Source organism: Rhinatrema bivittatum, chromosome 11 (assembly GCF_901001135.1).
Source record: "Rhinatrema bivittatum chromosome 11, aRhiBiv1.1, whole genome shotgun sequence".
NCBI classification, from domain to species: Eukaryota; Metazoa; Chordata; class Amphibia; order Gymnophiona; family Rhinatrematidae; genus Rhinatrema; species Rhinatrema bivittatum.
Window position 1 is genome coordinate 46389033 of NC_042625.1, and position 144179 is coordinate 46533211.

General features: G+C 45.7%; 2 protein-coding genes and 1 non-coding gene across 3 annotated transcripts; 1 reads left to right on the forward strand and 2 right to left on the reverse strand.

Moving 5' to 3' along the window:
• Window positions 1-9597: 9597 nt before the first annotated feature.
• RANBP1 (RAN binding protein 1) lies at window positions 9598-61389 on the reverse strand. The gene is made up of 7 exons (XM_029620053.1): window positions 61236-61389; window positions 60833-61007; window positions 58144-58280; window positions 39859-40016; window positions 38476-38604; window positions 11962-12027; window positions 9598-10790 (listed from the first exon to the last, which is right to left on the reverse strand). The coding sequence occupies exons 2-7, from the start codon at window positions 60845-60847 to the stop codon at window positions 10681-10683; spliced, it is 615 nt and encodes a 204-aa protein (XP_029475913.1). The 5' UTR covers window positions 60848-61007; window positions 61236-61389; the 3' UTR covers window positions 9598-10680.
• On the reverse strand, window positions 11209-11342 carry LOC115073587. The gene has a single exon (XR_003852072.1). It is a non-coding gene; the product is annotated as a small nucleolar RNA SNORA77 (small nucleolar RNA).
• A 67-nt stretch (window positions 61390-61456) lies between the features above and the next one.
• Window positions 61457-114336, forward strand: TRMT2A (tRNA methyltransferase 2 homolog A). Its single transcript, XM_029620051.1, is given in 13 exon segments — window positions 61457-61767; window positions 62196-62455; window positions 62458-62824; window positions 79244-79352; window positions 79884-80065; window positions 81211-81325; window positions 88984-89099; window positions 96366-96477; window positions 101920-102042; window positions 102480-102555; window positions 102865-102981; window positions 112033-112129; window positions 112658-114336. Coding segments are annotated over 13 exon segments (1881 nt in total). The 5' UTR covers window positions 61457-61759; the 3' UTR covers window positions 112857-114336.
• The last annotated feature ends 29843 nt before the right edge of the window (window positions 114337-144179 follow it).

Below are 144179 nucleotides of genomic sequence, written 5' to 3' on the forward strand. Positions count from 1 at the left end.
TGGATTAAACAGGGCTGGAAAGTGAAAAAAAAAAAAAAAAGGGCTAGACAAAAGTTCTGGGAAAGGGAGAGCCAAAGAGAAGAAGGTATTGCACTTGGGTCTTGTTTCATGAAGTTAGCAAGTAGCACATTTAAGACTAATCGGAGAAAATTATTTTTCACTCAATGCACAATTAAGCTCTGGAATTTGTTGCCAGAGGATGTGGTTAGTGCAGATGGTTCAAAAAAGGTTTGGATAAGTTCTTGGAGAAGTCTATTATCTGCTATTAATCAAGTTGACTTAGAAAATAGCCACTGCTATTACTAGCATTCAGTAGCATAGGATATACTGATTTTTGGGGTATTTGTAGCCTGGATTAGCCACTGTTGGAAACAGGATACTGGGCTTGATGAACCTTTGGTCTGACTCAGTATGGAAAGTTCGTATGTTCTTAAACTAGGTGGGACCTGGAGAGCCCCACTCGCAGAACACTCCTCAAAACAGGCCACAGTCAGAGCCTCGACATTCAGCCAATAGTGACTGGTGAAAGTGTGCAGTGACTTCCAAGTCGTTGCCCTGCATATTTCTTGCAGAGACACCTGCTAGGCCTCAACCCAAGAGGCTGCCTGCGATCGCATTGAATGAGCCCTCAAACCTTAAGGCACAGAAAGGCCTCTAGAAATATAAGCCGAACTGATCTCTTGCTTGAGCCAACACACAATCATAGCTTTGGAAACTTGACATCCCTTCCTCAGGCCATTCCAAAGCATGAAAAGGTGGTCCAATACACAAAAATCACTACTAACCTTCAACTATCATAACAATGCCTGGCAGACATCCTAAAGTCTCAGCTTCCTTGCATGAGCTGAGGAATCCAGATTCAGAAAGGCCGGAAGTTCCACCATCTGATTAACATAGAATGCTGAGACTACCTTAGGCACAATGGAGGGCACTATGTGCAACACCCCTGCCTTCCAAATCTGCAAAAACAGATCCCCGTAGGATAATGCCTGTAGTTCCAAAATCATCCTTACTAAACAAATATCCGCCAGCAAAACCACCTTCAGCATTAAGTGCTTTCAAGTCACTCTCCTCAGAGGTTCAAAAGGAACCGCATATAAAGGGGTAAGCACCAAATTCAAATTTCAAAATGGACACTGCTTCCTCATGGGCAGTTGTATTTTCTTTGCCCCACGAAGAAGACATAACATCTGGATGCATGGACAGGGAATAACCTTGTACTTTAATTCTATGAGAGTACAGGTAGCAGCTTTCTGTCTTCATGGTAAAGGTCAAACCTTTTACAGAGCCTTCCTGCAGGAATGTCAAAATATGCACCACCATTGTAGCTTTCAATGCCTGCACATCTTTATACCAGGACTCGAAGACCTTCTAGACCTGCACATAAAATATAAACATGGAAGTGCACCTGGCCTGCAATAAGGCAATAACCATTTCTGGATAACTTTTAGTCGCTTCCTCTCAAATGCCAGGGTGGAAGACAAAAGTGAGCCGACTGTTTTGAAAATATGGGTGCCTGATGGAGAAGATTCTCTAGAATGCTGAACCTCAGGGGCCCATCTATGGCCAAGTTGATGATGTCCGTGAACCAAGGATGGCGTTCCTCTGCGAAGCCATAAGAATCATGTCTCCCTGATGCCTCCCTCCCTACCTTATCACCTTGCCCACCAGAGACCATGGAGAAAAAGACATACAGCAGCACGTTGTGATGCTACAGCAGGATTAGATTGTCTATGCTCTCCACACCGTCTCTTCTTTGGCTGAAGAATGGTGGCGCTTTCGAGTTTCTTCTGGTTGCCATTAGTTCCATATGAGGTGATCCCCCACCTCTTGCAAATTAGATACATTGCTGCCTCTGACAGATCCTACTCTCCTGAATCCAATGACTTGTAACTCAGGAAGTCTGCCTGTACATTGTCCAACCTGCAATGTGAGAAGCTTCCGCAACCTGTCCTCTGCAAGGAATACACTTTTCTTCTTTATGTCGAACCACATCTCTAAATATTCCAGGGACTGAGAGGAACAAACTGGCTCTTTGGAAGATTCACCACCCAGCCTAGTGACTAATCGCTCCAGCACCTTTTGCACCAGCCAACAGGAACGAAAGTGAGCAGGTATGTACCCAGATTAGTTCAGACTCCTGGGATGTACCTAAGGTCCTCTTAACTCAGGTGACACCTGGAGAGTTCCGCTGGTAGAATTCGCTCACTAAAGCACATAGCAGCTGGATCCCCCAAATCCAAGCGAAAATGCCTACCAAATGTGCAACGACTTCCCAGTAGCTGCCCAGCAAAGTTCATGTGGAGATACCTGTTATGACTCAGCCCAGGAAGTTGCCTTAGAACACATCAAAGTACACCACTAAACCCCCCCAGCAGCAGGCATCTTTTATGTCTTAAGTCAACTATCACTTCCTTCATCCACCACATGATTGTAGCTTTAGATGACTTATTTCCCTTCTTTGGGCCACTCCACAGTAGAAAGGAGGTGATATGATCTACAAAGAGGTGATGCAATCTACAGAAATCATGTTACCTTTAGATACCTCAATGATGCATGCCGCCAATCTAAGAGGCAAAGCTTCCCTGTGTGAGGCATAGAGGAATCCAAATCCATAAAACCTGGAAGCTCTACTGGCTAAGATGGAATACAGAGTACTTCAAGCAGAAAAGAAGGCACCATGCATAAAGAGGCCCCCAAATCAGACATCTGTAGGAAGTGATCTCAACAGGACAGCACCCGGAGCTCCAAATTTCTCCTGGCTAAACAAATAGCCACCACCAAATCCACTTTAAGATTCAAGTTCTTAACTGCAGCTCTCTTTTAGTGGTTCAAACAGAGCCTCACACAATCCCCTAAGGATTAGATGCAGATTCCAAGATGGACAAATGTTCCGCACCTGAGAATGCAAGTTCTTAGTTCGCTGAAGGAACTGTATACTATCTGGATATGCAGAGAATACCTTTGCACCTTACCCTGGAGACAACCCAGTGTTGCTATCTGGACTCTCAGGGAGTTAACGGACAATCCCTTCACCAGAACCTCTCTGTTGAAAAGCCAAAATATGCAACACCATAGCCTGAACAGACTGAGGCTGCACGCAGTCAACAGCAGACCAGAACTCAAAGATCCTCCAAATTCACACATGTATCAAGGACATAGGTTGCCTAGCCTGCAATAAGGTGGAAATAACAGCTTTGGAATATCCCCTCCATCTCAGTTGTCACCTCTCAGAAGCAAAGCCATGAGACAGAAGTCAGCAGCCTGACCCAAAAATATTGGGCCCTGGTGGAAAACAGTCGACGAATGTCTGAACTTCAGGGGCCTGTCTATGGCCATGTTGATCAGATCTGGGAAGCATGGTCGATGTGGCCACTCTGGAGTTACCAGGATCATGTTACCCGTAATCCCTTGTCCACCAGAGGCCACGGGAAGGAAGACAAAGAAGAATCCCGAGTCCAGGGCAGCACCAGACTCTGATTCCTTTGTACAGTGTTCTGTTCAGTGGCTGTAAAACTGCAATGCCTTGGTATTCTTTTTGGTTGGGATACCCCCCCATCTTCCATGAATGAGACATCATTGTCTCCGACCGCTCCCATTTCCTGGGGTCTAACTTTATCTGACTGACAAAAACCATCTGAATGTTGTTCACTACAGTGATGTGAGATGCGGCCAACTACTCCAAGTGCTGCTCTGCGCAGAGTATCAACTCCTGGGCCTCTCAAGCCACTGCCTGATTCTTGATTCCATCTTGATGGGATGTAGTCCACTGTCGACACACTGTCCAATAAGACCCTTACTGGAGGGCTGCATAATCTTGGCAGACAAGCAAGCAAGTACTACAAAATGCACTGCTCTCGTCTCAAATTGACTGATAGGCCACAAGGCCTCCTGTTTCAACCACTAGCCTTGCACCAAATGATATTGTCATGCTGCCCTCCATCTGGAGAGGCTTGCATCAGTGGTGACTATTACCCAATTTGGAACCTCCAATTCCACACCATGTTTAAGATTGGTGCGAGTAAGCCACCACGAAAGACTGGCCCTGGCTTCCCTCTCTAACAGAAAAGGAAGATAAGACTCTTCCAGTAACGGATTCCAGGGGGAGAGAAGAGCCTCCTGCAAAGGCCACATATGTGCAAATGCCAAATGCATTAATTCCAATGTTGATGCCATAGAACCCAGGGCCTGTAAATAGTCCCAAGACTCTGGCTACTGAAAGCTCTAACAGAAGCCTAATCTGACTCTGCAATTTCAGCACTCTCTCGGTGAGAAACACTCACTCTGCCAGTGTGTCAAACTGAGCTCCAGATACTCCAGACTTTGTAAGAGGACTAAATGGCTAATTGCTAGGTTCACTAATCATTCTAGAGACTTTGCATCGGTACCTTTTGTACTGATTTTCGACAGAGATCATCTGATTTTGCACAAATGAGTCAGTCATCCAGATATGGATACACCAACACACCCTCCTTTTGCAATGCAGCCACCCCTACCACCTTGATGAAGGTATGTGGAGCCATCACCAGCCCAAGGGAAGTGCTCGATAACAAAAGTGTTCCCATAGGACCATGAACCTGCGGAATCTCTGGAGCTCCAGCATGAAGGCTATATGCAGATACGCTTCTATTAAGGCAAGAGATGCCAAGGCATCTCCCCTCTCTACTGCCACTATGATGGACCTCAGAGTTTACCTTCTTTAAATCCAATATTTCTTGAGTACGGGAGGAGAAAAGAAACAGGACGTTTAACTTAAAATTCATCTCTGGCCACACCGAGCATGTTCAGCATCTGAGCCAACAAACTCAGGAAGACATCTCTGTGGAAAAAAAATAAGCCTGAGTAGTCTGAAGCAGCTCTCAATCATATGCAATTTCTTCCTCTTCTAGAGGTGAGAAAGCCAATTCCCCATCTGACTCCTCCGATGTCTCATGATACACACCCCCTTGAACATTACCAGGGACAGCCTTCCTGTGGCATTTGCCCACTGTAACTGACAAATGGAAGGCCTGAGCACATGATCCCTACATAGTAGGTTGCTTCACTTTCACTGGGCACCTCTGCAGAAAAGTCTGCAGGCCCTGGAAACATTCCACCCAGGAAGAGGAAGATGGAGCTACACTGGAGCCCATAAGCCCAAACTTGATCTTTCCAACCTCTCTCTCTGGGAAACTTCTGCCCTCCCAACAAGGGAGGAGAACTGATCATTGCCTCAACTCCCACATTACTCCCATTCAGAGAGACACCAAAGACAGAGAGGATGTCTCAACATGGGCAAAAGCTAGAGTAGTCAAATACCTTTTAGCTTCTAAAATAGCGCCGACAAACAGAGGACAGAATTGCTGTCCGACAGCAATCCTTAAAGAGAGCAAGGCACTTGGACCTGTTTGTCCCCGGCACCTAGCTCTCCTGAACCTCAGCTCTAGGCAGTTTCCTATGTGCATACCAATGCCACACAGGTGTACATGTACATCCCTCCAGAATGCGCTCAAGACTAGGTCACAGCCATATGCGCTCAACTCTAGGCTGCAGACACACCAACTTAAATCTAGGCCACAGCCTTAAGCATACAAGTCCCTGGGCATGCAACCACCATGTAGCGAGAATGCACACACACACACACACACAGGAAAAGAACCAGTACCATTGACTACCACACAGCTAAGCAAAGACTGCTTGCACCTTCAGTGTTTAGGCCGGATCCGTTTAACATTTGGCACCAAAAATCATTGGCCTGAAGAGCTTCTCAACAGTTTAGGGCTCTTGACTGGCCAAGAATCCGTGGAAACTGAGGCTAAAAACCAGCATCCCGCTAAACACACTTTGTGCATAAGCAAATTAAAACTAGCAGAAGACCTCTACCAGAACCAGAGAATCCTCAATGCAAGTGTCATTCTGCGGGCCAGGGAACTGCCGGCGACAGTTGAGAGGATTCCCCTGCCTCTCCCTCAGACGCTGCTAGGGAATCAAAAATACTGTAATATCAAACTGATGAATATGATGTAGAAAAATCCTAAATTATCAAAATATCATATGTTTGGAAACTAATTTTATATGTTATTATTGTTAACGGGAATCTCATAAAATGCTCGCTTGTAGCACCAACAGCTTATTTAAAGCTTTCGACAGTCTTACTCTTTTAGACTGTGGATATGAAGTTTTTTTAATCATGGACTCCCGTTCCTCAAAAGAATGTGGGACACAGTAAGTTTTTATGTCACTTGTGGTATCAAGCATATCGATAGGGCTCACTGTTTCACTATAATGATGAAAAAAATCAGAGCTGTCGCTGTTTTTTAAGATTCTTACCACTCCGTTTTATTCAAGCGATGTTTTGTTTAAGAATCGCTGTTTTTCTGTAACAGGTAAAAGAGAGGACGGCACTGTCACTCTGTATTAGAGCTGCCGCCACTCTGTGTGTTGTTCAAGTTGCCACCGCTCCGTTTGGTTCAAGCCGGCGGATTGTATGAGAGTCACAAATTTACTTAACCCAACACGGCGCGTGTTTCGTGGAGATACTTCATCAGGGGCTTATGATAGTTGTTTTTTTATGGTCCTGTAGACAGGGAAAAGTTCACCCTCAGTGCCACGGAGTCAACACAGTCTGCTCTGACTGCAGAGAAGCTGCTGAAAAACACCACTGATGAGCTCCCAAAGCTGCTAAGCTACCTGCTGCAGCAGATTCCTCAAATGAGTTCGTTTTTGTTTTTAAACCAATACTCTCCTTTGGTGCAGAGGTTGAGGTTCCAGGAGCGCAGGCCGATTGGCAGATTGGAAATGAGCCAAACCACTGGATGTATCAGTCTCCTTTCACCAAACTTTAGCGACCTAGCCCAGGACAAACAGTATAAAAAGGATATTTCTCTGCTCCACTGGGCTTGCAGGGCAGAACTGCCAGCAGGTGCCCCAGTTGTCTCATAGGGGATCTGGACCAGATGTCTACCCCACCGACCTCTGGACCCAGCTATTAGAAGGGTCACCGACCCCCTGCTTATCCACCTCAACCCAGGGGGATGGCCCACCAGGACCTCACAACCCCCTGGGAGGATCCAGAAATTGTTTAATCTTTTTTTCTCTCTCTCTCCACACTGCAGGTTTTTACACCATCTACCATCTGCTGGAGACAGAGAAATACTGAGGGACTGCAGGTGGCACACTGGGTTATGTACATTATCAATGAAACTTGATGTCTCCATCTGTTGGCAGGAAAGCAAAACCCAGAAGTCTGGACTGATCTGGGTATGTACAGGGAACCATGTTTACCACATAGCTCTAATCCCAACAGAAAAACCTGCATAGTCCTCCTTCACCCTCTCCTCAGCAGTAAAGTACAGCCCCAATCCAGCTTGCAGCACAGGCAGGGCCTACTTTACTTCTCTTCACACCCCAGAGCTGATAGATGCTTGAAAATGGACTGGCTGTGTTTTATTTTTGTGTTTCTTAAAGGGACCAAAACCCCTTAAAAACCAAACAAATCCACAAACCAAGAAACACTAAGGAATACTTGCCTTTGAAGGAGTCTTTCGTGAAGAGGAGGAATCAGCCAGAGAGGGAAAAGGTCAGGGACGGAGTAGCCAGAACCACTATCAAACCTTCCTCCAGGACAAGATTCAGGACCCACTATGCTCAACGACCCTCAGCTTATCCCTATTCTTCAAAGGGGATGGTCCCAGAAACAGAAACTAACACTCCTGTGAGCAATTTAGGCTCCAGGTCTGTCTGCAAGTTAGGCATCTGCTGGCAACAGACTATTGAGAAACCATAGGTAGCTCAGTAACTTACAGTAAGTAGGAACAGTACATTAAAGCTTTTCTTCTCTGTCTCCATCTGCTAGTAGGGAAGAAAACCCCCATTGTCTGGATGACGGTAAAGTGAACTTAGCATTACCACGTTATAGCTCTAATCCACAATGCTGCATCCATGGTAAAATAGCACTTAAACTGTTCCACTGTAGAGAATGGAGGCATTCTACCTCCATAAGAGGTAAAGCTCATATAAGCTAACAGCTACGATTATGAAAGCTCTAGCTGCTATATATGTTAATATTCTACAATAAATACCTTCTTACTATGAAAAGAAAAAAAAATTACATGAGTTTGGGATGAAAGAACTGTACAGCAAACAATTCTCACCCAAAAAGAAAAAACATTTATATTATCCTCATATACCACAGTCAATCAATCTTGGCTATGTGGCATTATAAGATGTAAGTAAGTATAATAACATTAAGTACACTTTAGACATACCATGGAGGAAGGATTTTTAAATTTAAGGGAGAGGGACAGATGATTGCATCAGTTGGGCTATGGACTCATAGAAAGGAAACAAGCTGGTTAGCTTAGCAAGTGTGCCTGAATATACACAATTACTTTCCTAAGACAAGGAAAAGGTGAGCCCCTTATTCACTGTCATGAAAAACTACACTAAGCTTCAAATCATAAAGCACATTTTGATCTGTGTACATAAATGGGGCATAGTTCTATATAGTGTGATATTCTGCCACTAAGGAGTAGAGCCTTCTCCCTGTACCAGAACATAGAAAAAACTGAAGTAATCGCAAGAAATACTAACATTAGTGGTTCATAGATCTGCCATTTATGAAAACAGGAAAGTACAAAGAATATTCCATGTACAATAATTGGTATTCCTTGACACATTGGAGTTTTTTTGTTCTAATTTTCAAAATGTTGCTGCTTTTTAAAATTTTGCAGCTATTAAATTTAATGAAAAGTTAACTGTACAGTTTGAGAAGCTATATAGTTCTATTGCATTTCATTCATAAACATAACCAACTGTAGAATAAATTTACCCCAAAGCTGTAGAAACACTGGATGGCTTCTTGCTGACTACAGTATTTCACACAAACACTAATTGTATATATTGCTGGATCCACTCATTCATTCTTAAAAATATTGCTTAAGCTATTCCTATAAACTTTACTGTTGACTTGATATCTCCTCCCCCATCAGAAACTCAAGTGTATAAATTTTTCATACATTATAGTAAAATTAATTTCTAAGAAACCTCAGTTAACATTAAAAAGAGCAGTAGAGAAGGGCAAGTGTAAAGTCAAGAGAATAATCAGTTCATCCTGTTCCTTTAAAAAAAAAAATATTTTCTCTCCCCCCCCCACCCCCCCCATATAATATAGCCATGGAAGATGGGTGAGCACTGAAAGTCTGTCACCAAAGGCAGACTTTCTACTCCTTCAAAAAAGGAACCTGCTTCACACCAAGGCCACCATCCAGGGAGAAAATGGGACAGACATTCTTGCTCCTCTGTCAAAGAAATATTTTAAAGGGAAAAAGCAAAATATATTTCTAAAAACCAAATCCATTAAATGTTTATCAAACCAGATAAATGTCCTATTAGGATAGCTTAATTAAATTTCTATCACATGGAAGTTTTCACTGCCAGTAGAGGAAAAGGCACAAAGGTACAAGAGAAAGTGCTGGTTAGTTTGAGTTCATATGCAGTACTTCACAGTATTTACCTGCCTAATAAAATCTGTACATTACACAAAAGAAGTTTAGAACTCTTAAGAACAGAGTCTCTCTCCACATTACTCTATTCATATTCAATTCAGTTTCTAGTTGCCAGGGTTTTGTTTTTATTCCATTTCAATTGAACAGTTTTATTTCATTGCAAAAATTAATCCTGGTGTACACACTACAAACATACTTGTAAAGATACTCATTCTGTATCTCTAGGAATGCTTAAAACTCTCCAGGATACACTCATTCAACACCACATCTTTCCTTCAAAGAACTAGAAAAGCATACAACATAGTGAAAAGGGAAGAACAAACAACAGTTTCAGAAACTAGCAGTCTACAAAGACTTGTGGCCCAAAATAAATTCTTTGGTGATTAACTAAAAAAAACCCCCCAAAAAACAGTACAGTGGCTTCTTTCAGGTTAAACGGTCATTTACTTTTATCTCCATACTCTATTGTAGTGAATAGCTTGTTATGAACGCCTGCTAAAATAATGAACAAACCATGTGAAGACTTAGCTGAAAAGGTTTCTTTGAAAGTGCAAAGCATTCACTTAAGTCGTCAGCTTGTGCCCCTGAGAAATATTCGTTAAGTCTGTAGTTTATAAACCTTTGGCCTGGGCTTATAACTTGACAAAGCCTCTTCCATTTCAGGCCAAACAAAAGTTTATACTTATGTTCAGATCAGCAGAAGGCATCATACCAAAGTCTCACTATTGTTCAGAAGCAGCTCTCTAAACCAAATGAAAAACATAACTTTGCTTTCATCTAACTGCTTCAAAAATAATTACACGTCAGGGTTACAGCACTAAAATGTAAAAAATAAAAAAAATGCATGTCTCACCTATTGAGAGTGTTATGGCTGTTTAGTGTATAGACCTCAGTTCTGTCCTGTTATGCTGCTTTGTTTTTAAATTGGTTTTATTCATTCTTTTGGAGGACTATAAATAAGTGTTTCCACTAAGAAAAGAAAAGTTAGTACAGTACATTCTTATCATTGGGGAATGAAACTTTTTTGATATCTTCTGAAGGGCAAAGCTTAGAAGGGGGGGGAAAAAAAAACAAAACCAAAAAACAGCCTGCATGTTTGAATTCTTTTTTTTTTTTTTTTTTAATGTCCCTTGTAAAAAAAAAAATAATAAAAATAAAATAAACTTTAAGGAAAGAGCACAAGGCCCCAGGTAATCTATTGGTTCACTTCAGGTTTCTCTTCCTCAGTCTCTTTTTTCTCAGGAAGCTTGCTTTCTTCCTTTACAGACAATTCTTCTAGTTTTTCAGCAACTTTCTCGGCTGGGTCTGTTAAACAACAATGCATTTGTTAAAAGTTAGCAGTTACACATCAAATACATGGAACAAAATATTCACCTATCTTATCTATTAGAGAGAAATGGAAATGACTCATTGCAATACTCAGGCAAAGGACTATTTAAAAAGGTAAAGCTGGGCCTGCACTAACCAATGCAACAGGCTTTTTAATCGATAAGCCTGTGTGAATGAGTGACAACACAGCTGCCTCCCAAGCAGCGAGATAAAGGAAAGACTTTAGAAAAGTGTGACCTTTACAATACTAATAGTTCATAATTCATCCAGGTCACAGCCAATTATGATTCCCTGTACCAGTTCTACTGTTAGTAAGTCAGAGCATTCTTGTATTACAGGTGTCAGAAATAAAACATCATGCATGGCAACTGAAGAATAGCCTAAGGCTGTACCTCAGACTGTTCCATGATAAACAGTAAATTTTGTACACAAAACAAAGCTCCTTATGAGATAATCATGGATTGTTTATCTAGCAGACTGAAAAAGCACAGGGACTGGAAGTTACAGTCAGGTGCAGAGTGTGTCTGCAAAATGGCAGCAAATACTACATAAAGCCAGCTTCTGTGTGATCAAAGAACAGAAGGATGTCTGAACGACGGTATATAAATCTCAAACTAAATTAAACTAAACTAAGGAACAAAAAAAGAGAGTCAAGATTTCCAGAGAATTTATTTGGGGGGGGGGGGGTGTTTAGAAAAAAAAAAAAAAAAGAACAAACATGCACTAATGAACAATTTTACCCAAGTTGCCATTTTTCTTACTTGTACTTGCTCACTTTTTAAACTATATAATGCTCTTACACACAGAGACTTACAGCTCAGGATGCATTCTTATCTAGACAGGCAATTAACACTGTCAAAGACCAATTACATGATGACTCATTGTGGAACAGAAAGGTAAAAGCAAATTTGGTAACCTGAGAAGAAATACTATGACCTAGAAATCAGCTCAGAAATACTTCGGACTAAAGTAGTTACAGAAGACTTTGCAATTATAAAAAAAAAAAGAAAAAAAAAAAGGTACACTTTCTAAGAGACATTACTACAAATAGCAGATACTGTTTTCCCTAAAAATAAATTACAAGTGCATGCAACCACAGGCCTTGTAGTGCTTCAATGTAGGTTCTTTGACTAGAGAGATCTCTTACCTTTTTTTCCTTTGTTTTTGACTTCGTTTCTGCATTCTTCAAACTTTACCTTGAACTTTTGTGCATCTGTTTAAAGAAGCATAAAAGAATAAGTGATGGATATAAGAGGGACTTTGTGTTTCCTTGAAGCTGTCTCCATCACTTCCCAGTGAAGGTAGGAGACAAAAACAGTACTTGAATTCAAGAAAGCATGGTTTAGATGTGTGGATGTGTGTGTGAAATCTCCAAGGAAGTGATGGGAATTATAAAGCTAAATTAATTGGACGGATGGGCAGACTGGATGGGCCATTTGGTACTTTGCTGTCATGTTTATTTTATTGAAGTGAAACACCACCCAAGCATATAGTGCCAAACCTAGCCCTTAAATACAATGAAGGAGAAATTAATTAGGTTGAATGCTAAGTTGAAATGCTTAACACTTTTGCAGTTTCAAAATACTTGGCACAAAAGATTTATGGCTCTTAAAACAGAAGAATGAGAAACATGAAAGGGTAGGGCTTCAGTAGAACCACCAGTAGCTTAAATATTTCTCTTCAGAAGAGCATGAAACAGAAACCAGAGAAAACAAAAAGCCTCTTCCAATTACAGAAGCTACTTTACCAGCAAAGCATTAACAAAAATGGAGAAATTACTTAGCCGATAATTTTGTTTTCCTTAGTGTAGACAGATGGACTCAGGACCAATGGGTTATGCTCCCCTGCCAGTAGATGGAGACGGAGTCAGGTTTCAAAGCTAACTTCTCCTTATATATACTCTTGCAGTGACCTCAGCCCTTCAGTATTCTCTTCAAAAGCCATTGTGGACATACTATTGATAAACTTGATTAAAACTTGATCAAAAACAGATAACCGTAACTGTACTCAACCAAACGCTGATTATAGATGCCCTGATCTAGGGACTGGGCGACGACTTACCTGTAACCTCTTGAAATCAATATTCATTTCATGGATGATTCCTTTGCACTATTCTTGGGCAACCGTGGATGGGATGCTGAGACCATCTGTCTACACTAAGAAAAACAAAATTATCACGTAAGTAATGTCTCCATTTCCTAGCGTGTAGCAGATGGACTCAGGACCAATGGGATGTACAAAAGCTACTCCTGATCGGGACAGGAGGCTGCCCTCGGTCCAGTTAGCACCGCCCTTGCAAAGGCTGGGTCCTCTCGGGCCTGAATATCCAGGTGATAGAACCTGGAGAAGGTGTGTACGGAGGACCACATCACCGCTCAGCAGATGTCGATGGGAGATAGTCTAGCTTCCACCCAGGATACTGCCCAAGCCCTAGTGGAATGAGCTTTAACCTGAAAGGGTAATAGCTTTCGTGCCTCTAGATAGGCTCCTGTGACCACCTCCTTGATCCAGCGAGCTATGGTAGCCTGTGAAGCTGGTTCGCCCTGACTCCTTCCACCACGACGAACAAACAAGCGGTCCGTCTTGCGCACCGGTTCTGAAACTTCCAGATATCGCAGCAAAAGCCTACTGATGTTTAAATGGTGGAGGCGGCGGTATTCTTCCATGCCCTTGTGCCTATCTAGGGATGGCAACGAAATGGACTGATTCATCTGAAACTCCCAGACTACCCTGGGCAAGAAGGATGGAACAGCACAAAGCTGTAACGTTCCTGGAGTGATCTGGAGGAACGGTTCCTGATACGACAATGTCTGTAGTTCAGAGATGAGCTGAGCCGACTGACACCTGGAACACCGTTTTAAGGGTTAATAAGCACAAAGAAGGTCTGTACAGCAGCTGAAAGGAAGGCCCTGCCAAAAAAACTCTGACTAGATTAAGATTCCACAAGGGAACTGGCCACCATAGGGGTGGCCAGAGGTCCTTCACCCCTTTCAGAAAATGGGCCATATCCTGATGAGCCAACATGTGGGTTCCATTCACCTCTCTCCTGAAACAGGAGAGCGCCGCCACCTGGACCTTCAAGGAGTTAAGGGCCAACCCTTTATTCCAGCTATCCTGTAAAAATTCCAGAACCAGTGGGATTTTGACAGTCCGAGGGGCAACTCTGTGTTCCTCGCACCAGGCCTCAAATACTCTCCAGATCTGCACATACGCTAAGGACGTAGAGAACGTCCGCGCACAGAGCAAGGCAGTAATTGCTGCCGCCGAACATCCACTCTTCATCAGGCAAGCCCCCTCAAGGGCCAAACCATAAGACAGAATAGAGATGAGTCCTAATGAAGGACTGGTCCCTGCGGGGTGGTAGGCACAGGGGGGTTTTCCACATGTTCGCATACCACGAACGCCTGGGCCAATCTGGAGCTACTAGGACTAATCCCCTGTGGTGCTCGATTCTGCGAACTACCCTGCCCAACAGGGACCATGGAGGGAAGGCATGTGGTAAGTCCTATCCTGGCCAGGTCTGAACGAGAGAGTCTATCCCCAGGAACCACTGATCTCTTCTGCAACTGCAGGATCAGGGAACCTTTGCATTGTGAGATGCGGCCTGCAGGTTGATGGATGGCAGGCCCCAGCAATCTATCACCAGTTGAAAGGCTTTGGCATACAACACCCATTCTCCTGGATCCAGACTCTCCCTGCTTAGAAAGTATGCTCTGATGTCTCTCTCTGTGACATGGGAGGCTGTGATCATCTATAGATGTATTTCTGCTCATTCAATAAGGTGTTCTATCTCCTGTGACACTTGCTGGCTTTGGTTCCCCCCCGGCGGCTGATGTAGGCTACCGTTGTTGCATTGTCTGACATTACGCGGACCACCTGACTCTGGCGTATGTGGCTGAACTATAGACATGCCAATATGACTGCATGGGCTTCCAGGCAGTTTATGCTCCAGAGAGCCTCTTGTGCCATCAGTTCCTGACAGTGAGTTCCCCAGCCCCAGAGGCTCACGTCTGTCGTGAGGACCAGCCAGTTCGGAGTGAACAGGATTACACCCTTGCCCAGGTGAGATTCACTGGAGTCGAGAACATACTTCCACCAGTAGGTGGAAGCGAATCAAAAAGTTGAGAAAGCGGGTTCCAACGTGACAGCAGAGCATGTCGAAATGGTCACTTGTGTCCTTGGCTAAGGGTATTACCTCCAGGGTTGACACCATCAAACTGAGGACATGCAGATAGCTCCAAATTAATCGGGCGAATCATGTTCATCAACCGATGCACTTGGGACATCAACTTCCTTATCCACGTGCCCTGCTTGGTGCTGAACTGGACTCTCAGATATTCCAAGGACTGGGAGGGTTTGAGACTGCTTTTGTCCATGTATACGACAGACTTCCTGAAGCAGGGAGGTCACCCTGCTGGTCACCCGGAGACTCTCTTCCATGGGCTTCATCCAGATCATCCAGTCATCCAAGTACGGGTGCACCAGGATTCTCTCTTTTCTCAGTGCCCCCGCTATGATCACCATAATCTTGGAAAATGTTCAGGGGTAGTGGCAGGCCAAAGGGCAGCGCCTGGAACGTATAATGGCAGCCCAGTACTGCAAAGAATAGAAAACGCTGATGTTCTTCCTGGATTGTAGGCCTTGGAAAGGTCCAGGAAGGTTAAGAATTCTCCCGGTTGTACGGCCATTATCACGAAGCTCAGAGTTTCTATATGGAAATGATATACTCGTAGGTGGCGGTTGACAATGAGGTCCAGGATGGGGCGAAAGGAACCCTCCCTTCTTGTGTACGATGACACAGATGGAATAAAACCCTGTATCTTCCTGGGGTGCAGGTACTGAAATTATAGCCCTCAAACTGAGAAGCCCTACCAAAGTAGACTCTACTGTCTTCTTCTTGTGCTTGGAGTGGTAAGGAGACATCATGGACATGTCCCGAGGAGTGTAGTGAGACTCCAGCGTGTATCGTTCTCATACGACATCCAGTATCCATTTGTCCGAAGTGATCTCAACCCACTGCTGTTAAGAGCAGGAGAGCCAACTTCCTATTTCCTCGTTTCAAGGGTGGGTCAGCAAACTTCACTCGGGGGCTCGGGATGAACTTGACCCAAACCTGTCCTTTTCTTGGACTGACGAATCTGAAAGGACTGAGCCCTCCTGAAGGTGATCCTTTAGGAAATGTCTAATTTCTGTAGGGCTGAAAGCTTTGAAAGCCCCTGGATCGACCCCTCATGAGCGAGGGGCACTGTAACTGCTTTTTATCTTTTGGTAGCAGTTGGCCCTGGAGTTTCACCCCATTTACTGTCCAGCTTTTCCAATTCGCTTCCAAAGAGGAGTGATCCCTTAAAGGGCATTTTTGTGAGGGTTGCCTTAGAGGTCACGTCAACTGACCAATTTCAGGGCCATAGCTGCCTTCTGGCCACTACCACTGAGGCTACTCCTCTGGCAGAGGTACAGACTAGGTCAGAGCCCGCGTCAGATAAAAGGGATACCAGGGCACAGCAAGAAGTAATCTAAGGTCATTACTGTCACATTAGGGGCTTGTTTAAGGATGGACTCTATCCGACTATTATGCGCATCCTTCAAGGCCGCTCCTCTCTTCACTTAGTTCTAATTCGAGATGCCGGATCCAGTAAGTAGAGAGCTTCTAATTCTCATCCCCCTTTAAAACTTGCTTCTGGGGCAGCCGTCCAGGTCAATCAACTCCTGGCTGGCTTCCAGTATTGGACAGCAGCAACAGGCTTTCCATAGGGAAATAAGAATGGTTCTGTCATAGGGTCTGCCGCAGGAACTCCCAGCATCTACAGGGTGTTCCAAGGAATCTGGATCCTCCATGTCGCCCGGGTCCGGGTCCCTGCCAGGAATAGGTGAGGTGAGGCATGCCTCGAGGTCTGCTGATAGGAGTGGAAGAGGGAAGGCTTACCGGTTGAGGCTCTATCTGGACAGGGGCCAGTGAGGCAGCAGACTGCGCACGCACGAAGGCTTGAAGGCCCTGGAAAAATTATTCCATCCAAGAGAAGACAGCTGGGTCCATGCCTAGCCCAGGAAGTACTGGGGTAGGTGCCACTGAATGTCCTTCTCCCACAGATAAGCCAGATCTACTCAGATCCGGGGTACTTCCAATTAAGGCTGTGGCTAACCCATCAACTGAATGGAAGGAGCCGGGCTTAGCAAAGTCTGAGGAAGCCAACTATCCGTGGGCTTCCTCACAGTGCTGACAAGTTGGAATTCAGATCAGGCTGAGAAGCTTCAATACAACAAGCAGCACAGAGAGTAAGGCGCTTAGGTTTCTTGTTGCCGGTGCCATTCACGGCGGTAACTGTGCGTTCCAATCGGCTTGTACTTAAAAAGTTATATACGCGCAAATTTAGAGAGTGCGTACACAGGTTGTGGAGAGGTGCACGCTCGGTCTGTGTGCTCAGCTGTTCCTGTATGCACTTACGATTTTTATTTTATTTATTTTTAATTTTTATATACCGGAATTCCTGTATGCAATACAAATCAATCCGGTTTACATGTAACAAAAAGGTTGCCCTGGTCTGGGAGGTTAGACCGGGGTTTTTTACATAGAACATTGAACAATAACAATCAACCAATGAACATTAACATTAACATTATTACAAGGAACAATGAGAGTATCAATAATATTTAACAAATAATAAATAACCTTGTTCGTGTTTTGAATGGTATGTGTGTGTTCCCCTTTTTACAATGGACTTTAGTAGCGTATATCGACTGCAGTAAACGGTTATATAATATGTCCTCTATTAAATGACTGTTAAATAGGCATTGCGACTAAGCAAGTACATGTAAGAAATTACGTGTAAGAAATTAAGTGTCAAGCAATTCGTGACACCCTACAATGGTTGGATCTGAAAGTCAGGAGGAGGTGCTTATTTACACTCTGGGAATTGGAATGCTTGCCTGAAGAGCCAGGTTTTTAACCTTTTTTTGAATTCTGGTAGATTGGGTTCGAGTCGTAGGTCTGGTGGGAGCGCATTCCATTGGATGTGCGTGTAGTTACATGCTGACTTTACACGTACAGCCAGCCATCGCACTGCGTGTACCAACGTCTTATGTAGGACCGTACAACACAGGTAGAAATGCGCGCAAGATGGTGCCGATGAGGCTAACCATGTGGTGTGCCTAATGCGGGGCCTAGCCCACTGAGGGCTGCTCAACCCACTCAGAGGCCTAATTCCCTTACCCCCCATGAGAGTGGGAACGATGTTGTACGGCATGCCGAGCACGGCGACCAGAGGAAACCTACCGGAAATCCCTCCAATCATCTCTGGATCATTTTTTTTTTTAAAGTAGAATTTCTTCTAAAGGGTACAGCGATCCCGATAGGGAAAACACATCCACATCTGCCAGGAGACAGATACTGAAGGGCTGAGGTCACTACAGTGGTATATCTAAGGTGATTTCAGCTTTGAAACCTGACTATCAGAAGAGGGTAACACCCATTGGTCCTGAGTCCATCTGGCTACATGCTAGGAAAATTCTTACTTTACTCCATTACTGTAAATAGATCTAGTATGGACATGCCATAATAAAAATGAACCCTGGTTTATCACATTTACATTAATATAATGGTCATTACAGACATGCTATATCTCCTGCAGACAGCCCTTTGTATTATATAACTGGCTACTGGATGTCACTAGTAGGTGAATTAGACAGCATTAGAGATTGGTTTTATACATTTAAGTTTGGAAAGGTATTGTCGCTTGTGCAGGGCTTAAAGAAGCACAGGTAATATGAAGGTAAGGGAATTCCTACCCCTCCCCACCTTCCATAATTTCTTATATATTTGGAAACCAATATAATTAAAAAAAAAAAAGTAATCTACAACTTAACTTTTATTTCTAAGACTCGGAAGAGAGAAAGTTAGTTGCTGTTAAATCTTTATAAACACTGATTTTAATCAGATTATCCTTAGTATAAGATTAAAGCATATATGCCACCAACTTACTGCAAAGGAAAGCAAGGGAGGAGTATGATAGTAACAAGATAAACAATTAAAAAGGAGGGCCATAAAAATTACACAGTACAGGCCATTCAAGTCATAAAGGTGAAATTACTTCTTACTTAATAAAGGAAAATTTGTTCTTACCTGCTAATATTCATTCCTGTAATACCACAGATCAGGCCAGATAAGTGGGTTCTGCATCCCTACCAGCAGACGGAGGCAGAGAACAAAACTTTGAGGCACTGCTACATATCCAAGTGTCACCTGCAGTCCCTCACTAAGGTGAACAGATAACTCAGGGTTGGAACCCCCTGAGAGCTTGAGCTCTCCTGCTTCCAGAACAAAAAATGCTGATAACTGCTTAACTGAAACCTCTCAGCTTATTTACAATCTGCAAATTTCTGATATACGGTTTCCAAAACTACCATGAAATTAGCAGATTAAAAACCAGTTTTCCTTTCCTGTTCATACCCAGATCAGTCCAGAACAGTGGGATGTACCCAAGCACCCCTACCCTGGGCAGGAGCCCAAAAGACCTGCATGAAGAACACACTCAAAGGTCGCTTCTTCCTGTGCCCGAACATCCAAAACAGTAATACTTGGTGAATGTATGAAGTGAGGACCACACCGCTGCTCCACATATCTCCTGAGGAGAAACCAACTGACACTCCGCCCAGGAGGCTGCCTGTGCCCTAGTAGAATATGCTAAAAAAAAAAACACTACTGGAATTTCACAACCCTTACAAATATAAGCAAAGCAAATAGTCTCCTTCAGCCAATGAGAGATCATGGCCTTAGAAGGTTCTAGCTCCTTTTTTTGCATTACCGAACACCACAAAAAGGTGATCTGACTGCGAAAAACTGTTAGTGACCTTAAAAATACTGCAACAGCGTGACGCACATACAAAACAAATGAAGCTCCTATTCCTGTGGCGACTCCCTAGACCAGCGATTCTCAACCGGTGTGTTGCGACACACTGCTCCCGGTCTCTCCCGCCGGGCTATCAGCACGGTCAAGCCCAGTGGGAATGGCAGCGGGGCTAGAAGAAGCTGTGGCACCTGCCGCTGGCCTTTTCTTCTTCCCGAGCCTGCCCCCCCGTGATCCAGAACAGGAAGTGATATACAGTGCGGTGCGTGGGAAGGAGAAAGAGCTGTGCCGCGTGGACAAGTAGCAGCAGTGGCAGCATGCAATCGAAGCAGCTGGTAATCGGGAAAGGAGACAGCAGCATGAGCCTCCCGTGGCCGATGGGATTCTTCTTTCTTGGCCTGCGGGGGCTGGAGGAGGAGGCTGCTGCAGCTACCATTTGTGCTTGGGGGAGGGGGGGGGGGGCGGGGAAGAGGAAGTGAGTGAGAGAAAGAGAGAGAAGCAGCCAGCCAGCCTGTGTGTAAGTGAGAGAATGTGTGTGTGATTGAGAGCCTGTGTGTAAGAGAGGGAATGTATTTGATTGAGAGCATATGTGTGATTGAGAGAAACTGGTCAGAGAGCTGTTGTGTGTGTATATATGTGAGAAACAATGAAAGTGACTGCTCAGGGAGATGACTGATGTGTATGTGTGAGAAAGAGAAAAAGCATGGAAGTGAGAAATCTGGGTATGTGAGAAAGCATGGGCGTAAGAAGCCTGGTGTTGTGGGGGTGGGGGTGTGTGAAAGAAAGCATGGGAGTGAGAAGCCTGATTATGTGAGTGAGAGCATGGGAGTGGGAAGCCTGTGTGTGTACATGCATGAGAGAGAGAGAGACTGGTTGGTAAGGTGACTGTGTGTGTGTGAAAGAAAGAGACTGGTGAATGTGGGAGAAAGAATGTGATTCAGGGAATGAGAAGCCTGTGCACGTGGAGAGCGAGCATGGGAGTGAGAAACCTGGGTGTGTGTGAGACACAGCATGGGAGTGAGAAGCCTGTATATCTGAAAGAGAACATGGGAATGGGAAGCCTGTGTGTATGCATGAGAGAGATCAGGTGACTGGTGTGTGTTTGTGTGTATGTGAGAGAGAAAGAAAGTGATTATGGGAATGAGAAGCCTGTGCATGTGGAGAGAACAAGCATGGGAGTGAGAGACTGGTGAGTGTGTGTGTGAGACAGAAAGTGATTATGAGAGTGAGAAGCCCGTATAAGTAAGTAGAACACGGGAGTGGGAAGCCTGTATGTGTGTATGGCATGAGAGAAACTGTTCAGGAAGGTGACTGGTGTGTGTGAGACAAAAACTGGTCATGGGGGCATGACTGGTCTGGTGTGTGTGTGTGTGTGTGTGTGAGAGAGAGAGACATGGGCCCCAAGGAAGAGGACCATGTGTATAAAGCTTAGCCACTACTGCTGCTTCTGGTGTGTGCTACGGCCTGAATGGAAGAGGAGTAGGATAGCTGCTGGAGGGGGTAAGTAAAGGTGGCTTTTTAAAGTTTCTTTTTCTTGATTGCCATTTTAATTAATATTATGTGATGTGTCTGCTTTTTTTAAATATTTTATTGGTGTTTGGAGAATTAAGTTTTTATGAGTTTTTAATTGTTGGATGTTATTCTGTTCATAGCTGTTTTGAAACATTTAATCTGCTTATTAGTATAGTTTTACAATTATTTCTGTGTGGGGATCTATAGCTGCTTGCTAGTTCTGTTTTCCTAATAAGAGGTGTATTGGTTTTTAGGGCCTGATTTCATATTTGTAGTGTTGCCTTTTCATAGATAGGGTTGTTACTGGTTGAGTGCATTCCAAAATACAAGTGTAACTGTGTGCGGATTAGTTTGTGCGCATTACTACAGATCCTGGGAGTATGTTAGGTCGGTTCTGTGCCTGTTACAGAGATGAGATATTCTACTAGCATGTAAGTGCCTGGCTTTACATACAAGCCTTCAAGAAAGAAAAATGATGCAGGAAACCAAGCAAAGATATGCAGCATAAAGCACCGAATACCTAATTTAACGATCCTTACTGAATTATTTCAACCTTTTTAACTGTAGGCAACCTTCAGGACACATTGCTATGCAACACTCATTCCCCAAATAAACACCTTATTGTTACCGAATACTAATGCACCACCTATGTAATGTACGACCCATATTTTTATATTGGTGCCCTATTGTAAACAGTTATGATGGTGAATAACTTAATGACGGTATATAAAAACTCTTAAATAAATAAAGTGTTTGTATGAGTTATTTGTTGGGTTTTCTCAAGAGGACATGTATTGGTGGTAAACTGCTGTCTTTTCATAAGTAGGGCTATTGAGCCTGGAAGTAGGAGTTTGAGTTGCTGTTACTGAAATGACACCAGAACATCTTTTTTGTTGGATGAGTTGTATGGGGAATGTCATAATTCTGCTTTACATCCATTATTGTGGGTCGGGGGGTTCCCGTGGATGCAAACTGTACTTTTACATCTAGCCCCGTGACGATCATGGGTCAGTGTCATGCATGTGAGAACCAACTGTCAGGTATGTCCCGACAGTAAAAAGGTTGAGAACCACTGCCCTAGACCACTCTGGAAAGGCCAGAAGTTCTACCGTCTGATTCGTATGAAAAGAGGAAATCACCTTTGGTAAAAAGGAGGGGACAGTTTGCAACGTCACTTTATTAGAAATATGTAAAAAAAAAAAAAAAAAAAAAGGGTCCCTGCAAGACAGAACCTGAAACTCAGATATCCATCTGGCCAAACATATGGCTACCAGAAAAACTGCCTTCAATGTCAGGTCCTTCAATGATGCTCCCCTTAAAGGCTCAAAAGAAACCTCACGGAGCACTAAGTTGAGGTTCTAATCCGAACATAACTTCTGTACTGGCAGATGCAAATGCACGACTCCCTTCAGGAATTGAACAACATCAGGATGAGAGGCCAAAGACATCTCTTGCAACATGCCCCTAAGGAAACCCAAGGTTGAAACCTGAACGTTGAGTGAGCTATATTTATTTATTTATTTATTTAGGGTTTTTATATACCGACATTCTCGATATACATATCAAATCAAGTCGGTTTCCATATAACAAAACTGTCGCCGGTAAGGCGTTACATTAAACAATAGACAAAGTATTGAACAGAGAACGTGCAGCGTAACATTAAACAATCAACAAATTATTGAACAAAAGAACGTAGATCAATAAATATTAAATATTAAACGTAAAAAAGATATATAAAATAAAATAACTATGGGAAGAGCATGAGCTGGAAAGCTGATGCTTCAAGAGATGGTTTTTCATAGCAGGTGGGTCCCTTAGGCTAGTCCCTTAGACAACCCCTGCTGCAAGAAGGCCAAGATGAGAAGAACGTCCACCGATAGGGGGTGCAGCCGCTGAAGAAAACACGAAGACTCAAACACCTTCCAGACCCTGACATTATGCCTGAGAAGTAGGCGGCCTTCTAGCCGGGAGCAAAGTGGAAATTACTAGCTCTGAATATCTTTTCAGATACAATTGCTGCCTCTCAAAAGACAAGCTGCAATGCAAAAGTGACCCTCTTAACCCAAAAATACGGGTCCTTGTAGAAGTAACCCTAGCAGGTAAGCCAACCCGAAGGGTCTATCATGAGATATACCAAATCTACGAACCATGGATGACACAGCCACTCCAGTGCCACCAGCACCACCTTCCCTGGATGTGTCCAACCCGCCGAACCTAATAGCACCCTCAACATGTAAATGCATGTTGATGGCCCTATTAGGTATTTGTGCGTGATTCAGAAAGTAAAATGTGCAGCCAAGCCGCACATTTTACTTTCAGAAATTAGCGCCTACCCAAAGGTAGGCGCTAATTTCTTCCGGCACCGGGAAAGTGCACAGAAAAGCAGTAAAAACTGCTTTTCTGTGCACCCTCAGACTTAATATCATGGCGATATGAAGTCGGAGGTCCCGAAGAGTAAAAAAAGTTTAAAAAAAAAAAAAATTGAAGTTGGCCGGCGGCTGCCGGGTCGAAAACCGGACACAATTTTGTCGGCGTCCGGTTTCCGAGCCTATGGCTGTCAGCGGACTCGAGAACCGATGCCAGCAAAATTGAGCGTCTGCTGTCAAACCCGCTGACAGCCGCCGCTCCTGTCAAAAGGAGGCACTAGGAACGCGCTAGTGTCCCTAGCGCCTCGTTTTGCCCGTTTCTACCGCCGGGCTTCATTTGAATACTGTATCGCGTGCACAGGCCAGTGGCCTGTGCACGCCGGGAGAGCGGGCATTTGCCCGCTCTCCCGCGGACTTTACTGAATCAGCCCGATTGTTTGCTTTTTTGACTGCTGATGGGTATAGTGTACTCCTGTTAGGAGTACACTATACCATTGGTCCTGAGTCCATCTGCTACATGCTAGGAAAATATCTTTTCTATTGTTGTTTTCTATTACTCCTTAAGACGCTTACTACTTTTGTTTGCGATTTGAAGTAGAGCTGGCAGGAATTAAACTTTTAAAGATGATTCAATCTAGTTTTGTTTAAAAACATATATAAGAAGTTGGCATATTATTGTTTTCATTGTTGGTTTAGTTCTGTTAATTAACAATAAAGCTATGTCGACATGATTGACATGCTGATGAGGATGTGACGTCACGTTTAGTTTCGCGCCTTTTTTTTTTTTTTTTTTTTTTAAAGAAAACAAACAGATCCAAAGTAGTCACTAATTTCTAGCACCGCGAGGAGCGATTCTTTTGCGTTTGAGAGGTTGTGAGATAGAAGGTAAAATTTAAGTACATAAGGTTACCTTGCGAACGATAATGTCTAGTTATACAGGAATCTGTCAATACTGATAAGAGGAATGTCTATAGGTCACGATACGTAAAGGAGTATAGCGAACCATTGTTGATGATTTTGAAGTATAACGAAATATGAGGCAATTTCTCTTCCTCTTCTCTAGTTTTTATTAAAAAGGAATTTTTAATCCTTAATATTTAGAACAGAGGAGTTTTTGGCGCTAGTGAAATATGGAGTTGGTAGATAAATGATATGCATACGGAAGAAACTTGTAGATATTCGCATTAATAATAATGATTAGTTATATAATGGTAATTTTTGTTATATAGTACCTTTATAGTAAGTAACTACATTTTCCTGATATATGGTTTTTATAATTGTCCCGCATGTATAGACACATCATTTTTATTTTACCATTTAAACACACACTTTTGAGAGGAAACTGAATAATTATAGAATCTACACTGATACTGTCAGTTTGTGAAGCGGAGAGAGTTGTCTGCATGATTAAGGTAAATAATCAGAGCTTGTCTTTTTTTAGATAAGAATTTTGAACTTAGAAATTGGATATCTGTATTACTTACAGTGGCCATAAAGATCTAAACCTTTCATGACATATATATATATAAAAAAAACTTAAAATTTGTTCAATTTGTTGCAACTAAATATCTTCAGTTTTGTTAAACTGGGGTTACCTATACACATGATGTGGCTCATTGTCAGTTACAATCTTTCTAATTATGTACAATTCCATTGTATATTGATACTTTGTTACCATGTAAGAGTATGTTTATGTAGTTTTTCCTGTTAGATGTAAAACTTATAATAGAGGATGTTTCAATAACATATATAAACTTAGGATCTGTTTACTCTGTTGCAACAAAATGTTTTTAGGGTTATTTAAACATTTGATATGATTCATTGTTAGTAAAAAAATTTTTTTTAACTATGCATAATTTTATTTTAGACTGAAATTTGGCTTGATAATTGTTGCCACATAAGAGTATATTTTTAGCCCCTGATTGGTGAAACTCAGCCGGAGTCGGGCTCTTTACTAGAATATATTAATAAAATCTTTCCACGGCATAAGGTTGTCCCTTTGTTTTTTTTGCCTTATCCACTATGATGCCTAGATCTTTTTCCTGGGTGGTAGCTCCTAAGATGGAACATAACATCGTGTAACTACAGCAAGGGTTATTTCTCCCTATATGCAACACCTTGCACTTATCCACATTAAATTTCATCTGCCATTTGGATGCCCAAGCTTCCAGTCTCACAAGGTCCTCCTGTAATGTATCACAATCCGCTTGTGATTTCACAACTCTTAATTTTGTATCATCTGCAAATTTGATAACCTCACTCGACGTATTCCTTTCCAGATCATTTATAAATATATTGAAAAACACTGGTCCAAGTACAGATTCTTGAGGCACTCCACCGTTTACCCTTTTGAGAAAATTGACCATTTAATCCTACTCTCTGTTTCCTGTCTTTTAACCAGTTTGAAATCCACGAAAGGACATTGCCTCCTAAACCCATGACTTTTTAATTTCTCTTACAAGCCTCTCATGAGGGACTTTGTCAAACGCCTTCTGAAAATCCAAATACACTACATTTACTGGTTCACCTTTGTTAACCCCTTCAAAAAAAATGAAGCAGATTTGTTAGGCAAGACTTCCCTTGGGTAAATCCACGTTGACTGTGTTCCATTAAACAATGTCTTTCTATATGCTCTGATTTTGATCTTTAGAATAGTTTCCACTATTTTTCCCGGCACTGAAGTCAGGCTCACTGGTCTATTGTTTCCCGGATCACCCCTGGAGACCTTTTTAAATATTGGGGTTACATTGGCCACCCTCCAGTCTTCAGGTACAATGGATGAGTTTAATGATAGGTTACAAATTTTAACTAATAGATCAGAAATTTCATTTTTTAGTTCCTTCAGTACCCTAGGATGCATACCATGTGGTCCAGGTGATTTGCGACTCTTTAGTTTGTCAATCTGGCCTACTATCTTCCAGGTTCACAGTGATTTTGTTCAGTTCGTCTGACTCATCACCCTTGAAAACCATCTCCAGAACTGGTATCTCCCCAACATCCTCATTAGTAAACATGGAAGCAAAGAATAAATTTAGTCTTTCTGCAATGACCTTATCTTCCCTAAGAGCCCCTTTAACCCCTCAGTCATCTAATGGTCCGACTCCCTCACAGGTTTCTTGCTTCAGATATATTTATTATGAGTTTTTGCCTCTACAGCTCCTCAGGGAGCCTCAGTCCAACTTCTGATCTTCCTTAAGTTTTTTTTTTTTCCAGATTGCAGGTTTGCATCTCTACCATCTGCTGGAGAAAGAAATACTGTTGCAGGGATGCAAAACCCACTCTGGACTTATCTGGGTATGAACAGGAATTTCCTTTCTTCTAAGGAAGGCAGGCCAGTCCTCACTGGTAGCTTATGCACTCCTACTAGCAGATGGAAACAGAGAAACTGATTCGCTAATGTCACCAAAATATAGTTCTGCCCCGATATCAGCCTGCCAGTATCTCTAGAAAAGGCAAACTGTGGACAATGATTATTTCTTAGCTTGGAAATATTGAGCTCAGCAAAACAAGTAACTAAGTGATCTTAGAGGCTGGTTCTTCACTTACCAGTTCTTCAAATGAAGCAGCATTGTCTCTGAAGAAAGGATGAACTGAAACCAAAACACAAGTAGGCAACCCAGGTAGGATTGGCCTACCTTCCTTATAGAAAAGGAAATCATTGGGTAAGAAGTAATTTCACCTTCCTCTTCACTCAGGCGGGCCAGTCCACACTGGTGGGACATACCAAAGTTACTCCCAAAATGGGTGGGAGGCTGCCTGCACTCCGTCAACACTGCCCTCACGAAGGCAGTGCCCTCTTGATCCTTAACATCTGGCATTTCAGGAAAAGAGATGGTCATTGAGTGTAAGCTTGTTCGAACAGCCAGGTTTTGAGGTTCTGCTTGAATTTCTTATGGCAGGGTTCTAGACGCAGGTCTGTGGGCATTTTGTTCCAGAGGTTTGTTCCCGCAATCGTGAAGGAGCGGTCTCTTGTAGTAATGTGACTGATGTGTTTAAGGGAAGAAGAAACGAGTTTGGCTTGGTGCATTTTTCTTATTGGTCTCTTTGATGTGCGGAAGATAAAATGATCGGAGAACCACTGCATATCTTGGTTATAAATAGACTTATGAAAGAGGGAGAGAACTTTGAATAAAATCCTAGATGCTACAGGCAGCCAGTGAAGGAACATGAGCACTGGTGTGATGTGTTCATGGCGGTGAGTATTAGTAAGTAAGCGTGCTGCAGCATTTTGTAGCATCTGTAATGGTTGTATGGTGTTTTTAGGGAGACCTAGTAGTATGGCATTGCAGTAATCCAATTTTGACAATATTGTAGCTTGTAGCACTGTCCGGAAGTCATGTGGATGTAGAAGCGGTTTGATTCTTTTTAGCGTATGTAGCTTGAAGAATCCGTTTTTGATTGTAGCCGTGATGAATTTCTTTAGGACCTCAACATAGTATTGAGATTTTTGGCAACCCTTACTTTCTGGCTGCTGTGTGATATCCCCTTGCGACTGCTTACCCTGTAAACTGTTTTGCTGGTAGCGATCTGTTCAAGGTGTATTTTCGAGCTGCAAGCTCTTTTCTACAGATAACTGCAGGGGCGGTTCAGTTTAGGCTTGGACCTTCTTTTTTGTCAAAGGTGGTATTGGAATTCTGTTTAAATCAGACTAGTTCCCTGTCCACTCTGGGCAGGGATAGAGATTAGTGCAATTATCGGTTGTCACAGGCCTTAGATGGGAAGTGGCATCTGGTGTGGTACTCGAAGGTTACTTCTTGAGTAAAACTGATCAGTTGTTTATTCTCCAAAGGGAGACTAGGGGAACCAGTGACACAGCTGTTATGTTAGAGATTCGGTTGTTGTCTTCTGTTGAGATTTGCCAGGCAGCAATGTGGTCCTCCTTACATACTTTCTCCAAGCATTATTGCTTGGTTTTTGCTTATGTTTCTCTGATCCAATGCCACACGCCAATTTATTTATTCCCCGCTGCTAAATTTTACTTGATCGGGCTCTTTCCTCCCAGTTATTAGACTCGCCATTAACTATGGAATATGTTTATCATTAGTTTGTTAATTGTTCTTAATTGGTTTTTAATTTATTCTTAATTGATATTTTTTATGTACACCTGAATTCTTATTGACTGTAAAGCTTGTTGCTGATTTATTGTTTATTGTAAACCGAGGTGATGTTATTAACGTGCCGCGGTATATATATATAAAAAAAAATAAATCACGAAATAAATAAATAAATAAAGAGGCACACAAAGACGCAAGAGGACATAGATGCTAGACCCCCCTTCAAGAGTCTAGAAACATCTGGATGGGAGGACAAGGGCCTACCATTAATCTGCCTCCACAGCTTGCCAATGCTGCAACCTGCAGCTTCAGAGTGTTTAGGGCTGAGCCCTTAACCAACCGCTTCTGCAGAAATTCCAAAATCAGTGGACACTCTGAGGGTAAGAACCTCTCACCCAGCACCAGTTCTCAAATAACTCTCCAATTCCAATATGAGCCAGAGATGTAGAAAACTTTCTAGCTTGGGGCAATATGGATATCACTTCCAGCAAATAACCACGCCTCAGCAGATGAGCCCTCTCAAGGTTCAAGCTATAAGACAGAACTCATGCACAATCCTCCTTGGACTGCCTACTAGTGGTCATTGGAGGTCTGTGTACACCCTCTGGTCCTTTTCTGCGACTGTAAAACTGTGGCACCTTCACGCTGTTGAGGCTCGCCATTAGATCCAGATACAGTGACCCCATCGAGAAACTACGAACTGAAAAGTGTTGTCTGCCAACTACTCTCTTGGGTCTAAGGCCTGTATATTAAGAAAGTCGGCTCTCACAACGTCCTTCTCAGCAATGAGAGGCAGATTATGCCTGAAGATGTTGCTCTGCTCATGTCATGACAGCATCTATCTCCACTGACACCTGGATTTATGAAGATGAATGTCATCACATTATCTGACATCACCTATACTGCTCAACTTATCAACTGCTTAGTGAAACGTAGATATGCCAAGCGAACTGCATGCACTTCTAATCTACTGATAGTCCAGTGTCATTCTTTAGCATTCCACCGACCTTGTGCCATCAACTGTTGACAGTGAGGCACCCGCAATTCAGGAGGCTTGTGTCTGTTGTGAACACCAACCAGTGCGGTGTCCCCAAGGGCATGCCTTTCATGAGGTGCTCCCTTTTCAACCACCACTGCAACTTTGTGTTCACCTCCATCAGCAAGGAGAACCTTACTCTTGTGACTACTGAATCCACCGTGATAGCACTGATACCCTGAAGTGGTCAGATATGTGACCTCGCCCAGGGCACTACCTCCAACGTTGCTGCCATCGGCCTTAAGACCTGTAAATAACCACACCTTTGGACGAATGGCCAATCTCAAGAATTGCACATTAGCCTCTAACTTTTGCATACTTTGCTCTGGCAGGAACGCCCTGCCTTGCACAGTCTCAAATTCCATTATGAGGAATTCCAGGGTCTATGATGGCTATAGACTGCTTTTGGCTACGTTCACTACACAGCTCAGCTCCTGAAGGGGGAAGATCACCTTACGAGATGCCAAGTGCCTCTCTTTTGCACCCTTGGCCCATGTCAACCAGTCGTCCAGGTATGAAGAAACCAGAACACCCTCCTTGAGCAGAAACACCATCACCACCATTGATCTTGGAGAAGGTTGTGAGCACAGTAGTCAGTCTGAACAGCCAGGTTTGAAACTTATAATGCCATCCTAGAACAGTATACCGATGATCGTGTCGTATGGGGCTTTGTAGATTTGCCTCTATCAGATCGAGAGACGTGAGAAAGTCCCCTTTCTGTACTGCCATAACGACGGAGTGCAAGGTTTCCAGACTGAAGTGAGTCACATGCAAATGCCAGTTGATTCCATTCAGATACAGGAAAGGATGAAAGGAATTCTTCCTTTGTTTAAATAAAAAAAAAAATCAACAAGAACATACGAACATGCCATACTGGGTCAGACCAAAGGTCCATCAAGCCCAGCATCCTGTTTCCAACAGTGGCCAATCCAGGCCATAAGAACCGGGCAAGTACCCAAAAACTAAGTCTATTCCATGTTACTGTTGCTAATAATAGCAGTGGCTATTTTCCAAGTCAACTCAATTAATAGCAGGTAATGGACTTCTCCTCCAAGCGCTTATCCAAATCTTTTTTAAACACAGCTATACTAACTGCACAAATTCTGGCAACAAATTCCAGAGTTTAATTGTGCGTTGAGTGAAAAAGAACTTTCTCCGATTAGTTTTAAATGTGCCACACGATAACTTCATGGAGTGCCCCCTAGTCTATTATCTGAAAGAGTAAATAACCGATTCACATCTACCCGTTCTAGAACTCTCATGATTTTAAACACCTCTATCATATCCCCCCTCAGCTGTCTCTTCTCCAAGCTGAAATGTCCTAACCTCTTTAGTCTTTCCTCATAGGGGAGTCGTTCCACTCCCCTTATCATTTTGGTAGCCCTTCTCCATCGCAATTATATCTTTTTTGAAATTCGGCGACCAGAACTGTACACAGTATTCAAGGTGTGGTCTCACCATGGAGCAATACAGAGGCATGACATTTTCCGTTTTATTCACCATTCCCTTTCTAATAATTCTCAACATTGTTTGCTTTTTTTGACTGCCGCAGCAAACTGAACCAACGATTTCAATGTGTTATCCACTACGATGTCTAGATCTTTCTTGGGTTGCAGCACCTAATGTGGAACCTAACATTGTGTAACTATAGCATGGGTTATTTTTCCCTATATGCATCACCTTGCACTTATCCACATTAAATTTTATCTGCCATTTTGATGCCCAATTTTCCAGTCTCACAAGGTCTTCCTGCAATTTATCACAATTTGCTTGTGATTTAACTAATTTGAACAATTTTCTATCATCTGCAAATTTGATTACCTTACTCGTCATATTTCTTTCCAGATCATTTATAAATTTATTGATAAGTAAGGGTCCCAATACAGATCCCTGAGGCACTCTACTGCCCACTCCCTTCCACTGAGAAAATTGTCCATTTAATCCTTCCTGTTTCCTGTCTTTTAGCCAGTTTGCAATCCATGAAAGGACATCGCCACCTGTCCCATGACTTTTTACTTTTCCTAGAAGCCTCTCATGAGGAACTTTGTCAAACGCCTTCTGAAAATCCAAGTACACTACATCTACCAGTTCACCTTTATCCACATGTTTATTTACTCCTTCAAAAAAGTGAAGCAGATTTGTGAGGCAAGACTTGCCTTGGGTAAAGCCATGCTGACTTTGTTCCATTAAACCATGTCTTTCTCTATGTTCTGTGATTTTGATGTTTAGAACACTTTCCACTATTTTTCCTGGCACTGAAGTCAGGATAACCGGTCTGTAGTTTCCCGGATCGCCCCTGGAGCCCTTTTTAAATATTGGGGTTACATTAGCTATCCTCCAGTCTTCAGGTACAATGGATGATTTTAGTGATAGGTTACAAATTTTTACTAATAAGTCTGAAATTTCATTTTTGAGTTCCTTCAGAACACCGGTCCAGGTGATTTACTACTCTTCAGTTTGTCAATGAGGTCTACCACATCTTCTAGGTTCACCGTGATTTGGTTCAGTCCATCTGAATAATTACCCATTAAAACCTTCTCCAGTACGGGTACCTCCCCAACAACCTCTTCAGTGAACACCGAAGCAAAGAAATCATTTAATCTTTCCGCGATGGCCTTATCTTCTCTAAGTGTCCCTTTAACTCCTCGATCATTTAACAGTCCAAATGACTCCCTCATAGGCTTTCTGTTCTTACGTGTCCATCTGCTGAAGACAGAGAATACCGACAGGCTGATGTCAGGGTAGGGCTATAAGTCTGTGATGTCAGCAAGTCAGTTTCTCAGTTTCCATCAGCTGGTAGGAATGCATAACCCACAAGTGTGGATTGGCCTGTGATTGCAAAGGAACAGAAATTTAAGGAGCTAAAGATGTAGAAGGGAAAGGAGATAAGATTTAATATCTATCAGGCTAGAAGATATTTTCCACAGAATTTAAAAGCTCAAGGACCAGTGGTCACTATATAAAGCTGATATGAGGGAAGCTAAAAGATGAATGAGAAAGGAAAATTGGTTCTTACCTGCTAATTTTCATTCCTGTAGAACTACGGATCAGTCTAGACTGCTGGGTTTTGCTTCCCTTCCAGCAGATGGAGACAGAGAAAAACTTGAAGGGCACCCCCTCATAACCTGGTGTGCCACCTGCTTTCCTTCAGTATTACCAAAGCAGAATAAGCAGAACAATCGGTTAAAACAATGGTCAGATCAAGCAAGGACCAGAAGAAACCACAAACTATGTACAACTGAGAAAGAATCCTCTTCAGCATCACCTACAATTTGACAGGAAAAAAAAAAAAGCTGCAAATAAAAAACAAATGAGCGGACTCTCACCCCTTCCCAATGGGCGGGCATCTGGACTGATCCGTGGTACTATAGGAACGAAAATTAGCAGGTAAGAACCAATTTTCTTTTCCCTATAGTACCTGGATCAGTCCAGACTGATGGGATGTACCAAAGCTTCCCTAACTGGGGTGGGACCTGGAGAGTCCCCCTCGAATAACAATGCTTCCAAAAGGGTTGACCTCCGGAGCTTGGATGTCCAACAGATAGTGCTTGGCAAAGGTGTGCAGAGATTTCCAAGTCGCCGCTCTGCAGATTTCTTGTGGCAATACCAACTGGCTCTCCATCCAGGAAGCAGCTCGAGACCAGATTGAATGAACTTTTAAACCATCCGGAACTGGACGACCACAGCAAATATAAGCGGAAGCAATAGCCGCCTTCAACCAACAGGCAATGGTAGCTTTGAATGCCTTATGTCCCTTCTTAGCTCCATTGCACAAATCAAACAGATGATCGGAGACCCTAAAAATCATTAGTGACCTCAAGGTAACGCATTAGCACTCTGACATCTAGTCGTTTTTATTCCCTAGCGCGAGGGGTATCCCGATCTAGCTCCGGAAAAGCCGGAAGCTCCACTGACAGGTTCAAGTGGAAAGCAGAAACCACCTTCGGAAGAAAGGATGGAACCGTTCCGAGCGAGACTCTGGAATCAGAAAACCGCAGGGAAAGGGCTTGGATCTCAGAGATCCTCCTAGCCAAACAGATAGCCACTAGAAACACCGTCTTGAGGGGTTCAAAAAGAGGTTCACATAACACCCGAAGCACCAAATTTAGACTCCATGAAGGACAGATGGGACAGACCGGGGGATTCAAATATTTCACCCCTCTCAGAAAAACAGACCACATCAAGGTGTGCCGTCAGAGACCACCAATTTTGCCTCTAAGACCCCTTAAGGCTGCCACTTGAACCCAGAGAGAACTAAAGGACAACCCCTTGCTGAGACCTCTCTGCAGAAAGGAAAGGATATGCGCCACTGATGTCTGACGAGGGAGGACTCCTTGTTCACTACACCAAGAGTCAAAGACCTTCCAGACTGACATAAGTAAGAGAAGTTGAGGTCTTTCGTGCCCACAAAAGTGTGGATAAGACATCCTCAGGATAACCCTTCTTTCTCAATTGCCTCCTCTCATAAGCCAGGCCGCTAGACAGAAGTGAGCCGCCTGATCGAAAAATACCGGACCCTGGTGGAGCAGATTTGGAAGATGACAATCGCAGAGGACCTTCCAAGGCTAGGTTGACAAGATCCACAAACCACGGTCTCAGAGGCCACTCTGGAGCCACTAGAACGACCGGGCCGGGGTGAGCTTCTATCTGTTTCAGGATCTTGCCGACGAGGGGCCACGGAGGAAACATGTAGAGCAGTATGTCGTGAGGCCAAGGAAGTACTAGTGCATCTATTCCTTCTGCTCCATGCTCCCTCCGGCAACCGAAGAAGCGTGGCACCTTTGCATTCTTCCAAGTCGCCATCAAGTCTAAATGATGAGTGCCCCAACGGCGAGAGATGAGTGTCATTGTGTCCTGGGACAACGTCCACTCCCCGGAATCCAGCCATTGATGGCTGAGGAAATCTGCCTGCACATTGTCGACTCCCGCTATGTAAGAGGCCACCAGCCGTTCCAGATGATGCTCCACCCAGGCCATAAGCTTCTCCACTTCCAAGGCTACCGGACGACTCTTGGTGCCCCCTAACAGCTGATACATGCTACTGCTGTCGCATTGTCAGACAATACACATACAGCCCGATTTCGGACTAGGGGGAGAAATTGCCATAATGCCAAGCATACCGCTTTGGTTTCCAGACGATTGATGGACCACTGCGCCTCCTACCGGGACTACTGGCCCTGGGCTGACAGACTGACACACCGCCCCCCAACTGGACAGGCTGGCATCCATGCTCACGATAATCCACTGAGGTATTGTGAGGTCCATGCCTCATTTCAGGTGGCTGAGGACAAGCCACCACCCAAGACTGGACATAGCAGACTCTGTGAGTGGTAAGAGAAGGTTGATCTCTTCCGACATCGGATCCCAGCAGGAAAGCAAAGTTCTTTGCAAAGGCCTCATATGAGCAAATGCCCACGGGACCAACTCCAGAGTGGATGCCATGGACCTGTAAGTAATCCCAGACCCTGGGAACTTGCAGCGACAAGAGATGCCAAACTTGCAACATCAGCTTGGTTATCTTTTCGTCCATAAGAAAGACTCTGCCAATGCGGGTGTTGAAGTGAGTTCCCAAGAAGTCCAAGACCTGAGAGGGAACCAGATGGCTCTTGGCCTGATTGATGACCCAGCCGAGGGAGCGTAGGTGGTGTAAGATTTTGTGTATCGCCAGCCTGCAGAGGTCCTCCGACTTTGCCCGGATGAGCCAATCGTCCAGGTATGGATGTACCAGCACTCCCTCTCTCCTGAGAGCGACCACCACGACCATCACCCTGGTGAAAGTGCGAGGGGCTGTCGCCAGTCCGAACGGCAGAGTTCGAAACTGAAAATGCCTCCCAAGGACCAAGAACCGTAGATATCTCTGATGATCTTCGTGGATTCCAATGTGCAGATATGCTTCTTAAGATCGAGGGAAGCTAAGAACTCGCCCCTGCACACCACCGCAATGACTAAGTGCAGAGTTTCCATCTGAAAATGCAGTACTTTGAGAGCCTTGTTCACCTGTTTGAGGTCTAGGATCGGACGGAAAGTGCCCTCCTTTTTGGCCACCACAAAATAATTGGAGTAACGCCCGGTCCTGCATTCCCCTGGGGGAACCGGAATTATGGCCCCAAAGTCTTCCAGCCTGCTGAAGATTTGAGAAACAATCTGCTTCTTTGCTGCAGGTTCGCAGGGAGAGATCAGAAATAGGTCTCGGCGAGGCTGAGCAAATTCTATAGTGTTTAGAATCCACTGGTCCGACGTTATTTTGACCCATTACTCGTGAAAGAGGGACAGCCTTCCCCCGTTGAACGGAACAGAGGGATGGGTCGGCCTTATTTCATTGAGAGGATTTGGGTCCAGAGGAGCCCTTGCCTGTCACGGGCTGGTCTGCGCCCTCGAAAGGAATAGGACCAGGACCGAGATCTCGCTGGTGCCTGTCACTGCCCCTGGGGAGCCACCCTGGTCTGCCGAAAATGACGTTGCCCTTGGAGGTGAGAGTGGGTAGAAAGGAAACGAGCACCTTTAGGTTTATCCTCAGGGAGCTTATGCACCCTATTCTCCTCTAAAGACTATCAATTGCTCCAAATAGTCTCTGAACAGAAATTTTCCCTTAAAGGGAAGCGAGCCTAGCCGAGCCTTAGAAAAAACATCAGCCAACCAGTTACGCAACCACAGGAGCCTGCGAGCTGAAACTGCGGACACCATAGTCCTGGACGAGGTATGGAGAAGGGCATACAGAGCATCTGTGCCATATGCCACTGCGGCCTCCAAGCGCTCTGCCTGCTCAGACTCCTGAGGAGATAGATCTCTAGAACTGAGGAGCTGCTGAACCCACCTCAGGCTTGCGCGCTGCATAAGACTCCTACAACAGCAGCCCGAACCCCTAGGGCCGATACCTCGAAGATTCTTCTTGAGGTGGACCTCAAGCTTCCTGTCTTGAAGGTCTTTCAGGGCCGCTGCTCCTACGACCGGAATAGTTGTTCTTTTGGTTACGGCCGACACTGAAGCATCCACCCTAGGAACCTTTAAGATCTCCAGGAACTCCTCAGGCAGAGGATATAGCTTGTTCATCGCTTGCCCCACTCTCAGGCCTGATTCCGGGGTGTCCCACTCCTGCAGCATAGGGTGAAAAGAAAAAGTCCTAGCAGGAACACGCAATCCGGCCAGAACTGGATCCACCGTGATGAGGCCCGGGACATCCTGAGGGGGCGCAACTCATCTAGGACATGTGGAATTAATGGGTCAAGTTCGTCTCTTAGAAATAAACGAACTACCCTCGGGTCATCACCCTCCATCGTGACGGGCCGCTCTGGTTCAGCATCCTTATCAAGTTCCGAGAGGGGGAGGGGAGGCTGGGGGAGTCAGGCTGATCCTCCCGAGGTGAGGGACCGTAAATCTTACGAATTCTGGCTGCCATTTGTGGCTCCGAAGGCCTGGAGACCTTCTGGGGAGGCAGGCCTAGTAACGATCCACTGGGCATTGTGTCTCCTGCCTAGGCTCTCCTCGCCAGATGGACTTTGTGCTGCTAATGCACAAAACCTGCTGAAAAAACAGTTTGGGCCCCATAGTCCCCCCACCGGAAGAACAGACCTGTCCTCCAGAAAATCCAGACCATGAAGAGAGTCCTGAGGGCTATCAGGACTGAGATGCAGGGAAGAAAGCTGTGGCGGGAGATCCCCCCCCCCCCAAGCAGATGCAGTAGCGAGGGAATCCAAAATGGCCACCGTTCCCGCGCTCAACGGCAATGGGTCGGTCTGATGCCCCTATCTCAGCTGTCTACCCACGTCAGGAGACTTAGCCGCCGACCGTTCCACCGCCTCCGATGTTCCCTCCCCGCCGGGGAGACACTGGGAACAAAGGCCTTCCCTAGACAGCCAGGAAGCCGGCTCCCCGCAGGCCGTGCACAGAGACGTGCACGTCATGGCAGAGGCTATGCTGGCATGCTGAAACAAAAAACCAGCCCCGAAGTGAGCAGAGTCAGAAGGCCAAAGGCACGACTGGCAGAAGAGAAAAATACCACTGCGGAGTCCCCTGACAATGTCCACACGGCTCTATTTCTTTTTAAAGGGCACTTACCTGTGCAGCTGGCGCACCTGGCGAGGGACCGGACCATCTGTAATCCCCCAACCCCAGGGAGCAGGCAGGGTCTCCAACCCCAGCTCCAGAGGTACCTACAACCAGAGGGGATGGTCCCACTAGGACCTGCCAACCCCCTGGGAGGAACAGGACTCCTAGGTGACTGGATGGAAAAAAATCACTTTTCTAGTCCTGCTTGAAGCTGAGCCAAGAATATTCAATTTTTTCTTTTTTGCTAACTGTAAAAGCAGTCCAGGACCGCAGGTTCTGCACCACCTCCATCTGTTGGAGTCAGAGAAATAATGTAGGGACGCAGGTGGCACACCAGGTTATGAGGGGGTGCCCTTCAAGTTTTTCTCTCTGTCTCCATCTGCTGGAAGGGCGGCAAAACCCAGCAGTCTAGACTGATCCAGGTACGTACAGGGAAAACACTTTTGCCAAGAGGGTGCTGCATTCTTGAAACAAACTTCTAGTAGAGGATACAGGCACCAAAAACAGTGGCAGAATTCAAATGTGCATGGGATAGGCATAACGTGATCAAGTACCTGCCTTCAGCACAGTAGGCAGGTACAAAATAGGTAGACTGGGAGAAACATGTCCTTTTCTGCAGGCATCATCCATTTCTATGAAAATATTCTTACACCCTCCTCCCCAAACTTATAAAGCAAATAAGGACCAAAGCTCCAGTAGCAATTAACTAGACTTCATGAAGATGGAGTGGCCAACATATCTGAATAAAAACCAAACACAAACCCTCCCTCACCCATTTCATATTCTGCATTCTATCACATCACTCACTTTCCGCATTTAGAAATCGAATTGCCAAAAGTTCAGGTTTTGGAGCTTCATCTGCGTAGTCAGCATATGTGTTCCACACCCATGCCCGGTCACTCCCAGCATTCGGTTTCAGCTCCATTAGAGGAGTAACTGGGACAGAGAAATCACATTTTTAAAAATGGAATATTGTGGAGCATTATACAAAGAAACATCTTATCCCTGGTTGGCACTATAATAGGAGTGATATGAAGCTCATCTCTCATTTTGTCAATGATATAGATTCCCACACTCTAATTATAAATGTATGCAATGATTTTTGCCATAAACGTCCAAAAAATTCATTTATCAAAAACTGATGTTTTTCAGTTTGAGGAAAAAATTTTGAAACTTTCAAATATTCAAAAAAACAGAAAAAGCAAACACATTGGCAACAAATGATCAGAAGAACCATTAAGAGTAAAGATGTAGCAAAACATCAATTTAAAAAAAAAAAAAAAAAAAAAGTGAGAATTCAGGGCTTTGGAGAACAGAGACTGCCCTGGTCACCATTTTATTAGAACATAAGTTATACTGTACTGGGTTGGATCAAGCATACTGTCTCCAGTGGCCAATCCAAGTCACAAGTTTCATACTCTATCATGTTAAAGACTTGTCAAACAAAGCAGTAAAAAAATTAAAATACCAGAGATCACTCAAAATAGAGGGAGAACATTTTTCTTTCAGTTATTATAACCATGGTACTGTTAGAAGGGAAATTTTAAAAATACCAATGGTTTTTCCAACAATGCACACTCCCATATGAACAGTAGATATAGAAGAGTCTATGTTTTTATCTCAAATAGTGCCTGGACTTTTACAATAATCAATTTTACAAGTGCACAATCTGACAAGAATGTGGAAAAAGTGCAACAGGAACACCAAAATACAGGTCATTCACAAATATTACAGTTCTCATGGGATTTGTTTCAGCACCTCAGCAAAACTAAACAAATACCTGAATTACATAGGAGTCCTAGTAAAGGGCCTACAGAAATACATTGCACATGCACATTTGCTACAGCAAGTGTGGGATACAAAAGCTCTATTGATCATTTCAGCCATCAACAATATGTAACTGGAGATTGAGAATGGCCCACTGGATGCTACCAAACTCCATTTCCAACTTACACAAAAGGAAATGTTTGTATATTACTGTAAATGCATTATAAACTAGAAAAGGCAGGCTATAAAAATCCTTATAAGCTATAATTGAAAGCTTCTGGCCCCAAGGTTGTTTTTCAGTGGCTAAATTACTGAAGGCAATATTAATTAATGTGAGCTTCCAGCAGCTCTACCTGTGCACACATACTTCTAGCCGACATTTAGGGGGAAAAAAAAAAAAAAAGGATTATAAAAACTACATACCATAATGATTTGCACAGATTTTGAGAGTTTTATCTCTCCTCATAAGGAGGCGGATAGTTCCCTTCTCTTTATGTTTCAACAGCTTCACATCACCTGTTCCTCGTTCTTTCCACTCCGGAGGGTCATTTTCTGAAGCAAATCGGAATAGTTTTGCTCGCCTTCAAGAAAGAAAAGAATCTGTATAATCTAAACGAAAGCACATATCTGTTGACTTTTCCTATAGAAGATACTTTTTGCCTTGGTAGTTCTCCCCTCCTTTGGACTTTCAACTCAGTCTTTACTGGAGCTAAGATACCAGGAGCCTTTTTTTTTTTTTTTTGCAAACAGTATTTTGTGTTATTTACATTCCCTGTATGTTGCCGGATCAGTCCAAACTCCTGGGTTCTGTCCACTCACCAGCAGATGGTGGCAGAAAACGTTCCAAACTGACTCCACCCCTTCTGTGAGGTGCACCTACAGTACATCAGTATTTTTCTGCCTCCAGCAGATGGTGGAGGTGCAAAACCTACAGTCTGGTTCTTAGTTAGTTAGTTTTAAAGAATTTAATAGTTTTTCTTGTAAAAATTTTACTTTACTTTTACTATTCTTTAAGTTTGCTTTAGTTTATAAAAAAAACAAAACAAAACACCAACACCAACTTTTTTTTTTTTTATTGAGGAAGAGTAAGCGGAGTCTAGCCTCCCAGGGGGTTGGCAGGTCCTGAGGGGACCATCCTTCCTAGTATTTGAGGCTCTTGGCTTTAGGGGTTGAGAACCTTTGGCCTCAATGTGCTGCAGCATTTGGGGTGATACCAGGGAGTCCGGTTCACTCACCCCGCAGAACAGAGGACTCAGCTTCTTCTCAGGTCATATTAAAATTTTTTTTTTTTAATTTGAATTTAATTTAAATAATTTTTTCAGTCTTTTGCTTATCTGTTCGGACTCAGTTGTCCTTTTCGCTGTTTTGGGCAGTCGGCAGGCTCTTTTTATTTTAGTTTTGTTTTCTCCTCAGCCGGCTTGTTTTTTTCAGAAGGCTGCGCTATCCGGCCTGCCGCACATGTGGAGACGCAAGGGCGAGAGTATCTCGCAATGGCCTATGTTCCTCTTGCCCTGGGGAGGGGATATGGATGGATTTTCGGGGACAGCTGGGCTTACCATTTCTTCGTCTCTCCGTCACTCTGCCAGACTGGGACGCCCGCGTCTTTCTGCCTCAATGGAGGCTATTTCAGATTCTCTTCACGCTGCTACTCTTGCTCTGGGGGGGGGGGGGGGGGGGCACTTTCTCCTCCTCCTCAGCAAGTACCCTCCGAGGGAGGTGATTTCTCATGCTGGTGAGGAGAGTCCTGAGGGGACTTCAGACTCCTCTTCTTCATTTTCTTCAGACTGTATGTTTTTGCATAAAGCTTAAAAGGCCAGAAAGTCCTCTAAAAAGAATCCTGAAGGGACCTCTTTCTGTACCGCTGTCTAGTAAAGCAGCTTCCAAAAGGAACAAATCCTCACGGGGGATGGATGTTCCTAAAACTAAATGCTCTCTTAGGACTCCTTTATCTCAGTCCTTACCTGACTTCTACTGATACCTCAGAGTCTGACCAGGGTGACCCAAGTGATATTCCTCCTCCAGATCCTGTTCAGGATCCCTTACCCTCAAGTTCCCCATGTGGTCGAGGGCGATGATCCTCATTTTTAGGAAAGATGAGCTTATTCCTCTAATTCCCACTATCTTTGAGGAGTTGGGAATTGATTCCCTGCCAGAAGATTCTTGTATGGGTTCAATTGACCCGGTTATGGTTGGTCTTCGTGGTCCAGCTCGGTCTTTTCCTTTTCATCTTTCAGTCACAGACCTATTATTTTGTGAATGGGATACTCCTGCCTTGGGTTTGAAGGTCAGCAAGGCCATGGATAAGCTATATCCTCTGCCTGAGGATGCTTTGGACCATTTAAGAATTCCTAAGGTTGATGCAGCAGCCTCTGTGGTTACCAGAAAGACTACTATTCCGGTAACAGGTATGATAGCTCTCAAAAGATCTTCAGGATCGTAAGCTGGAGGTTCAACTAAAAAAAGATTTTTGAACTTTTGGCTCTTGGTGTCCGAGCTGCTATGTGCAGCAGTTTTGCCTTAAGAGCAGGGCTTCGCTGGGTTCAGCTCCTGCAGAATAATTCTTCTCTTTCTGAGTCTGAAGTTATTCAAGCGGGGCATTTGGAAGCCGCTGTTGCCCTTTATGATTTGTTACGTACCTCAGCCAGATCGATGGTTTCAGCTGCCTCTGTCCGCAGACTTCTCTGGTTAAGACACTGGTCTGCAGATGTCTCTTCCAAAGCTCAATTGGGATCTTTACCTTTTAAGGGTAAACTTCTCTTTGGGAAAGATCTTGAAGACTTGATTCATTCCTTATGAGAAAATAAGGTTCATCGTCTGCATGAGGATAGGCCCAAGACAAGGGGATCGTTACCTTCCAGATCCCGTTTCCGAGGAAACCACAGGTTTCGCTCCTCCCGCTCTTCAGGTTCTTCTTTTTGGCAATAGCCAGCTAGACAACAATCTTGGACTCAGTCCTTTCAAGGACGTCATTATGGGAGACCTGGTCCCTCCAAATCCTCTGGTGGGGCGAAAGCTTCTTAATGAGATGAGGCTGGTCCGTTCCTCGTTTCTGGTAGTGGGAAACAGATTGTCTCTCCATTTCGAGGAGTGGGACAAAATAACCAGATCAGTGGGTCCTTACTGTGATAAAACAAGGCTATGCCTTAGCTTTTGAATGGCGCCCTCACGACCATTTTCTCGTCTACTGCGTCGTACCCAAAAAAAGATGGCACATTTCGTCCCATTCTGGACCTAAAAAGAGTCAAATCGATGTCTGTGAATTCCAAGGTTTTGCATGGAAACCTTAAGAGCGGTCCTGGCATCCGTTCACAAAGGCAAGTTCCTAGCTTCCTTGGACCTGACCGAGACGTTATCTTCACATAGGAATTTGGTCCGACCATCAGTTCATGCGGTTCTCGATTCTGGGGGACCACTTCCAATTTTGTGCTCTTCCATTCGGTCTCGCCACGGCGCCCAGGACCTTTACCAAAATAATGGTTGTAGTAGCCGCACAGCTCCGAAGAGAGGGATTCTTTGTTCATCCCTACCTAGACGATTAGCTCATTCGAGCGAAGTCGAAACAGCTGTGTCTCTTGGCTGTGTCTCGAGTTCTTTAGCTTCTGCAGTCATTGGGCTGGGTTATCAACCCGAAGACCCATTTAGTATCATCCCAGTCCTTGGAGTTTCTGGGAGCACTGTTCGACAACCGGCTAGGGAAAGTTTCTCTCATGAAAGAACGGATCATCAAACTACAGTGTCAGATTAGAGTCTTGTTGTCCAAGTCTCCTCCCAAAGTCTGGCATTATCTACAGGTTCTAGGCTCCATGGCTTCCACTTTGGACTTAGTTCCGTGGGCTTTTGCTCATTTGAGACCACTTCAGTCAGCATTGCTCTCCTGCTGGAATCCGGTGTCAGAAAAATTTCATCTTCCCCTTCCTCTTACAGACTCTGCTCGTTCCAGTCTTGATTGGTGGCTCCTATGGCAGAATTTGCGTCGTGGAGTAGACAGAGGTTCCAGTTTGGACAGTAGTTACGATGGATGCCAGTCTGTCCGGCTGGGGGGCTGTTTGTCTCGACAAGTCTGTTCAGGGCCAATGGTCACCAGAGAAATCTCATTGGTCAATCGTTTGGAGACCAGAGCGGTGAGGCTAGCCTTACAGGCCTTTCTACCGCTTCTTCAGGGGAAGTCAAGTCAGAATCCTTTCCGACAATGCGACGACAGTGGCTTATATCAACCCCCAAGGGGGAACCAAGAGCCAACTGGTCGTGTTCGTGGCTCAGCTGTTGATAGTATGGGCGGAACATCATCTCCTTCGCATTGCAGAGTCTCACATCGCCGGGCTTGACAACGTGCAAGCAGACTTTCTCAGTTCCCATCACCTAGATTCCGGGGAGTGGGAACTTTTCGAGTAGGTGTTTCATCTCATATGTGATGGCACCTGATGGCAACGTTCCGGAATTCCAAGGCTCCACGTTTCTTCAGTTGACGTCGGAAGCCAGGGGCAGGAGGAGTAGATGCCTTGGTTCTTCCCTGGCCAATGAACATTCTGCTTTATGTGTTTCCTCCCTGGCCTCTAATCAGCAAGATTCTTCGGCGCATAGAATCTCATCCATTGGAGGTGATTCTGGTAACCCTGGAGTGGCTGAGGTGTTCTTGGTTTGCAGACCTTGTCAACCTCATAGTGGACGGTCCGCTTCACTTTCGGGACCTTCCGAATCTTCTCTGCCAAGGTCCTGTTTCCGCCCCAGAGGAATCTTCTGAATCAGACTCCTGCGGCACCCCCCGTGGGAGCCGCTTCCCCCGGGACGGCTCCTGGGCGATCTCTGCAGCTTTCCTAGCTTTTCTCTTCCTTGGTGGGGCCTTGTGAGAACTCTCACCAGAGACTCCCCCCCCGTCTGCGCTTGCTGCGCTTGTATCTGAGCACTTTGCGCAGCAAAAGCGCAAAATCCTCAGAAAAGGAGCCTGAATCCGAAGAATCGCCAACGGAATCCCCCCGGGACCGAAGCCCCTCCGATCCGATGTCTCCCGCCGTGCCCTGCTGCGGGGAAAGCGCGGGAGGCAACGCCAAAGCCCCCACTGTCTCCCGCGCGATTTCATGGCCACCACTCCCGCACTAAGTGGGAACAGGTCCTGGGGCCTATCCGACGAGCCCCCACCTCGCGGCGGCGATCGAGCGACCCTGGCGCAAGTCCCCCGAGGTGCCCCGGACGACCCCTCATCTCCCGGGATGCAGGCCGAGCAGAGGCCCTCCCGAGACAGGCGTGCGCCGAGCCGCAGGCCCTACACGACGCACCATGCGGCATGCCGGCGATCGCGGGAAACAACCAAAAAACGGAGAGACGCGCCCAGAAATTAAATTAATCAAATTAAATTAATCCGGCGACCTCGCCCCTGCTGGCGGCGCCCCCCCCCCCCCCTGCGAGGAACGGAGCGGCAACGCAAGGCAACGGAGAGCCGGCAAAACAAAAGCAGCAAACTTTTATTTATTTTTTTTTTACTAGCTTGTCGCTGTCCCTGGTTCTGGAGCCCTTTTCCTGCAGGGGTGAGTGAACCGGGCTCCCCGGTGTCACCCCTGCCGCTGCCACTAGCGAAGCCGGGTCCTCGACCCTAGCAGCGGCCTCGACCAGGGGGGGATGGTCCCCTCAGAACCTCACAACCCCCCTGGGAGGCAGGGCGGCCGGGACTTCCCTTCAAAATAAACCCAATTTGGAAAAAAAAACTACAAACTAGGCTTACCTAAAACTGATAACACAAACACCAACCCTGACTAACTACCAGAATCAGGTCAGGCAGGGCTGTGACTGCACCTGCACCATCTACTGGAGACAGAGTAAGACTGAGGGGCTGTGACTGGCACAGGGTCATATATGGCTCAACCCGACAAGTTTTGATCTGTCTTCATCTACTGGTGCGGAGTCACAACCCAGGTGTCCTGGACTGATCCTGGTACGTACAGGGAAAGGGCTTATCCTGCAGCTCTCTCAGGGAACAGGTGGCAGCTCTAGGTTGCTTCCGTGGGAAGATAAAAGGAGTCACCCTGGCCTCTCATCCTGATGTAGCCCATTTCGGGGCGCAAAACACTTGCGTCCTTTCAAAAATCCTTGCCCTTCATGGAGTTTAAATTTGGTTCTTAAAGCTCTTTGTGCCACACCCTTTGAGCATCTGAAGAGGGCTACTCTTAAAGATCTTACGTTAAAGGTGATTTTTCTGGTGGCTATTTCTTCAGCCCATAGGATTTCTGAGCTTCAGGCTTTATCTTATAGAGAACCATTTTTAAGAATTACAGATTCTAGAGTTTCTTTGAGGACTGTTCCACCCTGTCTTCCAAAGGTGATTTCTTCTTTTCACTTGAATCAGTCGATTGATCTGCCATCTTTTTCTGATTCACAGCCTTCAGATCCTCAGTCTAGAGATTTGAGAAAGCTAGATATGCGGGGGTCTCTATTGCATTATCTCGAGGTCACTAGTAGTTTCCGCATGTGAGACCATCTTTTTGTGCTCCGGAGCGGTCCCAAGAGAGGGCACAAAGCATCTAGGGCTACTAAAGCCAGATGGCTAAAAAAAGCTATTAGTTCGGCATACTTACTTCATGGGTCGGTTGTTTCCGTCCGGTCTTCGTGTTCACTCTACTCTGTCTCAAGCAACTTCCTGGGCGGAGTGTCAGCAAGTATCTCTGCATGAGATTTGTAGGGCAGCGACTTTGAAGTCTTTACATACTTTTGCTAGACATTACTGCCTGGATGTTCAGGAGTTTCGGTGATTCGAGGGGGACTTTCAGGGTCCCACCCTATGTAAAGGAGCTCTGGTACATCCCAGGAGTCTGGACTGATCTGGGTACATACAGGGAAAGGAAAATTGGTTCTTACTTGCTAATTTTCGTTCCTGTAGTACCACGGATCAGTCCAGAGTACAATCCATTTCAGTTAGGAGATAAAGGAGAGTCCACTCGTTCTTATTTACTTTGCAGATAAGTATTTTTTTTCTTATATAATGTTTATATGTTTGGTGTTCTGCTGCCGTTTGGGTCAGTGAGCCTGGTTCTTATGGAACGTTCTCCCAGTTTTTTGCAGTTAGCTGCTTAGTTGGGTTTTTTAGTTTTTCTGCTTTGATACATTTAAATACTGATGTGCTGTAGGTGCACCTCACTGAAGGGGCGGAGTCAGTTTGGAACTTTTTCTGCCTCCATCTGCTGTTGAGTGGACAGAACCCAGGAGTCTGGACTGATCCGTGGTACAAAGGAACGAAAACTAGCAGGTAAGAACAGATTTTCCTTCAACAACACTCAAATGAACACAGACATCTTGTACTGTTTAATAAAAAGCACAAACTTAACAAAGCAGAGTTAATCCCAAACCACCCCCAAAGTCAGAACAGCTTGGTTAATACTACACAGCTAAAAGCCAGATGAGAAAAGGATAGTAATGCATGCTTGACATCTGTCACATGACCACCTATTTAAACCTATTTTCCTAGATCAGTATTTTGTTAACCTTCCTTGGATTTCTACCTTACCCAAGGAGCTCACATCCTTTTAAATTTCAAAAAAGAATGATTCTTTAGAGCAGTTAACTTCTGCAGATTATACAAAATATCTAAATGTTTAACATAATCAACCAAGCTTGGAATATTGTTAGATTTCCATATAGACCAGCCAAATCACATCTTGCTGTCAAGATCTGCTGAGCCAGAGACCAATGGAAGCCCTATCGGACATCAGGTATATTTAGAAGAGTGTACCTAGGGGGAAGTTCTAAGATCAAAATTAGTAGCTTCACTAAGGAATGAGAAAAGCCTCTCTCAGAACTGGCTAACAACCAGACAAGCCCACCACAGATGAACTTTATCCCCCCCCCGCAACCTTTCCAGCATTTATCCGAGATCTGAGAATATGCACAGGAGTTAGATACCAATATAACAATAACATAACTATTTTCATTAATGCTGGAAGAGACTGAATGGAGAAATTACTTACCTGAATTTCATTTTCCTTAGTGTAGATAGATGGACTCAGGACCAATGGGTATAGTGTGCTCCTGAAAGTAGTTGGAGACGGATCAGATTTCAATCTGAAGTAAGCCCTAGTACATATACCCCTGCAGAACGCCATGCTCTTCAGTATTCTCTTCGAAAATCAATTGTGGATATGTGTGTGACTGAATAACTTGATGAACTTGGTTAACTTTGATTAACTTGAACTGGTTGATGTGATTATAGCTGGAGACCGCCAGTGCACTCAACCGAGAAACGCCGACACTCGGTAGGTGTGGGTGTCCTAATTAGAGGGAAGCTTGGCTTACCCGTGTTTGTCTTGTTCTCGGGGATTGTCCCCCGAGGTTTCCGTGATTGTCGGCAGCCGTGAGCGGGATGCTGAGTCCATCTGTCTACACTAAGGAAAACAAAATTATCAGGTAAGTAATTTCTCCATTTCCTAGCATGTAGCAGATGGACTCAGGACCAATGGGATGTACAAAAGCTACTCCCGAACCGGGTGGGAGGCTGCCCATAGCCCACTCAGAACTGCCCTTGCGAATGCTGTGTCCTCCCAAGCTTGAACATCCAGGCAGTAGAACCTAGAAAAAATGTGGATGGAGGACCATGTTGCCACCCCACAGATCTCAGCGGGTGACATCCACTTGGTTTCTGCCCAGGACACTGCCTGGGCTCTAGTGGAATGGGCCTTGACTTGTAGAGGTGGCGGCTTGCCTGCCTCTACGTAGGCCGCCTTGATTACTTCTTTGATCCAGTGGGGAATGGCTGCCCGCGAGGCCGCTTACCTTTGCTTCTTCCCGCTGTGAAGGACGAATAGGTGGTCCATCTTTCGTACGGATTCAGTCCTTTCCAGGTATCGGACTACGGAGTCTGCTGACGTTCAGGTGGCGAGATTCTTCAGAGTCCTTATGCTCGTCTGGCGATGGCAGCGAGATGGTTTGGTTTAGATGGAAGTGAGAAACCACTTTTGGGAGGAAAGAGGGGACCATGCATAGCTGTATGGATCCCGGTGTGAACCTGAGGAATGCTTCGACAGGACAGTGCTTGAAGCTCAGAGATGAGACGGGCCGAAAAGACTGCCACTAGAAATGCAGTCTTCAATGTCAGTAGTCTGAGGGATAGACTGCGGATAGGTCTGAAGGAGGCTCCCGCTAGGAAGTCTAGGACTAGATTGAGATTCCAGAGGCACCGGCCACTTCAGGGGTGGTCGGATCTGTTTGACCCCTTTCAGGAAGTGGGAGACGTCCGGTGAGAGGCTAGGCTGCCGCCCTCCACCTTGGCTCTGTAGCATTCCAACGCGGCCACCTGCACCTTGATGGAGTTGAGAGACAACCCCTTCTGTAAGCCGTTCTGCAGGAATTCCAGAATCGTGGGAATTTTGACTGTCTGTGGGAGGATGTCGCAGTCTTCACACCAGGCTTCGAATATTCTTCATATCTTTATGTATGTTAGAGATGTGGAAAACTTGCGTGCTTTGAGCAGGGTGTCAATCACCTCCCCCGAGTACCCGCTCTTCTTCAGGAGAGTCCTCTCAATGGCCAGACTGTAAGAGAGAATAGAGTTGGGTCTTCGTGGAGTATCGGGCCTTGTTGGAGCAGATCCCCGTGCGGAGGTAGAGGGCTCCCTGTCAGTAGTCTTCGCACGTCTGTGTACCACGGCCTTCTTGGCCAGTCCAGGGCCACTAGAAGTACTGGTCCCTTGTGGTGTTCTTTCTTGCGGATGATCCCACCCAGTAGCAACCACGGAGGGAAGGCGTTTAGCAGGATTTCCTGTGGCCAGGCCTGGACGAGGGCATCGATCTCTTGGGATTGTAGTCCCGTCTGTGATTGAAGAAGTTGGGAACTTGTGTGTTGGACTGGGTTGCCAGGAGGTCCATGACTGGTGTTCCCCAGCGGTTTACTATCAACTGGAAGGCTATGGACAACACCCTCCATTCCCCTGGGTCTAGACTTTCTCTGCTGAGGTAGTCCGCAGTGACGTTGTCTTTTCCTGCAATGTGGGCGGCTGAGATCCCTCATAGGTTTGATTCCGCCCACGCCATTAGCGGGTCTATTTCCAGGGACACCTGTTGGCTCCTGGTTCATCCCTGGTGGTTGATGTAGGCCACTGTTGGGGCGTTGTCAGACAGGACTGACAGATTCGCCCCGGAGTCTGTGACTGAACCGTAGGCAGGCTAGCCTGACTGCTCGTGCTTCCAGTCGGTTGATGTTCCATCCAGACTCTTCCTTGTCCCATTGCCCCTGGGAGGTCAGTTCCTGGCAGTGGGCTCCCCACCCTCGTAGGCTCGCATCCGTGATGAGAAGGATCCAGGGCGGCAGGGATAGCCTTACTCCCTTGCTCACATGGTCTTCTTGTAGCCACCAATGTAGCTGAGTTCGAACTTCCTCCGGGAGCTGGAGGCGTACGGAGTAGTTCTGGGACATCGGATTCCATCAGTAGGGAACGCAAGTGAACTCTTGCCCATGGAATCCCTTCCAGTGTGGATGACATAAGGCTGAGGACTTGAAGGTAGTCCCACACCTTGGGGCAAAGACTGCTTAACAGGTTTCGCAATTGGTCTTGTCTGGTGTTGAACCGGACTCCCAGGTATTCCAGAGATTGGGAGGGCTGCAGACAGCTCTTGTTCATGTTGACCACCCACCCAAGGTTCTCCAATAGAGTTTGGACTCTGGTGGTCGCCTGATGACTTTCCTCTGGGGATTTTGCCCTGATCAGCCAATCGTCCAGATATGGGTGTACGAGGATTCCTTCATTCCTCAGTGTCGCCGCCACTACCACCATGATTTTGGTGAATGTTCGGGACGCTGTGGCTAGCCCGAAGGGTAGTGCAGGTCAAGGATTGCGAAGCGTAGAAAACGCTGATGCTCATGGTGGACCGGGATGTGCAGGGTAGGTTTGACAGATCCAAGAATGTGAGGAATTCTCCCAGCTATATCGCTCTTATGACAGAGTGTAGGGTTTCCATGCGGAAGCGAGGAACCCTCAGGTGGCAGTTGACAGACTCGAGGTCCAGGATGGGTCGGAACGTACCCTCTTTTTTGGGAACGATAAAATAGATGGAATAGTGCCCAGTATTTTGTTGTTGCGTGGGCACCGGCGTTATGGCCTTTAAGGCAAGCAATTGTCAGCGTGGTTTCCACTGTCATCCTCTTGGAGGGGTCGTGGCAGGGAGATTTCACAAATTTGTTCGGAGGGATGTTGTGGAAGTCCAGATAATATCCCTCTCAAATGATGGCTAGGATCCACTTGTCCGAAGTTCTCGACCCATCTTTGGTAGAATAGAGCAAACCTGTCCCCTATGGCTTCTTCCTGTGGATGGGTCGGCTGATTTTTATTGCAGGGTGCGGCTGGGGCCTGGACCAGAGCCGCCTCCCCTTTTGTTGAGCTTGTTCCGAAAGAACTGGCCCCTGGCTGCGGGGCAAGATGTTTGATATGTACTTTTGTACGGTTTGAAGCGCTGTAATCCCCTGCCCTTAGATGTGCGGGTAGAGGAGCGCTGGCTTCTCTTGTTCTTGACCTCTGGTAGCCGCGGTAGTGGGGATTCGCCCCATTTGTCAGCTAACTTCTCCAGTTCGCTTCTGAACAGGAGGGTTCCCTTAAAAGGTATTCTCATGAGTTTCGTCTTAGACGTCGCGTCGGCTGACCAGCTTCGGAGCCAGTGTTGTCTTCTGGCAGACACAATAGACGAAACGCCTGGCTGCGGTGCGTACCAGGTCGGAGTTCGCATCTGTGAGGCATGATACTGCTGGTTCTAGTGCTTCGATGGGCGTGGTGGTGTTCCTGGTGTTAGATAAGCAGGCGTGTGTCACCACGGTACAGCAGGCCGCGATCTGTAGTGACATAGCTTAAACGAATGACTGACTGAGGATGGATTCTAGACGTCTGTCCTGAGCATCCTTGAGTGCCGCTCCTCCCTTGACTGGGATGGTAGTGTGCTTTGAGACCATGGCATCCACTTTGGGGAATGCCGGGAGAACTTTGGCAGCGGGGTCCAAGGGGTACATGGCTGCCATGGTCCGTCCCCCTTTGAAAGTGGCCTCCGGAGACTCCCATTCTAGGTCAATCAACTGTTGGACGACTTGCAGCAACGGGAAATGGCAGGAGGCCTGACAGAGTCCCTCGAGGAGGGGGTTCGTCTTCGGTTCCCCTGAGGCACTTGTGCCTGGGATAGCGAACTCTTTCAAGCTGTGTGCCACAAGGTCTGAAAGCTCGTCTTTGGCTAAGAACCGCCTCATGGTTCGGTAAGGTTCCATTCCTGGAGGGATTTCTCCTTCCTCCAGGGAGTCTTGATCCTCGTCAGAGGTGTCCATATCCCCCATGTTGGGGCTTTTGGGCGGGAGAGGCACTTCTCTGGGTTTAGAGGGTCCCAGCCTGTTAGGGTCCTCTGGAGAAGGCTGTGGTTGTGTCATCGGAGCCGCCGGTTGCATGTGGACAAAGGTATTTAGGCCTTTGAAGAATTCTACCCAGAAAAAAAGATGCTGGGTCTAAATTGAGAGGCACTGCATCCCCGGGGAGCCCTGTTTGGAGGAGGCTCCCGCTAGGAGTAGCGAGGTCCGGTGAACTGTTGGTGGATCTGGATCCTAGTTCCGGCTGGGGAGTGCCTTGATATGGTTCACCCAGATTCTTCTCGCACTGTAGGCACAGGGCCGTGGCCTCTTCATGCTGCGCAGCTCTAATGTGGCATGCTGGGCAGAGGATCTGAGCCTTAAGCTTCTTGTCCGGTGGTGCCATGGTTTGTGCGCGTAGTATTGCTAAAACCTTCAATTTGTGCGTTCAAATCTATGCCGGGAGGCTTAGTTATGTGCAAATGTTGTGCGTGTAGGTCGAATGCGCGATGAATAAGCTGTGCGCCCAGGTTTTCTTATGCGCCCGGCACAGTAAGTGTGTGGCTGTGCGCCCGGCGCCCTCGTGCACACAAGTGATTTTGTGCGCTCGGCTCGCCTCTGTGCGCACAGATCGAATCAGCGGACAGGGCGGCAATAAAGGGAAAATGGCGACAGCGACCACCTCAGAGGGTCTCCACGTGGGAGGACTCTTGTATCGGACCGGGGTCTAGCCTGGATAGGGCTGATCAACCCGGTGGCATTGATGCCGGCTGGCAATCTGTGCGGCTCTTCGAGCCTTGGAGACTGGAGACTTTTAGGACGTTTTCTACCTTACCTTTTCTCGGAGTCTCCCGGTCTCGTTCCGGGCAGTCTCCGGCTGCGGGGGGAGAAGGAAAAGTACCTTCACCGCTGCGCTCGAAGTTGCACCCGCTGCCTCTCAGCCGCGCCCAATGTTGGGAGCTAAGTCCATGCCAGGAACCAGCTGTCTGAAGGAGGCCTACCTCTGAGGGATCGCAGAAATCACCTCAGGAATTCTCAACTGGGGGAGGGACCTGTAGGTATCACCGCAGGAGAGTGGGGATTGTCTGTAGAGGTAAGATTTCTTGTTTTGGATTTCTTTGGTTAGAATATTCTTAACGCTGTGCAAGCGTGTATAGAGTCCCGAACTGCTATGGAGATGGAAATTCTGAAGAGCATGGCGTCCTGCAGGGGTATATGTACTAGGGCTGACGTCAGATTGAAATCTGGTCTCCAACTGCTATCAGGAGCACACTATACCCATTGATCCTGAGTCCATCTGCTACACGCTAGGAAATTTCTATTTGTATATAAGAAAACAAGATCCCACTCATTTTCAGGTGTATCACTCAAATCCTTTCCCCAAGCTTTCATATATGTAAACAGAGAACTAGGTTCCCTATTAAGTAGCTTAAAAAGCTTAGAAATAACTCTTTTAATTTTATTGGCATTGTCACACGCTCTCAATGTGTGTTCTCCCCAACAGAAGATTCAAGCAAGTTTGCTTACCGTAAACTGTGTTTCCGTAGATAGCAGGATGAATTAGCCATGCTGTCATGGGAACTGTCCATCAGGGCCCAGGAGGTGGAGCTTGTTAAGCAGAGGTCAGAGTTTTGGTTCCTCTGGGGCTGCGCGTGCTTACTATCAGTTCCTTCCAACAAAGAAGTTCGCCGAGCATCCACTAAAATTCAAGCTGCTTCTATATTTGGTCCTCATATAAGGAAATCTCTACCTTCTTCACTGAGAACTGACCCCTCTACATCTTCCTTCAGAAAAAGCCTTAAACTTGGCTTTTTTTGAAAGCTTTCCCCTCACAAATTTAAATTTTTAACATCCCCATTCTACAATTTCCTTTTTCTTTAGGTACATAGACTTATCGAACAATTGGTTCTCTTGTTTATATAGGTTTGGGTTTTTTAAAATTTATTATTGATTTTAACTTTATATTGTTTAATTTTATATAGTAAGTGTAACTGTTTTATTGTATTCTGTCTTCGTAGTTTACTTGGAGACAATTCTGTTATGTGTAAACAGATGTGAAATTTTGAATAGAATGTCTGTATAGAAAAACAAACAAATAAATAACAGATTCTCCTCAGTCTGTAATTAAGCATAGGGATATGCATATAAGAGAAATGGACGACTAACAGGGAGGAGGGCAGGTCAGCATGGCTAATTCATCCTGCTATCTACAGAAACATCATTTACAGTAAGCAAACTTGCTTTTCCCCCGTTGATAGCAGGGCTGAATTAGCCGTGCGAGTCCAAAGCTCCCTATCACGCTATCGTATTTGAGGTTACCGATAAGGTTGAAAAGAACGATATGGCCGTCTAGCAAAGGGTTGGCGGCGATTGTTGCCAAAGTATCAGCGTGAAGAGGTAAATGGCGACGGGGGTCATTAACGACTGTACCGCTATAGCCTGCTCCTTCAGTTGGGCAACAGTAGTTTGGAATCATTCGCCAAAGAGGTTGCCCCCTGTACAGGGCAAATTCACAAGCTTGTCGTGAGTCTTCCCTAATAGCACTAGCTCTGAGCCAGGTTAACCGACGAGCTGACAGCCCCGTAGCGGAAGCCCTTGAAGAGGTTTCAAAGCCTTCGTAAACGGCCCGCAGGTGTCTGGAACATTCCTCCATGTCTTGGATAGGCTGTGGAATTGGTTGTGCTGTGGAAGAAAACAGACCTTTTGTCGCCTGAATACATTCGTACATGTATTGGACCATGTAGAATTGGTGGGTGTGTATTCGTGCCGCTAGCATAGAATTCTGATAAATTTTTCGGCCAAATTCATCTAGGGTACGATTATCCTTTCCAGGAGGATAAGAGGTGTGAGACTGATCTCGTCGAGCGTTGCACAGCAGATTCCACCACGATGGATGTATGTGGAAGTTGCGGCACTGTATAATAAGATGCTTTTGGCATGCGGAATTTCAGATCGGTCTTCCGCGAAACTTCAGAGTATGTGGGGTTTCCCATGACTTCTTAAGTATCGTGTCTAGTACCTCCTGTGGGGGTGATGCTGGTTCCTCTGGAGTCTCAAAGATTTTTAGGAGACCAAGTGTTTCTGATCTTGGATCAGGTAACTTTTGCACTTCTAAATGGAGGATGGTACCAAGTTTATCTAAGAACTTAGGATACGATAGATCTTCAGGAGGAGAATAAGGCTCCCGTGGTTGATCCGGGGGATCTGAAGGGTAACCTGTTGAGGAAGAGATTGTTGAGTGAGACGATGGAGAAGTTCCTGGTGATGGATGTTCGGGAGCAGGCGTGTCATGTATCAACGGTGTTGGCGAAGGCTCTGGTTGGGTTGGATTCTCTTCCTGACCTTGAGTTTCAGGAGAACTAGGTGGGGAAGCATCCGGTAACTGAAAAGAAGATTGAAGAGAGTCAAAGAAGCCTGATAGAGCCTCAGATACGTAAGAGAACGCCTGTTTCACCATTGGAGGCATCCTCGGACGTGGGTCCACAGCTGGAGGGGCTGGGGACTCATGTGAATCAGACCTTACTGGTAATGTACTGGGTCCTGGAACCTGATTGTCCTTATCCCGTGGTTTGTCGTTTCCGGATAGGGATTTGGCCTGTTCATGCCTTGGACGTACGTTACTCTGTACAGAAGAACGTGAAGACGCGGAAGAATATGGTCTGGAAGATGAAATACTGACCACATCCTTCCCCAAGGTAGTGGAATGTCTTGAGGTCCTGGCATGAGGTGATGAAAGACTGAATAATCTCTATCCGATATTTGACTTTTGGTTTGAAGTTGTCTACAGTCCCTATCTTTTCTAGAGAGGCCGTGTTCCCTTGGGCGGTACACCTTGTGTCTTTTTTGTTGTAGCGTTGAGTCCAGAGACATTGAGTGTCTGGAGGAATGCCGTTTCTTACGCTTATGCGTCGACTTATGTGTCCGTGGCATCGACTACGGTGCCGAAGGCACTGGTAGATGCATCGATTGCGAAGGTTGTGAGTGAGGTGGTGTTGGTGTCGATTGTACTCCTCTGGGCGCCAGTTGTTCTTGCCTCGACTCCTTTTGCTTCGTTGTCACCACGGGTCGTTGTTCTCCCAAAGCAGGTTGCTCTGATGTCTAAGCAGGCTGCTTAGGGTTCGACGCAAACCTCTTCGGCCTAGAGTCGTGCTCCGCTGTCGCCGCATGTTACGTCGGCTTCAGTGTGTGCTCCGGTACAGACAGCACTTGCGTCTGCTTTGCGGCGTTGGGTGATGCTTCAATCTATGCGACTTGTGCGCTGATGTCAATCGATGCAGTAAATGTTCCCGGCGCCATGCACCTGTGTCAGCGGGCCAGATCCCTGGGAGCCGCTTCCCATCGGGTGCGAAGCTACAACCGGATCCCTTCCTCTTTCTGAAGACTCTCCAGGCCTGGAGAGCTTGGAATCTAAAGCGGACGCTTGTCTAGCTGCTGGGGCAGATATCTTAGTCGGCCCCGGCGAGGAATGGGATTCGGAGGGGGAGGGGAGGGCATAGGAGCCACCTACCGCCCGTTGGAGGTCCTGAATCTTCTGGGCCCTCTGCCTTCTGGCCATCGGAGACATCCAGCCACACTTGTCACAGTTGGCCTTGATGTACTGTGGGCCGAGGCAGTGATAGAGATCATGTCCGTCCGTTACGGACATGATCCTACCGCACGGGCAAGGTTTAAACCCGGAGGGACGTCCCTGTTTTTTCGACATTATGAGGAGAGATGAGCTCCGCGTGCGATCCCACGCGCGGAAAGAAACAGACTGAGGAGAATCTTATTTCCTACGCGGGAACACACACATTGCCGCAGAGGAAACAAAACTCTGACCTCTGCTTAACAAGCTCCGCCTCCTGGGCCCTGATGGACAGTTCCCATGACAGCATGGCTAATTCAGCCCTGCTATCAACGGGAAACTCTTAATCCCTTTAGATCTCAAAAAAGTGGCAAAGTTGCACAGGAACCTTCATTCTAAAGTTATCCAGAGACATTTCCCCAATGCCCATTTTTATTCTCCTCCATCCTCTGCAGACCAGCTTTTGAAGCTACAGAACTTGTATACCTTCAGAACTTGGTATGTATACACTCCAAACCAAGCCATCAGTTCTGCAATGGCTGGGATTCTCTTCCCCCAGCAGCTGTGAACACTGCCTCTACCTCAATTGGTCTGACAGATAGAACATGGGATCAGGAATTCAGCTCCTATCACCTACATCAGTGTTTTCCAACCAGTGTGCCATGACAGAAGTACAGATGTCCCACAAAATCAACCCAATAGTAACACTGGTAGAAATATTTCAACTTCATAGGTTTTTGCCAAGTAATATATGTAGGCCCCTCACTCTCAGGGTCTGAAAAATCAAACAGACTCCTAAATTAGGTACGAGGCCACCTTAATTATAGCATTTTTTAGGATTTTTCTCTTTTTTCTATTAAAACTTCCCCATGTCAGTAATCCTCTTAATTTTCGCAAACTGTACTCAAAAGGATACGAAAGAACTTATCACTACTTATCTTTCCAGTCTTGAGTAATCACCCGACACGCGCGTGTTTCGAACCACAGGTTCTGCTTCAGGGGTGTTTTCTTCCGTATCTGTCTCCTGGACACGCTTCTCAACTTCAGTCATACGATTTTGAGGCTTCCATATGTCTTCTCTTGGCTCGATTACCACATATTTATTCTTCCACGGCTCCCTTACGCCGCGGCCATCTTTGAAATGGCACACCCACTCGAGTGCTCCTATTATAGCCCGGACCGGAACCTACGTCATCACAGGCAGTTTTCTTTCACGTCCGGTCTTCTCTTTTAAGATACACAAGTTCCACAAACGCCAAGACTCTTCTCATTCTGTATATGCCACGCAATCATACATATTATCTGTACCAAAGCACATAGACCTCTGGTCGGGACCGCAATAGTAGAGTTAATACAAACAAGAAAGAGAGAAAGTATATGGTCTATGTGCTTTGGTACAGATAATATGTATGATTGCGTGGCATATACAGAATGGCATATACAGAATGGCTTGTTTCTTACAATGCATGCATGCTTTGCCCAAACTTACAAAGATAATTTTTTTCTTAGTTACATTACTGACATCATTGGCCTTAAAAAAAAAAAAATGTCCATACTGCCCAAGTATTGAAATTTATTGGGCTTATTACTGTTTTTGTGATAAATGACACTGACCATGCAAGGAACCCATTTTCTATGTCCACTTGTCCTTCACATTTCATTAGGAAATTTGTTCCAAACAAGATTAATGTTGATAAATCTTAATAGCAGTGTCAGTGGCATTTCATACTTTTGAGAACTGATATTTTAACAGGTTCATAGTTGAGACTCCTACTCTCTCAATACTGCATTTCAGAAGATAGAAATGAATCTAGACTGGATTTTTCCTGCAACACAACTATTCTACTTACATCTTGAAAAGTTCTTCTTCATCTTCTTCCAGTGTCTTGATTTCTTGTTCAGGCAAGGACACAATTGGCTCAAATTGTGGATCATGATTGGAATCTTCTGTGTTGTCAGCTGAGGTGTTGTGCTCCCCTTGGGCTTCCTAAGAAAAGGAGACCCAAATACTATAGTGTGGCTGGCACAAGTCTCACTTATGACACAAAGAGGAATACTTTGTTCATATAGTATACAAAATCTTAAATGAACTTTGCATATCAATAGTGATTACATAAGGCATTTTGGTAATGGATTAAACAAATTCAGTCTCAAGAATGCAACCTGTTCACATGGTCGAGTGTAACTGTTTTCTCTTTGGACCAAAGGCTTGAAGGATTTATGTACTACTTATTTACAACAAAAGCATAGGGTTTTATTGGTTTTGTTTGGTTCTCATTGCTTATATGCACAGAAAGAATCAACATTTTTGTTCTGAAAAATGTTCAGCCATTGCAGCATAGCCAAAGGCTATCAAAGTAGGTCTAATTACCAATGTGTGAAATTTCCTTGCATTATCTTGACATTAAGTCTGCATTTTTTATACAGAAGCTGCTGAAAATCCCCATCACTGAGCTCCCTGAGCTGCTGAGGTAGCTCCCAGCATCCTGTTTCCAACAGAGGCCAAACCAGGCCACAAGAACCTGGCAGTTACCCAAACACTAAGATCATCCCATGCTACTGATGCAATTAATAGCAGTGGCTATTCCTTAAGTAAACTTGATTAACAGCCGTTAATGGACTTCTCCTCCAAGAACTTATCCAAACTTTTTTTAAATCCAGCTACACTAACCGCACTAACCACATCCTCTGGCAACAAATTCCAGAGCTTTATTGTGCGCTGAGTGAAAAATAATTTTCTCCTATTATAGTCTTAAATGTGCTACTTGCTAACTTCCAAGAAATGCCCCCTTGTCCTTCTATTATCCGAAAGTGTAAATAACCGATTCACATCTACTTGTTCAAGACCTCTCAAGATCTTAAAGACCTCTATCATATCCCCCCCCCCCCCTCAGCTGTCTCTTCTCCAGGCTGAACAGCCCTAACCTCTTCAGCCTTTCTTCATAGGGGAGCTGTTCCATCCCCCCTCCTCAAGGTACCTTTGTAACCTTCTGTTTTATTTTTCACCTCCTACCCTCTCCCTCATTACTTTACTTTAGCCCCTTCAAACCCTGCAAGAAGCCAAGTCATACAAATTGTTTTTACTACCTATATGATGCTTGTATATAGTTCCCCCCCCTGTAGCTTCCATCCCTGTTTTTAATATATCTGTGTGTTCTGTAAAGCTACCTCTTGTTTTAATTTTTCAATGTGTTTATTGTAAAGCATTTTCTTGCTACTGTTATGTTTTAATGTAAACATATGATGTTTCTAACGAATGTCGGTATAGTAAAAAACTTTAAAATAAATAAATAAATCCCCTTTATCATTTTGGTTGCCCTTCTGTATACCTTCTCCATCGCAACTATATCTCTTTTGAGATGCGGGGACCAGAATTGTACACAGTATTCAAGGGACTGCAGGAGGAACAGTGGGTAACGTGTCAGTGAAACTTTCTCTCTGTCTCCATCTGCTGGCAGGGAGGCAACACCCAGCAATCTGGATTGATCTGGATACGTACAGGGAACAGTATTTTTTATACAGTTAGCAAGAGACTGACTTCTTGTTGCTAGAAAGGGCATATTTTTCATTATTGATTGACCCAGCATTTCAGTAAGGCCACACACATCTTTTCCTTGAAAAAAAAACAAAAAACAAACCCAAACCACATTCATAAAACATGTAAAATTTCTGGCCATCAGGGACAATAGAGGACAGTTATCAACATTTTTTAACAAACAGGATTTTCCACAAAAGCAAGCAGGTAAAAAAAAAAATTCTTAGCACCACACTATTGCTGCAGCAAATAACTATGCTACTACTATCTAAAAACTGACAGCATTCTGATCTGACGGCAGTTTTTTTTCTTTCCCCTATGAACTGATTTCACTAGAAGCCACAAAGCAATTGTGCCAAGCGCTGCATCTGCAAAGAGAACGAATAGCAGCAGTGACATTACAACTTTGAAAGAATAACTGCAGAGCCTCGGTGCATCAGCCCAAGAAGCTGCTAGTTTCCCTGCGTGAAAAGAACAATACGGATCAAACTCCTCTTATCTACATTTTTTAACAACCGGATTTCCAAAATTAAAGTTAAATACTACCACTGTGAAGGGGGCCTTGCAGGCCACGCACTCTCAGGAAGCGTCTGGCACAGTCATACAGAGCCAGATAGAAATGGCAGAGTCCATTTGGGGCAGATACTCGTGGTCCAGTCGCACGTGCTACTCCAGCCGGCAGAACACTGGCAAGTTAATTCTTTGCATCCAAAGAAGAGCGGTATACAGGATCAACAGACATGCAAAACATTCTAGGGCTCGTATTTCTAAGCATGGGGGGGGGGGGGGTTGTAAGACTAAACAGTGCAAAAAAAGCGGGAGAGTTGAGAGCACTTTATTTTAGCTACAGTTACAAAAAACTTTCCACAGATGCCACTGAATTCAACAAAAGATGAAGCAGCGGCACCCCCTTTCCGGGTGAGCAAATGCTGCCCTCCACCCCCCCAGGCCCGAGCGCGGGGAAGAAAGGGGCCAGGAGGAGTGCTAATCCGGGCCACCCTCACCTTGGTGTCGGCCATTTGCAGCAGGATGGTGCCGGATTGTGCGCGGCCTCCCTCCCTCGCTCACTCGCCTCCTCCTCCTCTCCGGCACTTTTACCTCAGTCTGACCCGGGCCGAGCACAGGAAGTACAACCTCCCCCTACGGATACGGACACCACGTCTGTAGAAAATATTCTGTCTATAAAAATAATAATAATTATTATTATCAATAAAAAAAACCCGTCACCCTCCCCCGACTCTAAAACGCGCGCCCCCAGAAAAAAAATGTTAAAATAAACCACCACCTTCCCGCCTGTTTCAGCATCCCACCCTTATCTTAACTCTACCCGCCGATTAAAAGTGAAACAATTTCGGAAATTAACAGTTATTTCTCCCCCCACCTCCGACATATTTGGAATTTCTTTACCTTGTTCTTCAACCTCGCGTCTCCCGTCAACCTTTGCTCGCTGCCCGCCCCTCAAGATGGCTGCTCCATTCTGCTCGGAGAATAATTGTATTTATAAATAATTGTATATTTCTAAATTTAACCTTTGTAGTATCGGACATATTCGCTCCATGTTTGGGAAACGGCTCATTAAAAAAAAAAAATTATGATTACCGTTTTAGTTTAATGTCCGGTCAGGCTTCTCTCTTCCGGCGACGTCATTAAGATGGCTGCCCCCTGTTGAGGACTCGGAGTTGCTGTTGTGTGGGAGCTTTGGTGTTTCTTCTGTGCGGTTTTTCTTGGAGGTTCATGTTTGTTATTCCTTTTTTTCTTGTTTGTCCTCGAGATTGTTATACTTATGTGCGTTTATAGCCTCCCCAATACAGCTTTAAAGGAATGTGCAGACGGTAGACGCCAAAGGAAAGCAGCCGAGTAGAAGTAATGGTTTTGTACAGTTAAGGAACGGGTAACTATGCAAGCTTTCGAGACTACAACATATTTGGATAATGATCAAGTAAGATCTCTGGTATTTATTTAGGCATTTATATAGTGCTGTACAACAAATTATGCATACGTTTACAAAGTCTTCTCACCATAGAGCTTTGGGATTTTGAGACAATAGAAGGTAAAATGATTGACTCAAGACTACAAGGAATGTAGGTGGGGAAAAACAGGATTTAACTGCTGGTACTGTAATAGCTAAGCTCTCTTTTCTGTTGTATTGGCCAGAAGAGATGGGTTTTCTGGTCTTTGGTGCCATATTCTTTGTTTCTTTAAATATTCACAATTATGAACAGTTTCTGGAAATCAGCATGAAGTCTTTGTAGGTTGTAATAACTTTTAAAGAATGAACCAAAAAGATATACAAACTTTTGAGTGTTTTCTATTGTAACAAAGTAGATATGTATATGTAAATAGTTCTAATAAGGTATATCTTTGCAGGGTGGTAAAGATGGAAGAAGATATACCTAGTAGTAATGTGTGTGTTCCTGAAGTGATTTTGGGCTCTGCTGAAAAAGAAAGCATTGATAAAGAAGACAAAAAAGAGGATGGCGGTGGTGGTAGTGATATGGAGAATTCTGTCGATTGCACCAGTGTGTATAGATACATCAAAGAAGACATGTTCACATCAGAGATTTTCAAAGTTGAAATCCAGAACCTTCCTAAATACATTGGCTTTAATGACGTAAAGAAGTTTCTTGCTAATATGGCCTTAACCCTCACAAGGTAAAACTATTTGGAAGACAGACATTTGCATTTGTGACATTTAAAAGTGAGGAGGAAAGGGATAAAGCCATGAAAGTCCTCCATGGGGTGATGTGGAAGAACCGAAACCTGAGTGTTAGGCTAGCAAAACCAAAGGCTGATCCTATTGTGAAAAAAAGGAAAAAGGATAGCAGCGACATGGACCAACCAGAACCCAAGCGTCTTGCTCTGGTCGAGGGGTCTGAGGAAGAGTCCCTCAGTAAGCAAATAGCAGATGTAGTGACCCCTTTGTGGAATGTACCTTACGAAGAGCAGCTGAAGAGGAAGGAGCAAGAGTGTGAGCAAGTCCTGCAAAAACTGACAAAGTAACTTTTCAGATATGTTTAAGTATACTGGGAGTTTTGTTCTAAATATAGGTTATAATTTAATGATCATCTTCCAATTCCTAGGAATATGTAGTGATGCTCTGTTCCTTCACAATTCTTAAGGTCAAAGTATTTAGAATTTGTGCTAGAAATATCTCCTTGTCACTCACATATGTCAAAGCAGATATCCAGTTTTTCATCACTTCATTTTTTAGTCATTCATAATATGCAGATAAATGGAACTTCCTGATCATTCTACCAGACCAATCTGTACAAGTGAGATTATCCTTTGGCCATCAGATGGAGATAGAGACCAAAAGCTCAAAACTGAGCCCCTTCTCTACATAAGGGTCCGTTGCTGCTTTAGTTCCTCAGTATGGTCTCGGCCTTAGCAGATGGATGTTCTGATGCTGCAGCTACATGGAACAGAAAGGAGTGGCTCCAGGGCAACAGTCCTCCCTGGGGTCACTTTCTCCTGCATACTCTGGGATGACAGTCCTCCAAAGGGATGATTTTCCCTTCCCAGAGTAACCAGGTGCTTTGGTCTCTCTGGTTTCCTAAGGTGCTTAGAGGTAGTCATTCACTGAAAAAGGAGGGTTATACTGAGCAATCCACCCTCTTCTCCTATAGGAACATACTCAATGAAGTCTGAGTTCCAGTACCAAGGAGCAACTATTGGAGGAGAATTCCCTGTGGCTTTTACCTTGGTGGGTCTGGCAACAGGAGCTGAGGACTGGACTTTCAGGCAACAGGTCTAACTAGGTACTGATCTTTCCTGGTGGAGTGGTGCCACAGGTCAAATAAGGTTCTGGTTTCCCTGTTTGGGCAGGAGCTGAAGAAGGAAAAAGGAAAACACCACAGGTAAGTCTAAATGGATGACAAGCTTCTGCTGGCCTGAGTATCAGAAATGGGGCTTGGGAATCCAACCTTGATATCTTACATGATAGCAAAGCTCCAGCCGACAACCACTGCTGTGAAATAGCAGGTGGGCAACACAAGCCTTGCTGTTAATGGGAGTATAGTAGAAATGATTTTGGAATACTATAATCAGGCCTTGTTGAGCTCCCCTGTTCAGGCTGGAACCTCTTTGGAAGAGAGCTGTGCCTTGCTTGGGAGGCACAGCTAGTTAACTTGACGAGCTAGCCTCAGGTATCCAGGGGAAGAAGTGGTTAAAATAAATGACTAGTAAGCAGGAAAACCAAGGCTCTAAGCCAGTTCGTTGCATGGTAATTCTTTCTAACATTGTGCAAAGCAATTCATCTCCTGTTTCTTAAGATTCACTTTTTTGGCGACCCTGTGTTCAGATCCCAGTAGTGTATGCCTCCACATATCATAGCAAAATGGAGTCATAATTGCAGTCTTCCTTATAGAAGAAGATAACATTCTTTTTTTTTGTGGCTATAGAGCTGGGGGAGGGGAGTAGATTTGTAGGTTCAGAACCCCTTGATTGGTCAGAATTGGGGAAACTCCCTGGATGAGAGGATCACAGCAACACCAGGCAGTGCCAAATAGAAGGTTCAGAGTAGATGAACAGCAATCCTAATGGCCAGGTTTGCAGTTGGTGAAGGTGCACTTTCTTGTCAGTGACTCGGGCAACATCTGGGAACCTGGCTTGAACTTCAAGTTCCAGTACTTGGCCTTACTCCAGCTCCCTACCAGGATACCTTGTTTAAAAGAAAAAATATATACACAAATTAATAAATATATATAGAGAGATATAGTAGTGAGTATTTATTTATATTAAGGCAATCAAGCCACATGCTATATCTTTTATTCCTCCGATAGTGTGTGGGAGATCACCTCTCCCACCCTCAGTTGGGGAGTGATTGAGGGAATATCTGGTAGAACCGGTGGTCTGCTCCTCCTTTTGATAGAGACTCCTAAAGGGGCTGATAGAATCATAAGTTGTGACTGCAGAAGAAGATGGCAGCCCCCCCCCCCCTTTTTTTTTTTTTTTTTTAAGCCTCACGATTTAAAAAAAATAAAATAAAATGGCAGATTATATGATGTTCCTTACTTTAGCAAGGTGATTCCATATATCTGTCTCTACCAGTTTACCTATGTTTAACTAGCTGGTAGTCTGGTACCCACAGGGAGAAATTTCTCCAGGGTGGGAAATCGAGTCAGTGAGCAAGCGTTGCCTTCAGCTATGAAAACCAAAGCTAGTGGAGGAAGGAAAAAGGATTCCCAGATCAGATAGAGGGAAGCTCCACTTAACCTACTTTCCTTCTCATTCTCTCCCCAGGCTAATAGGTACAATGGCTCTGGGTCTCAAATCCTCCTGGGCTGGGTCCAACAGCCTTCAGGGAGGTGACTTTTTCCCACAGTTAATGAGGGACAGAGAGGGTGAGATTGTGAACCTTCTTACAAAAGGACCCAGACGGAGTCACAGTTGGACTCTCACAGAGGAGAGGTAAGTTCTGGGGGTTGCCCTCTTGTAAGCTACCCCCCCCATCTAGCCTGGTCTGGGCAAGGGGGGACCAGAGACCCTCTGTGGAGCTCCCTCACAAGGGAAGTGGAGGAGAAGCCTGGTGGTTGAAACAGCACTCTGTGAACCGGCAAGGCTAGATTTCAAGTCCAGTAGCAGCTGCTTATGACCTTGGGCAGGTCATTTTGCCTTGGGTATAAACTTAGAGGGGTCATTGGCTAGGATGTGTTAGGGCTTTAACACACAATGTTTGGAGTTATACAATAAATTCAAATTTATAGGGAAACCTTGCTGAAGGTATTTTTCCATGGTAAAAGAACCTTTTATGGACTGATCCTAGTAGACGAGTGCTTATCAGAACCTGCTTCTGCACATCAGCCTCCCTCTCACCAACCAGAGCCAGTCCTGATTGAAGGGATGAGGCTGTTTAAAGGCTAAAAGAATTTCCACTTAGTAATTTTTCTCTTTCTTCCTTGGAAGTAATCCATGTCATGAGATTCATCTGGTGTTGGTTGCCATTGTCATTATGGAATCCCAGGTATTGATATCCTTAAGTCACAGAAATGCAGGGAGTCTCTTCTCTGGGTGGTAGAATACCAACAAGGGGAATTCTCTGTCCCCCAGGGTAGGCCTATGACCAAATTAGTGCTCAGATGCCTTCTCTTGGAGCCCTCAAGGACAGCAAGAAGGGTTAGCTGGGACTCCAGATACCTGTGAGACTAGGGGTAAAGCCTCCTTATACCAGGAGGGAAACTAGTTCCTCCTTTTAAACAGACAGTATAGGTCCGAGGTGAAGCCCTTTGTTCATAGATCAGGATCTTAAATACCAAGTAGTCTTACCAAGCTTCAGTATAGGGCAGTCCTCACAACTGCCTCTCCTGCAATTGCACCTTTGACATTAGCCATGTAGGTTGAAGGAGGATATAGTTAGAACTAGCAGAATCTTGAATGGGAATCCTAGTGGAGAACTAAGGAGGCTGGGCCCAGACAGGGGACAAGAGCTGTCTCTAGAATTTCCCTGGTGGTCTAGAATTCCAAAGTATCTGCTGCTAGCTCAAAGTAAGCAGCTTAGGAGGTAGTAGCCAGTAGTGTACCCTTAGTGGCTGGGAGAAAACGGAGAGAACAATTAGCTCTCACTTACCCTGGGAAGTTAGTCAGATTCAGGCTATGATGGAGTTCTCCTGCAGAACTGAGCAGCGACTCACAGGGCCAACATAATTGGCCTACATAGCCCAGAGCTGATACACTGCAGACCCAGAAGTGTTAAGGAGTGGCAGAAATAGCCTTTGCTATTGTGCTGTCAGGAGTTCTGGGTTAATCTCATTAAGTCTTAGTCAATCAAGTTCTTAGGTCATCAAGGGAATATAGGAACCGGGGGTTCAAAAGCTCTGGGAAGACCATAACTTGCATCCAACCTTCGGAGGATGGAGCAGCTAGAGGCCCGTATAGTCCCTGGACTTAGTCTGGGAAGTGCACGAAAAGGTTTATTTTTCACCATAGCCAAATAATTCTTCCCTAGAAGATCTATGACTTCTTGGTTAAGAGAAGCAAACTCCATAAGGAAAATAATCAATGACAGGTGCCATAGCGGTGGTGGTAGAAAGGCAGACTACAGAGCAAAGTGTAGCATTTGGCGCCTCTGCAAGATCATCTTACAAAAGGTATAATATTTCTGGTCGGGGAGACCAGGCTCTTGATGGTGTCCTTCCATGAAAGGAGATTGGGAGGAAGGCATAAGATTACAAGGCTTGCCGAAAATGACACAGGAATGAATGCTACCTCACTCCCTCTCAGGTTACTTTCTTCTGAGGAGTCTAGATCAGATCTCTCAACTTGGAAGTGGATTTGCTTAGGAGGGCATCGGTGATCACCCTCTTTTCAGATGTTGTAGGGTAGCATCTGGGAGAAACACCTCCATGGTGCCTTAGGAAATTTTAAAGCAAAAGGTATCAGCGTGCTCATTACTGTTCATACCCAGATCAGTCCCGACAAGTGGTTTATGCATCCCTACCAGCAGATTGAGGCACTGCTACATAACTGAGAATGTCACCTGCAGTCCTTCAGTATTTCTCTGTCTCCAGCAGATGGTAGAGTTGCAAACCTGCAGTCTGTTAGTTTAAAAAAAAAAAAAAAAAAAAAAAGTTTAGAGTAGGGAAAAAAAGATCCAGAGCTCCCAGAGGTATTAGGGGGATTGGATATCCCCGGCAAGGCTTGACCCTTGATTCCAGGGGGAGGGAAAGCCAGGAGTCCTGGTTCCCTCACTCGCCCTGAGGGCCTCCCACCCAAGCCGGCCTGTGGAAACGTCCTGGTGCCCAAGAAGCAGGAGCGTATCTCTTTCTGCCCTTCCTTGAGAGGCTGGGGCCTTTCAGGGATGTTGGTGCGGTTAATTGTTTCCCTTGCATGGCTTGGTTGCCTTAGCGTCAGGGGGAGGTCAGACTCGTGCGGCTGGATTTGATAGCGTCGATGCAGAATGCCAAAATGACCCACTTTCTCAGTCACAGGTAATATGTGTGAGTGGAGGGACTCGAGGCTCTGGTTCTCCCTTGGGTCCACAGGGTTCTGTTGTACGTCTTCCTTCCTTGGCTACAATTAGGAAGGGTGCTAAGGCATATTGCGATGCATCCAAGGAGAATAATCCTGGTACCTCCAGAGGGGGGCCGCATTGCCCGTGGTTTTCAGCCTTGGTAATTCTGTCAGTAGATGATCCTCTAATGCTTGGACATCTTTCCAAGTTGCTCCATCATGGACTAATCTTCTTGGATCAGGCGGCTCACTTGTCTCACGGCCTGACTTTTTTGAAAGGAACCATTGACAATTGAGAGGCTGTTCGGAGAAAATCATTACCATCCCACTGCAGACTATTTGTTTATTTACATTATTTTATTTAAAAGTGTTTATATACTGCTTTTACAAATATAATTTAATCAAAACAGTTTACAATATAAAACATACATAATAAAAATATGAAATTAAAATTAAAGTACTATGTAAAAATATCAATGAATTAAAAGAATAAAGTTAACAATCCTTACAAAGACTAACACCAAGTGCCTTTTTCACTTCTCTGGCCTATGTTTTGGGTGTGGAAGGTGTTTGATATATGGTGCCTCAGAGTGGAGTTTGCGCCACTTCAGACATTGGTGTCTCATGTTCTGGTTTTTATTTGCAGAACGGTCTAGTGAAAGGGACTGGCATTCAATTCTTTTTTGAGTCCAGGTAACACGAGGTTAACCTGACTTCACATCAGGATGTGGGCCATTTTCTTCGTGCAGTAGTTTAGTTTAGTTTATTGAGTTTTATATACCGTCATTCAGACATGCCATCCAACGGTTTACAATGTTAAGAGACAGATAATTTATATCTGTATCTTTATATTTTATCAAAAGATAAAATATGAAGGCAATTAAATGAAATCTAATAAAAATAAACTTTAAACAGTAAGTTTATAAAAGTTTAAAAGCAATGCAAGATGTATTAAAAGTGGGTGCAATAAAACTGGCTGGGGCTGTTATCAATTGGGATCATTATAGGCACTGCTGAACAGCCATGTTTTTAGCTATTTCTTGAATTTTTTTTAGTTTTGGTTTGTAATCTCAAATCTACTGGCAATGAGTTCCAAAGTTTGGGACTGGCTAGTGATATTGTTTGCTCTCTTACTTGACTCAAGTGTGCTGAGTTAACAGACCCTTGTTCACCGACCTAAGGTTTCTTTGAGGAGTGTGTAGTCGAATGGCTGCCTTTAACCAGTAGAACATGTGTCATCCAGTGAGGTGAGTGTTTCTCTCAAGTAACCTTAATCTGGTGTTGTGGATTCTCTGTGGCTTTTCATTCAAGCCGTTGAGGAGGGTGTCGCTGAAGCAACCAAGACCAGAGGATCAGTGAACACCAGGAGTTCTTTATTTTGCACAAAACATCATAAAAAGCCCGACTCAGGCTGAGTTTCGCTCTTTGAGCTGCTTCAGGGGCTATTATGTGTAATGCCGGTGGTTTGTCTCCATGCAGCAGTTCAGTCTCTTTAGAACTATTTAAGCAATTGCCTTCAGGACAAACAATGGGGGATACACCTCCACTCGAATGCCAGCAAAAGCACTTCAGCAGCAAATTCCACTACAGACAGGAACTCAGTCAAACACCTAGCTCTTAAACATTCAGCTCTATCAATTTTACAACCGGCATTACACATAATAGCCCCTGAAGCAGCTCAAAGAGTTGGGCTTTTTATGATGTGTTCACTGATCCTCTTGTCTTGGTCGCAACTGCTATATTGGATCGGTTTCCGGGGTGTCGCTGAAGAACCTTAAATTTAAAGTGGTCTTCCTAATGGCCGTTTTGACCACTAGGAGATGCAAGCGTCATCTTGTAGGGATCCATGCCTTCAGTTTTCGGAGGATAGGATGTCTTTGCACCCAGTGCCTTCCTTTTTACCAAAGGTAGTCTCTGATGTCCACCTTAGACAGTGGAATTTCCCTCATTTTCGGAATTTGGACCCTTCTTTTCCATGTACGAGGGAGCTTCACTTGTTGGATGTCAATCGGGTGCTGTTGCGCTATTTAAAGGGCACCAACAGTTTTCAAAAGTCCAGTTATGTTTTTTGTTCACTTAAGGGAACAAATAAAGAGAACACTTCTAAAGTTACTTTTCCTTTAATGGCTACAGGTTGCCATTGTGTCAGTTCATATTTGCAAGGGGGTTGATTCCTGAAGGTTGTCAGGCCTATTCTACTAGGGTGCAGGCATCTTGAGCTGAGTACCAGTTGGTGTCCTCACAGGAGATCTGTTGGGTGGTGACCTGGTCTTCTCTACATAGTTTCACTAAGTATTACTGATTGGATATTTGGGCTCCAGAAGTGGACAGTTTTGGAGAGAGTGTGCTGCGAGCAGGTCTTTCAGGTTCCCGCCCAGTTTAGGGGAGCTTGGGTAAATTCCATGCGTCTGGTCTGATTTGGGGTATGAACAGGAAAATTTTCATACCTGCTAATTTTTGTCCTGGAATACCATAGATCAGTCCAGAGCCCTGTCCTCTCTGGAAATACTGCTCTGTTTTCTGTGTATAGACTGTAAAGAAATTTTGGTTTGGGAGTTTTCAATTCCCCTTGAGAGCAAAAGGCTCCAGTTTGGAAGGCTTGACCTTTCCTCTGCTCAGTTTGGAGATGGGAAGTTGATTTATGGCTCATCTCATCTTGGCTTGGGTTCAGATCATACTGTGGGACTGCAGGTGGCACGCTGACTTAAGTAACAGTGTCGGTAAAGCTTTTCTTCTCTGTCTCCATCTGCTGGTTGGGAGGCAAAACCCATGCATCTGGACTGATCTGGGGTATTCCAGGAATGAAAATTAGATAAGAGCCAATTTCATTACTGGGCCTTAGGAAACAGAAGGTCAAAGTCAGAAGCGGGAGCTCAGAGCACTAGAGGTGCACAAGGCTCTGAGGTGATAGTGGGAATTTGCAAGGAGTACAAGAAAGCCAGACTTGGGTGTCAGCCATAGGGCCCCACGGAGGGCAAGGGGCCTCTAATGAAGCAATTGCAGACCAGATTAAGTAAGCAATTGCGGGAACGGATATACTGAAGGCAAAGCTGACACCCCGAGGGCCTAAAACACTTGGCTTAGGCCCGGGCATAGTATAAACTAGTGGGCCCAGCAGAAATCTGTAGGGCAGATACAAGGGCATTTCTGCAAGCATTTACAGAACACTTGAGGCTGAACCTTCAGGAGAAGGGCATAGTATTACTTCGGGAGTCCTGGAAGCAGGTCTAAATTACTCCCACCCAGGACTGGTACAACTTTGGTATGTCCCACTTGTACAGACTGGTCTGGCAGGATGGTCCGGAAGGTTCAGTTAGGCTCTTACCTGCTAATTGGCTTTCCTGGAGTCGTGACAGACCAGTCTAAAGCCCACCCTGGGAAGAGAACGGGGTTAAAAAAAAAAAAAAAAAAAAGGCTGTGTGTGTGTAGGTGAACATTCACATAGAAATGAGTGAAAAGATGGTGTTTGTGTCTAAAATCACTTTGAGTTCCAGGGGATCCTTATCCTCAGAAATCCACACGGAAGCAGCAATCCTAATTGTGAGCGTGGAATAGGAATTCTTGCTCCTGGGCTAGTAACCAGGGCGTGAACATTGGTGATGGTATCGGGTTTTGGTTATGATGGGGATTTGGAAACCAAAACTCAACAATTGTCTTTGACATTGGGTACTGAGCAACTGTGAGGCTGCACCAGACCCTTATATAGAGAAGGGGCTCAATGATGTGCTTTTGGTCTCTGCTGCCTCTGTTGGCTGGAGGATAATCCCACTTGTACAAACTGGTCTGTCAGGACTCCAGGCAAGCCAATTAGCAGGTAAGGACCTAACTGAACCGTAGCTTATGCTCCACTGGAAAATGTCTTTAAATTGCTCAGTTTCAAGCAGTGTTCTTTTAAAGGCAGGATTTTAATCCTGATTTCTCCTGCTCAGTTTTGAGCAGTGTACTTTTAAAGGCATTTTCCAGTGGAGCATAGCAAAGTTACATATTTTAACTGCATAAAAAAAGTGTAAAAAAATGAAGGGATGAACTTATATTACCGACTGATGATTATATTGCCACACAAGCACTGATGCTGCATTTCAAGGCAGATAGCATGTAGTGATTGCATGATGGTCCATTTATTATTTATATGGTTTGACACGAGAGGAATTTTTTTATTGATTTAATTCAAATTTTCCCAATCATTTTATGTACCCTTATTGGTAGTACTTTCTAAGTGTACCCGTATTTGGCTTTCATGTAATAAGATTTGAGTAAAAAATGCGTGCTGAACTTCAGTGCATATTTTCTTCTCTCAAGCTAAACTCCTGATGCAGTAAAGCTAATGGTATACTAATGCGTCAGGAATTAAAAGATAGTGTGCTAACCTGAAAATGCATGCACAAAGACATGCTTAGCGTGCATTGAACAAGATTTGTGCACATAGCATGTTCAGCATGCATAAACATGGAATACTGAAAATGTCTTATAATTGAATCACAAACATATTTAAGCACAGAATAAGCAAAAAATATAATTAGGAAAGTAAAGATATTGTAAGTAGATTCTCTTCTTGAAGGCTTTGGGATTTTTGCTAAAGAGACTAACATAGGGACAGCACTGTTAGGTGAAAACTAACTAAAGCAGAACTTCAAATGAGAAGATTGAAAATTTAACCGGGCTGAAATTCTCTCCTGCAGGTGTACAGTGCTGCATAAGTTATTTTCCCAAAGAAAAATTGAATTACTTAAAAAGTGCATATCATATTAATGTTATATTTATTAAAACATGTTCTTTCCTCAAATATTATTTAAGAAAATAAATAATGTTTATGCATGGAGACTATGCTATGTGCACAGATCTTGTTTTATGCATGCTAAGTATGTTTTGGTTGTTCTGTTTGTTTGTTTCAATTATAAGACATTTCCTGTTCGTAACCTAGATCAGTCCAGACAAGTGGGTTTTACATCCCTACCAGCAGATGGAGGCAGAGAGCCAAAGCCTTTGAGGCACTGCTACATAACTGAGTGCCACCTGTACTCCCTCAGTATTTTTCTATCTCCAGCAGATGGTAGAGGTGCAAACCTGCAGTCTGGAGTTTAAAAAAAAAAAAATTTAGGAAAAGAAAAGTGAGAAGCTGGGAGACACTCCCTGTAGTGTTAAGTTCCTTCATGGGCCATCACTCAGGTTGAGCCAGGCAAGCGGGGGTTAGTGATCCTTGGGCAGCTTGACCTGCAGCAGATCCAGGGGTCTGACAGCCAGGGTCCTGGCTCCCTTTGAAGCTGCCTTCCCAGAAGAGTGACCAGCAGCAGGGAAGTATCTTGTTTTTAACTAGCATGTAGTCACATGGACTCAGTTGGCAATGTCCTGTGCTGGGACTGCTATTTCTTTAATAAAAAAAAAAAAAAGATTTTCAGTGGTTAAAACTGGTGCCATTTCTTGCTGTTTCAGGGCAGGCCAGAGCTAGGAAGAAAGCAGTATTTTGGCAGTGAGTAGTAGTGGGCTGCTTCAGGAGCCGAAGGCTGCGCTTGGCAGTGTCCCTCTCCTTGTCTGCATGCTGCAATCGAGTGGTTCTTAGCAGGCCCGACTGCGTGATGGCAAGATGGCACCGACTGCCGGTTCCCACAGAGGGAAAGCGTGCTATTCCTGCGACTTGTTTCGGGATCATCTTAATTCAGCGGTGTTATCTTGAGTTTGTGTGTCCGGCGGTGAGGAGTCCTCTGGGGGGACCGAGGCCAATAGGAGGACCAAGCGGTCTCAGGGCACTGTGCCAGACTCTGCAGTGGGTCTAGAGAGCCTCTCAGGCAGGAAGAAAGCGTCAGCAAAGAGGATGGCTGATCATCTCGAGCTCAGGGACTCCCCCCTCCCCTGTGGTCTTCAGTGATTCTATCGGGGGAAGAGATTTGGGGGGGGGAGGATCAGATGGCCAGACCTGGGTTGGATGGGGGAGAGGATAACGTGGAATTTTCCATGGAATTTGTCCTGCTGGTGCATAAAGCCTTTCTAGTCAACAAGAGCACGGGTTTTAAGCAGTCTGCAAGCCAGCAGTCTCCTCTCGCTGCAAAGACGCCAAGGACCTCCTGCGTCGCCTAGATCTGGACCACCCTGCAGGGGCTGGCGGTTTGGATGACTCTGTCCTGGATGCCCGGGAGATGATCTTGGGGGTTCTCTGGGGGTGGATCCTCTTGCCCCAGCGGATCCCACGATGAGTACTGACCAGGGCATTGATAAGGAAATAGTGGATTCGGAGGTGGGTCTAGAATTGAGGCCGCTAATTCTCCATGTCCTGAAGGAGCTGGGTATTAAATTGGACCATGAGGAGTCAGATAATGAAAAAGTGGATCTGGTGTTGGATGGCCTTTGGGGTCCTCCAAAAGCTTTCCCGCTCCCGAAGAAGATCAAGAAGCTGGTAAACCAGGAATGGGCCTTAAGGTGTCCAGGGTTATAGTGAAGTTGTATCCTCTAATGGAGAGGTTCTGTAGCTGTTAGAGTTGCTGAAGGTAGATGCTTTGGTCTTGGCAGTCACCAAGAAGACAACTGTTCTGGTGACGGGGTCAGTGGTGTTAAAGGACGCGCAGGACCATAAGCTGGAAATTCACCTGAAGCGGATGTTTGAAATTTTGGCTTTTGAGTGTGCGAGCTATGATCTGTGGTAGTCTCATGCAGAGGGCTTGTTTGCACTGGGTCAGAATTCTCAGGAGAAGTCCTCAGCCGACACTGGTTTGGATATCCAGGCAGCCCAGGTGGAGGCTGGGATTGCTTCAGTGGTGGATGCCCTTTATGACCTGATCTGGACTTCGGCCAGGAATATGGTCAAGGTGGTTTCAGTGCGCCGATTGTTGTGGTTGTGAAATTGGTCGGCTGATGTGTGGTCCAAGTTTCAGTTCTGTAATCTACCTTTTAAGGGAAAATTGTTGTTCGGGGAGGACCTGGAACAATTGATTAAGGTTCTGGGAGAGTCGAAGGGGCATAAGCTGCCGGAGGACAAGAACATCCGGAAGACTTTCCCATCTTGTTCTCTGTTTTGGGATCGACAATGATTTTGTTCCCTTAAGTGTTCTGCACTGGTGGTGGGGCAGAAACAGTCCTTTTGGAGGTGCCTGTAGAACTCCCAGAGAGAGAGCTCTGGCCAGGGGCCCAGTGGCAGTAAGGCTTCTCAATGAAGCTAGTTGGGTCCACTCTTGAAATAGCGGTTGGGGGCTGTCTGTCACGGTTTATAAGGAGTGGACCAGAATTACCTTGGATCAATGGGTGCTAGAGGTAATAAGGGACGGCTACATGTTAGAATTTTCTTGCGGGATACGTTCATGGTATCTCACTGTGGGGCTCGAGGAAGGTAACAAGCGATTCGGGATATTTATTTTATTTTTTATTTATTTAACAGTTTTTTATACCGACCTTCATAGTAAATAACCATATCGGATCGGTTTACAGTTTAACAAAGGGAAAAACTAGAGTAATAGAGAGATGCTGTGGTGCTTTCAGAAGCTAGGCGCGATAGTTCTGGTACCAACAACGGAACGCAATCGCGGAAGGGATTTTGTCATTCCAAAAAAGGAGGAGTCCTTTCATCCCATCCTCAATCTGCAGAAGGTGAATGTATCGTGTGTTCAGTTTCCGTATGGAAACATTGCGGATGGTTATAGGGGCTGTTCTCAAGGGGAATTTTTGCCATCTCTATACTTGACGGAAGCCTATTTGCATGTTCCCATCAGGACAGAGCATCAAAGATTCCTACGTTTTGTGGTCTTGGGTCAACATTTCCAGTTTCAGGCCCTCTCGTTCGTTCTGGTGACTGCACCGCGCACATTTACAAAGGTGATGGTGGTCGTGATGGCGGCTCTCCATAGGGAAGGGATCCTGGTTCATCCTTATCTGGACAACTGGCTGATTCAAGGAAAATCGGTGGAAGAATGTCAACGATCCGTTCTAAGGATGCTGGATCTGTTGAAATCCGTGGGCTGGGTGCTCAATTGGGCAAGCAATCACCTGTGCCCTATCCAGACGCTGGAGTACCTGGGAGCGAGATTTGATACCTCTATCGGCAAAGTTTTACTCACCTTCGAGAGAATTCAGAAGTTGCAAGCCCAGGTGGGACAGATGCTATGGATGCCGGTCCCCAGGGCTTGGGATTATCTTCAGGTTCTGGGGTCGATGACTACCTTGGATTTGGTGCCATGGGCCTTTGCACACATGTGCCCTCTGCAGAGGGTGCTGCTATCGTGGTGGAATCCATTGTTGGAAGAATTTCATTGACTGTTGCTGCTGCAGGGGCCCTCCAGGTCCATTCTCTCGTGGTGGCTGTGTCGTCCCAATTTGGAAAAGGGCATGGATCTGGAGGTTCTGAACTAGGTGGTGGTGCCCATGGATGCCAGCCTCAAGGGTCTGCCAGGGACTGTCAGCGCAAAGTCTGTGGTTACCAGTGGAAGCATCCTGGTCTATCAATTGTTTGGAAACGAGGGTGGTGCGCAGGGCATTGGTGGAATTCCATCCGATGGTCCAAGGTCAGCTGGTCAGAGTGTTTTCAGACAATGCCACATCAGTGGCATATATCAATCGGCAGGGGGGAATGAGAGTTACTCAGTTGCCCAGGAAACTCAGGAACTTTTTGTCTGGGTGGAGCTACATTTGAAGGGGATAGCCGCTTCTTGTGTTGGGAGTGGACAATGTGTAGGCGGACTATCTCAACCGACAACAGTTGGACCCAGGAGAATGGGAGCTGTCAGTGGAAGCCTTCAGCCTTATTCTCTCATATTGGGGCAGCCCAAGTCTAGATCTAATGGCATCCAGGAGCAATGCCATCCGATCTAGACAAGACGCAGCAAGATTCTTCAGCCGCAGGCGAGAGGTCTGAGCCGAGGGCATAGATGCTCTGGTTCTTCCTTGGCCCGTGGGGATCCTACCTTAAGTGTTTCCTCCATGGCTGCTAAAAGGTCGGGTGTTAAGACGCATGAAGAGACATCTGGGCCAGCTGGTACTGGTCGCTCCAGAGTGGCCACGTTGTCCGTGATTTGCGGATCTGGTACAGCTTGCAGTGGACAGGGCCCTGAGATTGGCTCATTTGCAGGGACTGTTAAGGCAATGTCCTATTCTGTCAAATTGAGCAGATCACTTTTGTCTTTCGGCTTGCCTTTTGAGAGGAGATGTTTGCAACTGAAGGGTTACTCAGAACTGTGATTTCCACTTTGCTTCAGGCTAGGAGGCTGGCCACGTCTATGGCGTATGCCCGGGTATGGAGAGTGTTTAACTGATGTGTGGAGGAAGGTCTTGACCCATTGGGGGTAGATATTCCACAGCTTTTGGCCTTCTTTCAACATGGCTTTTCCAAGGGCATAGCTTACAATTCCTTGCGGATTCAGGTGGCAGCCTTGGGGTGTCTCAGAAGTAAGTTTCGGGGGGAAGTCGTTGGAATCACATCCAGATGTGGTGAAGTTTCTGAAGGGGGTCAAGCATCTGCGACTACCGGTGTGTAGGTTGTGTCTGGCGTGGAGTTTGAACTTAGTCTTATGGGTGCTTTGTGGGCGTCCATTTGAGCTGATGAGGAAGGCATTGAAGGACTTCATTCTGAAGGTAGTGTTTCTGGTGGTGACTTTTCAGCTTGAAGGATTTTGGAGCTGCAGGCTTTGTCCTGTAGGGAACTGTTTCTGAGAATCACTGATGGGGGGGGGGGGGGGGGGTTGTTGCGCACTATTCCCTCATTCCTACCTCTTTTCATCTGAATCAGTTGGTGGAGCTTTCTGATTTCCTGAATTGGATGGAAAAGTCTCTAGATTCCAAGGAGCTCCATTTCTTGGATGTTTGGGTGCTGTTGCATTATTTATAGGTCACCAATAGTTTCCGGCAGTCGGATCATTTGTTTGTGTTTGGAGGTGCAAAAAAGGGTTGCAAGGCCTTCATTGACAGAATAGGATATTGGCGGAAGGAAGCTATTGTTTTGGCCTGCATTTGTAAAGGTAGAAGAATTACGGAGGGCTTGCGTGCACATGCTAATAGAGCGCAGGCGGCCTCATGGGCTGAGTGTCAGTTGGTATCGCTGCAGGAGATTTGTACAGCTGCGACATGGTCTTCCTTACACACTTTTTCTCGCCATTACTGGTTGAATGTTCAAGTTGTAGGTGAAATGTCCTTTCGCGATGGTGTGTTGTGTGGAGGTCTTTCGCGGACCCACCCTGTGTAGGGTTGCTTTGGTGCATTCCACTGTCTGGACTGTTCTGGGGTATGAAGAGCAAAGGAAAATTGGTTCTTACTTGTAAATTTTCATTCTTGAAGTACCACAGATCAGTCCAGAGACCCAACCCCGTATATTTTGCCTCAAGACATTTAAAACAAGTTTGTCTTAACTCGTGCTTTCTGGGAAGAGCTGTCAGGTTGTACATATACAGAGCCTTCAGCGGATTGCCTGGTTGCTTTGTTTACCTATGGGTTGTTTGTGGTTAATCTATTTTCAGGGGGCTCCAACTTTTGGGTTCAGCGTTCCCCTCCCCCCCCCTCATTTAGGCAATTGTTTAAGTGTGGTTGCTCTCTAATTTGGCTTGGGTACAGGTCAGTACTCAGGGACTGCAGGCGGCATTCTCTGTTATGTAGCAGTGCCTCAAAGTTCTCTGCCTCTATCTGCTGGTAGGGATGCATAAACCCACTTGTCTGGATTGATCTGTGGTACAAATAGGAATGAAAATTAGCAGGTAAGAACCAATTTTCCCGTTTTCAGTATTCCATGTTTTTTTTTGTCATCCAGGGCATTTTCTGAATTAAATTAATATGCTACACATCTGTTAAATTTCAGAATGGCCTGCCAATATTCTCTTGTGACATTGATGAGATCAGATCCTCTTGAGGTTTGCTCTACTCATAATAGAAACATAAAACTCATACAGTAGGATAACACAAGTAAGGATATTATATATCACTGTAATGTACCTTTCACGCATCCATGTCTCGTAGAGACTTCTGCTGGCATTAATTTACATAACATCAAGCTTTAATGATAATGTGGCCCATTTCTTTTACAAATTGTATTTAAACACATTTAAAATTCTCAGCTTTAAATAGTTCAAAAGTGAAACTGTGGTCCAAGAAATTTAAACTGTTTGTTTGTAAACAAATCTGGAGGAGAATTCAAAGAATTGACCTGTTTAAAGCTTTTCTTGAGGTAGTTCAGGGAGCTGATTGCACAAAAAAGCATCTTGATGATTTGTTTTTTATCTATAAATTATTTCCCAGGTAGTATTAAATATTTTTGAAAAATCTTCCTACTTAGCTATGTGCTGGTGGAATGAAGCTGAGCAAATCATTCTGCTGTTTTGTTTTTTCTTTGGAGCCTCATGCAGACCACGCCCAGGAGTATGTAGATCCCGAGTGGCCCTCGGGAAGTCTGTTCCTGGGTGAGTTCTGCAAGGAGTTGCAAAGAAGAGTAGAGCCAAGTACCGCTGTGTCGTCTTTTTAACTTAACTATGCAATCAGATTAACCAATGCCCTTCTGGATTTTACAGGGAAATAGGAAATAATAACAAAGCCCTTTTGCCCTGGTTGTTCACGCAGAAGCAGAAGTACAATAAAATCTGCTGTCCGCTGGAGGGAGTGAAACCTTCACCAGTACAGGTATTCCCCCACGAAGTGGGGCTCCCAGGCATGGACTGAATGTGGGAGATGTGTTGCTTTGTAAGCAGAGTATGAGGACTTCTGATAGTAAAACAGGGTGAATGTTTGCCTGGCAAGTTTAGTGCATTTTGAGAACAGCAGGAACAATGTATTTTATTTTGGATTTATACTCTTTAAAGGCTAAATTAAATAAGGCCAGAAGTCATATTCCTCTCTTGCAGTTCTTTATTGATGGCTTCATGCAGTTTTGTTACAGCTATATCTTAGAAGAAATGTGACAGAATATTTCTAATGATTCTGTGTATTAAAAGAGATAATTTTCATAAACAAACTTGTTTTCACTTGGATTAATGACTTGGATATCAGATCTGGAAACTTTGGTTATAGTGCAAGTTTACTTTAAACATAATTTGGTTTTTACTGAGTAATTTTTCCATGGCCTTGTTTTCACTTGATCAAGATAACATCATTGCACAAATCTGCATCTTGTCTCTTTCTCTACATTTGTATAGATATGTTTTTTTCCTTTAGGTGGAATATCGCAACAAATGTGAATTTCTAATCGGTATAGGTGTGGACCAAGAAGATAAAACAGTGGGTTGTCGCCTTGGAAAATACAAAGGTGGGACATGTGCGGTTATTGAACCATTTGACACCATTCACATTCCAGCCATCACCAAGAAAGTAGTCAAGGCTTTTCAGGACTACATCAGGTGAGTGTCAGCTCCTTCCACGTACATGGCTGCAGCCCTACGTTTCCTAGAGCAGAAACTACTGGGAACATGCATAGATCTCTCCATGTGCTGACAGAGCAGCCTCCCTGCAACAGCTTAGCTCCTAGCACAATTTACAGCTTGTTTTAAGGATATTAGGCAAAGGTGAAATGGTGCCTTATTGGGCCAGTGAGTGCTATGATGTAATGAATCTGAGTACTATTGTATTTCAGCCATTCCGTGCCTATAAAAACAATCTTTATTGACTTAAAGCCCATGAAACTTTTTTTTCCCCCTATTGTAAATCTCCCTTTTTTCCCTTGTATTCTGTTTTTCCTCATTGATCCTGTGAGTAAAATTCTCGGGCTGGAGTTGAATCGCATGCCTTTCTTTACCTCTTAGATCACAGCCTTTTTTACCCTTTCCTCTCCCAAACTGTTTGAACACATCAATTCTATGAATGATTCAAACCCCAATAACCCTATTGGTCAGGAGACCCAGGCAAAACCCTGGTCTTGTGACTCAAATAGTGGATGCCCAAGGGAACCACCTGCTTCCATAGTTGCTAGGAATAGTGATATCCAACATCTCTGGCTTCACATATCTGTCTTCCCTTCTTTCTTTATTTTTGTGGTAGGCGTGCCTTGGTTCTTCATAAACATAGTTGGGTACATTTTAAAAAACAGCGCACGTGCGTACTTTTGTTCACACAACTGGCGCGAACAAAAGTACGCCGGATTTTAAAAGATATGCACGTATCTTTTAAAATCCGGGGTCAGTGCACGCAAGGCTGTGCAAAATCGGCAGCCTGCGCGTGCCGAGCCGCATAGCCTGCCTCCGTTCCCTCCGAGGCCGCTCCGAAATCGGAGCGGCCTCGGAGGGAACTTTTATTTTTGTGTTCCCCCCCCCCCCCCCTTGTTCGATGGACTTACGCCTGCTACTGGCAGGCATAACTTGCGCGCGCTGGCTGGCCAGGCCCCGACACAGGTCATGCCCCGGGACTTATGTGCGCGCAGGGCTTTTAAAATCTACCTCAATGTTCCTGGCTTGAAGCAAACAGAAAATCTAAAGAAGCTTCTGAGATTTATAGGATTGATTGATTTCCTGTTGCACCATGAAATAACGTTCAGTTTTGGGAATTTCAGGCTAACACCGTATGCTGTGTACAGTCCGGAAACTTATGAGGGACACTGGAAGCAGCTCACAGTCCGCACAAGCAGGAAGGGGCAGATTATGGCTATCGCTTACTTTAATCCCCAGGTAGACCTAATAAGTTCTGTCTACTCCAGCAGTGAATCACTGTTGTGTACAGGAGTTTATGTAGGTTATGATACGTTTTTAAAGGACAAATCCAAAATTATGTATTACAGGAGTTTTCACTGTTAAGGGATTGCAAGTAATAACAAGGGTATCTAGTCTGTGGTGTTCTCTGGGAACTAGTAAGGCCTGTTTCATTTGTTAGTCAGGTGGAGTGGTCTTCCTAGATGGGAGCACCTCTGAGAGAAGTGAGGTGTTGAAGATCTGCTAATTGTCTCTAATTGATGCGAATCCGATTTCATATTCAGATGACATCTATCATGTGACTTCCTGTCGCACATTATTCTTTGCATATAAAAACTTCCAGCCCTGTAATCACATCGGAAGGGGGGTCTGTTTTTCAAAGCTCTTGTACTCAGAAGGGGTCCCAAAACTTTTCAAGCTAAGGACCACATAGGAAACTTCAAACCATCATGGAGTTTCCTACCTTCCCAGTATCCAACCCCACCACCTAAGAGTTTGCTGGAAGTGGGGTGGGGTCTCCATTCTGGCCCTTTGGTTGATGGGAAAGGAAGGAAACAGGATTCCCAGAGGTGTAGCAGATAGTACTATTAGTAATATTTACAGATTTCTCAGGTTAGCAAACCTTGCATCATCCCCGAGAACCTTGCCCCTTGCAAAGCTTGCATGCAGAATTTTTAAAATGCTATGCATTTCATTCAAAAAAAAAAATAGAATTACCACATGACTAGAACATCTGCAGAGCTAAAGCTGGATTATTGCTTCAAAGGCAGTCCATTTAATTTGGCAGTGTAAGAGGCCAGAAGATCAATGTGTGCTAACGATTATTTACTGCTTATTGCAGTATAATATGATGGTGCCACCCTGCAGCTTGGTTTGCATTCAGGAAATGGAGAAATTACTTACCCAATAATTTTGTTTTCCTTAGTGTAGACAGATGGACTCAGGGCCAATGGGTTATACGTTCCCCTGCTAGCAGATGGAGACGGAGTCAGGTCACCTTAGATACACCCCTGCAGTGACCGCAGCCCTTCAGTATGCTCTTCAAAAGCCATTGTGGACATACTATGGAAAAACTTGATTACAACTTGATTAAAAACTGATAACTGTAATTGTACTCAACCAAACATAAGCGCTGAACCCCAGTAAGATTATAGATGCCCTGATCTAGGGATTGGGCGATGGCTTACCCGTAACCTCTTGGAATTGATATTCTCCTCTTGGGCGATTCCTTGGCATCATTCTTGGGCAGCCGTGGGCGGGATGCTGAGTCCATCTGGCCACATGCCGATTGCCGGGTGTGCTCTGGTGATCCCCAGGATCGTAAGCTTGAGGTTCTTCTCAAAAGAATTTTCAAGGTGTCGGCCCTTGGGGTTAGGACAGCTGTTTGTAGTAGCTTGGTGCAACAGCTCCTGAGAGCCAGGGAACTTTCCCTGGAAGAAGCGGAGCAGGCTGATGGTTTGGAGGCGGCGGTAGCATATGGGGCTGATGCTTTGTACAACCTTCTCCATACGTCTTCTCGCATTATGGCTTCTGCGGTTTCGGCCCGCAGACTTTTGTGGTTACGGAATTGGTCGGCGGATGTCTAGGAAATTTATCTGAAATGTAGCTTCGAGTTTTGTCCAAGTACCTTGAGTCTACAGATGACAAATGTGTGCTCCCTACCCGAAGGTGGATGCATCTGTAATTAATATTACTTGTGGAATCGGTTGTTGGAAAGGTAGGCCTGCGAGCAAGTTGTCCATGTTTGTCCACCATAGGAGCAAGGACCGTAGTTGCTGAGTTATTTGAACTGGATAAGACAGTGGTTGAATGGCTTGTATCCATTGGTTTCTGAGGGTCCATTGAGTAACTCTCATGGCTAATCTGGCCATAGGAGTGACGTGAACTGTAGAGGCCATGTGACCCAAAAGAGTGAGACATTGATGAGCTGTCATTTGTGACCATGTGCATAGAGAGCCTGCTAACGAGGCGAGTACCTGTGCACGGTCTTTTGGAAGGAAAGCTTTTGCCGTTATGGTGTTTAATTCTGCTCCGATGAATTGTAATAGGTGATATGGTATGAAGTGGGATTTCTGGTAGTTGATGAGGAATTCCAACGAATAGAGTAGTTATTGTGAGCTTGAGAGAGTTGAGAGCTCCTTGTCTTGTTTGGCTTCTGATGAGCCAATCGTCCAGGTAAGGAAACACGTGCACTCCTTCCTTGTGCAAGTGGGCAGCTGCCACTACCAGGCACTTTGTGAACACTTGAGGTGCTGAGGCAAGACCGAATGGTAGCACCCTGTACTGGAAATGCTGACTTCCTACCAGGAATCGTAGATATTTGCGATGAGGAGGGAATATTGGAATGTGAGCGTAAGCGTCTTGAAGATCCAGAGAACAGAGCCAATCTCCTTTTTGAAGTAGAGGTAGCATGGTACCCAATGACACCATCCTGAATTTTTCTTTTTTCAGGTATTTGTTGAGTTTCCGGAGGTCCAATATGGGACGTAGGCCTCCTGTTTTCTTTGGAATGAGGAATTAACGGGAGTAGAATCCTCTGCCCTGCTGAGGTCAGGGAACTGGTTCCACGGCCCTGGCTCTCAGAAGGGTGGATAATTCTTTTTGTAAGAGTGTGGATGGATTGATTACTGCCCAAGACAAGGTGGGTGGAGTATAGTTTGGTACCGTGAGAAAGTCCAGGTGGTACCCTTGAGATGTTATCGAGAGTACCCATCGGTCTGTGGTGATGTGCGACCAATTGTGCTGGAAGAAAGTGATCCAACCTTCTGGCAAATTTGGGGTCAGATTGGTAGACAGGCTGCTGTTCTCCGGTGAGATTTCAAAATCCCGAAGTCGGGCCTGTTTGCGGAGGGGGTTGAGCTCTAGGTGCTCTTAGTTGTCTGGTATGCGGTCTTTGTGCTGGCCTAGATGACCATCCACGGGCAGGAGGTGGATAGTACCGCCGTGGCCCATAATATGGCCGTTTTTGAATCTTTCCTTGGGAGTCTTCGAGAAGATGTTTGAGACTCCTGAGGAGCAGAGGAAAGCTGTCTCAAGGTTTCCAAATGTTCCTTCAGCTGGGAAACTGCCTCTTTTATTTTATCTCCAAAGAGATTGTCCCCTGCACAAGGGAGATCAGCAAGTTTCTCCTGTACTTCTGGCCTCAGGTCAGAGGCCTTGAGCCAGGCCCATCTGCGGGCACTGATACCAGTGGCAGACATTCTTGATGAAGTCTCGAAGCTATCGTAAGCTGCACGAACTTCGTGTTTCCCAGCCTCCAGGCCCTTAAGGATGATGGTGTTGAAGGAATCTTGGAATTACTGGGGAAGAGATTCAGAGGGTTCCTGAATTTGTATCCACAAATTACGCTGATATTGCGTCATATATAGTTGGTAAGACACAATTCTGGAAACTAACATGGACCCCTGAAACATTTTCCTGCCTATGGTATCCAAAAACCTGTTGTCTTTTCCAGGAGGATTGGATGAATGAGGCTTTATCCTTTTTGACCTTTTTTGAGCTGACTCAACTACTACCGATTGATGGGGTAGTTGAGTTTTTTGGAAGCATGGGATGTGTTTAACTAGATACTTAGCATCAGTTCTTTTATTCACCGGTGGTATGGTGCGGGGATGCTCCCATAACCTGTGTTGCAAGTCAATTAGGACTTCGTGAACTGGAATTGCCAGGACTTCTTTAGGTGGGTCCATGAATTGTAACACCTCCAGAGTTTTTTGTCTGGTGTCCTCTTCAGATTCCAGCTGAAAGGGGATAGTGTCAGCCATATCCTTGATGAAATTTGAAAAGGAAAGGTCCTCTGGAGGGGATTTCCTTCTTTTCTCTGGAGGAGAAGGTTCTGAGAGGACTTCCTCTGAGGAAGAGTCAGTGTTGGGATCCTCCCAAGTGTCCGGTGGACGAGGAGGAGTCAATGGAATGGGAAGAGATGGCAAAATTGAGATTCCCGATGGACCTGGAATAGGTTCAGGCATCGGTACTTCCTTCACTATTTCTTCTTCCCTTGGTGTTGGCATCGGTACTTCTGGTGGTTGTACCGGGATGGCACCGATGAGTGTGTCCAATTTAGCTAAAATTATTTATTTTATTTATTTATTTAAGGTTTTTATATACCGGCAATCATGACAACATATCTTGCTGGTTTACATAAAACAGGGGTGCAGTATATACATCAAACTGGAACTGTGTGTCAGAAGGTGCAGTTACATATAACAGGGGTAGCAGAACTGGGAGAAGGAGGAAGAGAAAGGATAGAATAGTAGCGGTTAAACAATATACAAATTAAGTGCTATATACAATGCATGGTTGAAGACTGGTAGTTTTGAGGAGGTGATAGTGGGGTCGTTAGATTGTGTCCGGGAACGCTTGCTTGAAAAGCCAAGTCTTAAGTTTGTTTCTAAAAGTTAGGAGGCATCAGTATGGGTTGGAGTGGAACCGGTGATGGCATCGGAATGGGTACCGGTGATGGGAGTGGAACCGGTACCAGCGATAGTGCTGGTATCCATGGAGGAATCGTGATCGGTGCTAGCATTGGAGGCATGTCAAGGAGTGCGTCTCTAACTGCCTGGCGGATGTAACCGTCCAGTTTCGCCCTCTTAGCTGATGAAACCAGAGTAGCTATGGGGGGAGGCAGCGAAGGCGATACAGGTACCTCCGCAAGGCCCTGTGGAGGTACGGTTCCCGGCACCAATATCGGTGGGAATCGCCTAGGAGTCGAAGGCCTCGATGGACATGGAGTGTCCTCTCTCCAACGTTTCTTCGGTGATGATTTGAGACTAGTCGATGGAACTCCGGTTATCGGATTGATTTCAGGATCTGAGGCCTCCGGTGTCGATGACTATGTTTTTGCCAATTGTTCGATGCCTTTCTCGATGACCGATGTAGACTTTATCGATGATTTTGAGGGAGTTGGTGACGGCCGATCACCCACTTCATCCGGTCTACATTTTTTAAGGACGACCTTCCTGATTGCTCCTGCCGGAGACAACTGTGTGGACGTCTATGTCGATGGCATTAGTTAGAGATGGACTGCATAAGTTATCCTGGATTAAACAATCTGTTAAAAAACAAACTTTATTAAATTTATTTTATGGAAGAAATCCCAAAGAATAATTGTTTATGCAAGAGACAAAGACCTCAGAACTGGCAAAAAGCAGGTCTGTTGACCAAAGATTTTGTGACCAGTAGGTTCAATCCACAGGTCTATGATATGTTTCTTTTTTTTCTTTTTTATAAAAACACTTCTAACTCTTCTAAGTTGAATAATTTTATGATTCCCAAAACATTTGGTATTAATTATATCCAATTGCAACGAACTGTATCAAAGTTGCAAAATCTTCTAAAAGAGAATATATTAGTTGTCTCTGCAATCCTAGAATCTTTTAGTGCCGACTATTTTCAGCGGCTCTTTTTTTCTTGCCACTGATTACCACACTGTTTGCCGTTTTAACCACACTAACTTTGTCTATTGGAAGCCCATAGATTACATATCTTCTCTTTTCTAGGACAAGATTATTATAGTGATTCTTTGTCCAAGTTCCATGATAAAGCACTTACCTTAAGGCTTGTTGCAGATTTTCTTTCATGTTGAACAAGTCTGTGCTAGATGCCACCGCCAACGTTAACGTTTCGCTTAACGCTTCCTCAGGGCAGATTTAGGCTGTCTTTATCTTTCGGCGTGCGGGCTTCAGATGGAACAAATGTTCCATTTTCTCCATGTGCAGTCTTCTGCCTTTCGGCGTCATCTCGGCGCATCTTGGGCACGTCGAAATGTCATGTCCCTCGTTGAGGCAGAGTACACACTCGATGTGTGGGTCTGTGATGGACATGGTGCGGCAACAATTCGGGCACTTTTTGAAACCCGTAGCTATAATGAGTCGGACAGCCATCGACGACTTTCAGGCACGGTTGACTGTAGCGGAACCGACCAGAAAAATTTTTAAAGACTTATCGCAATGGAAAAAAGGGAGACCCCTACGGTGTCTAAAGTTTTTCCGAGTTTTTTTCAAATTTTTTATGTAGTGAAAATTCACCACACAGGACTCCTAGAACCGTGAGGCTAATGGCTTCGAGGAGAAAAGAAGACTGAAGAGAGACCCCTGTGGCTCGAGGGATCATGGCATGCTGGGCATGCTCAGGATGCCAGTCAAAAGTTTCTAGAAACTTTGACAGAAAGTTTTCCATGATAGGGCTCCATCATTGACGTCACCCATATGTGAGGACTAGCATCCTGCTTTTCCTGGGGTAAAGGATATTTTTATCTCATGAAGCAGTTTGTGTAGGATACCTTCTTTTCCTGGGCAAAATAAGTTGGCAGTGTTGTAAACTTTGGTCAGAATTACTACTGTATAACCAATCTATTAGGCGTTTCGACGTGCTATTACCCCTTATTCGGTAAGGGGTAATAGCACGTCGAAAATGCGCGTCCAACCCCCCCCCCCCCTCCCGAAACTAATAGCTCCCGCAACATGCAAATGCATGTTGATGGCTCTATTAGTTATTCCCGCTCAATTCAGTAAGTAAAATATGCAGCCAAGCCGCACATTTTACTTTCAGAAATTAGCACCTACCCAAAGGTAGGCATTAATTTCTGCCAGCACCGGGAAGGTGCACAGAAAAGCAGTTTTTACTGCTTTTCTGTACACCCTCTGACTTAATACCATGGCGATATTAAGTTGGAGGTCCCAAAAGTTAAAAATAATTAAAAAAAAAAAAAAATTTTTAAATCTGCTTGCGGATTGCAAACCGGATGCTCAATTTTGCCGGCGTCCGGTTTCCGAACCCGTGGCTGTCAGTGGGTTTCAGAACCGCCGGCAAAATTGAGTGTCCCTAGCACCTCCTTTTACCACGGGCCCTCATTTGCATGTGGGCTGATACTAAATTGCGCACACAGGAGAAGCTCTCCCACGACTTTTACTGTATCGGCCCGTATGGGAGCTATTTGCTGTCCTGCTCTGGTCTTCTGAAGGGTCCAGGAGCAAAGTACAACTCCAGCACTAAGAAAGGAAAACAGTGCGTTTTAAACCGCATGTCTTTAAATAATGTGTTCAGTGTGATTTACCCTACCCCCCATTCAAAGTGAGTGGGAACCCTTCCACTGTGCTCGCCTGCTTGTTTTAAAATATTTATAATCTATACTAAATTGGCGATGCATTTTTTTGTGTAATTCAGAGATGTTAAACTTCTTCTGTATCTTTTCCTTTCCTGTACCAGTTCAATATCCCTTCCTCCTGTCCGTCCATGCACTCGCTTTCCACTGTCCTTAATCCAACAAGGAAATGAATGAATGCTCATGTGTTTGCTGCAAATGATGTGAAGAAAGGAGTCCACCGGGAAGCCTTGTGAATCAGCTGATGCTGTTCAGATATTTTTTATATTAAGTGTTTGATATTCTGCTTTTTCCTTAAGATAGGCCCAAGGTGGATTGCAGGAAGTAACAAGGCATTGAACAAATAAGTAAAGATTAGCATTAGCAGGGAGCAAAGAGGAGGCAGAGCCCCCAGCCAGTCTTTCATTCAAACCTTATCATTTTGCTAACGTACGCTATAGGATGTAAGAGGCCTGCTAAAAGTTCACTGTGGGTTTAATGGCAGTCGGCATGCCTGAGAGTAAAATGCTGTACTAACTTTTAATGTTCCTTTCAGAAATTAAGTAGTGATGAATTGGTAGAACTGAAATCGTCACTGGCCAAATACTTCACAGAAGAAGCAGGAAAGGACAGTGGAGTCACTTCTCTTTATTTTGTAGAAGAAGGTCAGAGGTATGTGCCTTGAAATTTAGTTTAAGAACAGTATATAATTCTTTCCATTCATCTTACAGAGCACCATCTTATGTACACAGCACTGTGCACAAGAAGGGAGATAAACTGCCAAAAAACATGCTGGTTCTTAGTGGCAGGTTCCTATCCTGAGTGAATGCAAGTGTGCAGGACAAATTTTTAGCAATACCCTCGTTTGTGGTGGGGACCTTTTGTACGAGTAACCCCATTTGTGGTGGGGTGCTTTGTAGGAGTAACCTCTGGGTGGGAACCATCTGTTGCCATTTAAGCTAATTTAACTGTTTCTATGTAGACACACTAGCTATAACCTTTTCCCATTTAAAGCAGAGCTAGCACAGAAAAGGACAGCACACGTTCCCTCTCTATGAAACAGTTTTCTTCCCTGTACGTACCAGATCAGTCCAGACTCCTGGGTTATGCCTCCGCACCAGCAGATGGAGACAGAGCAAAACTTGGCGGGCTCTGCCATAAATACTGGGGTGCCACCCACAGCCTGCCAGTCTCCAGCAGATGGTTCGGGTGCATCTCCCACAGTCTGATTAAAAAAAAAAACCAATTAGAACATAGGTAGTAAAGGTTTAGTTAGTTAGTCAGGTTTGTTCATTTAATTAAGTTTGGCAAAAAAAATAAATAAATAAAAGATTCTTCTTTGCATGAGCAGCCGTTGATTCAGCCGGTCCTTTGCTCCCAGGGGGTTGTCAGGTTCTGAGAGGACCATCCCCCCTGGTCAAGCATTTGCTGGGCCCAAGGGTCGAGGACCCTGAGTTGTGGGGAGCACAGCCGGGGTGATACCGGGGAGCCCGGCTCACTCACCCCAGCCGGACCGCTTCAGGACCCATCGAGGGACAGCTCCAGGTACAAAAAAAAAAAAAAGGATGGAGCGGTTTTTTTTTTTTGTCAGGCGGTGGCTCTCCCTTCTCTGTCCGGCGATTCCCCTCGGCATTCTTTTCCTCCCCTCTCCCTTTCGTGCCGCGGTTTGGGGGTGAAAGTTACTCTGGTGCCGAGCATGCCATGTGGTGCGGCCTACTCGGCTTGCGGCGCTGACGGCGCGCGCCTCTCCCAGGACAGGCTCTGCTCAGCCTGCGTCCCAGGGGCGAGGGGACCTCTGCTTCGGTTCCGGGGGGTAGTCGTACGGTGGCAGTCTTTAGCGGTCGGGGTGCCTCCCGCGGCCCCCCCAATCAGTTTAAAAAAAAAATCGTGGGAAAATCGGCCATTTTGTCAGTCGCGGCTCCACCGGTATCGGATCCCGGGGATTTCCCGCCCTCCCTCTCCCCTCAGCGACCGCCCCCGAGGTCTGCTTCGCCAGCGGGGGCATCGGGGGAAGGACGGGGGGGGGGGTTATGGACACGGAATCGGAGGGTTCCGATATGTCATTTTCTTCTGCTTTTATATTGGCTATGCATCGGGCCTTCAAGGCCCGCAAGACCCTCAAGAGACACACATCCCAGTCGCGGGGCCCTGAGGGGCCACTCCCCGCAAAAGAGCCTCGACCTTGGTCAGAGGGCTCGGAAGGGCAGTCCAAGGCTTAAACGCCTGCTGAGAGTCCTCCCGCCCAGAGTGGACACAGAGCCCTCCCCCGACTCCTCGGATCCGGAATTTTCAGAGGAGCCCTCCCCGCACCCAAGGGGGGCTGATGGAGATGGTGCGACGCCGCAGGGAGCAGCAAGGCAGAGTCAGACCTCGGAGGGGGATGATCCGAGGGTTATTCGACTTTTTAGAAGAGACGAACTGGCCCCGCTGATCCCAGCCAACCTGGAGGAGTTAGGGATCGCTACACCTCCCGAGGAGTCCAGGCTTGGATCCATGGATCCGGTGGTGTTAGGGCTGAGCGGTCCTTCCACCACATTCCCTTTTCACTTCTCGGCGACGGATCTTCTCTTTTGAGAATGGGATACTCCAGATGTGGGGCTGAAGGTCACCAAGGCAATGGACAAGCTCTATCCCTTGCCAGAGGATGCCCTGGAAGTCCTGCAGGTACCAAAGGTGGATGCCGCGGTCACAAAGAGGACAACCATCCCGGTTACGGGAACCATGGCCTTGAAGGACCTGGAGGATCGCAAGCTGCAGATTTAGCTGAAGAAGATTTTCAAGGTTTCCGCCCTGGGGGCTCAAGCGGCCATTTGCAGTAACTTCGCCTTGCGAGCTGGTCTTCGTTGGGTACAGCAGCTGCTCGCCAACGAGGATCTGTCCGAAGAAGAAGCCAGGCAGGCGGGGCGCCTCGAGGCGGTAGCACTGTATGACCTTCTGAGGACTTTGGCCCGCTCCATGGTTTCCGCTGTTTCAGCCAGGCGGCTATTGTGGTTATGGAACTGGTCCACGGACGGGGTCTCCAAATTGTGTCTAGGTTCCTTGCCCTTTAAGGGCAAGTTCCTTTTTGGGAAGGAATTGGAAGACATGATACAATTGCTGGGTGAAAATAAAGGGTACTGGCTCCCGGAAGACAGGCCGCGCTCTAAGGGAGTCTTCTCCTCCAGATCCAGGTTTCGGGGAAACCGTAAGGCTCGTGTTCCCCGGCCAAGTACCCCTTCATCCTCCTTTCGTTTCGGAGGGGGTAGGCAGCAGTCTCAGTCCTTTCGGGGCAGACGTTTTGGTAGACTGGCGTCTAACCCCTCGTCTTCTGGCGGTAAGTCGGCACAATGATGTCTCGCTGGTCCATCCCTCCGTGCCTAAGGTAGGGGGCCGGCTGGCTCTTTTATGAGGTATGGACCACTATTACAACAGACCAGTTGGTTCTCTCAGTGATAAAACACGGATACGCTTTAGATTTTGCTCTCCTTCCCAATCCACGATTTTTTCCCGTCCCTGTGCGGTCCTGCGGAGAAGCGGAAAGCGGTCCAGCAGACTTTGCTCCGATTGTCGCATCTGGGGGCAATTGTTCCAGTTCCCAACTTGGAACAACGAAGAGGACACTACTCCATATACTTCATCGTTCCAAAGAAAGACAGGGCCTTCCGGCCCATACTAGATCTCAAGGATGTCAACAAATGTCTCCGGATACCGCGCTTTCGCATGGAAACTTTGAGGTCCGTGATAGCTTCAGTGAGACCGGGGGAGTTCCTTGCATCGCTGGATCTCACGGAAGCATACTTGCACATCGGAATCCGGGAGGACCATCAGAGGTTCCTCAGTTTCTATGTGATGGAGCGGCACTATATCAGTTTCAAGCATTACCGTTTGGTCTCGCGACGGCCCCCAGAACATTCACCAAGATCATGGTGGTCACGGCGCAGTTATGCAGGGAGGGGCTGTTAGTCCATCCGTATCTGGACGACTGGTTGATATGAGCGAAGTCCGAAGCGCTCTGTCGTTCAGCGGTACAGAGGGTGCTGCAGCTGTTGCACTCCCTTGGCTGGGTAGTCAATACAGCCAAGAGTCACATCGAGCCGTCTAGTCTCTGGAACTTTTGGGAGCGTTATTAGACACCCAACAAGGCAAGGTTTTCCTTTCCGTTGAATGCAGTCACAAGTTACAACACCAGGTCAAGGTTTTACTACAAAATCCGTCTCCCACGGTTTGGGACTATTTGCAATTGATAGGTTCCATGGCATTGACGCTGGAATTGGTGCCATGGGCCTTTGCACACATGCTGCTGTTACAATCGGCGTTACTTTCCCGTTGGAGCCCGGTCTCTGAGCAGTTCCACCTGCCGTTACCCTTGACGGAGGTGGCCCGGTCCAATCTGGGATGGTGGCTCCGTTCGGATAATCTCCGGGGGGGGGGGGTGTCTCGCTTGTGGCACCAGACTGGACAGTGGTCACCACAGATGCGAGCCTTTCCAGCTGGGGTATGGTCTGTCTGCGAAAGTCCGTACAGGGCCTCTGGTCTCCGCTCGAATCTCGCTGGTCAATCGCTTAGAGACCAGGGCGGTACGTCTGGCACTTCGGGCTTTTCTGCCCCTGGTCCAGGGGAAGTCGGTCAGAGTATTGTCCGACAGTGCGACGACATTAGCCTATATCAATCGTCGGGGAGGAACTCGGAGTCGCCCAGTTGCATTGGAGGCCCGACTGTTGATTCAGTGGGCGGAGCGGCACCTTCTCAGCATTGCCGCGTCCCACATAGCAGGGGTAGACAACGTTCACGCGGATTTTTTGAGTCTGCATCAGCTCGATCCCGGAGAATGGGAACTTGCGGACAGGGCGTTCCAACTAATATGCGACAGGTGGGGACAACCTGCCATGGATCTCATGGCGACCTTTCAGAATGCCAAGGCTCCACGATTTTCGCCCGCCGCAGGGAAACAGGGGCGGAGGGGGTGGACGCCTTGGCGTTACCCTGGCCGACGTCAGTTCTTCTGTATGTTTTCCCCCCCCCTGGCCTCTAATCGGCAAGGTCCTTCGTCGGATAAAGAGTCACCCCGCGGCGGTGTTTCTGGTGGCCCCGGAGTGGCCATGGCGACCTTGGTTTGCAGACCTTCTCAATTTGGCAGTGGAGGGCCCACTGTGGCTTCCGGCATTACCGAATCTTCTTCATCAGGGGCCTGTCTGTTTCGATCAGGTAGATCGCTTCTGTCTAGCGGCCTGGCGTTTGAGAGGCGCCGTTTAAGAGGTAAAGGTTATTCTGATGCAGTAGTCTCCACTCTTCTGCGGTTGCGCAAGACCTCCACTTCCTTATCATATGTGTGGGTGTGGAAGGTTTTCGAATCTTGGTGTTTGCTTCGGGAAATCCAGCCTACTCGGGAGTCCATTTCCGAGATTTTAGCTTTTCTCAAAGACTGTTTGGCCAAGGGCCTGTCCTGTAGTTCGTTGAGAGTACAAGTGGCTGCCCTCAGCTGCTTACGTGGTTCGGTGGATGGTGGGACACTGGCGTCCCATCCAGATGTTGCACGATTTCTCAAGGGGGTGAGGCATTTACGTCCTCCACTACTGATTCCCTGTCCTTCCTGGAACTTAAATGTGGTGTTAAGGGCCTTGTGTGGCCCACTGTTCGAACCATGGAAAAGAGTAACGCTGAAGGATCTCACGTTGAAGGTCGTCTTTTTGGTGGCGATCACCTCAGCTAGGCGTGTGTTGGAGCTTCAAGCAATGTCTTGTAGGGAGCTCTTCTTGCGAATCTCTGAATCCGGAATTAGTCTCCGGACGGTTCCCTCCTTTCTGCCGAAAGTAGTTTCGTCTTTTCATTTGAACCAGTCTGTGGAGCTTCCAGCATTTGCGCAGCTAAACAGGTCGGATCCTTCTTCCAAGGATTTGGTGAAATTGGATGTGCATAGGGCTCTTCTGCGCTATCTAGAGGTTACCCGGAACTCATTAGTTTCGGATCATCTCTTTGTTCTCTGGAAGGGTCCCAAAAAGGGTAATATGGCATCCAAGGCCTTCATTTCACGTTGGTTAAAGGAGACCATTAACTCTGCTTACCTTTTGTCTGGTCGGCCCTTGCCTTTGGGTCTGAAGGCGCATTCTACGCGTTCACAGGCAGCCTCCTGGGCGGAGTGTCATCAGATTTCTCCGCAGGAGATCTGCAGAGCAGCGACTTGGAAGTCGCTACATACATTTGCGCGTCGTCATCGGCTGGATGTTCAGGCTCCCAGGGAGGGAAATTTCGGGGCAGGTGTGCTGCGTTCAGGCCTCTCCGGGTCCCATCCCAAGTAGTAGGAGCTCTGGTACATCCCAGGAGTCTGGACTGATCCGGTATGTACAGGGAAAAGAAAATTAGGTCTTACCTTTGATAATTTTCGTTCCTGTAGTACCAAGGATCAGTCCAGAGTCCCGCCCACTTCTGCATTGAGTCTGAGAGTCCGCTGTGTCTACATTTTGCCCAGAATTTCCTCTTGGGCTGGGAAGATTATTATTCCTGTCTGGTTTTGTTTCGGGTCAGGTTGCTGCTTGGGGGTAGTGACCCAAGGGTTTCCCGGTTGAACTTCATGTATATAGTTAGTTTGCAGCTGGGGATTATTCTGCTTTGACATTACGTAATACTGGCAGGCTGTGGGTGGCACCCTGGTATTTATGGCAGAGCCCGCCAAGTGTTGCTCTGTCTCCATCTGCTGGTGCGGAGGCATAACCCAGGAGTCTGGACTGATCCTTGGTACTACAGGAAAGAAAATTATCAAAGGTAAGACCTAATTTTCTTTTCTTGTACAGATGGATTAGCACAAAATTTTTTTTATTCCGTTCATTAATTTATATACTGCCTTCCCTATATTCAGTAACCACCCAAAGTAGTGAAAGAATGAAAGAGACAGTAAGTACAGTAAACCAGTACAAAATGATTAACCACTTGCTATACCCTCTAGCAAGGCTGATGAAAACCATAGAACACCCCATAAAACAAAGACCCAATCCACTCAACCATGATTCCAGCCCATCCATCCAACAAGATGCAAGGTACTTGTGACCTAAAAAAACTCCATTTACCCACCCATAACATCTGCTGATCTGATCAAGACCAGCCCTGAACCAAAGGGAAACTGAAGCCCCGAGGAAAGCCAAAGAAAAAATGAACAAATAGACCTGAGAAATCAAGGCTTAAACAACAAGCCCTGACAGTAACCAAAGCATAGTTAGACTTGAGGAAATAGTACAATCTTGGCTATCTTTCTAAAGGCCAAGTAATTTAACTCAGATCTAATGTCATACAGAGCAGCATTTCACAATGAAGGTACAGGCCCCCAAAAAGTCCTTGTTTGGCATTATGATTTCCGAGCTTCACGAGGCCTTCTGACTTTTGATCCAAGATTGTGCCCTGGTTGATATTACCCTGACCCCTGCCTTAAGTAAACAGGGCCATTGCCCTTTGCATAAGCTGCTATAGGAAGCCAGTGCATTTTACTAAGGAATGGAGCTGCACTGGATCTCTTCAAGCATTCCAGGATACACTGGCTGTCATATTCTGGATCACCTGCAGCTGTTGTGTACATCTTACCCGGAGACCCACAGGAAATTCTATGTTTGTCAAGGCTTGCATACTTACAAAAATAATGGAATAATACAAGTGGAGGAGTAGGCTAGTGGTTACAGCAATGGGCTACAAACCAGGGAAACCAGGATTCAAATCCCACTGTTGCTCTCTGTGACCTTGGACAAGTCACTTTATCCTCTTGTCTCAGGAACAAATTTAGATTGTGAGCCCTCAGGGGTTAGGGAAATATGTAGAGTACCTGAATGTAATCCACTTTGACATGCCAAAAAGCAGAATAAAAAGTGTTAGATTATATTTTTTTTCTGATGCTCCAATCGACACTGTAAAATATAACGCTCTCTGTTTTCAATCCTTTTTAAAGTAATCATTTTCAGTGTTCTGTGTTTTCTGTAGGAAGTCACCTAATCTTGAGGATTTGCCTTTAGAACACGTGACGGGTGACAGATATATATATGAAGAACTTCTTGGTCTCCAGTTTCGCATTTCGCCTCATGCATTCTTCCAGGTACAGCAGCTTAGTCTAAATTGCTAGCATCTTTGGGCACATGTACATGTGTTAACTGTTATCTGACAAGCTCCCATTTGTGTGGATACCCAGTACCCTGCAGTTCCTAAGAATTGTAATTACAGGACAGCAGCCAGTCCTTTTGTTAATTCTAATAGTACAGTCAAGTGCCATGCTGTTTAGGGTGTCTGCTACACTATGTGGTACTACTTCTCGCCTCCCTGTCAGCAAAAGAGAGGAGCACTAGCAATGCTCTGCATGTCGTCACTTTTCTTGCTTCTACTTTTTTACCATTTTATGTTGTGTATTTTGCCAGGCTTCTAAAACTGTCATAGTGGAAATTACTACCATTAAGGGACTGAGTTCTAGTGTCACATGTATGAAATCCCTGGCTGCAAAAAGACTTGGAGTGGCCTAGTGGTTAGAGCAATGAGCTGATGATCAGGAAAATCCACTTCCTCTACTGTAACTCTTTGTGACATTGGGAGAATTAATTTGTCTTCCATTGTCTCATGTATCTACTTATATTGGAGGCTCTCTGGGGAAGGGACTTGTTTTACTTGAATAATGCTGCAAGCTTCCTTGACCACCATTACTTTTCAATATATTTATAAATGATCTGGAAAGAAATACGACGAGTGAGGTAATCAAATTTGCAGATGATACAAAATTGTTCAGAGTAGTTAAATCACAAGCAGATTGTGATAAATTGCAGGAAGACCTTGTGAGACTGGAAAATTGGGCATAGAAATGGCAGATGAAACTTAATGTGGATAAGTGCAAGGTGATGCATATAGAGAAAAATAACCCATGCTATAGTTACACAATATTGGGTTCCATATTAGGAGCTACCACCCAAGAAAGAGATCTACCACAAAAACATCCACCACCAGACTCCACTAGACCTACTACACCCTCTCAAATTACACTCTTCAGCTAGACCTTTGAGAGATGCCTATAAGGATCCCTTCATGTTCCCTCAATCAATTGGTACAAAGATTAACAATCAGGGACCGGGCTTTTTCAACAGCAGGCCCCACCATTTGGAATACACTACCCCCAGACCTCCGACAGGAAACCTGCCTCATAAATTTTAAAAAGAAACTGAAGACTTGGCTTTTCGGTAGAGCCTTTCCTGTCTCCTAGACTATATTCTACTAAGATATTATTCAATCAGCTGTACTTCAATAACTAGCAGAATGTCATATAATCACGTTATAATGCTAGAGTTATTCTCCTGAGGTTGGCTTCAAGCCCCTTCTCTCTGTTATATCTCTCTACTTTGATTATCTGTCTCTTCATTTCCAATTCCAAGTTATTCACCCTTGTTATAATGTAACTTTTACCTTCTGCTCCCAATCTGTCTCCTCTTTTGAGGTTTGACTAGTTACTGTTAATGTACTATCGTTCTATGTAAACCGAGTTGATTTGATCTGTATCAAGAAAATCGGTATATAAAATCCCTAAATATATATATATATATATATATATATCTAGGTGTCATAGTGGATAACACATTGAAATTGTCGGTTCAATGTACTGCGGCAGTCAAAAAAGCAAACAGAATGTTGGGAATTATTAGGAAGGGAATGGTGAATAAAACGGGAAAATGTCATAATGCCTCTGTATCGTTCCATGGCGAGATCCCACCTTGAAAACTGTGTACAATTCTGGTCGCCACATCTCAAAAAAGATATAATTGCGAAGGAGAAGGTACAGAGAAGGGTGACCAAAATGATAAAGGGGAAAGGAACAGCTTCGCTATGAGGAAAGACTAAAGAGGTTAATACTTTTCAGCTTGGAGAAGAGACAGCTGAGGGGGGATATGATAGAGGTGTTTAAATCATGAGAGGTATAGAACGGGTAGATGTGAATCGATTTAGTCTTTCAGATAATAGACTAGGGGACACTCCATGAAGTTAGCATGTGGCACATTTAAAACTAATCGGAGAAAGTTCTTTTTCACTCAACGCACAATTAAACTCTGGAATTTGTTGCCAGAGGATGTGGTTAGTGCAGTTGTTATAGCTGTGTTTAAAAAAGGATTGGATAAGTTCTTGGAGGAGACGTCTATTACCTGCTATTAATTAAATTGACTTAGAAAATAGCCACTGCTATTACTAGCAATAGAAGCATGGAATAGACTATGTTTTGGGGTATTTGCCAGGTTCTTATGGCCTGGATTGGCCACTGTTGGAAACAGGATGCTGGGCTTGATGAACCTTTGGTCTGACCCAGTATGGCATGCTCTTATGTTCTCTTATTTGGAAAGGTGGGCTAAAAATTGAATTGTTCTTTTTATGCTGTCTTGCTACAGATAAATTGCATGGTTACCAGGCTGCTTACCTGGAGGTGTCATGTTTAAGTTTGAGCATAGGGCAGTGACATCACCTGCTGAAGCCTTCATAGTGAGTGCTGCTGGTGTTACTGGAACCTGCATCTGTGCCCTTCGGCCTGGCAACCGCCCCCAGAACATTCTCCAAAATTATGGTGGTTGTGGCGGCACTGAGGAAAGAAGAGATCCTGGTGCATCCTTACTTAGACGACTGGCTGATCTGGTCGAAGTCATTGGAAGAGAGCTTCCAGTTGACTAGCAGGATTAGGTCCCTTCTACAAGAATTCGGGTCATGAACATGGACAAGAGCAGCCTCAACCTCTCCCAGTCCTTGGAGTACCTGGGAGTCCGGTTTGACACCAAGCAGGTCAAGGTCTTCCTCCTTCCCTCGAGGATAAGTAAGCTGATGTGTCTGTTGACAAACACGATGCACCCCAGGGTGTGGAGCTACTTCCCGATCCTCTGCCTCAAGGCGTCAACCCTGGAAGTAGTACCATGGGTGAGGGCACACGTGGCTACTCCACTCCCTGCTGTTATGTTGGAACTCACTGTCTCAAGGCTATTCGATCGATCTACCGATGGAAGTATGTTCTCTGCTCTAGTGGTGGCTACAGGAAGCTCACCTAAGCAAGGATGTAAGCCTATTCCCACCGAATTGGATCGCCCTCACGATGGACGCAAGCCTCTGAGGGAGGGGAGCTCACTGTCGGGAACTGACAACCCAGGGGTCATGGACCAAGGAAGAGGTGCACTGGAACATAAATTGCCTGGAAACATGGGCAGTCAGATTAGCATGCCTGCAGTTCAGCCACAGGCTCCAGGGACAGGCAGTCCACGTGTTAGACAACGCAACAACGGTAGCCTACATCAACCGCCAGGGAGGCACCAAAAGCCACCAAGTGTCTCTGGAAATAGACCCCCTTATGGAATGGGCAGAGTTAAATCTACAAGGGTCTTTTCCCGTGATGTGGGCAGCCGAGATCAACGTCAGAGCAGGCTTTCTCAGCAGGGAGATATGGAGCCAGGGGAATGGGCGTTGTCGACCAGAGCCTTCCAGCTCCTAGTAGTTCGCTGGGGCCTCCTGTTCATTGACCTACTGGCCACATCTCACAATGCAAAGATTTCCCGATTCTTCAGTCGCAGATGAGATCGGCGCTCCCAAGAGATCGATGCCCTTGTCCAGACCTGGCCAGAGGAGGACTCCCTCCTCCATGGCCCCTGCTGGGCAAGATCATCCGCAAGATCGACCACCACAGAGGACTGGTCCTTTTGGTGGCCCCGGATTGGCCCAGATGCCTGTGGTATGCAGCCATGCCGAGGCTTCTTGTGGGGAGTCTCCTTCGCCTACCCCCGCACAGGGACCTTCTCCAACAAGGTCCAGTCCTTCACGAGGACTCAATTCTATTCTGTCTTATGGTCTCTCCCTTGAGAGGGTCGCCTGATGAAGCAGGGATATTCGGCAGCCGTAATCGTCATCTTGCTCCGCACGCGGAAGTTCTAAATGTCCCTGGCGTATGTACGGATCTGGAGAATATTTGAGGCCTGGTGTGTGGACCATGGAGTGCCCCCACGAATGACCAAGATCCCCATGATTCTGGAATTTTTACAGGACGGCCTGAACAAAGGATTGTTCCTCAACTCCTTGAAGGTCAGGTGACGGCTCTCACATTTCAGGGGAGAGGTGAACGGAATCCGCCTGTCAATGCATCCAGAGTTGGCCCACTTCCCAAAAAAGGTTAAACACCTCTGACCACCCTTAAAGTGGCTGGTCCTCCATGGAACCTCAATCTAGTATTGGACTTTTTAGCAGGGCCTTCCTTTAGGCCACTGCGCAGTCTGTTTCTTTGCCTATTAATACTGAAGATTGTATTCTTGGTGGCGATATGCTTAGCTCTTCGCATCTCTGAACTACAGGTGCTGTCATATCTGGAACCTTTCCTCCAGTTCACTTCAGGAACATTGCAGCTTTGCACCATCCCTTCCTTCCTTTCCAAAGGTAGCTCGGAGTTTCACCTGAACCAGATCATCTCCTTACCATCCCTGGATGAACGCAAGGACACTGAAGACTACCACCTACTACGCCACTTAAACGTCAGGCTTCTAGTATGGTACCTGGAAGGTTCAGAACCAGTGCACAAGACAGACTGCTTGTTTGATCTTCAAGGGGGAAGAAAACAAGGCTAAGCAGCTTCGTGAGCTACCACAGCTCGCTGGATCAAGGAAGTGATCACGGAAGCTTATGTGGAGGCAGGGAAGCCTTTACCCCTTCAGATCAAAGCTCATTCCACTAGGGCCCAGGCCATGTCCTGGGCAGAAGCTAAGCTAGTGTCTCCCGTCAACATAGTCTTCCTTGTACACCTTCTCCAGGTTCTATAACCTGGACAACGTAGTCTTCCTTGCACACCTTCTCCAGGTTCTATAACCTGGACATCCAAGCCTGAGAGGATGCAGCCTTTGTGAGAGCAGTGCTAACTGGACTGTGGGCAGCCTTCTGCCCCATTTGGGAGTAGCTTTTGTACATCCCATTGGTCCTGAATCCATCTGCCTACACACTAGGAGATTAAGAAATTACTTACCTAATAATTTCATTTTCCTTAGTGTAGACAGATGGACTCAGCATCCCGTCCACGACTGCCCAGGAGAGGCACCAAGGAATCGCCCACAAGGTGAATCTCAATTCCATGTCATTACGGGTAAGCCTGATACCCTATCCCTAGTCCAGGGCATCTATACTATTGCTGGGATTCAGCGCTTATGTGGGTTGAGTACAGTTGCGGTCTCCAGTTTTTAATCAAGTTGTATCAAAATTCTAATTAAGTTCATCAATAATATGTCCACAATGCATTTTTGAAGAGAATACTGAATGGCTGAGGTCACTGCAAGAGTATATCTAGGGTGACGTCAGCTTTGAAACTTGACTCTGTTTCCATCTGCTAGCAGGAGACCACATAACCTGAGTCCATCTGTCTACACTGAGGAAAACGAAATTATCAGGTAAGTAATTTCTCCATTTTTCAGTAAGAAAGGCTCATGCTTTGTGTTAAAGGTCAGAACTGTTTTATTGTAATTCAGAAACCACATTAAATAAATGTGGTGGAATTTCTCAGGTTAATACTGCAGCAGCAGAGGTCCTGTATGCAGCAATTGGAGACTGGGCCCAGCTGAATTGGGACAGTGTCGTGCTTGATGTCTGCTGTGGAACTGGAGCCATTGGCATTTCACTGGCAAAGGTGAGCAAATCTCATGCTAGGTCAGGAACTGCTTGTTAGGTAGTAAACGTAGTACCACTAATCTAGAAGCAGAAATCTGAAATGTTTTATTGTACAAGGAAACAGATCAGGATGATGATTACTATGTAAGTCAGGAGGTTACAAACTACTTTGGTTTTCAAGGTGTAACATTTTAGGAAAATTAACCTGGTTCTTGGACCAACTGCCTGCAGAGGTATCTCCTGAGTATTCTTTGTGGATATCCTGAAACCAGACCTGACTATGGCCTTCAGGAACTGGGGGGAAATGGAGCTTTGAGGATTTATCCTTCAGATAAGATGCATTCACGTCCGTCATGACTAGGAGTTTTATCTCTTTTAAAGCTGAGATGTAGTCATGCTTTCTCTGGCAATGTGCAAATGCTGATTATGATTAGATGTTTTTGTGCTCTTCTGCAGAAAGTGAAGAAAGTGATTGGAATTGAGCTCTGTCAGGAAGCTGTGGAGGATGCCAAAGCGAATGCCCGGATTAACGGTTGGTGCAAGCAGAGCCTGTATTGCCGTAGGAGCTTCCTAGCAGCAGGGGGAGGATGCATGCTTTAGGGTTCAGAGTTGCTTTGCTGACATGAGCTGGTCTCAAGAGTTATCTGCTGGAATTCTTTGGCTGATTCAAAATGGATTCCAAAGTATCTTGACATAGAAAAAAATGCAGATTATACAGAAAATGCAGAATAAAATGTCCAGAAGCTACAATGGTAGATAAAAATGGGATGGACTGTTCCTGCACAATTTAGCTGTGGAAAAGACTATTTTTATTTTTTTTTTCCTGTTAATTCTTTGGCAGATCTGAATAACATTGAGTTTCGCTGTGGAAAGGCTGAAGACCTTTTACCCACGCTGGTAAACTTGTATTCCTTACAGAACCTGGTTGCTATATTGGATCCTCCCCGCGCAGGCCTGCGTAAGTACTGAATTTTCTGTTTCTCTGCTGGCATACAGTGGAGCAGAGCATGCTTTTGGGAGTCAGGCTGGCTTTTAGGTTTTAGACCTAACTCGGCCAATCAGTCTGCATGTGACTTCCCAGCAAGTTTCCTCATCTCCCTTAGTTTATTTTTCACTAGGTATAAGAATTTGGATATTGAATATAATCTTTTGTATCTCTCCAGTTTTATCTTTATATTGTGAAAATTGATGGTGCTAAAGAAATGTACTTCCCTGTACATACCCAGATCAGTCCAGACTCCTAGGTTTAGGCATCTCTGCCAGCAGATGGAGAGAGAGAAACTTTTACTGACATTGCTACATAATCCCTGGTGCCACCTGCAGTTCCTCAGTATTTATCTGTCTCCAGCAGATGGTGGTTGGGGTAAAACCTGCAGTTCTGTAGTCTGGAGAGTACTTTGATTTTTGATAGCCTTCCTCCCAGAGTTTTTTGGGTCCTGGTGGATCCTTCACTTGTTCGGTTGAGACGGATGAGGTGGAGGTCGGGGACTTTTTTTGTATGCTTGCTCTGTTATTCCGTGGGGTGTAAATCTGGTGGTCCATTTCCTTCCCCTTCACAAGGTGCTCAGGCGTCTGTAGGCTCAGGGCAGCTGGTTCTTTTTCTGCAGCTTGCCTCTCCTTTTCTAAATTTGGCTGATCTGTTGCTGGACAGCTCTGTTTTCCATCCAGAGAGAATGTTTGCTAGTCTTGATTAAAATTTATTTGGGAAAAAAAAAAAAGAGAAAGGACTCAAGTGAGGTAAGACACAGGAGGCTTGAGGTTTCTGAGAGACGGCTCTCTCATTGTCGGAGGTTAGAGGTAAAGGGAGAAGGGTTTCCTTTGCCTCTCTTGCTTATTGCTGCATTCTGGTCTCGGCAGGGGGACCTTTTCCTGCCGTTTAGATTATAGTGCGCAGCTTGGTATGCCGCTCGTCTAAGCTGTCTTGGGCTCTGTGCAGCTTGCCGATCGGAGGGAGAGGGACCGTTGCTGGCCCTGGCAGCTGCGAAACGAAAGAAGCAGCGTGGAGACTCTCCAGCGGCGGCTGTTCCTGTGCGCCGGAGGTAGATGCGAGTTGGGTCCTTTGCCTCCGTCGGTGCATTATGGACTCGGGAGTGTCCTTGCAGACAGTACCCTCATTTTTATCAAAGGTAGTATCGGCGTTTCATGTGAATCAGATGGTAGAGCTTCCGGCATTCCTGGAGTTGGACTCTTCCGTGCCTCATGTGTGGGGGCTTAAGCTTTTCAATGTCTGCAGGGCTTTGTTGAGCTATCTCAAGGTAACAAATGAGTTTAGGAAATCTGACCATATTTTTGGGTTTTTTTTGGGAGCGGTTCAAAGAGAGGTACCCAAGCTTCCAAGGCTACCATTGCGAGGTGGCTCAAGGAGGCCATTTGGTCGACATACGTTCTCAAGGGGCATCAGGTGCCTGAAAGTTTGAGGGTGCACTCTACGCATTCTCAGGCAGCCTCATGGACAGAGGCTCAGTTGGTTTTGTCACAGGAAATTTGTAGAGCGGTTAGCCTCACCTCGGTGGTTGGAAAAGTGATGGAGACGCTGCTGAAAGAGAGAATAGTGAACTATCTACAGTCGGGAGAATTGCTGGACCAGAGGCAGCATGGATTCACCAGGGGAAGATCCTGTCAGACAAATCTGACTCTTTCGACTGGGTGACTAGGGAGTTGGATCAAAGAAGTGCGCTCGTCGTCATCTACTTGGATTTCAGCAAGGCTTTTGATACGGTCCCGCACAGGAGGCTGGTGAATAAAATGAGAAGCTTAGGAGTGAGTGCCGAGGTGGTGGCCTGAATTGCAAACTGGTTGACGGACAGAAGACAATGTGTGATGATAAATGGAACTTACTCTGAAGAGAGAGCGGTGTTAAGTGGAGTGCCGCAAGGATCGGTGTTAGATATTGAACAGGACCGGTCCTATGTGAGCGACATAGCGGACGGGATAGAAGGTAAGGTATGTCTGTTTGCGGATGACACTAAGATCTGCAACAGAGTGGACACGCCGGAAGGAGTGGAGAGAATGAGACTGTTCATATGTTCTTATTTAAAGAAGCTGGAAGAGTGGTCGAAGATATGGCAGCTGAGATTCAATGCCAAGAAGTGCAGAGTCATGCATATGGGTTGTGGAAATCTGGAAGAACTGTATTCGATGGGGGGTGAAGGGCTGATGTGCACGGAGCAAGAGAGAGACCTTGGGGTGATAGTGTCTAACGTTCTAAAGTTGGCGAAACAATGTGACAAGGTGATAGCTAAAGCCAGAAGAATGCTGGGCTGCATAGAGAGGAATATCAAGTAAGAAAAGGGAAGTGATGATCCCCTTATACAGTTCCTTGGTGAGGCCTCACCTGGAGTACTGCGCTCAGTTCTGGAGATTCTATCTCCAAAGAGACAGACAGGATGGAGGCGGTCCAGAGAAGGGCGACCAAAAAGGTGGATGGTCTTCATCGACTGACTTAGGAGGAGAGATTGAAGAATCTAAATATGTACATCCTGGAGGAAAGGAGGAGCAGGGGTGGTATGATACAGACTTTCAGATACTTAAAAGGTTTTAATGATCCAAAGATAACGACAAATCTTTTCCGTTGTAAAAAAAATCAGCAGAACCAGGGGTCACGATTTAAAACTCCAGGGAGGAAGATTCAGAACCAATATCAGGAAGTATTTCTTCACAGAGAGGGTGGTGGATGCCTGGAATGACCTTCTGGAGGAAGTGGTGAAGACCAAAACTATAAAGGACTTCAAAGGGGTGTGGGATAAACACTGTAGATCCATAAAGTCTAGAGGATGTGAATGAAGAGTGGGTGGCTCATGGGAACGACGGCTACTACCTGGTGATAATACCCTTATTCAATAAACATACACATAGTTAATGCGACTCCAACATTGCTCTAAGCTTCAGCGGCAATGAGGAAATGTGGAAAAAAGGATTTGCATTCACTAAAAAGTGGGGAGTAGCTTGCTTGTTACGGCGGTTACTACCCCAAACCAAATAAGCCTGATACTTCACTTTCAATGCATAGCTCTCTGCTTCAACGGCATGGGGGAATGAAGAAAGGTGGATCTATATTCAGGCAACAACCAACAAGGACTGAATTACATAGTCTGGATAAACAGATAAGCATGGGTGTAGCTTGCTTATTTCGGTGGTTAACACCCCTAACTAATTAAGCTATTTCACTTAGATTCAGTTCCTGCACTGCTCTCTTCATTAATGGCGGGGGTGGAAGGGAAATAGAATAAAAAAGGTTACTAAGAGCCAAGAGAAACAGATAAGTATGTGAGAGAAAAAAAAAAGTGCGAAAGCTTGCTGGGCAGACTGGATGGGCCGTTTGGTCGTCTTCTACTGTCGTTTCTATGTTGCATGCATTTGCAAGGCACTATTATCTGGATGTGGGGGATCAGGAGTCTTGGTCGTTTGGCGAGCGGGACTCTCTAGGTCCCAACCTAAATAAGGAGCTTTGGGTACATCCCAGGAGTCTGGACTGATCTGGGTACGTACAGGGAAAGGAAAATTGGTTCTTACCTGCTAATTGTTGTTACTGTAGTACCATGGATCAGTCCAGAACCCATCCGATCTGTGGAGTTGGAGAGTCGTCTGCTCAGCTGAGGCTTATTGGTAGGGAATACAGTTTTTTCATTGTATGGAATACAGACTTGTTGAAAGTTTGTTTTTGTTGTGTGTTTTTTTTTTTTTTTTTTGGTAAATTTGTTGCATTGAAGGTGTGTTTACAGGTTTTTTTGTTTTGTTTTTTTTTTGTGCTTGGGTACAGGTCAGTGCTGAGGAACTGCAGGTGGCACCAGGGATTATGTAGTAGTGTCAGTAAAACTTTCTGTGTCTCCATCTGCTGGCAGGAATGCATAAACCCAGGAGTGTGGACTGATCCGTGGACTACAGGAATGAAAATTAGCAGGTAAGAACCAATATTTATCACAGGTATGAGTGGCTTGGCAGCTGATTATAAGAATGCCCTCAACTCTAGAAATTTACTAGGCATGGCTCTCAAGGTCACATGAAAAACACTTACAGTAAGTGGTCATTGTTATATCGCTGACCATTTTATTATCCTGTTTTAAGCGGTGCACTTGGGCATCATCAAGTTGGATGAGTGTTACAGTTCCCATAAATTGGTCTGCTCAATCGTAGTGCATTGTTGTAATGCTGCCTTCCTCTTTCTCCAGGCAAGCCAGTCCACACCAGTGGGTTGTGCATTCTAACCAGCAGGTGGAGACTGAACGATTTGCTGTCGTCCCTCTCGTATAGCTCACCACAGACATCAGCCAGACAGTATTTCTTAGTTTCCAGCAGGTGGTGGTCATGCATCCTTACTTGTGGACTTCAGCCTGCCAGGCTGTCCTGACCTCCTGTGGTGATAGCATTTGCTCCCTCCCTCAGTTGAGTGTCTGATTTATCAGGTCAGGAGTGAGGTGAAGGCTGGTGCCCTATCCCGCCTCCTGACAGAGGGAGAGTTCCTGTAGGGAGTGATAGGGTAAGGGAGCCTTGGGCTCAGACCTGTTGAATTCTCTCTCTAACTCTCCTGTCTGTTTTGTCCTCCATAGGCGGCCACTTGTCTCAATTTATTGGAGGTGGGCCCACATCACTTCCAACCAGTGGGTCTTGGAAGTGGTGCGTGACAGGTACACCTTAGGACTTATCCATCCTCAGATACTTTTATGGTTTTCCCTTGCCATTCCACAGAAAAATGAGCAGCGGTTCTGGCCACGATGCAGAGGCTGCTCACTTTGAAGACCATGGTGGCAGTTCCAAAGAATCAAGAAGGCACAGGCCATTATTCTATTTACTTTGTGGTTTCCAAGAAGAAGGGCTCCTTTCGACCTAATCTATATCTAAAGAGTCACTCGAGCCCTTTGGATTACCTGTTTTCGAATGGAAACCTTAAGGTCACTCATCATGGCTGTGCAGAGAGGAGAGTGAATTACTTCTCTGGAACTCCTGGAAGCGTGCCTACACATTCCAATTTGCAAACAGCATCAGCGTTACTTGCGCTTTGCGGTTTTATGAGGTTGCCATTACCAGTTTCAGGCATTGCCTTTCAGCTTGGTCACAAGTGCCCAGGATCTTTTCAAAGGTGATGGTAGTGGTGGTTGCTGTAGCTCTTCGCAAGGAGGGAGTTCTGGTTCATCTGTATTTGGACGACTGGCTAATCTGAGCCAAGTCTGATGTGGAGAATCAGGCGATATTGAACAGGTTAGTTCAGTTGCTGCAGCACCTGGGATGGATAGTGAATTTAGCCAAGAGCAACCTGGAGCCTTCTCAGGTTCTGGAGTATCTAGGTGTCCGGTTTGATATGGCTCAGGGCAAGGTGTGTTTTCAAGGGTCCTGTATTCAAAAGATCTGGAGACAAATCCGAGCCCTGATATCGACAGTCTCTCCATCGGTATGGTTGTACCTACAGATGCTGGGATCAATGGCTGTGATGATAAAGGTTGTTCCTTGGACACACGCACATATACATCCTTTGCAGAGGTCCCTTCTGGCTCGCTGTCTCAGGAGTACAATGTGCAGTTGACCTTGCCGCTTGAAATGAGATGACAGTTGCTCTGGTGGTTACACTGGGACCATCTGGAGAAAGGAATGGAGTTGGAGACTCCCGATTGGTGGTCACCATAGATGTGAGTCTACAGGGTGCGGGAGCTCACTGTGTCAGGAGCTAGAAGCACAGAGAGAGTGGGCTTCTAAAGAGGCATCTTGGTCCATCAACTGGCTGGAAACCTGAGCAATTTGGCTAGCCTTACTGCAGTTCGAGACCCGGCTGATAGGAAAGATGGTAAAAGTAATGTCTGTCAACACAACAGCAGTGGCCTACATCAAGGGAGGACTCGAGTCGGCAAGTCTCTCAGGAAATGGATCTTCTTCTTCTGTAGGTGAAACAGCAATTACTGGCATTGTTGGCTTCTCATACAGCAGGGGTTGACAATGTGTGTGCGGATTATCTCAGTCGTCACGAGTTGGATCCAGGAGAATGGGAATTGGTTCCCGAAGTGTTTTGACTCATCTTGGAGCGATGGGGTTGGCCCTTTCTGGATCTGATGGCACATCACAAGAACGTGAAAGTGGATTGCTTTTACAGTCTGACATGGGATGTCAGACTGTGGATGTGTTGGTTCAGTCTTGGCCATGGTGCAGATTGCTCTGAGTTTCCGCTGTGGCTCCATGATCAGTTGGTTAATACAAAAAGTAGCATGGCATCCAGGCTTGGTGCTCCTGGTGGCCCTAGATTGGCTGCGGTATGCGTATCTCTGTCATCTATTGATGGAAGATCCGTGGCAGCTCCCTCTGCTCGGGGGGAGGGGGGCTTCTGTGGCAAGATCCTGTATTTCATGACAATCTGGATTGGTTTTGTCTTACAGTTTGGTCCTTGAGAGGGCTTGGTTGTTGAACTGGTGGTATTCTGGTCCAGTGGTGGTCTTGCATGTGAGAGAGTTTTCCACCTCTTTGGCCTATATCCAGGTCTTATGGGTCTTTGAACATTGGTGTCTTCATGCTTTGGCATTTATTCTTTTGATTGCCGTTTTTGTAGAAGGGTCTGAGTAAAGGTTTGGCCTTGAACATGCTCAAGCTGCTGGTGGCTGCTACAGCATTCAGGGGAGGCCCCTTTCTTCACATCCAGACATATCTAGCACTTTCGGCCCCCCCCCCCTTTGTGTTTCCCAGTGCCTTTGTGGAATCTAAATCTGGTTCTCTCTCTTTTGGCCAGTCCGTCCTTTCATCCTATGTGGTGTTTCCTTGCGTTTTGACCATGAAGACGGTGTTTCTGGTCGCTATTTGTTTGGTGAGGCAGATTTTGGAATCTCAAGCCTTGTCATGTAGAGAACCCTTTTTGGTGATCACGCCAGATAGGACAATACCTGCCTTGCTTCTGAAGGTGGTTTCAGATTTCCATATGAATCAGTCAGTTTTTCTACCTTGAATAGGAATTTAGATGGAAAGGAATTCAGGAAATTACAGCTTTTGGATGTGCAGCAGCATTTATTGCATTATCTGGAGGTTACCAAGTCTTTCATAAGACAGATAGGCTCTTTCTCCTTTACCGAGGAATAAAGAAGGGTGAGGTGGGCTCTCATGCCACAGGGGCTCAGTGAATTATGGAGGTGGTGACAGTGGCATATGTGGATGCTGGGAAACCTCTTACAAAGCAGGTAAGAGCTCATTCGACCCGGGTGCAGGTGGTTTCCCGGGTGGAATTGCCTTTGCTTTCTCTGTAGGGCGACAGTGACGTGGTCTTCCTTGCATGCGTTTGCCAGATACTATTGATTAGGTCTGGCTGCAAGAGAGTATTCATCTTTTGCTAGGGCAGTGCTATTTGGACCTCAGGCAGCCTCCCACCCTTCTGGGGAGTAGCTTTGGTACATCCACTGGTGTGGACTGGCTTGCCTGGATGAAGAGGAATGTGAAATTACTCTTACCTGATAATTTCCTTTCTTCGAAGTAGGCAAGCCAGTCCACCATCCTGCCCTGGGCTGCCTTGAGGTGGTCCACATTCTTCTATTATGTGAGATCCTTATTAAGGAATGTATTTTATGGCAGGGATCTTGGATGCACATAGAAACATAGAAACATAGAAACATAGAAATGACGGCAGAAGAAGACCAAACGGCCCATCCAGTCTGCCCAGCAAGCTTCACACATTTTTTCTCTCATACTTATCTGTTTCTTTTAGCTCTTGGTTCTATTTCCCTTCCTCCCCCACCATTAATATAGAGAGCAGTGATGGAGCTGCATCCAAGTGAAATATCAAGCTTGATTAGTTAGGGGGTAGTAGGGGTAGTAACCGCCGCAATAAGCAAGCTACACCCATGCTTATTTGTTTTAACCCAGACTATGTTATACAGCCCTTATTGGTTGTTTTTCTTCTCCCCTGCCGTTGAAGCAGAGAGCTATGCTGGATATGCATCTAAAGTGAAGTATCAGGCACATTTGGTTTGGGGTAGTAACCGCCGTAACAAGCCAGCTACTCCCCGCTTTGTGAGTGTGAATCCTTTTTTCTTCTCCCCTGCCGTTGAAGCTATGCTGGGTATGCGTGAAGTATCAGTTTTTCTTTTCCCCTGCCGTTGGAGCAGAGAGCTATGCTGGATGTGCATCAAAAGTGAAGTATCAGGCACATTTGGTTTGGGGGTAGTAACCGCCGTAACAAGCCAGCTACTCCCAGCTTTGTGAGTGCAAATCCTTTTTTCCACATTTCCTCTTGCTGTTGAAGCTTAGAGTGATGTTGGAGTCACAGTAACCATGTGTATGTTTATTGAATAAGGGTATTGTGTCCAGGCAGTAGCCATCATTCTGGCGAGTCACCCACTCTTCATTGGCGGCCACCATGTACAGCACATGGAATGGTGCTGTACATGGTGAGTTTTGCCCTGTGATATTCGTTTTATAGTTTATGCGACTACTTTTGGCAGAGGTGAGTCCAGTGTTTTCATTATGTTTTTATATATATATATATATATATATATATATATATATATATATGTGTATATGTGTATATATATGTATATGTGTTTATATATAGATAGAGATATAGATAGAAGAAATTGAATTATTATATAATGGAAGAATGTTCTGTTTTGAATAGTGATTATTGGAGGACGCAATAAAATTTAGGTGGTTTAGTGTCTACAGTTGGCTTTTGAAGAAAAAATACTAGCTGGCTGTCTCTGGTGAGCTATATGAGAGAGACATCAGTGAGTCATTGTTCTCTGCCTCCACCTGCTCGTTGGAGTGCACAACCCACTGGTGTGGACTGGCTTGCCCTACTTCCAGGAAAGGAAATGATCAGGTAGGAAGTGATTTCACCATTTACACTTGGGGACTTGGGCGATCTGTGTCATGAAGACTGGCAAGGAGATCTTAAAATTATTTTCCATCGGACATTTTGTAATAGTTTTGGAGGGAGGGGGCTTGCTCTTCTTGGGTCCTCTTGTAAATGAGATTGTTATTGTCCAGGGAAAACAGTTGGAGATGAGATAGTAAAATAGCCACATCCTTCTCATTTGTTTGAATGTAGATTCCAAAGTGATCCTGGCCATCAGACGGGCAGAGCATCTGAAGAAGGTCCTTTACGTGTCCTGCAATCCCCGAGCTGCCATGCATAACTTTGTAGAGTAAGTGCTGGCTTGAAGCCATTAAAGCCTTGCTGGGTAAAAAAAATGCCCAAGTGCTGTGTTCCAGATCTGGGAGCCCCTGGGCTTGCAACACAAACTAACCATTTTTATTCTGAGCTATGCTCTGCAGATCTGAGGATGACAATTGGCTCACCCAGTTTCTTTTCCCTTTTTGGAATAAACTAGTGGATTCTGTTTAGTAGACAGTGAAAATGCTTGGACCAAGTGGTCCTTATCCGCTATCATTGTCTCTGTTTTGATTTGCAAAAGCATATTCTCTCAAGCTGTGTTTTGGGTAAAATGCTTTAGAAAATACATTTTTGCCTTGAGTATCATTGATGTTTGCATAAAATGTCAGTTCATAAATCAAAAAGGGTGGTGGGACTGTACCATATGACACCTATGGATCTATAACTGTTGATTCTGCCCTAAATATTGACATGATTGCCATTAGAAAGTACACCAGGTGCTCACCAAGAACTATGGGAATGACCTGACCAATGTACTTTTTCTTTCCCTCTGTTGTAGTCTTTGCCGGGCCCCTTCGAATCGAGTGAAAGGAAAACCATTTCGACTTACAAGAGCAATGGCTGTGGACTTGTTTCCACAGACCATGCACTGTGAACTGCTCGTACTGTTTGAGAGGGGGCAATGTTCTAATGGCAGCTCTGCTGAAACACCAGCCAGGGTAGTAAAAAGCGAACAGGACTGCAGTGTTAACTGCTAAAAAAAAAAAAAAAAAAAAAAAAAAGCAAAACAAAATACCCCAAACTTGAATGGATCAGTACCTCGGGTGTGCATTGAACACGTCTGAAGATCTTTCCTTTTGGAGGTTGGACAGCGCTTTTGTTCTAATTTTCTCCTTTAAAAAATCCTGACTTGAATAATGCATATTCTATGATGTTCTCCCCCCTCCCCTTTGCATATATAAACTGTGTAAGTAACAGATTTGTAATGTTTATTAGCATGTGCTACTATGTATAGGTTTTTCAAAGCTTCAAAAAGCCAATGGTGGGTAACTTAGTTTTGTAATAGGTGCCCATTACAAAGACAGCTCTCTAGGTATAGCTCTGCCCAGCTGCAGCCTACCAGTTTCAAGGTAGTTTTATTAGTTTTGTTTTACAGTGAGATGATTTATGAGCTGCACTATTTGTGTTTAGATACAAGACTGGAGCAAAAGCTTTTCGTTAAGACTGATTCGTGTAGGGCAGAGGCGGATAGTGATAAATTTTCTGTACCTGCTCCAAGGCTTGTACATGTCTTTCTCATTTAAAGGGGTGATTTGTTTTTAAACTGATCCTGATCCTAAGAAGAACTCAGAAGGTCAAGTGTTTTAGAAACCAGAAATCTTTCCCTCTGCTTTCTAACTTTATGGAAGGTTGGAAAGAATGTTATGGGAAAAAGGATCACTGGTGCTGTGGCTTTTAGGTACAACTCCTCTCTCAAAAAATAAAAATTCACCAGATTTAGCATGCATGAAGAAAATGTGAATATCTTAGATAAATACAGAACCATGAGCTCAGTCTGTTCAGAGAACTGAACCTCCCAAAAATCCCCTTGGCTTTCAGTAGGTAACTGCAGTATGAGAAACCTACCCTGTGCCCTACCACAGCACACAGAAAAATTACTGAAGCCAGTGGCAAAGGATGGTATGAAAATGCACTGGTGAAGTGTGCACACCCTTTCTCCCCTAACTACTATACTTCCCTCCTCCAGTGACAAGGAACATAAAATGAATGAAGCCGCTTCTCACTTTACCCCTTCCACACCCATGCCCCAGAACTCCGCTTATACCCAAGCTATGACCTCATAACCATAACTGCTATTTACATAGCAATACTCCCACCAGTATCACAACCCCCATCCATCCTGTCACCTATGCTCCCTCCCCCACACCGTTCTATAAATCTTTATTGGAAAGCACTGACAAAGCCAGACCTTTGGATGCTTTCCATAGTTGTGAGTTGGCTTCTAGGTAGGAAAAATATTTCAGTACTATAGCCCATAAGTAGCCAGAATGTGCTATTCAATCACCCCATATTTTAAACAGTGGTAGCTTAGTAGTACTTTGCTTTGATCATCAGAAGGAATTATTTTATTTTAAGCTTTTCAATGTGATTATAGTATATTTTGATTTATACAGGGGAAATAGAAGTTGTGCCTTATTGCATGCTGTAAACAGCAGGAATAAAACACACTGTACTTCACAGATTGTAAATGAATTTGATTATATACAGGTTCAGTACTGTGGATGGTATTCTGCACCTAACCATTCTTATTGGCCTAGAAGCAATAGAAGGATGGATTTTGGAAGCACAGGCATCCTAGATTTAATTTGATCTAAAGCCAGGGACCAGTGGAAGCCTTGTATTTGCTGCAGGAGTAAGCACTGTGAGAGATGCTGCAACACCTAAAATTAGATTTAGGACGGGCTGCTGAATTACCTTCCTGAATTACTGAACTGCCGTAGACCAGGCTATTTGTAAAGAAAAGCATGCTACGTTGGTGCAGTTGGCGAAGGCAAGGAATTACAGGAGAGATTTTCACATTTTAGGAGGGGATGGTGACATCCCTGAAAACCCATACACTTTTGATTCATTTTTTTTCTCTGTCGTATACATGCTCCAATATGATTGATATCAACTGTGTGCAATTATGATAATTAAAAAAAAAATCTGCATTGTAGCTAGGTTTTAAAGTTAAAAAAAAAAAAAAAAAGTTCCAAAAGGTAATACAGTTTAAAAAAACGACAGTTGGTTTGCCCTCTTACTTGCAGGGCACATCTGCTTACGATGGTTTGTAATCTGAGTCCAATATAAGAAGACTAAACTTCACTACACATTTTATTTACTTATGTGCTTTAAAAAAAAAAAAAAAGTTATCCATTATGGTATATTAATGCATTGTAAGTGAAAGGCACATTAACCTAAAACTGCACAAAAATGCTTTGTCTGCATAAAATGTGCTGTGTGCACAAATCATATTTTACATGTGTAAATCCCTACTACAGGCTCCCTGCATCATAGACTAACCCTAAGTCTGCTTGGCCAAATGCACTCCCTGTACACTAAGGAGTTTTGTGCATAGAATATGTATACTGTTTATGCCCTTGCATGGAAATCCCATGCTAATGAAGTTATTAGCTATTACCTGAGAGGGACGCTGGTTTAACTCGTATTTCCTTAGCACTGCAACTTCTACTCCAAATCAGAGCTTGCATCAAGTTTCCAGCACTAGTGTTAGTCTATGGGCAGAAGCAAGACTACTGCTGCCAGGTCCTGTGGTCAGGATTGATGTGCACACAGCATGTTTCCTGTACATAAATATGATTTTTGTGCCCCTGCCACCTGGTTAAAAGGTGTGATCAGCCTGCATCTTTTAACTCGTTTGTACACATTTTTAACTGCTGCTGCATTGAGCATACCATTTGCTTATTGCAGCCACGAGACTTTCCTTTCCTTCCCCATATCAGTCCAGACAAGTGGGTTTTGCATCCCTACCAGCAGATGGAGGCAGAAAACAAAAAGCTTTGAGGCACTGCTACATAACCGAGAGTGCCACTTGTAGTCCCTCAGTATTTCTGTCTCCAGCAGATGGTAGAGGTGCAAACCTGCACTCTGAGTGAGAGTAGTTTAAAAGAAAAAGAGACAAATCAGCATGGAGTGCTCCCTGATGATAGGGGTCTTTTGTGGACCATCCCTCAGGTGGACCAGATGAGCCAGGGGGTTGGTAATCCCTGGACTCGCTCTACCCGCACCATCCTGGGGGCCTGATAGCCAGGGGGGCGTGACTCCCTCAGTCATTCTAAGGGCTTCTCCTCCACAGTGAAGGCTAACAGCAGGAAAGTATACCCTTTCTTTTGCTGGGGTAGTTTTTTGTTTTAGTGCTGTGGCTTCTTTAAAAAAAAAAAAAGAAAAGAAAGGAAGTGGCTGATTGGGTGGTGAGAAGCTTGAGTACCAGATGATGGCAGGGGCTACAAGGCTTATCTGAGGTGGTAAATGTTGCTGGTGCAGGAGTGTTTCCAGTACACAGTTCGTACAAGTGTGCCCACATGGTAGGCCCAATGGTGCCAGCTTCCCAGCACGGTAGAGCATTAGGCTTGCAGCACACATCTAGGTCATGTTCATGCAGCCGCACTTTGCAGTACCAGTGCCTCCGGAGGTGAGGAAACCTCTGCAGAGGTTGCAGGGCCTACGGTGGATGCTGCTGGGGGGAAGTGGGGGGGGGGGGGGGTTTGAAAGCACAGCGGTCTTTGAGGCATGACGCAGGCAGACAGCAGCATCTGTAGGGTCCAGGGATTCCCCTCCTCTGCTTTCCCTGATGATGCAGTCATCAAGGGAAGATCTGGACGAAGAACCCGCTGAGGAAGCAGAGGATTGTTCAGGACATTTTCTATTGTTTCTCCACATGGCCTATTTGGGAAGATGCAGGGTAGTGGCCCCTGGGGGGAAAACTGTAGTGTCCCTAGAAGCCACCGGGTCTCTCTAAGAGGCCTAAGTTGGCCCCTGCTGGGGTGTCGGGATCCTTGCTTTGTCACCTGGGGCTGCTGCGTCCCTCTCAAGAGAGGGATAGTGATAGGATTGGCAGGATTCGGAAGATCCGCAAGTGGCAGGATGTGATCCAGGAGATGTCCCGGGAGAGGACCTCACAGTGGGCAATCTGGTCGGCCACCCAGGGATGAGGTACCTGTTATGGAAGGAGATGACCAAAGGGTTGTCCGGTTGTTCTGGAAGGAAGAGTTAAGACCTCTCATTCCACATGTCTTGGAAGAGCTAGGGATCAAGGGTTACCCAGGAGGATTCTGATAATGAGGATGTGGACCCAGTTCTAGATGGACTGTGGGGTCTACCAAAGGCTTTTCCATTGCCCAAGAAGGTGAAAAAGCTGGAGAACCGGGCGTGGAATATTTTGGAGGCTGGCTTGCAGGTCTGTAGAGCGATGGTGAAGTAGCCACTGACGGAGGAGATCTTAGAACGCTTGAAGCTGCCAAAGGTGGATGCAGCAGTCTCAGTGGTAACTAAGAAGACTACTGTCTCAGTGGCAGGGTCTGCTGCACTAAAGGATGTCCAAGACAGCAAGCTGGAAATTAATTTGAAAAGGATGTTTGAAGTTTTAGCCTTGAATATCCAGGTGGCAATCTGTGGTAGCCTGATGCAGAGGGCCTGTTTGTGTTGGGTGCAGAAGGCTCAGGAGAGTGAGCCCAGCTCTGTGGACTCTAAGCAGGCAGCTCGTTTGGAGGCTGGGATGGATTATCTGGCTGATGCCCTATATGACTTGGTCCGGACGTCAGCCAAGACTATGGTCTTCGTGGTAACAAGAAGACTCCTGTAGTTAAGTAATTGGTTGGCGGATGTGTTGTCCAACTGGCAGCTGTGTAATCTTCCTTTTGAGGGAAAGCTGCTATTCAGAGAGAACCTGGAGCAGTTGATGAAGCATCTTGGGGGTGTCCAAAGGGAATAAGTTGCCCGAGAATAAGAAAAGTTTCAAGATGACCTTCCCACCACGGGCCCGCTTTTGGGATATGAGATGTTTTAGGTCTGGCAGAGGTACTGCGGTCGTGGGGCAGAAGCAGACCTCGGGGAGACACCAAGGGTTGCGCAGGAATGGTTTCAGGCAGGGGACTGGAGGAGGTAAGACCTCACAATGAAGTCAGGCTGTTCCGCTCTTTGGTGGAAACTGTAGGAGAGAGGTTAGCCCTGTTCTATGAAGAGTGGACCAAGATAAAGTCTGACCAATGGGTTCTAGAGGTGATAAGAGAAGGCTACATCTTAGAATTTTCTTGTCTGAGAGAAGTCTTCCTGATATCCCAGTGCATGTCCTGAACCAAATGAGAAGTGGTACAGAATACATTGCACCGCTTGCAAAGGCTGGATGTGTTTGTAACAGTTTCGTCATTGGAAAGAGGGCAAGGAAGGTACTTGATTTATTTTGTTCCCAAAAAGGAGGGCACGTTTCGGCCTATTCTGGACCTCCAGAAATTCAATACAGCATTGCGAGTACTGTATTTTCGGATGAAGACACTGTGTATGGTAATTGCAGTGTCCCAAGAGGAGAGTGTCTGGTGTCCTTGGATCTGACTGAAGCCTATCTGCATATAGGCATCAGGGAGGAACATCGGACGCTTTTTCGTTTCATGGTGCTGGTGCAGCATTTTCAATTTTGGGCCCTTCCCTTTGGGCTAGCAACTGTGCCATGAACATTCACAAAAGTGATGATGGTAGTGGTGATAGCTTTGAGAAAAGGGTGGACAAGAATCCCCTCCTATCTGCTCGATCAGGCGAAGTCTGCAGGGGAATGTCGTTAGGCAGTGCGCCAGGTGATGGGCTGTGTGCTAAACTTGTCCAAGTCATCTAGTGCCGACCCAGTCCTTGGAATACTGGGATCAGCAGAGTCTTTCATACCCCAGAGAGGGTGACACAGATCCAGTCTCAAATAGTATGTTTCCTGTGCCTGCCAGTTCCCAGGGCATGGGATTATTTACAGGTTCTGGGTTCTATGGCATCTATGCTAGATTTGGTGCCGTAGGTCTTTGCCCACATGCAGCCTCTTCAGATGGCACTGTTGACCCCTTGGAACCCATTGGCACAGTATCAGAGGCAGTTATGGCTGTGGGGAGTATACAGATCCAATCTCGCGAGGTGGCTATCTTGCTGCAAGTTGGGGAAGGGGGTCATCTTGGAAACTCCAGCGTGGGTGGCGGTCTGTAAGGGGTAAACTGCCTGAGGTTGATGATCACCTGCGGAAGTGGCCTGGTTAATGGTTTAGATACAAAAGTGGTTCACAGGCTGTTTTTCTTCCCTCAGGTCTGGGAGTGAGTATGAAAGTATTCTCAAAGAATTTCACAACAGTGGCATAAATGAACCGCCAGGGTGGGATGAAGAGCCACACTGTGGCTTGGGAGGCCCAGGAGCTTTTTGTCTGGATGGTGTGGCCAGAGTAGACCACATAAGAACATGCCATATTGGGTCAGGCCAAGGGTCCATCAAGCCCATCATCCTGTTTCCAACAGTAGCCAATCCAGACCATAAGAACCTGGCAAGTACCCCAAAACTAAGTCTGTTCCATGTTACTGTTGCTAGTAATAGCAGTGGCTATTTTCTGAGACAACTTAATAGCAAGTAATGGACATCTCCTCCAAGAACTTATCCAACCCTTTTTTAAACACAGCTATACTAACTGCACTAACCACATCCTCTGGCAACACATTCCAGAGTTTAATTGTGCGTTGAGTGAAAAAGAACTTTCTCCGATTAGTTTTAAATGTGCCACATGCTAACTTCAGGGAGTACCCCCTAGACCAGAGCTTTCCAAACTTTTCATGTTGGTGACACACTTTTTAGACAAACATAATTTTGGGACACAGTAATTAGTCTACAAGCAAACCGAAGGTTAAAGGTTAAATGAACAAAATGTATTTCGACAATTTATGTATGTTTCCTTAAATATATACATAATAAAATGTTTCACAACATATCTTGTGAAAACCTTTCGTTTATATTAAAAATATATAATATTCCAAGATTAATGTTATTGTTATAATTTATGAGTAACAATAATAAAACAAAGTTATTGTGTTGTTCAATTTACCTCTTTAATGAGATATATGAGCTTGATGGGATGAACACAGCTTTTGAATATTTGGTGTTAATAAAAAAAGTCCAAAGGGTCTTCTGCATAATTTTAAAAAGCTGGCCAGTTTCACACTATATAATTATTTGATAGCCTCATTCAACTAATTCTATATGGCTGTGAGAGTGAAATCTGGAATATATAGGAAGGGACAGAATGTCAATATAAATCCTGCACCTCCAGTTCTGTAACTCTGTGCATCCACTGAAATTCCCCCAAACAATGGAGCTTGGATGTTTCCCTTAAAGCTCATCATACTAAAAGATATTTTCAAATGCTGGTGTCACCTCACAGTAACAGCAGCACAAACACCTTCCACTGCCAGGCACATTGTGAACTAAAATAAAACCTCGCAAAAAAGACTCTCAAAATCTATACTGCAATCCCATTGTAACATAACAGTAATAACACCAAGGACTCAAACAACAATAACCCTACCTGTGAAAAAGCAAGGCATCAGTTATAATAGTAAAACCATACTAATAAAAGAATATTTTAAAACTACTGATAAATAGAATTTCTATTAATTAAAATCATATACATTTTTTACAATTTCCCAGAGGTTATCCTCTCTCACACACTCACATGTCCATTCTCTCTCTCACATACACTGTCACATACATACACATTCATGCTCTTATACCCACCATAACCTCGCGCTCTCACAGACACTGACACACTCTCAGGCTCTAAGACACTCTCTCCCCCTCCACACACACCCCACACAAACTCTTACTCCCCTGGATTTTCTCATACACACTCTCTCTGGCTCCCTCACATACACACAAACACACACACCCAGGCAAGCTCCCATTCATTCTCACACACTAAAACTGACCCCCAGGCAGGCTCCCATTCATTTTCACACCACTCCCTCACCATCCCCCAGGCAGGCACCCATCCATTCACACACATACACTCCCAGGCAGGCACCCATTCATACACATGCACACACTAAAGGCAGACCCCCTCTCTTTCTTTTGCCAGCAACCTCGGAGCCTCTCTCATTCCTCTGCTGCCACTGATGCTGCATGGCTATTGGGGAGGCGCTGATTGCTGCTATTGGCACTGAAGCCCATTCTGCTGCCGCCTCTGTGCAGGCCCTGTGGGTTTCCAGTTCCTCCATGTTGATCTCGTACATTGTGAGATCCGCATAGAGAAAGTGCTACTCTTGACATTAACAAAGATTACATGTGCCAATCAGTAAAAAGTAATTTCTTTCTTTTTTTTTTTTTACCTTTGCTGTCTGATCTTAGTTTTCTAATTGGTTGGTCCCAGGCTTTTTTGTTCCACCTCCCCTTTCTTATTTTTTTGCCAATTCATTTCATATTGTCTTTTTTTCTATTTCTTTTCTCTCCATCTATCTTCTTCCCTCAAACATACAGTCAGGTTCTCATTCTCACATGCTTTCTCTCTCTCTCACACACACACACACAGGCTCTCACTCTCACATGCTCTCTCTCTCATACAATCATTCATACACAGTCTCTCTCTTGCACATGCTGTTTGACTCTCTCACACCCAGGCTCTCTCTCACTCCCACATGCTGTCTTGCTCATGCACAGGCTCTCACTGTCACATGCTGTCTCTCTCTCACACACACACAGGCTCTCACATGCTGTCTCTGCAAACATTGAGATCCTCACTCCCACACCCAATCTCTCAACTCACACAGGCACCCAATCTCTCAACTCATCTCATACACGCACACAATCTCTCAACTCAGCTCAGCTCATACAGGCACCCAATCTCAACTCAGCTCAGCTAATACACGCAGTCTACGGGCCCTCAGCCTCTCTTACCTCTGGGCCTCCTCTTCACGGGTCGCTGCAGGATCGGCTCTGCAGCGGCCCTGATCTTCTCGGACCGATCCGCGGTGGGGGCCCTGCTACCGGGCCTCTTCTCGCCCGCTGCAACAATGCGGCTCCTCTTCTGCACGCAGCTGCTTCATCTCCTTCCTGCCCGTGCGGCTCCGGCAACATTTTTCTTCCGGGGCCGCGTGGGCAGGAAGGAGGCGGAGCACCTGCACGTTTAGACGTGCCCTTTTTCTTCGGGCCATGGTGACGTGAACTCACCACGGTCTTACCGATCTTCCGGCTGTGTGTCTGCGGCACACAGCACAACGATTCTTCGCTGCTCAGCCGCCAGTGGGATGAGCTCCACCGGCGGCCGCATTGGCTCCCACTTGCCGGTGTGTCACGTGCACCGGGCTTGCGCGGCACACCTCAGGCGACACACCAAAGTGTTGCGACACACACTTTGGAAAGCTCTGCCCTAGACCTTCTATTTATCTGAAAGAGTAAATAACAGATTCACATTTACCCGTTCTAGACCTCTCATGATTTTAAACACCTCTATCATATCCCCCCTCAGCTGTCTCTTCTTCAAGCTGAAAAGTCCTAACCTCTTTAGTCTTTCCTCATAGGAGAGCTGTTCCATTCCCTTTATCATTTTGGTCACCCTTCTCCGTACCTTCTCCATCGCAACTATATCTTTTTTGAGATGCGGTGACCAGAATTGTACACAGTATTCAAGGTGCGGTCTCACCGTGGAGCGATACAGAGGCATTATGACACTTTCTGTTTTATTCACCATTCCCTTTCTAATAATGCCCAACATTCTGGTGCTTTTTTGACTGCCGCAGCACACTGAACCGATGATTTCAATGTGTTATCCACTGTGACGCCTAGATCTTTCTTGGATGGTAGCTCCTAATATTGTGCAATTATAGCATGGGTTATTTTTCCCTATATGCATCACCTTGCACTTATGCACATTAGATTTCATCTGCCATTTCAATGCCCAATTTTCCAGTCTCACAAGGTCTGCCTGCAATTTATCACAATCTGCTTGTGATTTAACTATTCTGAATAATTTTGTATCAGCAAATTTGATTTCCTCACTTGTATTTCTTTCCAGATCATTTATAAATATATTGAAAAGTACAGGTCCAAATACAGATCCCTGAGGCACTCCACTGCCCACTCCCTGCCACTGAGAAAATTATGCAGGTGCACTAGCTCAGCAGGTAACAGGTGAATCCGGGAAAATGGTAGCTGTCAGCACAGACCTTCAACCTTATTTGATCCCACTGGGGCCGTCCCCATCTGGACCTGATAGCATCACAGAGCAATGCCAAGGCAGTGCAGTTTTTCAGTCGCTCGCAAGAGCTTAGAGTTGAGGGAATAGACACTCTGGTTCTTCCATGGCCAATAGGAATTCTGCTGAATGTCTTTCCTCCATGGCTGTTAATAGGTTACATATTGCAAAGCAGAGAAGCTTCCAGGAAAGGTTGTGCTGGTGGCACTGAAGTGGCCATGCCATCTTGGCTCTGGTTTATCTCACAGTAGCTGGATCCCTCAAATTAGTTCATCTGCCAGGGCTGCTGCGACAAGGACATATCTTCTTGGATAGAGTGGATCACTTTTGTCATGCAGCTTGGCTTTTGAGAGATGTTTAACGTTGAAGGGGTAAGCAAAGCAGGTACTTGTCATGTTACTTCAGGCCAGGAGGTTATCCATGTCTATGGCATGTGTCAGGGTGTGGAGTGTGTTTGAAGCCTGTCTGTGGAGGGCCTGGACCTATAGAAGGCAGATCTTCCTCATATTCTGAACTTTTTACAGCAGGGCTTGTCTAAGGATCCCGCATTCAACTCCCTTCATGTGCAAGTGGCAGCTTTAGGGTGGCTAAGATGCAAGGGGGACCTTTGGCGATGCATTCGTATGTGGTTCTGTTTTTAAAGGTCAAGCATTTGCGACTACAGGTACGCAGGATGTGTCCAGCGTGGAGTTTGAACTTGGTTCTTCAGGTTCTTTGTGGGCCTCCACTGGAACTCTTGTGGAAGGCCTCACTGAAAGACATCTTTTGGGTGGCTATCTGTTCAGCCAGACTGATTTCAGTTACAGGCTTTCGCCTGTAGAGAGCTGTTTTTGAGGATTAGAGATGATGGGGTATCTTTCCGTATGGTTCCATTTCTTCCCTCCACCTGAACAAGATTGGAGCTCCCCGCGTTTCCGATTTGGGCTTAGGAAAGGCCAAAGGGGAGGGAGCTGCATGTGGTGGATGTTTGCTGGGTTCTGAAGGTCACCACCAGTTTTTGGTGGTCTGATCATCTGAGTCTTGTTTGGGGGAGTGAAAAAGGGAAATAAAGCATCTAAGGGCATGATTGCTCCTTGGTTGAAGGAAGCTTTTTTTTTTTGTCTATTTTTGCAAGGGGTTGTGAGCGCACTCTACTAGGGCACAGGCAGCTTCCTGGGCTGAGTAATAGTTGCTATAGGGCAGCAACGTGATTTTTCACTACACCCTTTCTCCTGTCATTACTGGTTGGAAGTGCAAGGGCCGGGTGAGGTGCTGTTTGGCAAGAATGTGAGAGTGGGTTTGCTGGATGCCTGCCCAGGGTAGGAGTGCTTTGGTACATCCCATTTGCCTGGCCTGATCTGGAGTATGGAAATGAAAGGAAAATTGTATTTTACCTGCTAATTTTTGTTGCGGCAGTACCACAGCTCAGGCCAGAGACCTAGCCCCTGCTTTGCGAAAGACCATTCTGGTTACATTGACAAAATCTCATCAGATTTCAGTGTGTATATATTCAGAGCCTACAGGATGACTAAGTTTGATTAGTTTCCCTGGTGTTGATAGGGTGGGGGAGCACCTTCAGGCCTGGCTTTGATGTTCGTCCTGATGATAAGGAGGAAAGTTTGAGGTGGAGTTTCAATTAGTTTGACTTGGATATAGGTCATTACTGAGAGACTGTAAGTGGTACTCTGGGATCTGCAGCAGTATGCCAAATCTTTTTGTTCTGCTTCCAGCTGCTGTTAGGAATGCAAAACCTACTTGTCTGGACTGATCTGTGGTACTTCCAGAATAAAACTCAGCAGATAAGAACCAATTTTCCTTTTTGTCTGTTTTAAACTGTGTACTGAATTCCAATGAACAGTATTAATGGTATGCTTATTATAACTATTAGTTCTAGAAATTATTTTTTTGTGTATTTAGCTTACTCTTTTTTTTCAGTGGTAGCTCACAAAGTTTTACATTCAGGTACAGTAGGTATTTTCTACAGCTAAGGAGCTAGCGTAGGAAAATAAAAGTATTAAGTAAAACAACCCCACCCTTCTATAAATTGGTTAAGTACCTAAGCTTACTGACGATGCAAAGAAGAAAAATCTCACTGATAAGCATGTATACATTTCACAAAATACATTCCTTAATGTGAACACAGGTTCACAACCTAAGGAATGTATTTTGTGAAAATGTATACATATTTAATACATCAAACCCTTTAGACAAGGGATGGAGATTTATTGAAACTTTTCTACATGAGACCGGCTGCTAACTTTACACAATTTACAAACTGTTAGTTAAGCCTTTGTACTTCTGCTGCAGGGAGTAATAGGTAAGACTTTGCTTAAGGGGCAATTTATAGGGATAAGTGCTAATTTGTGTGCAGCAGAGTTGCTTACCTGTAACAGGTGTTCTTTGAGGATAGTAGTCCTCACCCATGGATGAATCCCTAGCTCCAGGCTACTCCCCACCATAAAGGGGGACCAGACAGGTCCCCTGTGCTGGTCCCCACCATAAAGGGGGACCAGACAGGTCCCCTGTGCTGGTCCCCACCATAAAGGGGGACCAGCACAGGGGTAGTTGTGCCAATGGGCACAACTACCCCTGTGCTGTTGGTAACGGAGGGAGATACAATCTGCACCCAATCAATGGGCCCCAGGCAGGGAGAGCTGGAAGAGATTCCTGAGTATTCAGAAGGTGCTAGCTCAGCTCAGTCTATTGTTCAATTCTCTGTGCCCGACCGTTTGGTCTTACCTGCAGGTTCTTGGCTTAATGACAGCAACCCTAGAAGTAGTACCATGGGTGAGGGTGGATGAGTCATCTTCAGCGCTCCCTCTCTAATTGGAATCTGCAGTCTCAGGACTATTCGATTTGGTACCACCTGCTGATGGAGGTTTCTTTGCAGGAGAAGTCCATTAACTGCTATTAATCACATTTACTTGGGGAATAGCCACTGCTATTAATTGCATCAGTAGCATGGGATCTTCTTGGTGTTAGGATACTTGCCAGATTCTTGTGACCTGGTTTGGCCTCTGTTGGAAGCAGGATGCTGGGCTTGATGGACCCTTGGTTTGATCCAGCATGGCAATTTCTTATGGCTTAACCTATGGTTACATTGGCCATCCTTATTCAGAGAGTAATGGAATGGAAAAATTATTTACCTCATAATTTCGTTTTCCTTTGTGTAGACAGATGGACTCGGGACCAAGGGCTATAGTGTGCTCCTGATAGCAGTTGGAGACTGAGTCAGATTTCAATCTGATGTCTGCACTACATATACCCCTGCAGGAAGCTCTGCTCTTCAGTATTCACCTTGAAAAGCAATTATGGATATGTTTGAACTTGGTTAACTTGAACTAGTTAACATGAATTTTAGCTGGAGACCGCCAGTGTACTCAACAGAGAAAAGCCAACACCCGATAACTATGGGTGTCCTAACTAGAAGTAAAGCGTGGCTTACCCGTGCTTGTCTTGCTCTCAGGGATTGTCACCTAAGGTTTCTGTATTATGAGGCAGCCGTGGGCGGGATACTGGTTGCATTTGTCTACACTAAGGAAAAAAAATTATCAGGTAAGTAATTTCTCCATTTCCTAGCGTGTAGCAGATAGACTCAGGAACAATGGGATGTACAAAAGGTACTCCTGAACCGGGTGGGAGGCTGCCCGTGGCCTACTTAGTACTGCCCTTGCGAATGCTGTGTTCTCCCTGGCCTGAACATCCAGGCAGTAGAACCTCGAGAAGGTGTGAATGGAGGACCATGTCACCGCCCGACAGATCTCGGCAGGTGACAGCGTCTTGGTTTCTGCCCAGGACACTGCCTGGGCCCTTGTGGAATGGGCCTTGACTTGTAGAGGTGGAGCCTCGACGTAGGCCACCTTGATTACTTCTTTGATCCAGTGGGCTATGGTTGCCCGTGAGGCTGCTTCCCCATGTTTCTTCCTGCTGTGAAAGACGAATAGGTGATCTGTCTTTCGTACGGATTCCGATCTTTCCAGGTAGTGGACTAGGAGTCTGCCGACGTTAAGATGGCGTAGGCGGCGTGAGTCTTCAGTCCTTATTCTCGTCTAGAGATGGTAGCGAGATGGTTTGGTATAAATGGAAATGAGAAACCATCTTTGGAAGGAAGGAGGGGACAGTGCATAGGTGTATGGATCCCGTGTGTGAATCTGAGGAACGTTTCCCAGCAGGATGGTGCTTGAAGTTCGGAAATGCAACAGGCTGAACATATTGCCACTAGGAATGCAGTCTTCAAGGTCAGGAGCCATAGGAACAGACTGCGTGTAGGTTTGAAGGAAGCTCCCGCTAGTAAGTAGAGTACTAGATTGAGATTCCATAGGGGTACCGGCCACTTTAGTGGTGGTCTGATTTGCTTGACCCCTCTCAGGAAGCGGGAGATGTCTGGATGGGAAGATAGACTGATGCCATCCACTTTGGATCTGAAGTAGGCCAGTTGAACCTTGATGAAGTTGAGACACAATCCCTTTTTCAGGCTGTCCTGCAGGAATTCCAGGATCATGGGAATTTTGACTGTCTGCGGCAGGATGTCACTGTTTTCACACCAGGCTTCGAATATTCTACATATTCCTATATAAGTTAAAGATGTGGAAAAATTGTGTGCTTGGAGCAAGGTGTCAATTACTGCCCTAGAGTATCTGCTCTTCTTCAGGCGAGTCCTTTCAATGACCAGACCGTAAGAGAGAATCGAGTTGGGTCTTCGTGGAGGATCAGTCCTTGCTGGAGCAGGTCCCTGTGTGGAGGTAGACACAGGGGGTTCCCCACCAGAAGTCTTCATGTCTGCATACCACGGCAGTCTTGGCCAGTCCGGGGCCACTACAAGTATTAGCCCCCCTGTGGTGGTCTATCTTGTGGATGATCCTGCCCAGTAGTGGCCATGGAGGAAAGGCTTACAGCAGGTCGTCTTATGGCCAGGTTTGGACGAGGGTGTCGATCCCCTGGGATTAAGGGTCTCATCTGTGCCTGAAGAACTTGGGCGTTGGACCGGGTTGCCAGAAGATCCATGGCTGGGGTTCCCCAGCGGTCTATTATCAACTGGAAGTGTGGATGACAGCTTCCATTCCCCTGCGTCTAGACTTTCTCTGCTAAAGTAATCCGCAGTAACTTTGTCTTTTCCCACGATGTGGGCAGCCGAGATCCATTGCAGGTTTGCTTCCGCCCACGTCATTAGGGGGACTAACTCCATGGACACCTGTTGGCTTCTGGTTCCTCCCTGGCGGTTGATTAGGCCACTGTTGTGGCATTGTCCGACATGACTCTGACAGCTTCTCCTCTGAGTCTGTGACTGAATCGTAGGCAGGCTAATCTGACGGCCCGGGCTTCCAGTCGATTGATGTTCCATCCTGATGCTTCCTTGTCCTATTGCCCCTGGGCCGTCAGTTCCTGACAGTGGGCTCGCATCCATGGTGAGCAAGAGCCAGGTCGGTGGGGATAGTCTTACTCCCTTGCTCAGATGGTCTTCTTGTTGCCACCATAGGAGCTGAGTCCATACCTCCGCCAGCAACTGGAGGCGGATGGTGTAGTCCTGGGACATAGGGTTCCATTGTGACAGTATGGAGTGTTGTAGTGGTTGTAGGTGGGCCCTTGCCCATGGTACGACTTTTAGGGTTGATGTCATGAGTCTGAGGACTTGGAGGTAGTTCCATACCATGGGGTGAGCACCGTTCAACAGTTTGCTCAAATGGTCCATCATTTTCCTTCTCGTTGTAGGGGGAAGAATGACCTTGTCCTGTTGGGTGTCAAACCAGACTCCCAGGTATTCCAGCGATTGGGAGTGCTGCAGACAGCTCTTGGTTGCATTGGCGACCCATCTGAGGTTCTCCAGGAGGTTCTTGACTCTGGTGGTCATCTGATGACTTTCCTTTGGGGATTTTGCCCTGATCAGCCAATTGTCCAGATATGGGTGTATGAGGATACCTTCTTTCCTCAGTGTTGCCACCACTACGACCATGATTTTGGTGAACGTCCGAGAGGCTGTAGCTAGCCTGAAGGGTAGCGCTCGGAACTGGTAGTGATGGGCCAGGATCGTGAAGCATAGGAAGCGCTGATGATCGTGATGGACTGGGATGTGCAGATAGGCTTCTGACAGGTCCAGGGAAATCAGAAATTCTCCCAGATGTACCGCCCTTATGACATTGTAGGGTTTCCATGCAGAAGTGTGGTACTCGCCGGTAGCAGTTGACCGACTTGAGGTCCAGTATGGGCCGGTACGTTCCCTCTTTCTTGGGGACGATAAAATAGATGGAATAGTGTCCAGTATTTCGCTGGTGCGTGGGCACCAGTGTTATAGCTTTTAAGGTGAGCAATCTGGTTAGTGTGGTTTCCACTGCTGTCCTCTTGGAGGGGGAATGGCAGGGAGATTTCACAAATTTGTCTGGAGGGATGCTGTGGAATTCCAGAAAGTATCCCTCTCGAATGATGGTTAGGACCCACTTGTCCAACGTTATCTCGACCCATCTTTGGTAGAATTGGGCAAGCCTGCCCCCTATGGCTTCTTCCTGTGGATGGGTCTGTTGATTCTCATTGTGGGGTGTGGCTGTGGCCTGGACTTGAGCTGGCTCCCCTCTTGTTGTGTTTGTTCCGAAAGGACTGGCCCCTGCCTGCGGGGCATTAGCTTCTCTTAATCTTGTCCTCCGGTAACAGAGGTACAGCAAAATTGCTTACCTTGAATTAGGTGTTATCCCAGGACAGCAGGATGTAGTCCTCACATATGGGTGACATCATTGATGGAGCCCTATTGCGGGAAAACTTTGTCAAAGTTTCTATAAACTTTTGACTGGCACTGTGTGGCCACTGAGCATGCCATGATATTCTTTGCCACAGGGGTCTCTCTCTAATCTCGTATGTAGCAATAAGCTTTAGCAAAAATAAAATAATAAAAGGTAACATACCCAACTCCGCGGGATAGCGGGTGGGTTTCATGAGGCCTACATCTTGCTGTCCTGGGATAACACCTATTACAAGGTAAGCAATTTTGCTTTATCCCAGGACAAGCAGGATGGTAGTCCTCACATATGGTTGATTAGCAAGCTAGAGGCTGTCATTTTGTAGTGAAGCAACAGAGAAGTATTGGTGAAAATGAGTCAGCTAAAAATCACAGCAGGTTGGATGTGGAAGGAGTTGGGATTAAACTGGAAACAAGTTCTTTAAGACAGATTGTCCATATGCTGAATCTTGTCATCCTTGTTTGTCCAAACAGTAATGAGCTGCAAAGGTGGGAAGAGAACTCCATGTTGCTGCTTTACATATGTCAAGAATTGGCACTGAACGATAGTGTGCTACTGAGGGTGACATTGCTCTTACTGAATGCGCCTTTACTCGCCCTTGGAGAGGAAGGCCTGCTTTTTCATAGCAAAACTGTATGCAATCTGCTAGCCAATTGGATAGAGTATGTTTACCCAGTGCTTTTCCCGTTTTGTTTGGATCATAAGATAGAGTTGAGTGGATTTTCTGTGGACTGCAGTGCGGTCTAAATAAAATGCTAGCACACGCTTACAAGCCAAGGTATGTAAGGCCTGTTCTCTTTGGTGGGAATGAGGTCTTGGAAAGAATGTGGGTAAAACTATGGATTGGTTCAAGTGGAATTCCGTAACTACCTTGGGAAGGAATTTTGGATGGGTACGGAGAACCACTCTGTCATGTAGGAATTTTGTATAGGGTGAGTATGTAACAAGTGCTTGTAATTCACTAACCCTTCTAGCTGATGTAATGGCTATGAGGAAGATAGTCTTCCATGTGAGAAATTTAAGATCACAGGAATTCATGGGTTCAAAAGGAGAACGCATGAGCCTTGTTAAGACCAGATTTAGGTCCCATTCTGTGACTGGTGGCCAAATTGGTGGTTTAAGTTGTTAAACCTCTCATAAACCTACTGACAAGAGGTTGTATGGATATTGGTGCATCTCCTGTCTTGTTATGGTAAGCTGAGATTGCACTTAGATGAAGTCTGAAGACCAGAATCTGAAAGATGGCATAAATAGTCTAGTAGAGAAGTTGAGGGGCAGGTGAAAGGATCAATACTCTTTTGCCTGCACCACAAAGTAAACCTTTTCCATTTCGAAGAATAGTTTTTTCGTGTTGAAGGGTTACATGAAGCTATAAGCACTTGAGATACATTAGTTGAAAGATTTTACAACTACTCAATCAAGCTTTCAACATCCATGCTGTTAGGGAAAGGGATTGAAGGTTGTGGTGGCGCAACCGACCCTGAGTTATGAGATTGGGAGCTACTCCCAGACGAATTGGATCCTTGACTGACAGGTCTAGAAGTGTGGGAAACCATACTTGTCGAGGCCAATATGGGGCTATGAGTCTCATGTACCCCCTGTCCTGTTGTAGCTTCACTAGAGTTTTGGTTATGAGCGGTACGGGAGGATACGTGTATAGAAGGCCTGAGTTCCAAGGGCGAGCGAAAGCGTCCTTGGCTGGCTGGTTTTTCTGTTTGTGTAGAGAACAGAATTTGTCCACTTTGTGATTCAGATGTGATGCAAAGAGATCTATTGTTAGTTGCCCCCAACGCTGAAATATCCTGCTCACTACTGAGGGATCCAGAGACCACTCGTGTGGTTGGAACTGACGACTGAGTCGATCTGCCACTACATTGGGAATGCCTGCCAGATAAGTGGCCCTGAGGAACATTGAGTGGTTCAGGGCCCAGCCCCAAATCTGTGCAGCTTCTTGACAAAGGAGATATGAGCCCGTACCTCCCTATTTGTTGATGGACAACACCGTTGCCATGTGGTACATTTGGATGAGAACAGTCTTGTGTGAAAGGCAGTCCTTGAATGCATGCAGAGCATAACAGATAGCTCGAAGTTCCAGAAAATTGATTTGAAATGTTGCTTCGAGTTTTGTCCAAGTACCTTGGGTTTTGGAGGTTGTATATGTGAGCTCCCCAACCCAAGGTGGATGCATCTGTGGTTAGTGTTATCTGTGGAACTGGTTGTTGGAAGGGTAGGCCCTTCTGCAAATTGTCTTTGTTCACCCACCAACAAAGCGAGGACCATAGCTGGTGGGTTACTTGAATTGGAGAGTACAGTGGTTGAATGGCTTGTATCCATTGTGATCTTATTTATTTATTTATTTAAAGTTTTTCTATACCGGCATTCACAATATATATCGCATCATGTCGGTTTACAATTAACAAGTGTAGAACAAGAGGTTATAAATAACATAGATAATAATGGTGATAGTAAATAGTAGACATTAAACAAGTGAAAGTTAAGTGTTGCAGTTACAATAAAACAAGGGAGTAATATAACTTGGAACAGAAGGAAGAAGCTGGGGTTTAAATAGAGAGAACATAAATGCCTATCAGTGCAATAGAGTCAATAATGAATTGCCCTGATACTGTGGAGTTAATTGCCATGTTAAGGCAGAGTCTAAGTGACTAGTCAAAGACGGATTAAGGTTCAGTTTAGGTCGGGGAATGCTTTCATGAATAGCCACGTTTTGAGTCTTTTCCTAAATGTGGGGAGGCAGGGTTCCTGCCTCCCCACATCTTAAAGTCCATTGGGTTATTCTCATGGCTAATCTTGCCCTAGGAGTAACGAACTGTGGAGGCCATGTGGCCTAGCAAAGTGAGAAACTGGTGAGCTGTTGCTTGTTTCATTGAGTAAATGGAGTTTGCCAAAAAGGAAAGTGTCTCTGCCCGATCCTTGGGTAGAAAGGCCTTTGAGAGGATGGTGTTCAATTCTGCTCCTATGAATTGAAGCAGGTGAGATGGAGTGAGATGGGACTTTTGCTAATTGGAGTGAAATAGAGCAATTGTTCAACTGAGAGAAGCCAGAGCTCCTTGTTGCGATTGACTTCTGATGAACCAGTCGTCTAAATAGGGAAATACATGGACACTTTCTTTGTACAAGTGTGCTGCTATTACTGCAAGACATTTGGTGAATACTCTGGGAGCAGGGTCAAGTCCGAATGGCAGTACTCTGTACTGGAAATGCTGATGACCTACCATGAAACGCAGATACTTGCGATGAGGAGGGAATATAGGAATGTGAGCGTAAGCGTCTTGAAGAGCCAGAGAACAAAGCTAATCCCCTGATTGAAGAAGTGGAAGCATGGTGCCTAGAGAAACCATCCTGAACTTTTCCTTCTTTAGAAATTTGTTGAGATTTCTGAGGTCTAGGATGGGATGTAAGCCCCTGGTTTTCTTTGGAATGAGGAAATAACAGGAATAGAATCCTCTGCCCTGCTGAGTCCAGGGCACCGGCTCTACAGCCCTGGTTTTCAGAAGGGTGGATAATTCTACTTGCAATTGGAGTATGTGATTTTCGCTGAGAGAAAGAGGTCTCGGCGGAGAATCTGTTGAAATTGAGTTGGTAACCTCGAGATATAATTGCAAGTACCCATTGGTCTGTTATTTGAACCCAATGGGTGTAAAAGGGAGGATACTCTACTTCCTACCGGAAGTTGTGGCTGAGGATCGTAGAGGTGGCTGTGTTCTCTGGGAGTGTCCTCAAAAGCCAGCAGCAGGTCCTGTCTGTGGCATAGGTTGAGGCCTAGCTGCCCTAGGTTGGCTAGGCTGAGGCCTTTGTTGTGGTCTAGTAGACCTGGTTCTAGATGCAGGAGGGTAGTACTGTCTTTGCCTATAGAATGGTTTTCTAGTATCTTTGCTTTGAGGCCTACGAACTGGGTGCGTAGGTGAATCCTGTGGGATCGAGGAAAGCTGTCTCAGGGTTTCCGTATGCTTTTAGCTGTGTACCTGCATCCTGCACCTTAGATCCAAAGAGGTTATCTCCCAGGCATGGAAGATCTACTAATTTATCCTGGACTTCAGGCCTGAGGTCTGAGGCTTTAAACCATGCCCAACGCCTGGCACTGATCCCTGATGCAGCTACCCTGGAAGCTGTCTCGAATCCATCATAGGCTGCACGCACTTCATGTTTGCCTGCCTCTAGTCTAGATGGCTTGGGCTGCTTCTTGATATTGTGATGTAAGAGATGGTATAAATTCCTGCATTTGCTTCCATAAATTTCTCTGATACTGGGTCATGTAAAGTTGATATGAAGATATCCTAGAATTTAACATGGCCCCTTGGTAGACTTTCTGCCCCAGGGAATCTAAAAATCTGTGATCTTTACCTGGGGCATTTGAGGAATGTGGTCTATTCCTCTTGGACTTCTTTTGCGCAGACTCTACCACTACTGACTGGTGAGGGAGCTGCAACTTTTGGTAGCCAGGAGCAGACTGCACCAAATATGTACTGTCCATTTGTTTAACAGCTGGTACTGAGCATGGATGTTCCTGAATGCGATGTTGCAAATCCAGCAGAACATCATGGACTGGTATAGCTACCACTTGCTTTGGAGGGTCTACAAATTGAAGTACCTCCAATGTTTGCTGTCTGGTATCTTGCTCTGTGACCAAAGTGAATGGTATGGTGTCAGACATTTCCTGTACAAAGGATGTGAATGAAAAATCTTCTGGAGGAGGTTTTCTCCTTTGATCTGGTGGGGATGGATCAGACATAAAAGCCTCAGATGAGGTGTCTGCATGTCACTCCAAGTATATGGATCCTGGGGTTGAGGAAAGGTTTTGGAAGGTGCAGGTGGTCAAGGAATCCCTGAAGGTCCTTGTAATGGATCATCAATAGGTGATTCTTCAGGTTGTTCTTCCTGTGGATTTGAGGGAAGAGAATAGAGTAGTTTAATATTTTTTCATTAACAGCTGATATAGTGCCAATTCTGAAATTCCTGGATCCCCAGGCAAAGTTGGCATCAATGGTGACTGTCAGAACCGAAGATGGTGTTGTCGTCTTCGGAGGTCGTGTCGATGTCGCTGTAGTTTTTAGCGGTTTAGGTAGTGGCATCAATGTAATTAGTGACAGCATCAGAACCGGTATTGACAAAGTCGTCTGCATCGGTACGGTGACCGGTGTTGGCATAATCACCAGCATCGGCGAAGGTACAGGCATCTGTTCAAGAACCGGCATCGGCACAGTCGCCGGAATAGGTGTCTGTTCTTTCAGGGCCTGGAGTACCGCTTGTCTTATAAAATTAGACAATGCCTACGATACAGCTGGTGTGGACAGAGCAGCTGCATGCGGTGGCGGCGTTGATATTACCTGCACAGATCCCTGTGGAGGTTCAATCGATGACGACGTAGGCCCTGGCGCTGTTGTTATCGGAGTTTCCTGAGGCTTCTGCTGCTTAGCTGTCTGTTCCTCCAGGGAGAGGGTTGATTCTAGGGTCAGTGTGTGTCCATGTTTAGGCCTATGCTCGACCACTGACCTTATCGATGCCGTTGAGGTCAATGGCAATGCTTGATCTCCTGATCCCTCCAGATGACGTTTTTTCAGTAAAACTTTCTTTGAAACTCCTGCCGGGGACAATTTCATCGATGTTGAAGGAGAAGCTGAAGGTGAAAGATGCTCCATCTTCTCCTGCCGAAGTTTTCTTCCTTTGGGAGTCATCTCTGCACATTGAGGGCAGGATGAGATATCGTGTTTATCTCCCAAACACAGAACACATTCAAGGTGTGGATCTGTGATAGACATCAACCGATTACATACCAGACATTTTTTAAATCCTGAAGCCATCTTTTCCCAACAGCCATCCATGAAAAGAGGGGAAAAATTCTGAGAGAGTTTTTCCTTAAAAGTAAAAACGAAGCTGTGATTTCTCCCCGGCTGGTGGAAATCTGAGAGAAATCCCGTATGGGAGAGAGATATTTTGAAAAATCAATGACTTTCTAGTCAGTAAGTCTGTCAGAAAACTCACAGGGCTCCTTGCTCCGTGACGCTTACAGCAGCACAGAAAAACAAAGACTAGAGAGAGACCATTGTGACAGAATATCATGGCATGCTGGGCATGCTCAGTGGCCACACAGTGCCAGTCCAAAGTTTATAGAAACTTTGACAAAGTTTTCCTGCAATAGGGCTCTGTCAGTGACATCACGCATATGTGAGGACTACCCTCCTGCTTGTCCTGGGATAATGAAGATTCACCCATTTGTCGGCTAACTGCTCCAGTTCGCTGCCGAACAGGAGGGTTCCTTTAAACGGCATTCTCGTGAGTTTCGTCTTGGACGTTGCGTCGGCTGACCAGCTTCAGAACCAGAGTTGCTTTATGGCTGCCACAATGGATGAGATTCCCCTGGCTGAAGTGTGCACCAGATCAGAGATCGCATCCATGAGGAAGGATATTGCTGATTCTAATGTTTTGACGGGCGTGGTTGTGTTCCTGGCCTGTGACAAGCATGCGCGTGTCACCATGGCACCGCAGGCAGCGATCTGCAGTGCCATAGCTGCTGCCTCAAATGACTGTTTAAGGATGGTTTCCTGACGTTTGTCTTGGGTATCCTTAAGTGCCGTTCCTCCTTTGACTTGAATGGTGGTACTCTTTGTGACTGCGCAGACCAGGGCCACTCCTGGGGTTCCCACTTTGGGGAACCCCAGGAGATCTTTGGCTGAGAGTTCCAGTGGGTATACGGCTTGTATTCCTTTGAAACTGGCCTCCAGGGCATTCCATTCCAGGTCGATCAACTGTTGTATGGCTTGCAGCAATGGGAAATGGCACGGAGCTGGACCAGTAGAGGGTTCATCTTTGGCTCTGCAGAGGCACATGTGTATGGGATGGCCAGCTCCCTCAGACTCCTGGACACGAGGGCTGGTAGTTTGTCTTTGGGGAAGAAACGCATCATGGTTCGGTATGGTTCCGTTCCTGGAGGGATTTCCCCTTCCTCCAGGGAGTCTTGGTCTTCCTCCGATGTGTCCATGTCGCCTAAGGTTAGGCTTTTGGCCGGAGGGGGCACGTCTCTGGGAGACCGAAAAGGGCCTGGGAAGTTAGGGTCCTCTACTGGAGGCTGTGGCTACATAGATGGTGGCGCCAATTGTGCCTGGATGAAGGTTTGCAGACCTTTAAAGAATTCCACCCAGGAAAAGGTTCCTGGATCTATATTGAACCCAGCGGTGCTTGCTGAGGGCCTCCTTCTGGAGGGCAGAGCTGGGGATAGAGAGGTCCAGGGTACTATCAATGGATTGGGATTCCTGTATGGGGGGGAGGAGGGAGGGAATGACCTTGCCCTGCTTCTCCATGAGCCGTCTCGCACTGTAGGCACAGAGCAGTAGCCTCTTCATGCTGTGCACGGGGAGGCTTAGATATGCACTTTGGGTGTGCGTACAGGTTGCGAAGATATGCGTTCAGGCCGGTCTGTGCGCTTACGGGGATGCATGTGCTGCTGTGCATGCAGCCGAACTTGTGTGCCCGGCCCTGTTGAGCGTGGTGCTATGTGCCCAGCACCCTCATGCGCCTCGCTGTGCGTGCGGCTCAGGAGGACAGTATGGCGATCAAGGGGGGAAAATGGCACTGGTGACCACGTGATTAAGAGGGTGACCCCCCCCTGGAGGGTCTCCATGATGTGGGGGGGACCCTCGCACCGGATCAGCGTCTAGCCTGAAGGGGGTTGCTCAACCCGATGGGCCAGAAGCCAATGGGCAATCTGTGCAGCTGAGCCTCGCAGACTTAAAAGTTTTCTACCTTACCTTGTCTCAGTGCTTCCCAGTCTCGGGCCGGGCGTTCTCCGGCTGCAGGGGAGAGGGAAAATACTTTCATGGCCGGGCTCGGTCTTGCACTCACTGCCTCTCAGCTGCTCCCTCCTGGGGGCTAAGTTCATGCCAGAAGAGAGGCTGCTGGACCAAGGCGTACCTCTGAGGGATCACCGAAATCACCTCAGGAGTTCTCAACTGGGGGAGGGACCCTTAGATATCACCGCAGGAGAGTGGGGCTCTTCTTGTAGAGGTAAGATTTTGGAATTTTCTTTCTTTGCATTTTCTAATGCTGTGCAAGCGTGGGTAGGGTCCTAAACTGCTATGGAGATGGAGAAATACTGAAGAGCAGAGCTTCCTGCAGGGGGAGATGTAGTGCTGATGTTAGATTGAAATCTGACTCAGTCTCCAACTGCTAGCAGGAGCACACTATACCTACTGGTCTCTGAGTCCATCTGCTACACCCTAGGAAATGTGAATATGTTGAGAGAACTCCATCTTGCAGCACTGCACATCTCCTCCACGAGAACTGCTTGCCAGTGGGCCAATGTTCCTAGGGCTCTAAGAGAATGAGTCTTGACATAACCCCCACACTGCAGTCCCACCTGGGCATAACAGTAGCAGATACTAGCTGCTACTCAATTGGATAGTTTGTTTGTTGTTGCCAAATCCTACTCTAGTCCTACCAAAAGAAATAAGTTAGGAGCACTATAGGCTTCTGTCACCTTCAGCTAGAAGGCTAAAGCTCTCTTGCAGCACAAATTGCAGTGCTTGTTTGTCTTGGTGCAAGAACTTAAGGTGCATACCCAAGACCATCGTGTCATGAAAACATTTAGGGGAAGGTGGATAAATCACTGAGTCCTGGAGCTTGCTGCCCCTACATACCAAGGTGACTGCTACCAAAACTATGACCATCCAGGTCCACCACTTCAGGGCACAGCAGCTGAGCTAGTACCAGTTTGAGGCCTCAAGCCACAGGAGGAGGCCTTAGGGGAAGCTTCTACTGAAGCAGGCCCCCCCATGAAACATACAACTATAGACAACAGAGGTGGGCATATCATCTGCACTATGGTGGTATGTGCCAAATGCACTGAGATGAATTCTAAAGGAACATAAGAAAATGCCATACTGGGTCAGACCAAGGGTCCATCAAGCCCAGCATCCTGTTTCCAACAGTGGCCAATCCAGGCCATAAGAACCTGGCAAGTACCCAAAAACTAAGTCTATTCCATGTAATCATTGCTAATGGCAGTGGCTATTCTCTAAGTGAACTTAATAGCAGGTAATGGACTTCTCCTCCAAGAACTTATCCAATCCTTTTTTAAACACAGCTATACTAACTGCACGAACCACATTCTCTGGCAACAAATTCCAGAGTTTAATTGTGCGTTGAGTAAAAAAGAACTTTCTCCGATTAGTTTTAAATGTGCCCCATGCTAACTTCATGGAGTGTCCCCTAGTCTTTCTACTATCCGAAAGAGTAAATAACCAATTCACATCTACCCGTTCTAGACCTCTCATGATTTTAAACACCTCTATCATATCCCCCCTCAGTCGTCTCTTCTCCAAGCTGAAAAGTCCTAACCTCTTTAGTCTTTCCTCATAGGGGAGTTGTTCCATTCCCCTTATCATTTTGGTAGCCCTTCTCTGTACCTTCTCCATCGCAATTATATCTTTTTTGAGATGCGGCGACCAGAATTGTACACAGTATTCAAGGTGCGGTCTCACCATGGAGCGATACAGAGGCATTATGACATTTCCCGTTTTATTCATCATTCCTTTTCTAATAATTCCCAACATTCTGTTTGCTTTTTTGACTGCCGCAGCACACTGAACCGACGATTTCAATGTGTTATCCACTATGACACCTAGATCTCTTTCTTGGGTTGTAGCACCTAATATGGAACCCAACATTGTGTAATTATAGCATGGGTTATTTTTCCCTATATGCATCACCTTGCACTTATCCACATTAAATTTCATCTGCCATTTGGATGCCCAATTTTCCAGTCTCACAAGGTCTTCCTGCAATTTATCACAATCTGCTTGTGATTTAACTACTCTGAACAATTTTGTGTCATCTGCAAATTTGATTATCTCACTCGTTGTATTTCTTTCCAGATCATTTATAAATATATTGCACAGTAAGGGTCCCAATACAGATCCCTGAGGCACTCCACTGTCCACTCCCTTCCACTGAGAAAATTGCCCATTTAATCCTACTCTCTGTTTCCTGTCTTTTAGCCAGTTTGCAATCCACGAAAGGACATCGCCACCTATCCCATGACTTTTTACTTTTCCTAGAAGCCTCTCATGAGGAACTTTGTCAAACGCCTTCTGAAAATCCAAGTATACTATATCTACCGGTTCACCTTTATCCACATGTTTATTAACTCCTTCAAAAAAGTGAAGCAGATTTGTGAGGCAAGACTTGCCCTGGGTAAAGCCATGCTGACTTTGTTCCATTAAACCATGTCTTTCTATCTGTTCTGTGATTTTGATGTTTAGAACACTTTCCACTATTTTTCCTGGCACTGAAGTCAGGCTAACCGGTCTGTAGTTTCCCGGATCGCCCCTGGAGCCCTTTTTAAATATTGGGGTTACATTTGCTATCCTCCAGTCTTCAGGTACAATGGATGATTTTAATGATAAGTTACAAATTTTTACTAATAGGTCTGAAATTTCATTTTTTAGTTCCTTCAGAACTCTGGGGTGTATACCATCCGGTCCAGGTGATTTACTACTCTTCAGTTTGTCAATCAGGCCTACCACATCTTCTAGGTTCACCGTGATTTGATTCAGTCCATCTGAATCATTACCCATGAAAACCTTCTCCATTACGGGTACCTCCCCAACATCCTCTTCAGTAAACACCGAAGCAAAGAAATCATTTAATCTTTCCGCGATGGCCTTATCTTCTCTAAGTGCCCCTTTAACCCTCGATCATCTAACGGTCCAACTGACTCCCTCACAGGCTTTCTGCTTCGGAGTTGGTTTTTAACCTAGCCTCCAATAGGTGTAGAAGGTAATTAAGCAGTTTTTGTGTGGGCAGGAGAATGGATGCAGGGCCTTCTGCTCCCACCACACAGAAACCCCCCTTCACCTTCAGGCCATAGGACTTCCTAATGCAAGGCTTGCTGAAAGCCACTAGGACCCAAGACATCCACAGAAAGATGAAGTTGTTGTTGAATTAACCTAAACATCCAGGTTGTGACTGACCCAGCTTGGAGGTTGCAATGCCAGAACCTGCCTCGGTATTGCGGGCTGAGCTCTAGGGAAAGCTCCAGACCAAGCGGTTTCCAAATGGATAACGCCTGAATTGAGTGGGAAAGCAGACCTATCACGCCAAAGAGAGCCTTCAGAATCACAGTCCCTCTGTCCTTATGAAGCTTCAAGTGAATCTTCGCCATTAAGGGAATCGGAGGCCATGCATACAGAAAACTTGCTCTAAGTGTGGGCAAAGGCATCTGAGGCTGGTTTGCCATTTGTTCTGTACAGGGAGCAGAACTGTGTCACCTTTTTATTGCAGGAGGATGTGAACAGATCCACATCTGAGCTCCTCCAGAGGTGGAATATACAATTCACTATTGCCTGTGTGAGAGACCACTCATGGGGGCTGAAGGCATGTCTGACCCTTTCTGCCATCACATTTCTCCATTCCAGCCAGATCCATGGCCCTGAGCACAATCCTGTGTGACAGGACCCAGAACCAGACCACTTCCTGATACAGGAGGTATAAACCCATGGGTCCCTGTTTGATGACATACAACATAGCTAATTTGTTGGACAGCTGATCTCTGAAAGGCCACAGCGTGTACCTCATCACCCGAAGCTACGGGAAAGTGATTTGACAATGTGCTTCCTGCGTGGACCAGAGCCCCTCTCCATAAACTTCCCAGCCCAGTGTGGATGTATCCATGGAAAGAACACTTTGGGTAGGGGGACTTTGGAAGGTTATTCCCCATTCCAAATTTGAGAGTTCCCACCCCTAGCACAAAAAGTCCTGGAGCGAGAGGGTGATTCAGATGTGATCCCAGAGACTCTGCATGGCATGGTGCCACTGCAACCTCTGGGTCTACTGGGCTCTACACCTGTGTAAATGTGCCAAGGCAATAAATGGACAGTTGCAGCCGGGTGGCCCAACAGCCTCAACATGTGCCGAGCTGATATCTACTGGCTCTGTTGAATCACTGCCACTATGGACTTCAAGGTTACCGCCCTGGACTGCGGCAGAAAAGCTTTTGTGAGAGCCATGTCTATGAAGTGCAATTGTGGTGAAAGGCTCCAATGGGACTTTGGGTAGTTGATGATTAACCCTAGTGACTGCAACACCCAGATGGTCAAGTGCATGGAGAGAGTGGCTCCTGCCTGAGATGTGCTCTTGACCAGCCCATTGTCCAAGTAAGGGAAAACATGCACTCCCAGCCTCTGGCAGTGCTCCTTCACTATGGCCAGGCATTTTGTGAAGACACATTGGGCTGACGCACCATAAGTCTGAGCTACTTCCTGGGACTTATGAAGATCTCAATGTGAGTACACAACCTTCAAATCAAGGCAGTGTAGCAAGTCCCCTTTTTGCAAGAGGGGAAATAAGGTGCCCAAGGAAACCATCTTGAACTTTTCTCTTTTTAGAAACTTGTTAAAGGCCCTTAGCTAGAGGATGGGACATCATGCCCCTGTTCTCGCTGGAATCGGGAAGGACCAGGAGTAAAATCCCTGCTTTCTTGGCCTGGATGGGACAGGTTTGACTACTCTGACTGTTACGAGGACAGAGAGCTCCCTTTAGCAGTAGCTTCAGATGGACTATTGGCCCCCAAAATGGACATAGAGGACAATTTGGCAGGATACGCACTATTTAATTGGTACTCTTGACAGCTGATAAGGAGAGGTTATACTGGGCCACTGCTCCATGAAGAACCGTAGCCTGCCCCCAAGTCGTAGCATTTGAGTGGGGCGCTATGTGGGATAGCTGCATGAACTCACCGGCTGCAGATGGGAGAAATGTCCTAGAGGATAGTATTTCCTCTGACACTGTCTCAAAAACCTCCTGGCTGCAGGGAGTTACTGGAGGATCTCATAGTGGTCCCACAATTGAGCTACCCTATCCTTTACCTTATCTCTGAAGAGTTTCTCTCCCATATACAGCAAGTCCGTGAATCTTCCTGTAGCTGCAGTCAGACGCCCGCAGCCATCCTATTTTGTGGCTGCTAATTTCTGTTGCTGAGACGCTCAGTGCCGTTTCAATAGCATAGGTTGTATGAAACTTGTGTTTTCTGTACTCCAGGCCCTTATGTACCAATGACATGAAAGTGTCGTGCTGCTGTTGACACAGCTGCTAACTCCTGCACTTGCTTCTAGTGGTTCCGCAGCTATTGGCTCATGTAGGACTGGGTAGGAGGCAATAAGCATGGCTCCCTGGAATACTTGTACCCAAGAGTGTCCATTGCCCTGTGATCCTTCCCTGGGGGTGCCGAGGCATGGGTCCAAGAGCACGTGCCCTCTTGAGAGTGGATTCAACCACCACAGATGAGTGTGACAGCTGATGCTTCTTGAATGCGGTAGCCTTCTGGATGAGGCAATTCCCATCAACCTTCCTGTTCATGGGAAGTACTGTGAGAGGGTGTTCCCAGATCCTCAGCAGCAACTCCTTAAGGATCGCTTGAACTGGGACCACCATGATCGCCTTAGGCGCCTCCACAAACTGGAGGATTTTTAGCAGCTTGTGCTTGGCATGCTCCTCTATCAACAGCTGAAAAGGGGTGGCCTTGGCCATCACCCACCCACACCCAACCTGCAAAGGTTAAGGAATCTGGCAGAGAAGGCTCTGAGAGGAAAGATTGAATATGGACCGTCATCCCCCAGGGGATGGGACCCTAGGTGCTCAGCCTTTGGCCAGAGGCATGGGCACCAGTGAGGCCCGCGAAAGCTGGACAGAGGGCTGCTGGCCTCAAGGGAGCTTCTTCCTCAGAGGAATCAGCAATGAGCACTGTATTGAGCGGGGGAAGAATCTGTGCCCTGCAGGGCATCGATAGCCTCTCACGAACAGACACGAGCTGGGTCAGTAATTCATTGATGAACATAATGACCCATTCCAACAGTTGTTCCAGAACAGAAAGTGTGCATCGGCACAGTTACTGCCACAGGTGCAATAACCTGCAGGGCTCATTCCACCACCAGCTGGACTTTCGAGGAGCAGAAGCAAAAATAAACTTATCGAGAATTCTGAAAAACCTGACTAAGGAGCCTAAGGGGAGGAACAGTGGGACCTGGTGTCGATGGAAACATGAAATTAACAGTGAAAGAAAACTGCCTTTGGAAAACTAAGGAAAAAGCCAAGAGCTCACTTAACAGTGAAGTGAAAGCTCACTTAACAGTGAGGTGAAAGCTCCATGGAAAAAAAAAGACTGAAGAGGGATCCCATATGGATGCATGGTACAGGGCATACTGGGTATACTCAGTGTACTTAGTCAAAGTTCCAGAAACTTTAACATAAGTTTTCCAGGCCAGGTTTCACCTGATGATGTCATCCATAGGTGAGAACTACTATCCTGCTTGTTCTAGGAGAAAGCAAAATTGCTTACCTTGTAATAGGTGTTATTCCAGGACAGCAGGATGTAGTCCTCACCTATGGGTGACATCGGTAATGGAGCCCTATGACTGAAAACTTTGTCAGTTTCTAAAAAGCTTTGACTGACACTGAGCATGCTCAGCATGCTATGATCCCTGCATCCACAGGGGTCTCCCTTCAGTCTCATTTGTAGCATTATGCGTAAGCAAAAATATAAAAGAAAATAATAAAACGTATCGGACCCAACTCCGTGGGGTGGCAGGTGGGTTCTGTGAGGACTACAT

What these genes read in the sequence shown, in the direction of transcription:
- RANBP1 (XM_029620053.1), bottom strand. An exon ending in GAAGAAGAACTTTTCAAGAT is followed by an intron (nt 40,017 to 58,143) that starts GTAAGTAGAATA and finishes TCTTTCTTGAAG; the next exon opens with GCGAGCAAAACTATTCCGAT. An exon ending in AATCTGTGCAAATCATTATG is followed by an intron (nt 38,605 to 39,858) that starts GTATGTAGTTTT and finishes TCTCTGTCCCAG; the next exon opens with TTACTCCTCTAATGGAGCTG.